At 34.0% G+C, this 122,412-nt stretch overlaps 3 protein-coding genes and 1 long non-coding RNA gene across 14 annotated transcripts; 2 read left to right on the top strand and 2 right to left on the bottom strand.

The window, feature by feature from the left end:
- The first annotated feature begins 32,442 nt into the window (after window positions 1-32,442).
- LOC122513926 (odorant receptor 13a-like) lies at window positions 32,443-34,233 on the top strand. The gene is made up of 6 exons (XM_043630460.1): window positions 32,443-32,634; window positions 32,764-33,016; window positions 33,090-33,193; window positions 33,289-33,618; window positions 33,764-34,039; window positions 34,174-34,233. The coding sequence occupies exons 1-6, from the start codon at window positions 32,443-32,445 to the stop codon at window positions 34,231-34,233; spliced, it is 1,215 nt and encodes a 404-aa protein (XP_043486395.1).
- Window positions 34,234-34,882: 649 nt separating this feature from the next.
- LOC122513927 lies at window positions 34,883-83,322 on the bottom strand. The gene is made up of 13 exons (XM_043630462.1): window positions 83,132-83,322; window positions 47,052-47,210; window positions 46,842-46,900; window positions 46,592-46,733; window positions 46,339-46,506; window positions 46,030-46,183; window positions 38,409-38,470; window positions 38,265-38,363; window positions 36,822-37,016; window positions 36,193-36,251; window positions 35,971-36,112; window positions 35,319-35,486; window positions 34,883-35,231 (listed from the first exon to the last, which is right to left on the bottom strand). Exons 2-13 carry the CDS (start codon window positions 47,190-47,192, stop codon window positions 35,088-35,090), a joined length of 1,533 nt encoding a protein of 510 aa, XP_043486397.1. The 5' UTR covers window positions 47,193-47,210; window positions 83,132-83,322; the 3' UTR covers window positions 34,883-35,087.
- On the top strand, window positions 63,441-97,441 carry LOC122513963 (acid sphingomyelinase-like phosphodiesterase 3b). Of its 11 annotated transcripts, XM_043630519.1 has the most exons (12): window positions 63,441-63,734; window positions 63,899-64,605; window positions 73,760-73,969; window positions 85,383-85,456; window positions 86,165-86,233; window positions 87,782-87,980; window positions 89,141-89,343; window positions 89,437-89,633; window positions 94,330-94,510; window positions 94,858-94,967; window positions 95,065-95,240; window positions 96,950-97,441. In XM_043630519.1, the coding sequence occupies exons 4-12, from the start codon at window positions 85,399-85,401 to the stop codon at window positions 97,209-97,211; spliced, it is 1,455 nt and encodes a 484-aa protein (XP_043486454.1). In that variant the 5' UTR covers window positions 63,441-63,734; window positions 63,899-64,605; window positions 73,760-73,969; window positions 85,383-85,398; the 3' UTR covers window positions 97,212-97,441. The 11 variants fall into 11 exon arrangements, with proteins under 11 accessions (XP_043486454.1, XP_043486450.1, XP_043486445.1 ...); XM_043630515.1 differs by lacking the exon at window positions 73,760-73,969; XM_043630510.1 differs by lacking the exons at window positions 63,441-63,734; window positions 63,899-64,605; window positions 73,760-73,969 and adding an exon at window positions 71,920-72,007.
- Window positions 97,442-117,692: 20,251 nt separating this feature from the next.
- Window positions 117,693-118,124, bottom strand: LOC122513794. The gene is made up of 2 exons (XR_006302867.1): window positions 118,041-118,124; window positions 117,693-117,894 (listed from the first exon to the last, which is right to left on the bottom strand). It is a non-coding gene; the product is annotated as an uncharacterized LOC122513794 (long non-coding RNA).
- Between the last annotated feature and the right edge of the window lie 4,288 nt (window positions 118,125-122,412).

The raw sequence follows: 122,412 nt of genomic DNA on the forward strand, positions 1-122,412 counted from the left end.
TTCTGAATACGTGTCATAATACAATACGTGTAATCACGTTAAGGTAAATAAATATTCGTATTGGCCAATACAATGAATAATAATGATTAGTTATATAAGATTTATAAAATATTATCAAAAAAATAATAATACTTTATTTTGAATTCAATGAAATAGGAAATTACTTAGATTTGAAAATAATTGATAATGTTTTATGAAAAAAAAAAGAATGAAATTGAATGATTCATTTGAAATCTTGTTGATCGAATGAATAACTTTTGAATTAAATAAATCTGTCGATTGAATAATAAATATAATTAATGAAACAAATATTTTTTTAGATTAAATCACATGGATAATTAATCATTGGGAATAATTATCATTTATAAAATATTATTGTACCGTTACGCTTATATTCATATTATATATACAAACTATACGATCAAAACGTTAATTATAACAATGTTTAAGTTTATAAATTCTATTACCTAAAATACACAATCACCGTAAACGTGTATCCTTATCGAGAGTCCTTGAACGACTGCTTTAAACAGGTCACGTAACCGATTTCAAGTCTGGAATAATAACAACAAATGGTGTTCGTTCGTTACACCACCACCTTCATGAGTCACGGTCGTGACGTAATACAAACATCAGTTTTTTTTCAATCAAAAAAGAAAAAAGGAAAGCAAACTGTTATAAGAAATTAATGAATTTTGTGTGTTATTGAAATATTTATTCAAATATTTATTTCATTTGTTTAAATGATTTTCTTTTTGCAAAGGATATTCACGAATAAATCTTTACTTGCAATTTAGTTTTATAGAAACACCCGATAAAACGATGTAATCTCGATGAAAGACATATTTCCCCAGCTTACATTGACACCATAGTGAGAGTCTATTGAAGATAACATAAAGTTGATGGACAACATGATCTAACGTAAATCGCAAACCCATTAGACGAGGCGCGTGTTGACGCTACTTGAATCTCATGCGCTAGCAGAACTTTACACTTACTAAGGACTCATTAATTTAACAAAAGGTACGCGTTAAATCAAATCAATTTCATTTTAAGATCGAATATTGAAAATTAAATAAACAAGAAAAAAGCTATATACGATAATTTTCTATCGATCATTATTGATTAATCTATACAATTTCATTTACTTATTGGTAAATATAATTAAAAGAAAAAACAAAACAAACAAACAAACAAACATTAAAAAAATGTCACACACATGCATAGTATATAAATTAAAATAAATTATTTATTAAATAAATTTATTATTAAAATGAAGTATTAAAGAATATTGTTAATGATGACAATTAACGGTGTTTTCAATTGTTAACAATTGAAAGAGAAAATGTATTTTTACGATATTTAATGGATCGTATCGATCGATCGATCAGCAAATAAACTAAAAAGAAAAGAAAAATGGAAGTAAGAGTGAAAGAGAAAGATAGAAGAAACCGGTAATGTAACTAACTATGCGGCTATCCGAGGACGGGTGGTGTGACGCGACTTTAGACTAATTAAATCTCGATGTTTCATGGTGTCAGGTAGGCACACTCGAGCGATCACGATCTGTCGTGAGATAAATCGAGGCGACAAGAATTAAGGACTAGTCGACTCCTTAGTTCCCATTAAACCCTTTCTTTCTCTCTTTAAACCCCTTCTTCCGTTACTTTTTGTCTTCTTCCTTTTATTAGGATTCTTCTAGGAATCTATCTTATCCCTCTTATTATTTATTTATTTGCTTTTATTTCGATCTACAATCCTTAATTATAATATGTTAATTATAGTTACGTTTCCATACTCAATCATGTGAAAAAAAAAGAAACTAAATATTTTCTGATACTAAAACGTATTAATATTCATTTCCATGATCGAAATCAAAATGTTGACGAAAAATTTATTACAATAAAACACATTTATCTAATGATTAATTAAGTACTCTATTATTTAATTATTCTTATCTCAAAATATCACATTAGTACTCAATCACTCAATACTACTCAATACTAATGTGAGTTATTACTCACATTAGTTAGTAGCAAATAATAAAAGCATCGAATAATGATAACAAACAACTTGGCAAGACAAACAACAACAACAAACATAAAAAAAAAGAAATCCAATCAAAATACTACTCGTTCGTTTAAAATCATATTCTTCAAATTCATTTGAAAATCAACGTATTACCTTAAATAATATTAGTTAGTTAGTCAAGGGATTCCACATGATTCACGTCTTAGGTACAATTTCAGGAACGTCTCTCTTCTTTTACACCAAGTTAAAATAAGAATCAAAATAATAATAATAAGAAGAAAAAGAAAAAGAAGTAAAAGAATAAGAAGAAGAAGAAGAAAAGAAAGAGTAGGAGTAGTAGTAGTAGTAGTAGTAGTAGTAGGAGGAGGAGGAGGAGGAAGAAAAATAGTAGAATGAGAAGGAGAGAAGGGGCTTAGAATGCGATCTAAGATGAGAGATTAGTCGGTAAAGAGAGCCTCAGGAGTACGTACGATCGCGTACGCGTGTAAATATGGGGCTTGTAAGTAGGCACCAAGGAGTAGAGTAAGAAGAAGAAGAAGAAGAAGAAGAACGAACGAACGAAGATAATAAAAAGAAATAGAATGAGAAGAGAAGAAGAGACTCTGTTGGGTTGGTCGACCGTAGTGCAGCTATCGTTGCACCAGGATGCGCATATATGTAAGTCTCTGGTGTGTTAGCAGAAGTCTACCCACGTTAGACGTTAGGTTAGCGAGCCATACGTATCGTTATCGTGACATCGTCGTTTTAAGGCACCGTGTTAGCGTGGAACGAATAGACAGTACGCAAAGAAAGAAAGAGATAGAGAGAGAATGAGAGAGAGAGAGAGAGAGAAAATCTGCTCGCCAGACCAAGGAGCTGCCTTTCTTGAACACGTGGAGGACCGACCCCTCAATGAAAAGAGACAAAAATAGTCAAGGAGTAGTTTGATAGAGAAGGATAGAAATTAAAAGGATCCTTACAGAGAAAGATTTATTTATTTAAATATATATATATATGGTACACACAAATGTATCTAATATGGAACACCTTGATTTTATTATAGACATTTCTTCAATATTAAAAATATTAGGATGAGTCCAAAGTTCGTGCGACTTTTTTTTTTCAAATAATATTTCCATAGTATATTTTACTAAAACTAATTCGTTATGCAGTTTATAACACATAAATTTATAGTCTCACATAACTCTAATCACGATTTTTCAAGTACTTGCAATAATCTGACTAAAAAATACTTTAAACAAAAGCTGATCTGTTTTTGATTGACTAATACATTGCAATAAAAAAAAATTGTTTATTCGTCAATGCACTTTTGTAGATTAAATAGGGAAATAATGAAAATGGTTTTGCTTGAGATAAAACCAATGATTTCCTTAAAAGTATCGAAGCAACCCATGGCAATAAAAGTTAAAAACGTATGTCCCTCTCCTCCCCTCCCCGACCACCAACCAACCCCCCTTTCACCTCTTCTCCTACAATCTTTCCTTTACTTTTCTTTTACCATATTTGGTATACACACACATACACACATATACGTATTATTTTTTACCACAGTTAATCTCTCATCTTATGTAGATCCTTAACTGCATTTGCATTCGAAGGTACAACCGATTACGAGACAACAGAATTGAACCCCACTATACCTACTCCCAACGATCGACTAGTAATTATCATCCAACGGGGGTGTGCTTACAGTGATTTGTCCATTTTCGGCAGGCCGCTATTTGCATTCCGATCGGCGAGTACGAGTTATCGTTACGAACGATCTCATTCTCTATCTTTTTCCTTTTCTCTTTCTCTTTCTGTTTTTCTTTCTGTTTCTCTCTCTCTCTCTCTCTCTCTCTCTTTTACGAATAAAACGTCCTGTTCTTTAATTACTATCCAGGATTTTATTCAAGAATTTCATCGACTTAACTTTGTGCAACCCAATCAGTTAAATACACCAACTTATACGTATAATAAATAACGAATGTGTGTGAAATAATATTTAAAGTAAAATAATTGATATCATTTATGATTATATATATATATAGAGTATTATTTTCGATAATAATTGTTAATTAAATAAAGGATAAATTGAAGAGGGAAATAATGTCAAATAAATTGTTCGTAAATTTGGCTAATAAATAAACATAAATCTGTATATATAATAAAATCAGAACGATATAAATAAGCTATGAAAAATTGTCTAGAAATAAATATATTATAATAAACGTGATAAAACGAAAATTGTTTGGCGTATAATAATAATAAAAAAGAAAATAAATATATTGAAATGCATTGAAAACGCATTAAAATAAATAATATTATTCAAAGAAAGATTTAATTTTAATGGATATACAAAAATATCAGCAATATTTAATAAACAATCAAAACATCGTATATACAATTTTGGCTTTTTTTTAATTGATTAGTATATGTGATATATTAAATAATAAAATAAAGGTCTCAATTGTTAGCAAGTAATAAAATAAGAGACACTCTATATATAGTATCAACGTAACTTGCTAGGGCAAAGAAGAAACAAGGTTAACATAGAAAGGGCTCAACCCGGTTGGACCTATTGTATTGTAATACAGTTTGAACACGGCCAGGTAATATGGCATGCTTACAAGTATTTAGAATGTACTGGGTGTACCGATCGCAAATATTCGAGCCGAACTCTCTCAAGAAGAATACTTTTACACGCGTAATCTGTTGCGGATCTATCGGCATTTTCTTTTGTACATAAATACGGTAGTACCAACATACACAGAATAAAGAGAAAACCTAAGGTAGGCAAGAAAGGTAAACTTTTGTATACTGTAACTCACCTATAGACGATTTTCTACGTATATTTTATACTATCAAGATTTCACAAATATACCGGGTGGTTAAAACAACAACAAATTATTTGCATTGAATTAACAAAATGTTGTTCTTTATTTTTTTTAATCGTTTTTTGTTATTTCATTAATTTGGAAGGAATCTGACCGTATGTGTTATTTTTTAATAACAGTCTTACGGGAAGATAAGAAACTTAGCGGCGGTCATTTGGTACGGAAACGTCAGTGGAAAAAAAAATAGAAGAAAAAGAAAAACGAAGTTTTTACGATTTTCCATAGTCGCGAATTTTGTCGGTGGCTGTAAAGATAAGCGGTTAAGTATGGGTTATTAAGATGATCTCGAGATCCATTAAGAATTCTTAAAAAGGGATATATAGGGACAAAAAGGACCATCTTCGTACCTTTAGAATCCTATTCAAACTTGTCTCGGTATTCAAAAAGGAAAAGCATATCGATTATTCTATTAGTGTAAACCCGGTACTCTTCAAACTTTTTTTCAATTCGCGTAACCCTTATCAGTTTAAAAAAAAAGAAAGAAAAAAATATTTTACGAAATTCCCTTCCTCGTAAAAAATAAACAATCGCTTAATCATTTGTTTTATATTTTTGTGCGTTACTTTTTATGCTAAATATTGAAAAGATAATCAAAATTCTTCATTTTTAATATTAATTTAAAACATTATTCAAACGCGACAAACGATATTAAAACAATGTAGTACATCTCATTGATAATAATTACGTGAAATCCCATAATTAACGTGTGTAACACAACAATTAGTCAAATTTAAAGACTACCGATGTACACCACTTATTATTACATTAAATGTCCCGTCAAAATAATAAAGCAAAATTATTTCTCTTTCATTCGTTGACAAATCAAAATAAACGTATCACGATTAGAGTTAAAAATAACACGATAAACAGTTAGATCCAAAATCCTGATGATTCTTTTTGAAGTGTCTCTCGAGACAAAAAATTTCAAATCCGAGTCATCTAGTTGATCTAAGAGACAGGTTAAGTCGTGAAAAGAAGAAAAAAAAAAAAAATAAAAGGAAAGTTAGAAGGATTAGAGGAACTGCTTTAGGGGATAATAACCCCATGAATAATAGAAGAAGAAGAAGAAGAAGAAGAAGATACTATGGGACGTTTGGAAGTCTCGTTAAGAGTCGATGCTTCGTACCATAAAGCGTCTTGGATTTCACTCTTAGAAGGACTGAAGGGCTGATCCGCTTAAGGGCCGGTTTGGCATAACACAGGAGAAAGAGTTAAAGTAAGAGTAAGAGAGAGAGAGAGAGAGACGGAGAGAAGGATAGTGAAGGAGTAGAATTGAAGAGACGTAACGCCATGGAAAGATCGTAAATCGAGGGGAAAAAACGATTCTATCGTTTCTCCTACAGTTCCGCTCGTTTTTGCATCAGGGATCAAAAGGGAAAGAAGAGGTGAGGAGAGGAGAGGAGAGGAGAGGAGAGCCGAGAAAATCGTTTGAATACGTGCCGACGTAAGTATTTCAACACGACGAATTTATTGTCTCTTGTGTACGTGGAAATCCGAGAACATTCGAAACCTTCAAACAATTGTTCTCGAGTTTGCCTTCGAATTTAACCAATCGAATAAGATACAGATATTTCTTTTATATATATATTATTTTTTTCTTTTCTTTTTGTTTTTATCTTACGTTGTAAAACATCGTCAAAAATTTCGTTAAAATATAATATTAATAATATAATAATATATATAATAATAATAGTTTGTATTACTTAAATTACTTGATTTATCTTGATATTAATATTTAATTGATAATTCGAGATTAAAATAAGATTATTTTAATTGCTTTTAAACAACGCCAACACAAATTGTCAAATTTCTCTCTTTCAGAATTTAGAGGAAATAAAATAATAGTAATAATGTTAATAATAATAATTACACATAATTTTAGGAAAATATATGAAGAAAGAAATTTAATTAATTAAACAAAAGAAGGCTCGCGCGTAGAAAATTATTTTACTTCTTTTCGTAATTAAGTATGTAGATACGTCACATAGTTGTTTATCGCAATAATTTGAATACTTAAGCGAAAATAGATCTGTTTAGGTTATCGAAACGTTTTTAAAGATTACTAGCCGAACTCTTCCTCTCTCACTCTCTCTTTCTCTATCTAAATTCGTCCGTACTCATTAACCATGGTAAAACGTACCGCGTCGGCATTATGCATATGTGTCTCGCACGTTTAAAATAAACATACTGAATTAAACATTAGCCGGATAACAACGAATTTTAATTATCTTCTTGCCTTCTCGGCACGGCTTCGGACGATGCAGTTGGTCGTTACTGTCGCCTTTCTTTCGAGCAACGAAAAAAAAAAACAACAACAAAAAATAGAAATACAAACGAACGTACGAACAAATAAAACTTCATTTCGAAAAGTTACCTACATTTTTCAACTTTCTCCCATTTGTAGATATTATTATAATACAATTAAGTAACTTAAATAAATATTAATTACGAAAAACAAACGAAAGAAAAAAAGAAAAAAAGGAAGTAAAAATTTAACTTGAAATAATTCGAACAAAAATGCTGACAAGTTTTTCATTTGTTCGTATTTTTCCTTCCACTCGATCGAGCATGATCAAATTCGAAAGTGTCAAAAGGTATATACATGAAAGAAAATAAAAAAATCATAAAATGTTATTCGTGAAACTGAAAAAGAGAGAGAGAGAGAGATTATAATTGATAGAAAGTGAGAGAAGTAGGATGACAGTGCAAGAAGGTCGCTCGCGCTAACGAGTATCGGATATTTTTTTTTCCTTTTTATTTTTTTCTTTGGAAGGAGAAGAAACGGAGTTTCTAGCGGGTGTCAAAAGTCGAAAGGGAGCACCTGTGGAAAGGATAGCTAGCTGGTGGTAGCCCTAAGAACGTTTCCAATCGACGATTCGAACGGACGTTTATCACTGGTGAAGCTGACACCTCAATGGAACACGAGTGAGGCCACGTTTTTTACGAGGAACAACGACCACGACAACTCGGACGGATGTTTCGTCCTGGTGAATTGTAGGACGACGCTTGTCTCGTCTATCGGATAATAGGATAGAACCATAGAAACTAAGATGAAATAAAAGCAAACGACGTTAAAGGATTATTTGGTATCTTATAAACATTTTTAGAACCATACAATGAACGATTTAATATCAGAGAGTTTTAAACATTACGTTTAATTTATATCAAATCTTTTTTATTGTTAAATATTCCATTAATGATTGGAACGGGTCATTGAATTTCTGTCTATCTTGGTTCGTGTAAAAAAGAATTTATAAGATTTCATTTTAATTAATTAAAATATTCAATATATATTACACGCATCAACAATTGAGCATTGATCTATATAAAAGTTAACTTTAAATTACCATTAATAAAATATATAACTATTAAATAAACTACCGTTATTAGCAATCTAAGACAAATATAATTATCCTAATAGTTTCAACTAAAAATCGCAAATTCGTATATATTCCTTATTCAACTAAAAAAATTTCATTTTCAATTGTAGAACCCTTTTTAGACCGTAATTTGAATTTTCTATCTCTTTCTCTCTCTCTATTGTCATTTTCACGGTTAACACAAGTACTATTCAAGAACAGAATAGAACAGAACAGACTCTCTATTATCTTCTTTTGAGTTCTTCCAGCACTATTCCTCGAAGTCTATAATATCGTCCTGATATCGAGCTTCTCGTATTGTCTTAAAACGTTTAGGTACATCGTCGTTGAATCGAGCCACGTTGAAATTCCAAAGAATTTGTCGATAAGCCCGATTAAAGGGCGGTCTTCATTTCACGAGCCACATAATCCGTGCTGATAATGTTAAGAAAATTCATGCTCGTTAAGTTGCCATGCTCTCGGCAAGGCACGGCACACCGCCACGTTTATACGTTTATCCTTTCTTTTCTAAAGAAAATCGAGTAAAAAGAGAAAGAGAAAGAGAGAAGGAGAGAGAGAGAGATTAATATCATCGTAAAGTTTCGTCTATAGCGAACTGAACAGTCGTCTGTTGAATAGAACTTATTAAACGTATGCAATGCTATTGAGCTGCCGTTCTATTTTATTAGAGTAAAACAAAGTTTAGTAATTGCATGGATTATTAAATTATATATTTTCTATATAAATGTATAATAATTGTAAGAATAATAATTAAATAAAAAAATAAGAAGATACAATACTGTAGTCGATAATAGATAATAGTCGAGAATATTAATTCGAACGAATCTAAAATGCACCGAAAGCTAATTATCAATCACCCTCGGGACGATAAGCTGATATCTGTATCGTTACGTGACCCCATTCCAAAATTTTCATTAGCAAGTTATCGAGTATGAAAGCAAAACCATCGAAGCATCACTCCTGCTTACAAGTTCGGGTCAGCCAATTAGAAGAAGAAGATAAAGAGAACAAAAAATCTTTTCATCGTTACGAAATTTTATCGAATTGAACGAATTTAAATGAACAAATAGCTTAAAACACGTTGATCATTTTATTTTCCTATCATGTAATGTCTCTACTTTTTATTCCATCTGTTACTTTATTTATTAATTTAATAAAAATATTAAATAATGGCTCTATACTGCCATTTTATTGATCAGCCATTTTATCGGTCAGCCATTTATTTGTTGGTCGGCCATTTTTCTTTATCTTTTTCATCAAATTTATTTAAAAACACTCATTAATTAAATCGTATAAAAACAAACGATATTTCCCTTTTAATAAGTAGATAAATAATTTATTTATTTATTTATACATTTGCTTTTTTTTTCCTCTCTCTTATTATCAGTCTATATTATATTATTTCTTTTTCTCGGAATTGTGAGGTTAAGAGCAGCGAAAAGAACCGTTTCACCGACGACAACGACATCTCGAGACGAGACGAGACGCCATGAACGAATAAAAACAACGATACGAGCGCGATAATTAATTGGAGTCTGACTCTAATCTCTCCCATTCTCTCTCCCTCTCTCTAGTAAACCACTATATCTCTATGTGCGAGAAGGATAGAAAGAGAAAGAGAAATAGAAAGAAACAGAGAAAGAGAAAGAGAGAGAGAGAGAGATAGTATAGGTGCTCGATGCCGAGTAATTGAACGCGATTCTCGTCTTTGATTAATCGCTTAATCGCCTAAGAGAAAAAGAAGAATGTTAAGTGAACGGAAAGAGAAAGAAAAGAAACGATGAAAGAGAGAGAGAGAGAGAGAGATGGCATAAAAAACTGGAAAGGAGTGTACTGATTAGTAAAAAAAGAATATTTAAAAAAAAAATCATACAAAAATTGGAATCGCATTGAGAGAAGTCTCGTTTTAAGAATCGCTTTTCTGTTCGCTTAAACGACGTCGAGTGGGTTATACTCGATAACTGATCGTTTTTAAAAATAAAGATAAAAAAGCAAATCAGACAAAGAACTGCTCGTTGGATTTTCAGAGAAAGAGAGAAAGAGACAGATAGAGAGAATGAAAGAGAGAGAAATGCATCGTCTCGGTGCTTTTCAAATCTCTGTTTTTCTCTTTTCGCCTTTTCGTTTACATTAACGGGGCATTTCTGATCGTTCTGTATGGATATTTGTGCGTGTGTGTGTGTGTGTGAATTCGGAAACAAAACAGGTTTCTTCTTCCTTAAAGAGTTATAAAAAAAAAAAAGAAAAAAAAAGAAAAAGAAGAAACATTAACGTATGATAAACACGTCAGTTGATTAGAAAAATGATTTTCGAATATTATTTTGAAGATAATTAGACTTTAATTGGAATGATTTATAAAATAATGTAGATAAGAGTTATAGTCTTTCAAGAGTATATTAGAATTTAATTATAAGATTTTATAATCGTATATTTGTCTTTTAAAAAGAATAAGATTTTAAATGGAATGATTCTAAAATGATTAATAATTAAGTCAATACGATTGTTAATTAGAAAAAAAAATGATTTGACGTGAGTTATAGAAAATATAATTCGTTTTATAAAATAAATAATTATAATAATTAGAAAATATGAATAAAATCTATACGTACAAGTACTATAAATCTAAGGAGGGGAAAGAAAAAGAAGAAAAACACAGATTAAAAAACAAATGCAAGTTATTCAACAACGAGAATAATGAATAAGATAAAAAAAAAAAGAAGAAAAAGAAAAGCGTGGGGGGTGGAATCGATGAAATTCGGTTCGGTTTACATGAAACGAGTGTTTTATTTTGACCAAGGCTTTAATTCGAAAATTATACGTTTAATCGGCACGCGGATGCTGCTCTTATGTATATATATATAGATACATATAGGTATATAAACTATATATATATATATATATATACACCTTCTACCTTTACCGTTCCCAGCCACAGCCAGTAAATATTCATTAGATGCACTCTCTGCACCCTGCCTTTCTCTCCATCTTTCATTTGCATATCACAATCAACGTCATATCATTGTCGAGCAGAGTGCATGGCTCGATTCCAGCCGAGTCCGATCTCCGAGATCGATTCTCTACGAATACAAAGGATGTCGCATTGCTCGCGATTCATCAAACAGAGGATAGTTTACTTTCCATCGGAAATCTATTAAGTTGGGTAATGTTGGGGATCGAAAGTATTTTATATCTAAAGATACTATCCGCGAATAATACTAATATATTTATAATAGTCTAACGTACAAAATAAAGTAAATATATCTCATTCAATATATTATAAGTATTTAAATATATATATAAATAGTATTTAAAAATATTTTATATAATAAATACTATTAAAATAGATCGGAGTTATTTTAATTCAGATCCGTGTATCATTATTAGTTTTATTAAGTTGGGTAATGTTGGGGATCGAAAGTATTTTTACTATCCGCGAATAATACTAATATATTTATAATAGTCTAATGTACAAAACAAAGTAAATATATCTCATTCAATATATTATAGGTATTTAAATATATATATATATAGTATTTAAAAATATTTTATATAATAAATACTACTAAAATAGATCGAAGTCATTTTAATTTAGATCCGTGTATCATTATATCACAATATAAATACCTACAATATAGAATATATATATTATTTAACAATATTTATTATAATAAATACTATTAAAATAGATCAAAATAATTTCTAAATTTATTTGATACACATCGCTCTTACTGAATCTAGATTTTTTCATAAAAAAACAACATTTATTTTGTGAAAGATTACAAAACCAAGTTTTAAATATGAACTTACATATTTTACAATGACCACGTATTACTGATATTACTAATACTAACGTTATTTATTTATAAATCATTTCTTCATTAATTAAAAAAAAAATAAAATAAGTATTACGATCATATTCCGAGGCAATCCAATCAAATCCTTATCGTTGTCACGTAACCATAAACCATTATGTACCACAAACATAAATTCATTTCTTCGATCTAAGGTATTTTCGATAGTACGAAATTTCGATAAGTCAATGATCCGAGTAAAGGAAACGATCTACACTTCCGTTCTAGCTCGTTACCCTTTTGGTATCTAAAGCTCGTAAGATTTATAACATAGATAACAATATAGGGATGTACTCACGTCTTTTTCATATCTCCAATCTTATCTTCCAAGTATCCTTCCAACCGACTCCAAACGATTTTACTATCCGTACACCAATTTTTGATTTCACTCTTTATTACCACAAACAGTTAGGGTACATTTATTTTGATCAATTACATAACAACTATCTAAGTTCCTCGATAATTACCAAAGATAATCTAGCGTATAAAAGTATCCAAAATAATAAATCATCTCGGTCCATCTTGATTTTTCTCTATAGAAAAAATTCATTATCCAATTGGCAAAATATAGTTTCACTTGCATTCCTTTTTCTTCGTCCAATTTGTACGACATTGATTAATATAACGATTACAATAATAATAATAATAATAATAATAATAATAATAATAATAAAACAGAAAGAAACAAAGCAAAAAAAACAAACATATATAAATAAATAAATAAATAAAATATGACAAAAAAATTCGAACTAACTTGCTCGTTATTCGTCAAATTTGCATGACATTTAATAATTATAATTAAGAGAGAAAAAGAGGGAAGGAGGGGAAAGATTAAAAAAAAAAAGAAAAAAGGAAAATAATATGAAAAGATTTGAGTTGGCTCGCTCGTTGTTCACCTGGACACGAAAGTATTGTAATAAAGAAGAAAGAAATAAATAAAGAAATAAAGGGAGAAAGAGAGAGAGAGAGAGAGAGAGTAGAAATTTTTTTCTTGACGATTCGCTGTGCGTTAATCCATCACAGTTCGCGCCATCATCAGCCGCACGTTGTGAAGAAAAGCACGCGTGGCGAATCGAAGATGACAGTGGCGAAAGAAAGAAGTGGCATTAATTCAGTGCGAATGCACGCCAGGCGATCGGTCGTTGACAAATGCAACGTCCAAAAGTGTGCGAGGTGTGTAAGAGAAAGAGAAAGAGAAAGAGGGAGGGAGAGAGAGAGAGAGAGTGAAAGAGAATGAGAGTGAGAGAGACGGAAATGGAAAGAAACCTCCCAGGATGAGACACGTGCCGAACACGAGTCACCGATACTTCGAATTACCGATAAAATCTCTTACACACCGACTTATCTAATTATTTGTATTAATCTATTCGATTAATTGTAACATTTGATTTGGATTTTTTTTCTTTTCCACAAAGCTTTTATTCCGTTACAAGTAAGACATCAATTTGTAATTTGATTTTTATTCGAATTCTTTCACGAGATAGAAAATCATTTTTCAAGGATTCACGATTAGTTGAGAAAAATATTGACAACTAGTACATAATAATAATAATAAATAATCAATAATCTAATTGTAACACAGTAATATAATAAATAATATATATATATATAAAAAAACTAATACGAATGAAGACAGAAAAGACGAAAGATGAAACAACGAACGAACATTTGTCAAAGGAAAAAAAGGAGATCAAAATTAAGCGCAATAATTTGTAAATAAGAATCAATGTTACATCGAAACGAAGATAAATAAAAGAAAAATTAAATGACGGAGATGTAATAGAATTAATTGGAACGAAAATGAAATGATAGAATTCCGTTGAATGTTTAAAGAATTATTATTATTATTAAACGATAAACCTTAAAATAGGTATAGGCATGATCGAGAAAAAGTTTTGAATGCAAGCTTTCGAATTGGGTAGTTTCTTGATCGTTAACTAACTAAGACCCCCCTCCGGGTGTTCGAGTTCCACGTGCTCTCTCTTTCACTGCAGTCGCACGACACTCACTATAGAACACGTGCGAGGAGGTTTCTGTTATCGATCGGAAAGATCGATCGATCGATCGATCGTACCACCGATTGTCACTCACTTCTTCGACGTGAAAACGCAGAAGACACTATCTGGCACCTTTCGATCGGTTAGCTAGCTAGCTAGCTAGGAAAACTTATTTGTAACAACGTTTATATCATTTTTGCACATTTTAATCTGATTCGATATAATCATTTATCTTAAACCAAGATGAAATTCTCCTTTAAAAAGAATAAAACCGAACTGTCGATAATATTAAATCGATCTTAACACAGTCGTATTTAAAAATCACCCGTCAAACGTCAGAGATCTTACAAATTGAAATTCTTTTTAAATCGAATCAAATAATTCAACTATTACTCAAAAACGATTCTCCTCGCAAAAAGTACTTCGATCGAACATTATCACGATGAAGAGAACAAAAAAACACACACGCGCGCGCTCGCGCGCGTGAACACACACGCGCGCAACTAGAGATGTAGTATCTTTTTCCTAAGATAATTCGTAATAAATAAAATCAATTTGATCCGTGAAAGTTTGTCGGTAAATATCGCGTCAGTCATTTTACGGTTATCCCTTTGAGCAAAACACGAGAGAACACTGTCACACGGGATTTCAACGTTAAACACACATGAGATAAGAAGCACTTTAACAGCATTGCTAAGTACGAGTTAAATTTGTTAAATATAGAAATAGGAATGAAATAGAGAGAATAATAGTAATAATAATAGTATAAAGGATAATAGTGATAGTAGTAGTAGTAGTAGTAGGGGTTAAGAGGAATTTTTGGGGGTATTAGACGGAAATGGAAAAATAATAAAAGGAAGTGGTTTGTCAAAGGTAATAGGTAAGAGAAGATGGAAGTACTTGGATGGAAATACACGGTATGTGTGTGTCCGAGGCTAGTGGGACTACTATCGGTAAGGATAGAAAGAAATCTCGTCGTCCTCTGTCCTGATGCCGATGTTGTTGTTGGTGGTGGTTCGAGCAACAAGAGGAGGTGTACTCTTGGCGCGATCTAGCCGAGAGTGGTACCACCGGCCGGCCACTGAACAAGAAGTGGCGTGTGCGGATCGCACGGCCGAGTTAAACGAAGACACCACAACTCCAAATGGTATAAGAAGGGACGAAGAAGAAGAAGAAGAAGAGGCCGAAAGAGTGGTAGAAGGAGGAAACAGGAACGATGAGAAAGAAAGAAGAGTATGCTTGGGGGAAGGAGTAAGATCCTTCTTCTTCTTCTTCTTCTTCTTCTTCTTCCATCTCTGAGAAGGGAAGGGGGGATAAAGGAGAGAGAGAGAGAGAGAGAGAGAGATCAAGGTAACAAACCAGATATACGATTCTACCCAAATATCTCATTTCTCTCTCTCTCTCTCTCTCTCTCTCTCTCTCTCTCTCTTTCTCTCGCTTCAAATTTCTTTTATCTTTCTTCCACTTTGTTATCTCTGATTTTATTTTTTCAAATCGTTTTCCAAGAAGAATAAGAATTATTCTAAAGAACTTTGGAATCCCTCTTACTCTTGATACTTTTAAATCGTGAAACCCAAAATTAAAACCAAATGTATCATCACCTCGTAGGTTGACATAATTGTCTTTAATTTTGTTTCTTTTTAGAATTTTTTCATTCCTCGAATAAATAAATGAAAAATAAAATCGAAGATGGAATATCCTTTATCAACGAAAGAAGACGAAAATATGTATTTGCGTAATTGCAATATGTTCTCTTATATAAATTTCTTTCCGTTTAATAAAATCAAATTTTCTGATTCATTCCAAAAAGAAATTAAAAAGGCAAAAGAAACAAACGAATACGTAATTATGATCAAACGATATCAACTTTCTTATCAATTTATTTTCCTACTTAATGAAAAATTAAATATCATCAAAATGTAAAAAAGAAAAAAATCAAATACCATTTATTTATTTATCCAAATTAATATAAGCACACAACGTCATATTGAAATTAAATTACTTAACGACGTTCTACAACAACGATTCCACTTTCATTTCCCCCCTTATATTTTCTAAACAATTATCACTAATTTTGTTCATGACAAAAAAGAATCCCAAAAAAAAAGAAGAAATCCCAATACAATTCCAACCAAATTCATCGTATAATAATGATAATAATAATCATCCCATGACAAAAAAATGACAAAAAAATGTCTACCACGAAGGAGCTTGTCAGCAAGTTGGTCGAAATTTGGGGTTCTCTTCTCTCTTGAACCTCATTTAAAGAGAAGAACATCTTTTTTTTCTTCCTTCATTCATTTTCCTTTTTTTTTTTTCCCCTTTATATCGGAATATAAAATAAGAAGTAAAAAAAGAAAGAAAGAAAAACGAACGAAAAGAGGACTTCTTCTTCTTCTTCCGTCATCTTGGGGTCTTACCCCCTCCCTAACGCACCCGCATATCCAATCATTGACAAGTCACCGTGAGATAGCGCCGATCGGGCTACGAATCTTCACGGTGTTCACCGGAACGCTGGTTGGAGTGTGTTTTTTCTATGACGCAGCGGGAACACGAATTTGAAATATAAGTGTAAGGTAAGGTTGTTACCTGAGAGAGGAGGGAGGGAGGGTCTTTCTTCCGTAAGAATCATTTTAAAGTATCTACCATTAGGTACAGTAGGATAATACACATACTTCTATCTCTCTCTTTCTCTCTCTCTCTCTTTCTATCTTTCTGTTCTTAGTTGGAGTGTCTTTAAACCGCGTAAATTTTCAAGAAGAAAACGTCCACTAATAGAGACGTCAATCCGTCCGACGGCTGACGAAGGGAAACGACTCTTCTTCTTCCGAGTCGTCAAGGAAATTAAACGAGTTGGGTGGTAACGATCGTACTAAACCACCCACCCACCCCCCCATACCCCCATCCTCTCCGCCACACCAAGCCCACTCGTGATATTTTCACCGAATCGAGAAGTGCTGAGAAGAAATTAGAGAAAATCATATTTCTTAGCTTAAGAAGTTCATTGACTCACTACTCTATCCTCTAACTATTACTATCTTTTTCTCTTTTTACTGTCTACTATTCTCTTTATGTGATAACAAGATTAAAGAAAGATAGAAAGAGTTACGGTGATAGAGTATAATAAAATCATAAAAGAAAAAAAAAATAGGAGAGGAAATAAAAAAGGAATAAAAAGAGAAAGGGGAGAGAAGAAAAAACGGAATAAAAATAAAAGTGAGAAATAAAGAGAGAGAGAGGAAGAGGAAGAGGAAGAGGAAGAGATAGAAACAAATTGAGAATGAGAGAGAGAGAGAGAGAGAGTGAGAGGGACATGGGAAAAAAAATGAGAAAGATAGATTGAGAGAAAGAAAGAGAGAAGAATAAAATAAGAAAGATAGATTGAGAAAAAAAGTGAGATAGATAGATCGAGAAAAAGAAAGAAAGAGAGAGAGAGAGAAAGTATCGCGATAAATCAACATTTTCCCTTTTAAAATTACGGATAATTTATCCGAGCCACGATAGCACGAATTATCGTATCAACTCAAGGATGTTTCTCTATAATTTCTTGCGGCCCCTTACCTAGTGCGATTACTTTTCTCGAGCGATTACCGTCATTAGTTGAAAGATTCATAGAAGAAAATGGCATTCGTAAAAGAAAAAAGAAAAAAGAAATAGAAATGAAAAAAAAAAGAAAAAGAAAAATAAAGTCGGTATCATCTCCATCGTGAAATCCTTTTAACAGAAACGTTTCCACTTTTTGGACACTGGAAATAATTTATCCGTTTCCTTTTTGTATGAATTTGCAATAACAAAAAATTCGATAAAATTGGTACGTTTTGTCTTGACTGTTTTTTTTCTCTCGCATTAAATTTCTTTTTTAAAATAAACTTATCAATTTGATATAAACTTAATTTTCTATCACAAATTAACAATAATAACAACAATAATTATAATTAGTAGTAATCAAATGAATAAAATTATAAATGTTTTTTTTTCTTATTATACGATTAATACGATTAAATATTCTATAGATAGTATCAATAAATATTGATAAAATAAGTGTCTATTTTAAAGGTACCACCGACATATTAGTTAATGCATAAACCCATTCCAAATGCACACCTGTTACTTACTCGACCTTGTTTCCCAAAGTAGGTAAATCGAATATCACGTATGGATAATTGATCCATCAATGTTCTACACAAACCATAAACTATCTTCTTCAAAAGCTTCCATTTCATAAATTAAACAAAATAAAAGTCATACTACATATAGCCAGCATACTACTACTATTTAACACATGAACCTTTTTCAAATAAATATTCGTTACTTTCTTGAAGCGTATTCTTTTAAAAGCCAAAAAATTCGGACATCAAGCTGAAACAATAATTTCATCAATGTTTTATATAAACCGCAACTTGTCTTCAAAAGTTTCCGTTTGAAAAATTAACAACTATTTTTTATCTTTATCAAACCAATTAACAGACGAACCTTTATCCAAATAAACACCTGTCTCACTTATCTGGATAATAAAATATCCACCTTTAGACAATCAGCTGATTAATATTTCTTTACAACCCATGAATAGTTTCCTAAAGTTTCTATTTCAATAGTAAATGATATAAAAGCCTTATTGAATATAACCCTTTAACAGAAGTTAATGGAACGGACCCTTTTCAAGTAAACACCTGTCACTTACTTGGACTTGTCCTTGCAAAAGAAGTAAGGAAATCGAATATCAAATACGGACAATCGTTCGGTCGACGTCTTGTAAAAGCCATGAGGTGTCTCGTGAAAGAGAGAACTTAACCCTACTAAAAGAACAAACAAACAAACAAACAAACAAACAAACAAACAAAATAAAGAAATAGATCGTGATAAAAAAAAGAAAAGGATATCCAGAGAGAAAGGACATGGACGAGAGCTCCTGGACAGGATATCACGTGTCCAGCTTTGAAATTCCCTAGAAGCACGTCGCCATCCAACGAGACAACCAACGCTGGACGATGCTTTTCACGTTGCCCTTGTTCAAGACGCATTGCTACCGTTTCGAGTTCTCTCTCTTCTCAGGCACTACTGAATACTCGTAACGCGTTCTACCTTCGGCATGGGGGACGGCCTTGTATTATGGTAAACGAGACATCGGAGGTAGGTTGCCACTCAGGTATGCCTCGTTCCACTTTTCCCTCTGTTCTCTCCCACCCCCTTTCTTCTTAGAAAGGGATTCCCCTTTCTATCTGCTTCTGATCGTAACGTCTAAGGTACCTAAACGATGTGGGAAAATTTGGTTAACTAGGTAAAACTTTGATACAACCTGTTCTTAATTGATGATACTATCTTCAATTAAATTGTAAAACAAAATTAATAGCGCTTTTGTTGACCACCCCCCAAGATGTACTTTTAAATCTCACGATTTCGATTTGTTATTTAAATTAGACGAGATATATTGATTATTCATTTACTTCTGTTTTATCATTGGTGAAGAGAAAAAAAAAGAAAAAAAGACAAAATGAAATACTATACGCAATTGAAGAATTTTTATGTGAAAATAAATATATTTTTAATCTTATTAGAGTTCCGAGATAAAATATATTACACGGTAAATTCCAATTTATTACTCGAGTCAATATCATATATTTAAATGTCATCGTTAAGAATTTGGAGAAATATTTAAATTCTTGATATAGATAAAGGGTTTTGAAATATATTCAAACATACGTTCGAAGCAAGATCGAAAGATTAAAAGATATAAATTAATCCTAAGTTAAAACTACTACGACTCCTTTTCTCATAGGAGAAAGTCGATGAGGAAAGAAAATTGAAGTTGATCGCTGTTTAAGAAGAAATTTTTGTATTATTATCTCTTTCTTTATTTTATCCCGTTGGGGTTAGAGTCCGGGTATAAAGCAAAGCAACAGATAACGAGCGATAAATAGTATTAACGATGCTAGCCGCCCTTTCTAAGGGATCGCACGACAGTACCGATTATTAATCGAGATCGTTCGTCAAAAGCACCTCTTCGAAAGATCTTCGTGCTGAGCCACACGATCCAATAAATCCTTACCCGCGATTCCATATACCCCGACGAACACAAGATCAACTGACTACTCGGCGAAAGCTAGGTTAGAAACGATCGATCATTTCCTTCGACATAGTCACGTGGATAAACCACCGCCGCCGCCGCCGCCATTGTCGAGATGAACATTACTTTCTCACAATGAACATTATTTTTCTTCTCGATTTCATTTCTGATCATTAATTTGACTTTTTGTGATTTCGGAGAAAAAATAATATCTCTTCTTCTTTTTCCTCTTCTTTTAAATATTATATTAAAGTCTCGTGAAAAGTTATTATTAATGTGTAATCAAATAAAAATATAATTCATTTGAAAATATGTTAGGTTAGAAACGATCGATACGTTTGCGTGAATAAACGGCCGCCATATTTGAGATGAACATTATTTTTCTCATCGATACGTTTCTGATCGTAACGTTGATTTTTGTGAATTTGAAATGGGATTCGTTAACTTTACAAATAAATGACTAACGAGTGAGTTGACAATATTATTAATTAATTACTAATATTCGATGATATACGATGGAAAAATTCGAAGCGAATATGAAAACGAAGAAACCATCGAAAAAAAAGAATTATACGCGAAACGACACGTTAAACTTGAGATATTAAAAGAGCAGTTTGCTCGTTCATTGGGTGCAGCCTTGCAAATCGAGACCAAAATCTAGGAGGTAACCTATTAAATTTTTGCGTAAATAAAAAAAAGAAGCATATTACACGAGAGGAAAGGCAAAATCACGCATGCACACACACACACACTGCGTGAGCGCAAAGTTTAACGGGAATGAAAAATATTGAAAATCTTTCGTAAACGTTAGTCAAACATTTTCGATAAAATGAGACCTTTAGAGAAAAGAAAAAGAAAAAAATATGCACGAAGATTTAATAATAAGTCAAACAAATTGGGATTAACGGAGTTGAAAAGAAAATTTTTCGAAAGAGATTTCTCGGTAGTAGGTTCCCTATGGGAAGTTGTTATCTTAATGGGACATCTCCCTGATGTGTTTCCACATGGCAATAAGATAAATAAATATATATATATATATATATATATATATATATATATATATATATATGTTTCCTTATCTATCCGACACCCGTTATATCAAAGGGATCGCCTTAAACGTTCTCCCTAGAGGGGAAGGAACTTTTACGAGACGCGCATTCGTTATCCATTAAGGTAAGTGTAGCGCGTGTGGTCATTCCAAGTGCACACATGCGTCCGATATTCATGGGTATCGGCTATTCAGGTTGTGTGCCCGACCGTAATTGATATATCATCTGAGAGTCTATGATGTAGCCTTACGATTTCTAGGGTCTACCATCACTAACCTGAAGTAAAAACCGACAACATTAACGCCTCGTTCCATTGGTCGTTATTGATCGATCGATTAGACGAAAATAAAAAGTCTTATATATAGATATATATTACAAAATTTCATTCTATTTTCTTTTTTCTTTCTTTTTTTCTATTTTTTCTTTTTTTAAACACTAGATACGTTAGAATCAATTTATAAAATCTTGTTTAATTTTCTTCAAAGATGCGTCAAAGTATGCCGTTAGGGTTAGTAAAAAAGAGAACGAGAATAGTAAACAATAAGAAACATTTATTATAGTAATATTGTCACGAAATTGATACGAATTTACCGAACAAAATTCAATACTTCATTAAATATATTGGTATTTATTAAGTGTATATTATAAATGAACGTTTATATAAATTTGCGCGAACTTTTGTGGGCAATTGGATTATAAAAATATAATTAAAAATAAAATATGATCGTGTCAAAAATTAATAAGAGTTAAATAAACAAAACAATACCCCTCCTCCTATCGCCCCACCCCCACCACTGCTATTTAATAGGTAACATTGTCGAAATAAATTTACCTGAGCGTAAATTAACCATCAAAATCTAAAATAATTCTTTTAGACGCGTTACTTTCGAGCATAATCGGGATGAAAAAGAAAAAGTAAATGGGGGTGGGGGGAAGAAAAGAAACTACGATAGTGAGTAAATAAAAATTGTTATCCGGAACGATTATAGGGAAGTATACTTTTCTTTCTTCTCTCTCTCATCTTTGTCGTCTTGGTCGTCGACGTTGTCTCATGGTGGACGACGTTTGAAAAGCAACGTCTCGGGGTATAGGGTTACGACGTGAAAGCAAAAAGTGAAAGAACGAGGGGAAAAAAAAAATGACGTTGGACCGTGGCTATACTCTCGCGCCGTACAGATTTCAATCTGTGCCGTGAAATAAAGAAAGAGAGAGAGAGAGAGAGAAAAACGTAAGAATGTCGTAATCTCGAGTGAAACATCTGTGTGTGAGAAAGAAAGAAAGAAAGAAAGAGAGAGAGAGAGAGAGAGAGAGAGGAAGTCTTGGCCTCTTCGGTGCCTTTTCACTGCGACACACGATAGAAATTCTTTCGAGTAAGGAAAGAATTTCTCTTGCTCTCTCTTTCTCTCGACCCGAGTTGCAATATAAATATTATCGTTCCTTACATTCGACTTTGTTTATTGTTAACTCACGAGCAAGAAACCCTTACCACTCCCCTCCTTTTGTATTTTTTTTCTTCTACAATTTCGTAAAACTTCGTCGACAAAATTTTATTTCGAATGGTTGATTGGTTGACCAATCATCAATCATTGGTTGATCACTAGTGCTAGGTTAGTTAGGTTCATCCTTTGACATCGATACTTTTAATAAATTTACGGTCAATATTTTATCGACGATATATTATATTTTGTTCATATTATAAATAATAAAAGTAGAATATTTTCTATTTGTATTAAATTGTAATCAATTTATACATTAAATATAATTATATGTAATTATGTATAATAAATTAATATCAAAATTATCAATTAAATGCAATTGTAATTAAATTGATTTTTTATTTTTAAAGAAAAAAAAAAACAAATAGAAGAAAACAAAACAAAACAAAATTAATACATATAATATAATACTTTTTACGTAATAATAAGATATAATATAAAGGAAAAGGTATCCTACGATTATGAAAGATAATAAATTTTGTAAGTTATCGCATGGACGTCGCGCATCAAGAGAGAAGTTATGAAAGTTTTTTAATCGAAATTAATTAAAAATCAACAAGCCGACCGTGAGAAGATGAATTTCGCGGATATTTAATTTTCTCCGTACGTGTATGGAACGGAACGTATTGCTATGACTAAAGCCAACACAAAAGTAACGTTACAGGCGTTCGTTCTAACCGGTAGCAATTTGGAAGCCGAATAAGAACAATGGACGAGAAGTGAGTAAAGCAAACTCAAAAGCTATTGTACACATATATTCTGCTTTGTATGTGTGTGTACGCGTCTGTATATACGTACACAACATCTATAGCATATTACAAACAAAAGTAACGTTCAGAAAACAAAGGAAAGAGAATAAACTCTTCATTGTATTTTCAAATGAAGTCATTTTGAAATTTTCCCCCACGTTAAACATTCATCAATGAGGCAAATGTATGTATGTATTTATTCGAATATAAAGTTATATTATTAATAAACTTGATTAAGAGAGAGAGAGATATATAAGTTAGAAAAACTTCATTTAAATTCATTTAATATTACATTTCTTATACGTATATTATATAAAAATATCATTTGTTATATAATTTTTATTATATTTTATATATTATATTATATAAATTTGACATATAAATTTAACAATATCTACAATAATACTCATTCTCGCGTATATGCCGATTTAAAAAAAGAAAAATAAGAAGAATAAATAAAAAATAAAAGGTAAGAAACAATAAATGAAGGAAAGAAAATAATGTAAAGTTTTGTCGCGTACTCACCAAGAACGTATAAACATTTGCGCTTCCGCGTTCACGGGCGGAACAACATCTGGATGGACATCGATGATAAAACACAACTGAAGAAGACACACTGGAGTATAAAATGTAGGAGAGAGAGAGAGAGAGAGTAGGATGACAAGACGCTAAGAAGGGAGTTGGGCCTTACACAGTTGTAAACAAGACAACTGAATTACGTTTGGAAGGTAAGAGTACGTTGGTAAACGATGGCGATTGGCCCATTCGAACGGTTTCGCTTTTTCGTATTCGCGAATTCGATTACGCGGAACATGTCCGAACGTTCGGAACGATCTCGAAGAAGGATCTCTAGATCACTCGAAGAGAAGGCAACTTCGTTTATCGCTTAACAGATTCTATCCACTCCTTTTTCTCTTCCCTCGTAATATCGATAAAAGGAGGCATGGACATATATATATATAGAAATATATATATGTTTGTGTGTATGTACGCATATATGTACATACTACTTTTCACAATCTAAGGGATAAGATATGTTATGTTATATATAACACACTGTATATATGTGTTTTATATATATATATGTTTGTGTGTATGTACGCATATATGTACATACTACTCTTCACAATCTAAGGGATAAGATACGTTATGTTACATATAACACACTTTATATCTGTGTGTGTGCATGTGTTACATGCTTGTACGATGCTTGTTCGTTGCTTCAGTCCGATCCAAGACTATCTCTGTAATGATACTACACCGATAAGTCGCGTTCCGAAATCGAGAAATACTTTTCTTCGGAAAAAGACGTACGCTCCTTCCTCGAGAACTGTCTTACCGTTATTTGGAGAAAAAGCGCGGGAAACTTGATTGACTAGACGTTCGTCAATATGTCGTTTATTATACGGATCGAACGATCGAGGATATTATATTTCTTCAATTTCGAAATAATCAATTTATTTTGCTTTTTCTTTTTTCAATTTTCATCAATTACGATGTAACTATTGAAGATTTGTTCTTAAGTTTTTTCTTTTATTAAGTTTACGTTATTGTATAATGCTTGTTAGTCATTTTATATTAATTGTTACTATATTATTGTTTGCGTTTTATTTCGATTACGTATATTACTTCGTTTTCACGTTTAATTAAAAATCACGCGTTGGAACGCGTGGTATCAGTTGCACGTACAACTAATAGCTTAATTTTAAGATTATTAATTATTGCCATTTTATATTGTTTTATGAAAATATGTCAATTGAAATATTGTTATTCATCTACTTTTAAATAGAAATGATTTTTAATTTTTATCCTTATTCGAATCTAAGCTACGATTTTATCTAATAATTAAATTTAAAGACGATTTATCGAATAATTTATTGAAAATTATGTAGAATTGAGTGATGAAAAGCATATAGAATTGAGTGATGAAAAGCATGTAGAAGTGACTGTAAAAATGCAATGAATGAATCAAATGCAGTCTCTTTTATACATCGCAACTTTAATTTCAATAATTTTAGACTACTCCCTGGAATCTGTAAATACATAAAAGTTATTAAAAAACATTATAAAGTAATTAGTTTCCGTATATTGAATGGATAGAAGGAAACAAGGAAAGGGGTAAAAGAATATGATATTAATTAGGGATTTGAAAGAAACTAATTACTATTATAATGTTTATGGTAAGCGGTCTTTGGCTAGATTTTACTTGCAATGGAATGTTTACCATATAAAATATGTTAAACATTATACTGAAAGTAAAATACCATTGCCCAGGTCTAACCACGAGGAGGTAACCGCTTCTGAAGATCCGGGATGTGCATCCTGAAGTGTCCCCATCCGAATTAAATTGAAACCAAAGAAAATGGAAACCCAGAGAACGTTTTTTAATGAGCCCCACTCTTAGGCCCCACCCTAAGAATTTTATTCGGAAAATCCTTGCAATTATTATCGAGAATGAAGAGAAAAGTGGAATACCAAATAACAAAAAGATAAAAGAGGAGTTAAACATGAATAGCACCGAAATAACATGGAACCTGTGAACGAATGAAACACATTAAAAATAAATATTAAACGCGTGCGATGCTAAGGGGAGAAGAATACAAAAATTAAAATTATACATTTAATTATACATTTAATTATACAAGTAATTACCTTACACTATACTTTATTATAACTAAGTCCTCTTCTGGTTCTCGTGTGGCCCTCAGCTGGTCCTTGGCTGGTCTTCGCGTAACCTGCAACAAAAAAAAACAAATGTGTATGGAAGAAGAAGAAAAGTGGGCCTGGAAACGAACATTAGAAAGAAAAAGAAAAGATTATTTTAGATTTTCAAAGATGCCATGAGTGATCCATGATTTCTATAAAAATTTGGACTGATCCATGGTACCTGTAAGAACATGAAAGTGCATTAACAATGATTTTTCTCACGCATACATAAAACTAGGAATGCATCTGAAAAGAATTTAAGTAACATCGATGATTTTACTGAAAAGTAACACATTTTAGTATAATTGCAATATATACACATACGAAGATTACACATTATTAATATTTTCAATTTAATAATTTTAAATCTACCTAAAATATAGCAAAATAAAAATAAATGTATATAATTTTGTGCTGTTCCATGGTACCTGTAAAAATTTGAACTGATCCATTATACCTGTAAGAACATGAAAGTGCATTAACAATGATTTTCTTCACGCATACATAAAACTAGGAATGCATTTGAAAACAATTTAAGTAACATTGATGATTTTACTGAAAAGTAACACATTTTAGTATAATTGCAATATATACACATACAAAGATTACACATTATTAATATTTTCAATTTAATAATTTTGCAATTTACCTAAGATATAGTGCAATAAAAATAAATGTATATAATTTTGTGCTGTTCCTTGGTATCTGTAAAAATAATTATGTTACACTACCATTTACCATAACTCAGTCCTCTTTTGATTCGTTTCTCCTTTCTCTTGGACAGAGTGTTGCATTGTCTCCCTAATTCATCCTGCCAACAAAATATTAAAAATAGGATCATTTAGTGTGGGTGGAATTTTAGGTAAGAACATGATTCTATCTTTGGAGGTAAGATAGAATTAAGGCTCGCGTGGGCAGGGTCGCATCCCTGAAGTAGATTTCTTCTTAGCAAATGGCGCCCTTTGCGAAGAAGAAATCCACCCGCTACCCATTGAATTGCTTCAAAAAAAATAATAACATTTTAATAAGCATTTAATATTAAATTTTTCTTTAGCCAGTAACAATGATTGAAAGACAATCTAAGTAATCGGAGAATTTTATAATTATGTTTCGACCCAAGAACATAACCAAGCTGAAGACACAGTCTTCTAAAATCATAAAAAAAATAAATTCATATTAAAATTAATTCCTTTATGATTAAATTATAATTTTTTTTTAAAATATATTGTACATGTGTGTGTGTGCCTAAACTTTAACATTTCATTTCAATAATAGTAGTTTTCTATTTTTTTTGTAACTCTACGTCGGTAATATTTTATATTAGGATTTCTGACGGTCAATATTATTAAAGTACAAATTGCCATTAAAAACGGTTGATGTTTTAAAAATAGGAAAGTTACCGACGGTGGAAGTTACCAACAGTTGCAATTACCGACAGTGGCAATTACCGACAGTGGTAGTTACCGACGGTACAAAAGATAAAGGTAGAGCACTACTATTACCGATATCACCTTAACTGACCTGCCACTAGAGTGGCTTTTGCAATTATTTTTTCCAGGTCGATGCGCCACTATAGTGGCTCACTCAAATTGCTTGCCAACCCCAATACCCCGGAAATGCTAAAAATGCCTGACAAACCAAATTAAAAAATATATTCCGAATTCGTAAGCAACATTATCAATGATGTATAAAGTAATATCTTATTAACGATTCTTTAGAAAGAAAGAGTCTACCATCTATCCATTGCAGCTATGATTTAAAAAAGAAACCTGCGAAAAATAAATGTTATTCCAGGACTGTAAAGATGCAATTAATAAATCGAATGCAATCTCTTATATAGATTCCGACTTAAATTCCAACAATTTTGGACTACTCCCTGGTATCTGTGAATACATAAAAGTTATAAAAAAACATTATAAAGTAATTAGTTTCTGTATATTAAATGGATAAATGGAACAAAGAAAAGGTGAATAAAAAGGAATATGATATTAATTATGGATCTAAAAGAAACTAATTATGATTATTATGTTTATGGTAAGCGGTCTTTAGCTGGATTTTACTTGCAATGGAATGTTTAACATATTTTATATGTTAAACATTATACTGAAAGTAAAATACCATTGCCCAGGTCTAACCACGAGGAGGTAACCGCTTCTGAAGACCCGGGATGTGCATCCTGAAGATGTCCCCATCCGAATTAAATTGAAACCAAAGAAAATGAAATGAGAATGATCACCCCGTGAATGATTTTTAATGAGTCCCACTCTTATGCCCCACCCTAAGAGTTTTATTCGGAAAATCTTTACAATTACTATCGATAATGAAGAGAAAAATGGAAAACCAAATAAAAAATGATAAAAGAGGAGTAAAACATGAATGGAATCGAAGTAACATGGAACCTGTGAATAAATAAAATACATTAAATATAAATGTTACACGCGTGTAATGTGCTAAGGGGAGAAGAATAAATTGATTAAAATTATACATGTAATTATAAATTAAATTATACATTTAATTATACTAATAATTATCTTACACTATCCTTTATTATAACTAAGTCTTCGTGCTGTCCTGGTGTGGTCCTCGTGCTGTCCTGGTGTGGTCTCCTCCTATGTAACCTGCAAAAAAAGCAAAGGGATTGGGAAGAAGTTGAAAAGTAGGCTTTTTAAAGTGAAACATTTTACGTTTTTTTTTAAGTGGTATCCCACCGGTTGGACTAATCCACTGACTCTAATCTATATTACGAGGAACTTACGCTGCACGTACAGTTTGCCCACCAGCACTATATTTACTGCAAGCTTGAGGAACTGAATCCCTGGGCCCGTCTTACTAATAGCGGTGGTAGACATCCCTTCTAATGCAGTTTCAGTTCCTATGCTACGTGCACATCTATGCTTGCAAAATCGCGAGTTAAAAAAAGCAAAGTAAAATAAAAAAAAAAAAAAAAGGATAGGGAGTTTCACTTTAAAAAGCTGAGGGAAGGACATGATTCTATCCTTGGGAGAAAGATAGAATCAAGGCTCGCGTGGGCAGGGTCGCATCCCTGAAGTAAATTCCTTCTTAACAAATGGCGCCCTTTGCGAAGAAGGAATCCACCCGCTACCCATTGAATTGTTTCTAAAAAATAATAAAATTTTATTAAACGTTTGATATTAAATTTTATTTAACAATGATTGAAAAACAATCTAAGTAATTGGAGAAGTTTATAATTATGTTACAATCCAAGAACGCAATCAAGCTGAAGACACAGTCATTTAAAATCAAAAATAAATTCATATTATATTAAAATTATTTTCTATATTCAAATAAGTCAATAGGAGAGTATGTAATATTTAAAATAATTAATTGCTTAAACATATACATACATTATGTATTAGTAGACAACAATACTTTGTTCAATACACTTTAAATAATTGTTAATTAATTGATGGAAATATATTATAATCTAAAAATAGATGTACCTTTTGATGAACCTTCCTCTTCGAAATCTACTGTAAGACTGAAACATTGTCATATAAAAAAGTTTTTTTTAATGAATGTTATATACATGGCTTTCCGAAAGTTTCTTATGTATGTAACGAGAAAATTAATTGTAATAAATAGAAATAAAAATTATATAAGGTTCTGATTTTAACATTATTTCAATTTTTATGTAATTGTTTAAACAAATGTACATTTGTTGTAATGTTCTTGCACAGTGATGACTTCGGAGGGAAGGGGTAAAATTTTCGTCTATTAAAACATAAAATCGAAATTAATTAATATTCAAAGTACGTCAAAAGTTAGGTAATGTTTAAATGAATATATATGCGTTTAAACAAACTTAATTAAATAAGAATTCATTAAAATATTAAAATAATTGTTAATTAATCAATGCAAGCGTCTATTGTTGTCTAAAACCTCGGAGTATATGTTCTGTTATCCCTCCTCCTCGAAATCCACCGTTGATCTGAGTAATTATCCTGTATTAAAGTTTTTTTGGTGAAAGTTGTTTATGTGACTTTCCGAAAAATGCGCATGTGTATAAAAGAAAATCAATAAAATTAATCAATAAAATTTAATATTATAACGCTCTCATTTTAATATTCTTTTAATTTTTATGTAATTATTTAAACTAATGTACATTTTTTGTAATTATCCTGCGCAGTGATGACTTCGGTGGGAAGGGGTAAAATTTTCATCTATTAAAACATAAAATCGAAATTAATTAATATTTAAAGAACGTCAAAAGTTAGGTAATGTTTAAATAAATATATATGCGTTTAAACAATCCTAATTATAATAAGAATTCATTAAAATATTAAAATAATTGTTAATTAATCGATGCGAGCGTCTATTGTTGTCTAAAAGCTCGGAGTATATGTTCTGTGATCCCTCCTCCTCGAAATTCACCGTTGATCTGAGTAATTATCCTCTGTTGAAGTTCTTTTGGTGAAAGTTGTTTACAAGACCTTCCGAACGTTGAGCATGTGTATAAAAAGAGTAATAAATCTATTTAATAAAATTTAAGATTAAAACGTTATGATTTTAGTAATTTTATCTATTTTATGTTATTATTTTATTGCTTCTGCGCAGTGATGACTTCGAGGGGAAAATTCTGCTGTAACATAAAGAGAGTGCATAAAAGCGTATATAAAAGCAGTTCTTTATTATATAATGTTTTAAAATCATCAGCTGTTTATAAAAAAAAGTTCGTATATTTTACGTTAGGATTCCTTAATGATTAAATTATAATTTTCTTTAAAAATATATTGTACTTTCTTAAACTTTAACATTTCATTTAAATATGGATTACTATGAAGACGATTATTTAGTTCAAACGGTGAAAAAGTAAGCTACTCGAGTGAGCCACTATAGTGGCTCATCGACCTGGAAAAAATAATCGCAAAAGCCACTATAGTGGCAGGCCGGCTAAGCGCCATATCGGTAATTGTAGTGCTCTACCTTTATCTTTTCGACCGTCGGTAACTACCACTGTCGGTAACTGCCACTGTCGGTAACTGCAACTGTCGGTAATTGCCACTGACGGTAATTTCCACTGTCGGTAATTTCCACTGTCGGTAATTGCAACTGTCGGTAACTGCCACCGTCGGTAACTTTCCTATTTTCAAAACATCAACCGTTTTTAATGAGAGTTTGTACTTTAATAATATTGAATGTCAGGAACCTAAATACAAAATATTACCGACGTAGAGTAAAAAAATTTTACGTCTACTATTACCGACGTTGGCAGTTACCGACAGTGGCAATTACCGACAGTGGAAGTTACCGACGGTCGAAAAGATAAAGGTAGAGCACTACAATTACCGATATGGCGCTTAGCCGGCCTGCCACTATAGTGGCTTTTGCGATTATTTTTTCCAGGTCCATGAGCCACTATAGTGGCTCACTCGAGTAGCTTACTTTTTCACCGTTTGAATTAAATAATCGTCTTCATAGTCATTCATATTTAAGTGAAATTTTAAAGTTTAAGAAAGTGCAATATATTTTTAAGAAATCTCTACGTAAAACATACGAACTTTCTTTATGTACGGCTGATACTTTTAAAACATTTAGATAGTAAAGTACTGCTTTTATATACGGTAACTGTTTAATAACAGACTTCACATTAACTTCTATTATCTTTTCGTAAATATTGATAATTAATATTTTCCTTATTGTTTCAATTAATGTATTACTAAATACTATACATTAGTAAAATAGATTGCATTAATTATTGAAATTATATACTATTGATATAATTCTTACCTTTTATGAATAATATAGAAACTTATGTAATTATTTGTCGATATTGCTCAACTCATCTTCAATAATATTTTACAATTTGTAACACAAATTATTACTTACTAATATTTTACTTTAAACAAATAAACAATATTAACAAGAATAACTAATTCTTTAACGAACAAGTTACAAGGATTTTGTTCTCCCCATAGTTTACTATAAGACTGTGAAACATCCAATAAAACAAAAAAAAAAGAAAAAACAAAGAGAAAAGAAAGCCAATAATTGAGACCACTTACGTTACATGATTTAAGAGAAATTTTGAACAAACTAGCAAGTAGTTGAAGTAATGCTGATTGATCGTTGGAAAATGATACTTGATTACATGCTACACTATGTCATATTACCAGATAAGTGTCAATCAATCTCGTCTAGGGACTGGAAACAGGACTTAGAACTTAGAATGGACTAGGAAACTCTCTAAGACTTTGTCATAGATGATATTATCCGAGATACAACATGTTAAAGAAGGACAGGTATCTATCGGTTACGATCACGCGTATCTTCATGAAATTTGTCGGCTTTTGGGTGGTGGAAACGAGACGGGAACAAATGCTACTTTACGTAGCCCTAAGTTATGCAATTTTAGCGATAGTTTTTGCAATTTGCGTCGAGTTCGCTGACCTCTATCATTGTCTAGGTGACTTTTACGTAAGTGAAGGTACTCTCTTTGCCAATTCTCTTTCAGTCTTATTCAATATCTTGGAGTTTCACGAACGTTAGTGACAATGACAAAGCAATTATTTGATTTGATTAAACAATTATTCAAATTGACTTCAGGCATTGACATACAATTTGTGCGCAACGATGCTTTTAATTATGATATTAGTGAAATTCGGCAATTTCATATATTATCGTAATATCGTTTTAAAGTTAATCACTTACGCCGAAAAGAATTTTTGGAAAGTCGAATACGATAATACGAGTGCTAGAATATTGGAGGAATACGACAAACGCGGTGTTCTTATGACATATACGTTTACCGTGATAGTTAATTTAGCTGCGTTTAATTATATTTTTGCGCCCTTGGTCGGTAAGTCAATTGTCGGTTCCCTTATCGTATATTAATTAAATTTAATTATTTTTAAATTAATTCGAAATTGTAGAAAATATTGGAAGAAACGAGACGGATCGCGTGTTACCTTTTAAATTGTGGGTTGATTTACCACTGAAGGTTACGCCTTATTACGAGATTACTTACACGATTCAGGTAACAACGACGCGATATCGTGTCATTCGATATTTTATTTTTAACAAAAAATAATAAATTATCCTATCGATCTATAATATTATTTAATATTCCAGTCTCTTTCAACATTTCATTCAGGAATTTGCACATTTTGTTTCGACAATTTCATTTGCACGTTCAACATACACGTAGCGGCACAATTGAAAATTTTAGCACACAGATTGGAAATGATCGGCGAAAGGTATATCAAAACCATGACGAATGAAAAATCATTGGCCATCGATAAAGCCGCTGATTACGCGTTAATCGAATTAAGGGATTGCGTATTGCAACATCGTGCATTGATTTCTTACATCGAGGAAATGGAACGTGTGTTTACTATCATTTTATTTGGTCAATTAACGTTGTCCAGTTTGGTAATATGTTTCGGTGGTTTTCAATTTTTAGTAAGTTATGAAAACAATATTTTCTAAAGAATAGCCTTAAGAAAAAAAAAACAAATATTTTTACGTTAGGCGCAAAACCTTTTAACCAACCACCAATGTAAACTTTAACAATTTAATAATATATCGATGAGATTACGATTTGCAGGCTGCCGAAGTGTTGATAAGGAAATGCATATTTGCTATTTACTTTACCGGAAGCTTATCTCAGTTGCTAATATACACTTGGACGTGCAACGATATAATAGTGCAAAGTTCAAGACTCTCAGAATCGGTGTATAACTCTTGTTGGTATCTGATGCCGAACGAGGGAAAAGGGAAAGCATTAAAATACGGTGTAAGCATGATCATGCTTAGGTCACGTCGGCCATGCACTTTGACTGCTGGAGGATTCGCCGTAATGTCGTTGGAAACTTTTACCGGGGTAAGTGTTATAAAGAAAGTGAAATAATATATAATATATAAATATACATATGTTTAATTCAGAACAAAAATATATGATGTCAATTGAAAAATTTGCATAAAAAATCTTACAAAAATATGAATTATATATGATAGATACTCAGCACGTCTATGTCATACTTCACGTTGTTACGACAAATGAGCGAAGAGGAATAATAATAATAATTATTAATTTAAATCAAATAATAATTTAATTATTTGCGATGTTAAAAAATAAGAAAAGATAATTTATATATAATAATAATAATAATAATAATAATTTTCTGTAGTATTTTCACATGATTACAAATAAAATAATTTAATTAGTTATTAATACGAGATAATAGTAATAACGATAGACAATAAACCTCGAGAATGATGGCAATCAAAAGATATTTACTCTAGTTTAATATGTAATGTCTCATTGTTTGATTGTTAGCTATCATGAACATGCAAGACAAAGGGTGACGATTGATCAAAGCGGTGTCAGAGAAGGTGACACGATATCGGTTGGAATCTTGCATTATTACGATAATCGCTCTCGAGTGATTCCAATCGAAACTCGGTTATTGCAACTATCGATGACACCCCGTCCTATCGAATAGTATCATAGTTGATCTCACCAGGGAAAACATGTTTCTATAATCTTCATTATCTTTATCCCCTTTCTCCCCACCCACCCATTTCATCATTTTTTTCAACTTATCGATTTGTTACAAATATTCCGTAATACCTTAATGAAAATATTATGCAATTTTTATTAAACAATAATTAATAATATCTGTCGATAATAGGTTGTTGATCATTAAAAAATACAAATTATTTATTGACAATTATAAAAGTTTCTTTTCATTCGACAGAATAATGTAATCTCTAGGCGAAGCTAATAAATAGAATACGAACGACGAACTAAAGTTAGATGAGAAAGTACAATGATAAAGAGAAAAAGAAAGAGATAGATAGAGAGAGAGAGAGAGAGAGAGAGAAAATATATTTCCTTGTAGACTACGTAACTGTAATAGGATTAAAATTTACTGAGACATCCTATCAGCCACAAACTTTTTTAATATTTCCAGACCCTCGCCGTTCGCTTTTCGATAACCAGGAGCTGAACTCTTGATTTTGTCCATCCACTTGGAAACGTATTTATATTTTAAAACGTCGAATCCTAATGCCTATAAAATTTGTGATATATATATATATATATTGAATGATTTTGTTGAGTTATATCAATTATTAATGATTATTTAGAAAAAATAAACCTCGGCAGTAGACACGGTCGATATCAATGCTAAATCGGCCAAAGTTAAACTACGACCAGCCACGTAATCTTGACCATCGAGGAATATATCCAATAGATCGAAAGATCCTCTTAAATTTTCGTATTGTTCATCGTTGTAAGTTTCCGCACCGTAGAACACAACTGGATACTAAAATTAAAGGAAAAATGTTCTTTTTAAAAAGAAAACTTTTGGAGAGTTCTACCACCCATCACCATGACCCACCCACCCGAAGCATTTTATTACAAGCATATCTTCTTTTTTTTTTCCTTTTCGTAAAAAAAAAGAAGAAAAGAAAAGGTAAACCCCTAAGAAAAGTTTTCTAAGAACTCTGACCCCGAACATCGAGTACTCCGATTTATTAGAAAAAAGCTGAGGCTTTAAATTTTTGTTCTCTGTGCCAACGGGGGTTATGCTATTATCATGAATATGGGAAAAGGGGTTATGGGTCTTGACAATGTGAAACTTAATTATGTTCAATCTTTAAACTTTTCTTTTTTTTCTTTTTTTATCTAGAGGCGAGCTCCTTTCATCGACGGGGAATAAAAGAAAATTCGATAATGGGGAATTTCAAATATTTTCTTCCGTTCATTTATCAATCTTCATTTCTTTTTGTTTTTTCTTTTTTACGTACGTAATAAGAACTGAAATTTTTGTAAATCGTCCCGATGTCGAAGTACAATCTTGGATTAATTAATGCACGCAATGTTGGATTTTGCGGATACAGTCTTGCATTTTTACCATACTCGTCTACCAAATAACACATGATCGCACGACTGAAATTAATAACAAATTAATCTTACGTATCGTTTGTCAAATTAATTTCAGTGAATTGATTTAATTAATAGAATTAAACCTTTCCGAAAGTTTGTAATCACCGTCTACGAGAAAAGGTATCGTCTTTTGTGGATTAAGCTGTAAAGAAAAAAAACATAAGACAAAATAAGATATAGATATTTATATAAACATAATTAAGAGAATAGAGAATATATAATAGATAATATATCTAATATAATATAATTAATATAATATAATATATATAATTTTATTATATATTATATATATTAAGAATTTTTATATATATAATAAATATTATCTATAATATTATATTATATAAATATAATTAATATTATAATACTTACTACTAATTCTATATATATCTACTTATATAAATACTTACTTACTATTTATATATTATATATTATATATATTAATAATAATATTATATAATAATATATTATATAATAATGTAATTAATATATATATTAATGTTCTAAAGATTATTTATAAACGAATGAAAAAGAATTAAATATTAATATATATCTAATCATTTAGAAATAGAACATAGATTTGTAAATGTAACTAAATTTATAAATCGAATTAGATCATAGTGTCTCTTAAAAAGTTAACTCTTGAATAATTCTAGCATGCATGGTATATTATTCCCCATTAATATTCAAATAAATTTGGTATTTAATTACTGACCTGTTCGTATTCTGGCTGTAGGTGTTCGCCACCAAACAAATCGATTTCCTTTAAATTAACCGACAAACCTAGCGCTTCAATAGTCAATAAAACAGCACGACAGGGAGCACTCATTGGTAAATAATATAAATCCAAAGACATGGTGGTCTTTGATTTAGATACAATTAGCCAACTATTTTTGTCGTTCCAGTTAAACTAGAAAAATAAAATGAAAAATGAATAAATTAGTAAGTAAAACGAAGATCGAATGTCAAATTGAATGTCTTTAATTAAACTTGACTTATAAATTAAATCAACTAACTAATAGGGCTTAATTTTTAAATTACCTAATCAACTGAGACTGTTATTATCAAACAACAAAGGAACAATTCGATTTTGAAGGGGGACAATTTGAGTATGAGTTACTATATAACTTTACGATCCCCATTATGAGTTGGTAGTTAACATGGATGACCCGTATATGGGTCTCTCTAGTATAACCATAGATGTTTAGGTGTGGCAAGTACCAAAATAAGCTTGAGAATCACAGAATTTTATAGACCTTATGATAATTATTTAATCAAAATTTGAAACAATTAATTAATTTAAGAAATATTCCCCCGTTTAAATTTGATCGACTAATAAAATAAAAACGAATATGCGATTAAACGTAAATAAAGATTTTTAAAATGATCTCTTAATTGATATTTACGGGTTGATTTTAATTCAGATTATAAATGTGTATCGTAAAATATCGACACATTAATTCAATGTTATGAAATATGTATATATGTATATACGTGTATATGTATGAATGGATATATGTAGATATACTAATGCACATAATAGCTACAGTCAGCATTAACAACGGATCGATGCCTCCTGATAAACTATTCAGACTCGTATTAGCATGAAACCAAACGGATAGATCGATGTATACCACTCTTTGCATTTATACGTATATGTGCCTTCGTGTATTGTAATATTATATACCCTTTTCCAATAAAATGTCCAATTTTTCAATGATTTATCAAATTCATTCTCATATTTCCTTCATTTGTTTTCCTTTCTTGTTATAACGAATTCAAACAAAAAGAATTTGTTGTGTATTATTCAATTATTTTTTTCTATTTTGTTTTACATCTCTCTCTCTCTCTCTCTCTCTCTTTTCGTCGATGTTAACAATATTGCAACTTGAATGGAATTTTGCGTTGAAAGCTATAACGATATTTGATACCGAGTCTCTATTATATTTCTCTCTCTCTTTTTTCTTGATATTAAAACAAATCAAACATAGTGAAAATTCTATGAAGAACCATGTTAAACAACGAAGTTATTATATTTTTTTGAAATTTTCGTTTAATTATAAACAAGAATGAATTTATTTCATGTAAATTAATGGGTAGGAAAAATAAATGTTGTTTTTCTTTTGAGAAATGTATTAAATAAATCGTGTTTACGTACGTTGATAGAAGATGAAGTAGTGGAAGAAGAAAAAGTAGAAGAAGAAGAAGAAGAAGGTTCGCGTTGTACCGAAGAAGGGGGAAAGAAACTTGGAAGGTTCTAGGTTTTCCTTTCGAAGAAGAAAAATATGTTTTTAGTTAAGACCGAAATTAAGGTAAGCGTTCGTCGTTGCTGGGCACGAATACTGGCCATACTGAAGCCAGTCACTGTATGAAAGTCAATATACGAAGATACATAATACAACGACTACAATGTTAGGGTATATTGACTTTCAGACAGTTATATCTAGAGTCGGACTATTGTAAATGTCCTATAAATGTACATAAACGTAAATGTATGTGTGCCATATGAGAACGCGTGGATTTATGGTATATGGTGGTAGTAGTATAGTATTTCTTTTCTACATTATTAACCATAATGAAATTCCCAAAGAGAATTCCCCATTTCTGTATTAATTTGTTCTTGACTAACCTTTCATCAAATTTTATTTCATTCCAATCCTACTTCCTCCTCCTCATCCTTCTCCTCCTCCTCCCCCTCCCCCATCTGTTTTAATTCGACATTCCTCTCTATAATAAGTTAATTAACATCTTCCAAATATACCAATGTGTAATTTCCTTTCGAGCACACGAAAATGGGAAATTGTAATATTAATATTATTTGGTTACGAACCCTCTTTTACTTTGTTTTTTTTTTTTGTTTTTTTTTCAATCAAAAGTATCACGTTTAATTGGTAAACAATAAAACAAATCGAGAGAGCACGCGCATACGTTTCGTTTAATAAGAAAAATTTGTTTATTTTCGATTATAATCACATTTCTAAAGCAAAGTAGAATTATGAATTTTCGATGAAACGGCGAGATGAGAGAAAGATAGAAAGAGAAATGGTAATAATACACAGTGTCTAATTAGTCGTATCAACAAGCAACTTCTTTCACTATTCACACAAATATAAGCCATTGTTATCGAGCATGGGTATTGTGTAATGCGAATTAATTCGTTGATTACAAGATACGTTTGTTTAATTAAGCTAATGGTACACCTTGTTTAAATCATAATCTATATTATACTGAAATTTCTTCACCCTTTCCAAACTTCCCACCACCCTCCTCTTCAACCCCCACGCCACCATTACGGCTAATATATGTCTACGTTTATACAATTCGTTATCTTTTAGAGAAATCAAACGTGCACGTATAATATTAATAAAAGCTTTTTTGAAAATGAAATAATCTGGATCTAAGTTATACACATATTACGCATACGCGTACATCTACAAACACATATGAACAAATATTCGAGATTCTCCTATTAAATTTTTTTCTTTCGTATTTGAATAAACCGAATAATTATCAGCAAATTTTAATTAAACGTTTTCAAAGATACATATTTCAATACACATATATAGAGATTTTGTTTCACATATCGATTAAAATTAATGAATAAATTAACGATACGATTACTGCTTTATGAAAAAGATTTCTTTTCTTTTTTTTATATTCTACATCACCATGATCAACTTTCGAATTAAAGTTAACACCCAATTAGAAGTGAAATTACACGAGTATCGTAAGTACGTGATGTGATTTTCAAAAAGAAAAAAAAATAAAAATAAAAAAAGAAAAAGAAAAAGGTACAACGATTTAATCTACGATCGAAGTACGCTCTGCATGGGTGACATTTATCTCGGATTTATATATCGAATAACGTCGCGTCAGCTTTAAAAAGTCGAACCTTTTCTAAATTCTTCAAAATGTGTTTTCTTTCTTTCTTTTTTCTTCCCCCCTTTCGATATTAAATACCTTCTCCAATCGAATCGAATTTTTATTAATTTACTTCGATATATCTGTACGCGTGGCTTCTTTTTTTTTTTTTGGTTTTTTCTTTTTCACGGATAGATTTTCTTCGGAAATACGAGGAAAGGTATGTGCGCTGACTCATTCGAAGGTGCTGCTGCACATTGGCAGGTGTTTAGAAAAAATATCGCGTGTCATCCATCCCCCCCTCCCTCCCACCCTCTTCGTACTTTTTTTGTTCTCTTTCTCTCTCTCTCTCTCTCTCTTTCTTTCTCTCTCCTATTGGACGACACAATAGTCGGTCGTCTGACTTTTCTTCTTTATTTTCTATACATCGCGATTCTTAACATGACCTGGCAAAAATCGCCCCGAGCGAAGAGAAGAAACAGAAATAAAAAAAAAAAAAAGGAAAAAAAATGACATTTCTAATTTCTTTCACGTTCCAATTCGCGAAATAAAACTATTTACGAACGAACTATAAATATATCTCGCTCGCCAGGTTTGATTATTTATTGATATTAATTTTTTGATTAGTATTTTTTTGCATATTAATAATAATATTAATAATAGGTGGATCGTAACATACCATTTATTTTACGTATGCATGAGAATATTTTAGTTAATATCAATTATTAAGTATCGAATCGAATTTCGTTCCACTATGGAGAGCTTATGTTATTATATTGTTAATACCGATCGTTTATTTATGATATTTATTAAATATGTGAAACAAACAACAACAACAAAAAAATACTTGATATATAAATACTATATAATAATTTTTATTATATTTTAATTATTATTTAATTGCTATTGATTTTCTTGAATATTTTTCATTATTAATTAATAAGTAATTTATAAAATAAATGATAAGCGTATATGTGAAATATTCTGTTTGATATTAATTATTTATTATCGATACGAATTTGGTACCTTTATAAACAACACATGTTAATACACACATTGATAATTTATCATAAATATCTCTCGGTGATCATTCATTCAAAATAAATGTGAAAAATATTTAAACTCATTACCTACGTAAATACTAATTTTTAATACATATATATATTATAAATATAATTAACTTCTATTTACTCTGTATCGGCAGTTTAATTACCTACTTTGTCAAATAAATGATCAATATACGCGAAATATTTCCTTCAATAATAAATAATTAAGTATGTATCGAATCAAATTTCGTACCTTTGTATAACGTACACATTATTACATATCAAACCTATATATATATATAATTTAATACCGATCAATTATATATTCCGAACATTCATCAAAATATATATCTATCTATTCAAAAATGATCGACCGATTAAATTCTACCAATAATAATATTCTTCTTATAATATAAAAAGTAACATATAAAAATGTATATATATATATATATATATATAAAATGAAGTTCATTGAACACATAATATTCGATACCGAGTATGCATGCAACACGTTGAAATGATTCGATTTCATGCGCAGGAGTAATAGTTTATTGATTGACTATGGCAGTGTCTGTGTGTATGTGTGTGTGTGTGTGTGTTTTTTTTTGTTTTTTATTTTCAAGTCCCACCCCCTCCCCCGATCCTCATGAAAAATAGCTGAGAGAAGGTGGCGAAGGGAAAAATCACTTTGCATAAACGTACATAGTCGAGGATCGATAAGTAGGAGAGAGAGAGAGAGAGAGAAAGAGAGAGAATGAAAAAGAGAGAAAGAGAGAGAGAGAGTGAGTTTAAAAACTTCTATGACCTACTTTTCCCATTGCAAATGATTCCTTCGGAGTTTGAATACGCCCGCGGGACAAAACGACCGTTGTCTAAGGATCGAAAAGAAGAACTTTTCTAAAGCCGCGAATCCTTTTCGATGGCAAGCTAGTGGAAGAAGAAAAGGAAAAGGAAAAGTAAAAGGAAAAGGAACGAACCATTTTATACGCTCGACTTACTCGTTTGCGCGTGTTTCTAACGACTCTCTGTGCGAGCAAAGATAGTAGTCAGCTTGTAAAAACGTTAAGTTTGACTGCACAAAAGGAAGAACACAAAAAAATACACTTACACACACACACACATACGGAGAAAGAAAGAAAGAGAGAGAGAGAGACACACACACGCGTATACATACATTCATGAAAAAAAATAAAAGGAGATAAGAAAGCTGAAGTTTAAGTTCACAAAATTCGTGCTCTGGCGTTAATTATCCAACCGTTGAATCCCCTTTCGATTATCCACGGTATTTAAACCTTTAGAATGGTAAATTGATTTTCTTCTTATTATTTCCGGAAAGTTTGAAACCCCTTTTCTCCAAAGTAACACTCGTTCGTACGAATAATCGTTGTTGCATTTTGACGATAGACAAATCTCTGATTTTTCATTAAACATCTAACTATAGGAGAGGTATACGTATTATTTATATTATAATCTTGTAAAAAAAAAAAAGAAAAAAGAAAAAGAGAAGAGAAATCGTCAACACCGGTTGACTTTAGGTTCGTTGAGTAAGGAAAAAAGAAAAACAAAGAAAAAAGAAAAGGAAATAAAAAATAAAAAGAGATTTAGTCGAATAATTTCGTTTATATTAAGAAGATTTCTTTTATCTCTCGTGGAAATCGTAAGCTTATCCCCGAAACGAGAAAAAGATTACAATTAGATTTTTTTAGCGTTTTCATGCTCTCGTCACGAGTTTTACGTCCGGTGAAACGCGCAAGTTGTACGATCTTATTACTTCTGAAGGATGAACAGAATCTCTGGTAGAAAAGGAAAGAAGGAAGGAAGGAAGGAAGGAAGGAAGGAAGGAATGGAATGGAATGGAATGGAATGGAATGGGAATAGAACGGGGGGGATGAGATGGTATGGTATGGTATGGTATGGTATGGTATGGTATGAAATGGTTGGTTCCTCCTTGGCCGAAGTAGAACCGGATTTTCGAGCGGTCGGAAACGAATTTCTGCTTCGTCATCCAGCAAGAAGAAAAGACCAGTTCGAGTGTTGCCGACTGTTACGCAATTGCTTCTTTCTTTCTTTCTCTTTTTACGAACGATAATTATATTTCTTTAGCGAGATAAGAAGGAATGAAACAACAAGCAAAAAAAAGAAAAGAAAATAAAACGAGAGAGAGAGAAGAAGAGAGTACAAATGATTAATAAGTCACGATTATCCTATCTAACTGTGTGTTATTATTTTATTTGAAATAAATTCGAAGTAATAATAATAATAATAAACGTGTCATCGTAATCGTTGGTTGTTATAACAGTTGTTAACGTTTCGTTATCATCAACAAAATCAAGTCAAATTTTGATTAACATAGTACTTATGAAATAATCTCTTTGTTTCTATTTTTTTTTCGTTCATCCATTTTATCTACTATAGTTTTATTATTTTCTTTTTTATTTTTCTCTCTCTCTCTCTCTCTCTTTTTATTCTATTCTTCTTTTTCTATCCTCTATATCCCAATCGCACAACTAAACGCGGGAAAGAATTGATTTCGTCCCCCCTGTAAGTAATTGGCATAGCAATCAAAAAATAATTGAACTTTCAGAATCGCGTTTTGATGCAAATTGAGATCCAATCCAGTGGTGGGGTGGAGGAACAGAGGGGATGATGCCTATATAGATGAAAGAGGGAAAACAGAATGATCGTTGTAAAAGGAATTGCTTCGTTCATTTGTTATTACCGAATGAACGAAACTCGCGGAGACAGGTGATGATATTAAGGACCAAAGGAAAGCCTCAAACGAATTCACGTAACTCGTTCTTTTAGTAATTATTACTCGTAGTAACAACCAGGAGTGTTAAAGGAATTCAATGGAAATTCCATTATAAACTTCTATCTCTCTCTCTCTCTCTCTTTATTTCTTTCTTTTATTTCTTTCTTTCTTTTTATTACTTTCGAGGGTTTATAATCCAGTGCTACGTTTCCTATCCGCCCGGAATAATCTCAGTACTTGTACGCCGTTTTAACGCCGTCAGCAGAATCATCCTCTGTTCTTCTTCTTCTTCTTCTTCTTCTTCTTCTTTATCTTCTTCTACTTCTATTCGAACTATACCAACGAAGCAAGTAACCAAGCAAGCAAGCAAGCAAGTAAGCAAGCAAGCAAGCAAGTAACGAACCAACTCAAAGCGTTCTTCTCTACTCTTCCCTTCATCCGTTTACAGTAAATAGATTCCACGAAACACGATGGTGAAAAGCATCTCTCATCGAGTCCACTAGCTAGAACCACCGTTCTTCTATCCTTCCTTTAATTCGCGAGACCGCACGTGCTATATTTCGCCTCGGTAACAGTATTATCAAGCAATAAAGAGAGAATGATGTAATTCACGGTTATAAGATTATATTATCAACTAAATTCTATATAACGTTCCAGGTAATGAGAGATACCTCTCCTACGTTTTCATGAAAAATAATAGACAATTTGAAATGTATTATTATATACCGTGCTTGTTATACATTTTTTAATGAAATTTCTTTTCAAGAAAAATAGTATATTAATTGGTCAACCAAAAGAGATAACATTATTTTTTAAATTAATTAAATCGAATGTTTCTATAACGAGCGTATTAAATTTGTATTTTTATATTATTGTTTTAAAATGAATTTTCCTCTATGAAATGAAAGATTATATTTTCATCTTTACATTTGGATTGAAATAAATATCTTTGGTGGAGATAAATTTTCTTCGAACGAAGAAATTAAAAATACTTTTCATCTGTTAATGGTTAAATATCTGTAAATAATATTTCATTAAATATATTATTATGATTGTAATTCGATAAAAATTTTATTATTAGAAACGATCAACGATATTGTGAATTCTTACGAGTCGAAGATATTCTTATATTCTAATGAAACAGATCAATTAAGAATAATTAATAATGAAATATTAAATATCCGATAGAGATATACAATTACAAATTATTATCGTAATTTGATAAAGATATTATTATTTGAAACGATATTTCTTTTTCGATGTACAAGAAATAAATAAAAATAAGGCCAACGATCTTTTTAGAATTAATATACTTGTGTAAGTGAAAAATATTCTCTGTATTGTATTGAAACAGATAAACAATAGGCGAATGTCATCCCCATCGAGAAAGTTTACATTGACTCTGACATAAGCGGGAAGGAAACTTCACGATGAGTTTACTTAGGTGTTTACCCATTGTTTACATTGTATTTATGTTTTTTATTTAACGTAGTAGTTTCGAACGACGCAGAAGATTTGATCTCTTAGTTAGTTTTTTTAGAATAACAAAAAAGAGTATACAATCTTCTTGGTCAAGCTTGAAAATGTTTTATATATATATATATATATTTTGTTTATTCAACGAGTAAACAACGAGATAACGAAATGTTATTTTACTTAATTAAAAATATACGATCTTGTTATATTTAATTACGAAAAGATAAATTATTTTAATTATTATTTGTAGGGAATAAAATAAAATAGAAAATTATATATATATATATATATATATATATATTAAATAACGAGTATAATAGAAATGAAGAAGAAGAAGAAGAAAAGAAAAAAAAAACAAAACAAATCAAATCTTATAAATTTAAATTAATCTTTCTAAGAATTTGAACTTTTCTCGAAAAGAAAAATATTTCAAGTGGCATGTTATAGGACAACAATTTACAATAAAACACAGAATGTTCAACGAATGGAATTTAGGGACCTTAAAACGTTCCGCACGCGGTCTCCGCAACGAGAAACGGAGGCCCGTTTCAATGGCAAGGAGAAACGATGCGTGAAGTTTATACAAGCTCAAAAGCTTTTATTAAAAAAGTTTGCTCTTTCGATAGTTTTCCCTTGGTTTTTTCCTGTCCATCTCTCTTTCCAACTTTTTCTTTATGATTCGTAACAACTAAAACGAACGGAAAGTGGACGAGAGAAATTGTGTTTAATTTCGATTGGCAGATGAATATACAACTACGTAAACGACATCCCTACGAGCATACTTAATTAAACTACTTCGGCCAAATTAGCGCGATAAGCTTCGTTGAATATTTGTTTTCCAGCAGCATGAATTTCCTCGAAACCAAATTTTTCCATGACAGTTTTGCATCGATCGTACCAAACAACGATATTATCGTAACGACTGATATCGAATTCGAATGTCTGCAAAAAACACAATCAATGATTAGATAACCAACGTAATTTCATGTCTTTCGCTTATCTATTTATTACGATTATTAATTCAAATAATCTGCCAAGAGACTACCAAGAGAACAAAAAAATATAATATAATAATTTAATATCAATTGATAACAAACCTCTAACATGACGATGCTCGTTGATATGCTAAAATCAGCTATAGTTAAATTATCACCGGCAACGTAATCATTGCCATTTAAAAAAGCGTTCAATACGTCGCAAGATTTTTCTAAATTTTCTACAGTCTTCTCGTCTAATGTATTTCTTTTTCCAAAAAATATTGGAAACTACGAGATAAGATAAGAAGTGTTATAAAAAAAAATATATATATATATATAAATCATATTATTAAAAAAAACATATTAAACTTACGTAACATTTTCCTATATTATCGTACAACGTGCCTATATCGAAGTATAACCTTTGATCCACTATACCACGTTTTTTTGGATCCTTAGGATATAGCGAATCATCTTTCGCATATTTTTCAACCAAATATTGCATTATAACTCGACTATTAAAATATTATTCAAATCATTTCTTAACGAATTATTATTATTATTATTATTATTTTTATTATTATTATTATTATTATTACCAAGATACAAAATAAAATACTTGCCTTTCCCACAAAACGATATTATTGTCATCGATAGTAGGTATAGTGTGTTGAGGATTGATCTGAAACGAAAGAATATTCGTTTTCGCAAGAAGATTTGTTTAACAATAAATAAAGAATAAAAATAAGAATTAATAAGAGAGAAAAAAAAAAAGAAAAAAAGAGATAAAAGAAAATGGAAAGTAAAAGTTTATATCGAGTATAAAAAGGTACCTTTAAAAATTCTGCCTTCATTTGTTCACCCTTGAGTGGATTGATCGATTTCAAGTTGAAGTGCACACCTATCGCTTTGCCGAGCAATAAAATCATTCGGCAAGGTGGACTCAGTGGAAAGTAATAAAAATCAATTGGCATTTTGCCGTTTCACTAGATCTACAGAGAAAAAGAAAATCCTTTTCTTATTTTTCTATCCTCTCTCTCTCTCTCTCTCTCTCTTTCTCACTCTCTCTCTCTCTCTTTCTCTCTCTCTCTCTCTCTTTCTCACTCTCTCTCTCTTCCTTACTTTTTTTCTTCCTTTTTTAATTTTTATATCCGTTAGCTACTATATATTATTCTTCTTCCCTTTCACAGACGTATACATACACCCAAACGTTTTTCACTTTCCGATAGGCCAGTGGTAGCAGCGAGAGAACAAACGAGATTTTTATACTTTAGCTGTTAAGTTAAGACAAACTTTTGAATCTGGAAAGCCACTACCACCAACCACCACCACCAACCACCACCACCACCAACCACCACCAGGAAAGTAGATGAGAAAACCGCATACGAATTCTTGTCGCGTTTGTACCTTGTGATCCGAGGCTTCAACTCAACGAGTTGTCGAGCTCGGAAGACAAAAGTCGATGGAATTTTATACAGTGTGGCAGCCCAGACTTTCCCCTCCGGAAAGGAAACTCTTTTCGTGAGGAGAAAAAGAAAGAGAAATAGAAATAGAATGAAAGAGAGAGAGAGAGAGGGAGAGAGAGGTTTCTATTCTTTCAAGATAAAATTCTCCAGAGAGAAAATAATTTAATCGACTAAAATAGAATATAGAATAATATGAAACAGTATGAGAAAGATTGCTTTTCAAATTCCCGACCAAATTTTAAATTCTATTTAAATTATTAAACTAATTGACATTCCACTTCCTACTCCTCGTGGTCATTATCCTCTCCTCACTCTCTCTCTCTCTCTCTCGTATGTACGTCGACTACCACTCGTCTTCTAATTTAATTGATCAATGATTATCACCGATACTCGAAATACGTAGATGCCACTCCAATTAATCGGTTTATTATCAACACGCAGGGATTCATCAAAGTATCATCGAGCTAGTCCTATTACTATTCGAAGGGGAAGAAATAAATGGTGAAGGAGGAAGAGGAGGAGGAGTAGGAGGAGGAGGAAAAGGAAAAGGAAGTGGTTGTGGTAGTGATGGTATAGTTAAGGATGAGACACGTGTACGATTCCGAAGCACGACGAACTTACAAATGAAGCTAAGGGTATATTATAGCTTGGATTCATACAATATGCTTTCCTATAAAGAGTTTCCATGACGATAATAGCAAACAACGAAACAAAGACCTTGGCTATTATACTACTCGATCTATCTGTCTCTTACATTAGTCGTCAAAGTTTTCATCCCTTATTCGATCAATAAGTATAGAAATATTTCTATTATTATTTTATCGTTTGTAATATAATGTTTTGTAATTGTGTGTTTTAATCTTATTTCTTTTTTTCTTTTTGTAATCAAGTTATGCTAATGATTTGAAAATTCTATTTGATCGCGTTGTTCAAAGTATCTTCTCAAAGTTAGCTGCTGCTGTTGCTGCTGGCTGTTGCTGGTGTTGCTGATGATGATGATGATGGTAGTGGTCATCTTCAAAGAAAGTCTCTTATATTAGTCGTCAATGTTTTCATCCCTTATTCGATCAATAAGTATAGAAATATTTCTATTATTATTTTATCGTTTGTAATATAATGTTTTGTAATTGTGTATTATAACCTTATTTCTTTTTTTTTTGTAATCAAGTTATGCTAATGATTTGAAAATTCTATTTGATCGCGTTGTTCGAAGTATCTTCTCAAAGTTAGCTGCTGCTGTTGCTGCTGTTGCTGATGATGATGGTGGTGGTCATCTTCAAAGAAAGTCTCTTACATTAGTCGTCAAAGTTTTCATCCCTTATTCGATCAATAAGTATAGAAATATTTCTATTATTATTTATCGTTTGTAATATAATGTTTTGTAATTGTGTATTTTAACCTTATTTTTCTTTCTTTTTTTTGTAATCAGGTTATGCTAATGATTTGAAAATTCTATTTGATCGCGTTGTTCAAAGTATCTTCTCAAAGTTAGCTGCTGCTGTTGCTGCTCGCTGTTGCTGATGTTGCTGATGATGATGATGATGGTGGTGGTCATCTTCAAAGAAATACGTTACTAGATGTATATTTTTGATATTTCGTAGATATATCGCATACGTAATTTGGACGTAGCAGCACTTTACGGGATGGTAACGACGAGACGCCGCACCGGCAAATTATTCAAATGGAAACCCCTTTTGCGGGGAGTCGAATGAAACGAAGACGTTAATATCATGGGGCGTATTCGCGCGCAATAAATAAAGGCAGCAGAGCTCTCTCTCTCTCTCTCTTTCTCTCGGTCGAGGAAATTTCAATGTTAACTAAATATAATTGTCGAAGCAAACAATGACTCCATTTTTCTCTAACTACGGCTGTTCTCTACCAATTCGAATGAGAATCGTTCGAAATTGTATACGGGACAAAATAAGAAGGATAAAGAGATGAGAATGGCGAAGGGTGAAACGAATAAAGGGGATGAGGGGATGGAAAAAGAAAAAAAAAAGGAAAAAAATTGAAGAAAAAGTTTACGTTGAAAGGTTAAGTAAGGTGAGAATTTTCGAGACAACGAATAACTAACGCGCTCTTACAAGAGTGCTTTTAAAGAGTTGCTGACATTCGAGTAGCTAGCTAGCTTGCTAGCTAGCTTGCTAGCCTTCTACCTTGCTTGCTTGCTAGAACGCTCGTTGTTCACTTTTATTTGCAGCTTTCCATTTATCTCAATAAATTTCTTTCGTTATTGTCGCCACCTGGGAGACCTCGACGCGATCTCATTTTCAGCCAACAATTATATGTGAATTATTACGGCAATATAATTGTGATTCACAGCGAAGTGGCACGTCACGGCATGGCACGGCACGGCAGCAGCCGTTTTAAAATGACCCAGGGCTAACATAAGCTCGCATTTGCCCTGCCTGAATCGTCGACGACTATATTCGCGAAACCCTTTTATCCTATTCCCTTTCCTCTCCTGTTCCTCCCCAACTACTTTAATTTTTATTTTATTACACTGGATCGATGTCAAAGCAATGACAATTATCCCCATCCAACCGATTTATCCTTAAAAAGTAGAATCTCTATCGAGATAGACCATTTTTTGTGATTACCAACGAAAACGCAAATGAAAGAAAAGTGCTTTCCAATCTCTGTTGCAAACAAAAACGAAACGATACAAATGCAAAAAGGAAAAGAGAAAGGGGAAGAAAAAAATACCGAAAAAAAAAAGGAAAAAAAAAAAAAAAGAAAATCAAACGAGAGAACGAACAAAATCATCCTAACGAACCACTTTGTAAAATTAGTCGAGGGACTACCGACCAGACAAAAAAATAAAAATAAAAGAGGGAAAAAAAGAGGCAGAAGGAGGGGGTGGGAGATTGGTAGGGAAAAAAAAAAAAAGAAGAAACGTATGATCGAGTTTAATTCGATTATTTTGCAAATGCACGCCTGGGATTCGCGAGGAACGAGCGCTTCAACTCGAAAAGTTTGAAACTAAGCGGCTAATAGCGGTCGTTTATCAACCGACGTTAATTGGAATGCACCGTTAAGCGAGCATGACGATGGCGTGTGGTGTCTCCCTGGTGTGCAAACGCTTTTCCTCATCGTGAAAACAGCGTCCCGAATCCAAACACACTCTATTCGCGTTCTCTACCGCGGACAATGATCAAACGAGATCAAGCATTATTTTTAAAGCAAGAGAAACAAACGTAAAAACCCTTTTCATCCCACCCCCACCCACCCCAGTCTTTTTTTCCACTTCTCTAGGTAAATTTAACGAAAGGAAAGAAGTAAGCAAAAACACTCTCACGATGTTCCTCCTTTGCATTCGACCGATGTAAAACGCGAATTTCTTTCCCTTCTTTTTCCTCTCTACCCCCTTGTTGTCTTATTTTTTGAGGTTCCTTTTTATTTTTTATAATTTTCTTCTTTTTTCTTTTATTACAAACGTTTTACTCAACGTCGGCAATTCAGATCGCGACAAAAATTTGATTTCACGAAGAAAGATCTTATGCCGTCCGAGATCTCGATGGATGATGATTCATTCATTCGCTTCGCGTAAAAACCTAAACGTCTAACTCGCCAAACACGAATGGAGATGAGAGACGACGAAAAAAATAAAAAGAAAAAAATAAACCAAATTACGATTCGATGCGTTCGTAAGTGAAATATATATATACATACCGGTTGGTAGAAGGGTGATAGAAGGGAAAGACGGGAAATAAAATTTGCCAAGGCCCTGTTCTGTTAGTTTTTTGTTTGTTTCAACAACATTTTTATTACCAACGACGGATAAATAGAACTATGGGAAACTGTTGGGTGTCATCATCGATCGGCGTCAAGGTGCTGCCTTCCCTTCAGTTGGCGAATATCGCAGCAAGCAAGCAAGCAAGCAAGCAAGCAAGCAAACCAGCAAGCAAGCAAGCAAGCATGCAAGCAAGCAAGCAAGCAAGCGCCGGGCGTGTCTCTCTTCTCTTCTCTACGAAACGACACTATCGATTAGTCCAGCCGGATCCACTATGATGGAAACTGAAAGAGACGAACGATTCTTTTTCAAATCGTCGAATAAATCACATTAACGTTGTTTCGCGGAAAGGATACGAACGACTATTGGAAAGTATAACTTCGAGAAGAATTGATTACTTTATTCCTACGATGTTTGAACATTTTTCAATTCGTTCACGTTTTATTACACGAACTGCTGCTGCTGCTACTGCTGCTGCTGCTAATTTTCTTATTCTTTTTTTTTTCTTTCGTTCTTTTTTACACTCTTCCTTTTTTCTCCTTCTTCCTTTTCTTTTCTTTACGAACATGATTAACGTTTTAAATTGAGCGTAAATCATGTTAGAAATGTAATGAAATGAAACGAAATGAAATGAAATGAAATGAAATGCGTCTCGGTCCAATCAAGAAAGAAACGAGTTTGTCGAACTGATCTAATTTTTTTCGCAGATTCAAGTTTAGATCAATGAGTTCATTGACTGTAAAACCTTTAGATACAATAATTATTTATCAGGGAGGTAGTATCGATTGCTAAAGCCTTTGAATTATTTCGCATCGGTTGGTCATTAGGTAGTATCCGCTATACTGAATCGAAGTTTGATGATGTACTATAGACGTTGCGTTTAGAAGAAATCGATATATCAAGTGCTATAAACATTTTCCGAATGCGCGCACGATTTCATTGGCACGAAACGAGTGTTATAATATTATTCCGACGACTGGAAGAAAACCACCAAGACTACCATATTATTATTATTATTATTACTATTATTATCGAGAATACGTAAAGTTAAATTCGATATTTTTCAATAAGGTAACGAGGGAAAAGTAAAGAAAGCATAAAAAGGAAAAGAAAAAGGTACAGAAAACTAACGATTGAAATTTTGTTGCCTTTACTCCCCCTTCCTCCCACCCTCCCTCCTCCTCCTCCTCCTCCTCTTCCCCCTTGTGGATATATTATTAGTAAATTAAATTTAATTTCGAAACAAGGTTGTCAGTGGGTAGTAAGAAATCGATATACGGCAGGTGCACAAATGTTTCTCGATATGCGAGTTCATTCGCGCATGCTGTGTGCTCAAATCTCTTCCGTGTTCGAGCTTATTCAGAATTCGTATTCCATGCTTACATACGTGTGGGATACAATATTTACCTGCGGACGGCTTCTCGCAATATTTACTTAATCAAACCAATTCTTTTCCTACCTTTTCTCGTCGAGAGAACTAAAGGCAGAGTGTGCCGCGATTGGTCTCTCTCGCTCCCTTTCTCTCTGTATGTGTGTATGTGTATGTGTGAGCGTGTGTATGTATTGCTTGGGTTACACAGACGACGTATTTGCTTAAATTAGGATATAGTTACGAAAGGAATAGTTGATTAATATACGAATCTATCCGTTTGTCCGTCTGTCTGTGACCAATTAGACGATTATTTAAATTTCATAAACGAAATTTACCATTGTAAATTGCAAGACAATTTTCTTCCATCTATATATATATATATCTTTCTTCGTATTAATTCGCAGATATTTTAGACGAAGAGAAAAAATATAATGAATTGGAGTCGTTAATAATATAAAAAGAATTACATCGGTAGAAAATTTTTCAATAATCCAATTAACAAATCGCTTATCAAATTCTCTGATCAACAAGAAAAAAATAAAATAAAATATAAAAAAATACGAAGAGAGAGAGAGAGAGAGAGAGATAGAAAACTGGGGCACGGAATTAATGAAATATGAAGATATTTCGCTTGATATTTCGATCGAGACGAGATAAAAGAGAATGAGAAAAGGAGAGAGAGAGAGAGAGAGAATAAAAAAAACAAAAAGAAAAGAACGATATATAAAATAAAAAAGAAATGTGAGAAAATGAAAAGACAGAAACGAATTTCTTTTCTACGGTTCCAACGTTCGAGAAATTATTGGCACCTACGTCGCGATTATGGAAAGCGTGACTAGAAGAGTACGTAAAGAAGACAGATTTATGTACATACACACAAACACACACACACACATATATATATATATATATATATACACATGTACATAAATACATATATATCTTTTACTCTTTCTCATTCACTCGGTATCTGGAACGACGAGGATGCTTTTTGAGTCTGAGAAAGAGTCGTCGGGTTGTAGAAGAAGGGAGTATGGTCAATGAAGTCAAAGATGTCACGGTAACAGTGGCAAAGAGGGCGTTAGAATATTTTCTTTTCTAGAAAAGCGTAAAAGAAAGAGAAAGAGAAAGAGAGTAGAAGATCAAAGCTTCCGTCGTTGCTCGTCGTAGTCGTCGTAGTCGGTGAGAAAGATAAAAAAAAGACGAAAAGATGGGAGGAAGAGAGGAAGAAGGAAGAGAAGAAGAAGAAGGAGGAAGATGAGGAGGAGGAGGAGGAGGGGGGGTGGAGTAGAAGTAAAAGGGAGGATGCTCGTAGATCTACGGAATGGAATCGAGAGAAAGACTGGGGAAGAAGAGACGAGCTGATCTCTCGCCTCTTCTATACATCTCCAACGTTCAACTCCCAATTCCAAGCCTCCCCCTTCCTTCCTTCCTCCCGCCCCCCTCTCTTTCTCTTTCCCAAACCCCTTTCTCTCATTCCATCTCTTTCTCTTTCTCTCCCTATCTCCGTCTACTTTCCTGACTCGCCACCCCTTGGTAAAGCTCGTGTTGTCACTCGAGAAGTAGCAAAGACGTTACGAGTTCCAACGAGTTCTGAGCAAGTTAGAAACATCTTGGAAGTGGTAGGCGTTAGTCTCCGTCAGGTTTCGCGAGTTGCCACCGTGGGGATTGCTTGTAACGAAGCATGCTCGTTATACCTCCTTCTCCTCCTCCTCCTCCTTTTCTTACCCTAGACACCCTACATTTCTCTCTCTCTCTCTTTCTCTCTTTCTGTTCGTTGTTACGAACAGCGTGTAAAAGCGTATAGAGAAGTAAGGAAACGAGCTTTGAGGAGTAACAACGTTTTGTCCTAATTTACAAGTACCCGCTTGAATCAGCGCGATAAACGTCGAATCGAATACTTCTATCCTTCTTCAACATTATCCTATTTTCCTTCACGCATACACAATGAAGAAATCCCCTTTCCCTTTTAGAGTGCACGTGTAAATTCGCGTGAGTGTATACGCGGAACGTATACCCGTTTACGTGTAAATACGTGTGTTTACCTTATAGTCACTAACCCATTCCCCCTTTACCCTTTCCCGCCCATCCCCCACCTTTATCCTATTTCTCTCTCGATCGTTGTACGTAGTTCGACTGGAATCGAGTAGAACTTGAGAAACCTTTTTCAAGTTATTCCACATGCTAGACTCGAAACGAGTATATATATATATCTATCGTTATAGGAACTATATATGTTTGTATGGGGGAATCCGAGAAAAAGACAGTCTCAGACTTTAACTTACTGAATTATAACGAAATTTTTCCTTTCTTTATTTCTTTATTTATTTCTTTGTTTCTTTCTTTCTTTATTTTCTTTTACCTTCTTCAAAAAAAAAAATAAAAACTAAACATAACTTTTTCCCCACAAAGTTCGTAGCTAGCTGTTCAAAGTGTTGTTCCGATAATTCTCAACGAGATATCCTCCGAATTTACTTGGCCGTTCGATATTCGTTTCGTTCGGGCCACTTTATTATTACACTCGGTCTTGAATGAAAAAAAAAAAAAAACAAAAATGGAAAGAAAAAAAAAATAGATAAAAAATGAAATGAAATAAATAGATCTCACGAGACTATTATTCGAAGATAGAATTTTAGAGACGACAAGGAGGATGATAAAGGATTGGTATCGATAAACGTTTCAAACGAAATGCGGTGAGTTTGCTTGAAGAGGAATAGTAGTAGTTGAAACAGCAACCGAAGAGGAAACAGTTTAAATGGGAAAAGGGTTGAAAGGTGGATGGGCTTCTTCTATCTGCGTTGACCATACACCGTACTAACGATTACTGATGGCTACTATATCATCGAGAGTTCACACCTAATGTCTGCACTCAGTCTTAAACGCCGATGGAACGACGTGTTCTGGGAATCGGGGATGAACTAGAATATATCTACATATACAAACACACGCACACGCACCCAAATATATATACACATATATAAATATATTTTAGATGTAGTAGACAACGGCATCTCTACATTTCTATTTACGTATACATATATATGTATAATACATATGAATACACACGGAGTGATATTAATTTTGACTAACGGTCTGCTAACGTTTCCATTTTCTACTAGAACAAGAACGAACGCACATTGGCCATTCGCGTTAACGGAAGAGCCCGTGTAGAATGCGGGAAAAGGGGTCTGGCTTTCGAGTGTGTTGCAGTTGGAAAAGGTGAGGGCAAGAGAGGGTAGTGGAAGGAAGAAGAGGAAGAGAGGAAGAGGAGGAGGAGGAGGGGGAGGGTGTGCGCGAAAATGCAGCCGCGAGATGCGGACGATTTTGTGCAGGCTTGTCCGTAACGGTGGGTATGACGCGCGATGAACCAAAAGCACACTCGATGTGTACGCGTTTCGAGCCTTTAGGTCAACCAAGCGGCAAATCCAAAAAGAGAGACAAAGAGATGTATATATATATATATAGATAGAGAGAGAGAGAGAGAAATTAGTAACAAAATAGGTGGACGCATAGTACAAATTATTCTCTCTCTTTCTATATATATATATATATAATATATTTCTCTTCGTCTCTTTCTGTAACGTGCCAAATGCAGCCTCGTTAAACGTATCAAATGCAGATCCTACACTTTGAGAAGGTAGGGTATGTTGGGTGGGGGTTGCATAGGGGTATGGAAGAGGTCTAAGCGAGCAAAGCATGATCATCAAAGAGCATCAAAATTGCTTAAGGGTCTGTTCGATGTTAACAGAGGCATTGCATTAGGATAGGAAACTTTTGACAGATTCTACTCACATTATGCTCGTCATGTTGACGAAAAGTGCTTAAGCTAAGTAACTACATCATGGTATAGCATGTTCGATTAATTAAGTTAAGACTGCATATACTAGCGCATAATGCGATTCGTATGGTCGATTAAAAACCGACGCATAAGCAAGCATACGTAAGGCTTACATGCAACTTAAAATATATATATCTCGATGAACGGTGCACGTTATATGCGTGAAACGTTCGGGTCGTTAAAGGGTGCATAAATAATTCGCGGTTGGAAAATAATGCGAAACGTTATCGCATCGGATCTTAGATAATATTTCGCATCGTCGCAATGGCTTCATTTCGTTCACGTGAGTTTCTCTTTTTATCGATCTAATGCAATTTTATTTTTTCTTTTTTCTTTTTTTTTTTTGCCTTTTTTCATTTTAACGATCTATAGTACACACTACGGTTTAATGTCTTCGTGAAAATGTCTCGTTAATGATATTTCTATCGTTTTTTTTTCTTTTTTTTTTCTTTATAACACGTAATGGAAACTTAAAATCGATTGTTTCCAATTGTTTATTTCTTTCAGATTTTTTATTAACGAGAAGTAATGGAAATAAAAGAAACGCACACGCGCACACATGTGCACACGTACAAATAAAAATTATATTCAAAAATTCAACACACTAACTCTCTGCCGATAGAATAATTTTTCAATTGGTTGGTAGAAACACGCGACGAGGTGTGAACGTAAACGATTTGCATACTACATCGTGAATTGCATAAAACATATAGTAAATCCGGTGGATTTTACGTTTTATAACCAGTAGACAGAATTATTATGGCGTTAAACCTACTCTACTCTTCTTTCCTTTCGTCTGTTTTCCTATTTCTTTCTTTCTTTTCTCTTTTTTCATTTTTCGTTTTTCCTTATTTCTTATGTTTCTTCTTTATTTTTTTTTATTTTTTGTTATTTTATTCCGTTTCTTTTTCTCTCAACTATTATTTTTCGTTTCTTCGTAATTTTTTTTTCTCTTCTTTGCTTTAAGCAATAGTAACGTGAACGCTGGAGTCGGCTAAAAACTTTTCTCCATGTTCGTATCCGCATACGCTCTCCTCTTCTTCTTCTTCTACTTCTACTTCTACTTCTACTACTTTTATTTTTCTTCTTCTTATTTTTCTTTGTGTTACCCTTAGCGACTCATATAGCTGTCGGTGCTTTATTTTCTTACTACGTAAAAAAAAAAAGAAAAAGAAAAAGAAAAAGAGAGAAAGAGAGAAAGAGAGAGAGAGAGACAAAAGCATTATAATCCGGAAGAAATCAAGCTAAAAATTTTCTCTCTCATAATTCATATAAAAGAATGATAAAAATAAACGATCCACAAATGTAATGCAACGAGGAGAGATAGAAAGAAAAGAAAAGAATAGAAACAGAGAGAGAGAGAGAGGGGAAGAAAGAAACAAAGATGAGAAGAGAAGATTCGGTAGGTAAATGCAATACATATACATATGTATTACATATATATGAGAAGAGTTTCTTTGACCCTTTGTCGTGTAGAAGTCTGGTCCGTAGTAGAAACAACGTGTAATATGATTTTGATGCTTTAGAAAACGCTTGAAGCAATTACGAGAAGAAGAAGGAAGAGAAAGAGGAAAGAAAAGGAAGAAGAGTAGGAGCAGGAGGAGAAGGAACAGGAGGAGAAGAGGGAAAAGGACTAGAAGGGAAGGTTAAAATTCGTTCGTCCCACAGGATCATCGTTGGAATACGTTACGGAGTGATGTTAAAATCTCATGGTTTTATTGCAAATTAAGTGAGGACACGGGTAATAGAATTTCGGGTTAATTTCACTCGCCGAGAGGAAGGAGAGAGAAAGGGAGAGAGAGAGAAGAGAGAGAGAGAGAATATGTATATCCCATACTCCCACTACTACCACCACCACCACTTCTTGAAACATCCGGCCGCGTTAATACGAACTTTACCTTGAAAAGGTGCTGGATTCTCATGGAAAACGATTGTGAACGTCTCGCCAACCCCTCGAGCACTGGAATTATGACGGAAGCGGATAACGGGATTTCAACGAAATTTAAGATTTAAACTGTGTACCTTCTCCTACGTCAAAAATATCTACGTATAAGATTATGATATAAACTTTCAACTGAAACGTTTCATCTATCTATCTATCTATCCATTTATCTATCTATCTATCTAACTATCCGTATCTTTCTCTTTCTTTCTTTCTTTCTTTCTTTCTCTCTCTCGCAGTCATTTCGTCTCACTACGTGCGGGTTTTACGATGAAATCGGATAAAGAACGGCTTCCACTCCGGCTTGTAAAAAATTTTGTTAAGGCACGTGGCCCCTGCAACCAACTCAAAAAAAAAAGAAAACTTATTTTCCGAGTTCTATCTTCCTCTTTCTTACTTCCTCTTTCTTACTTTTCTTTTTATCTTCTTACTCTCAATCGCATTACCAACATATGTATAATATATATATATATACGCTCGTATACGGGTTCTCACACGCGGAATACCCTCTGCTGCGAAAAATTCAGTCGTTTCTCTATTTTATAGGTCGACATCAGAAACGTCGACGTGTTTCTCGTGACCGTGTAAAGCCAATCCTTATTTCCTATATCTATGTACTTTTTACCTTTCTCTCTTTCTCTTTCCCCATCTGTTTCTTTCTTTCTTATACTTTGTCTATAGACTACAATGATGTTTTCGTATTACCTACTACGGACAAACAGGTGTATATACCTTTTGACAGGAACTACAAGAGCCACTCCTCTATAAATTACTTCTTTCCTATAACAATGATAGCCAATTGTACCAGCAATTCTTGAGTAATTCGGTATCGACGTTTGTCCACTAGTTTATGATCACCGATGGTTGTATCATTCAATGAAAACTCTTTTCTTTTTCCTTATATTTATCCTACTTTTTTTTTTTTCTTTTCTCTCGGATATATATTTTCTTTTTTTTTTTACTTTGAATTCGATCCGAGTAACTCGATTTATTTCTTTCATTCGCAGACACTTTTCTTTGACTTTTTTTCTTCTTCTTCTTCTTCTTTTAACATTATCGTCATTATCAGAGATATTTATTTTCTAATCTATCGATCATTATTATTATTATTATTATTATTATATTTCGGATATATAAATACACTTAACTCGAAACTCGTGAAATTTCATAAAGGATCATGCTTCATAGTACTACCACCCCACCGGTTTTACTATTCGAAGCCTCGACTACGCAAACACACGTTAAGCTCGTCTTCCTTCATTGAATACAAACTGTACATAACCGAAAGCTATGATAACATCAGGAACAACATCAAAGACGAAACAAACAACGCGTCTTACCATATCCTAACATTCATGATTCCAAAATTTCAATTCGCTATTTCCGGAAAGATTATTTTCATTTATTCTTTCCTATTTTCTTATTTTTATCACACACACCCTAAATCAATTATTTTTCATACTTATTATACAACTTACTATTCGTACTATACGTAGACCTATCAATCTGTTCATGTTTTATAATAATAACATTTTTTAAATTATACGTTTTTCCTCTTTTATACATTTACCATTCATTCCCTTTTCTTTTTCTTGTTATTTTAAACAAATTTTCCTTTCTCTCCTTCATCGTTCATAGATCAAAGAGAATAGACATTGAATAGAACTACCAACGATTATTTCTATCTTGCGGATCGTTTCGAAGCTATCGTCAAAGTTAAAAACAGGTAAACTAGATATAGAAGAGTTTATCGTGGAGAAAATCGATGCAGAACCCGTTAAAGGATTGATGAACGAACCCGGCTAGCTTTTCGCGAAGCTTCCTTAACACTAAAGTTTCGTTTAGTTGACCTTTTAGACTATATACTTTAAAAGGGTTTGTAATATATATATAAAGAAGAGAGAAAAAAAAGGAAGGAAGGAAGGAATTTCGTTATGGTGATAGTGGTATGCTGATGGTGGTATGCTGATGACGCCGAACGATTATCAATCGCAACTTGCCAAAGAGAAACACACTCTCTCAACGGGTATACACGAAATCGTTTCAAACGATTAGGTGTATTATCCTAGAAAGCAGGATCCTACTTATTCCTTATCTTCATCGTCCGTACCCTTACCAACGAGCCCAACGTCTTAGTCGATATCGTTCATTAAAGCAGAAAGTTAGGAAAGAATGAGAGAGAGAGAGAGATAGCAAGAGATAGAGTGAGAGAGAAAGCAAGCGTATCGTCTAACAAGATGCCGAGCATCATTTTACTTGCTATCGTCCTCCAACAAAATTTCCTCGCCATTCTGGAAATACTTTTAAACCGGCTAACAGAAGGAAGAAAGAGAGAGAGAGAGAGAGAGAAAAAAAAAGATCCCTTTTAAATGGACTTTCACGCTTGATTAATGATATACTAATTAGTAAATTAACTTCTCTTAAGATAAGATAAAAAGAACACACCCCGCCCTCCCCAACTCCTACATTTTTCTTCTCACAATTTATGAAAGATAAGTCTTATATTCCTTTACCTTCCAGTCATTACGAATTGATTTTCATTAGTTTTATTTCGAAAGAAAAAAATGATAATATACGAGGAAAATATATAATATAAGGATAAATAAAATAACTTCATAATCGAAAATGAACTTTCGAGACGACAAAAATTTGTAATTAACGAATCCACTAATTATGAAAATTAAATTCCCCGGCAAAACTACTTTTCCTCTCTTTACGGAGTTCCTTACTAGACAAGGGGAAAATAATAATCTATTTATGAGATACAAATGTATGCATTGTTTGGAATCGTAGCTAATTGATTCTATTTTCTTCTAGACGAAGATTAGCAATAAAAATAACTACGTTGATGTTTAAACCGACGAATGCAATTAACTCCGACGTGAAAACGTCGAAACACGCGAGAGAATGCAACAATAACCCCGTCCCTTCTCCTCCTCCTCCTCCTTCTCCTCCTCCCCCCTCCCCCTACTACCACCTGCGTCGACATTAATTTTCTTTCATTTCCTGTTTCGACCGCAGCACGATCTCTTGCGGTGTGACGGTAACTCTCCCACCCTTTTTCCATTCTCTCCCAACCCTCCTCACCTCCTCATCTCCTCCTCATCACCTCCCCCCTCCTCCCTCTCTCTCTCTCTCTCTTTCTATTTCTCGCCTTCATTCACTTTTACCCTCCGTCTTTTTCCCTCTTTTACTCTCTTTACTTTTGACATTGTTCTCGTGTAGGTTTAGTATAACTTTGCACGCATGCAAGTACTATTATAACGTGCACGCACGCAGGTAGGTACGTACATGACGTGGGAACGTTAATGTTTCATCATACAGTTAGACTCAATGCGACAACATCGTCGAGTAACTACGTGATGACGACAACGACGAATAAGGAGGAAGGAAGGAAGGAAGGAAGGAAGGAAGGAAGGTTAAAGAGAAGAGGGTGGAAAGAGAGCAGCAACGAAAAGGGAAAGTGGAGAAAAGCCGCATCACGTGTTTCTCGAAGGAAGGAAGGAAGGAAGGAAGGAAGGAAATGGTGGAACACTAGAAGGGGTACACTTAATTTCTGCTTAATAAAACGTGTAAAACGTTAGACATAAAAGTGATAATATATCTTGTATATGTGTATATATGTATATAGGATGTCCCATTTAAATCGAACTACTTGACTATCTTTGAAATTGTTGTAACAGTAGAAAACAATGTGTCAGATAAAATTGATATGGTTTGTGGGGACACGTTATTAGATATTATTAATTTTCTTATAGGTGGACGCGTATTGGTTGCGCATCTAATAAATGAAATTTAAGATTATAACACATTCGGATTCTATGTGGCATTTTTATCATTTTTCTGTAATTATTTAATCATTTCTGCGTAATGATGACTTTGAGGGTACAATTTTTATCTAATATTATTTACATATATACATATATATGTGTCAAGTGATAAAAGGTAATCCAAAAATCGCGTAACAAGTTAACAAAATAATTACCAATAAAGATTGATATTTATTAAAGGATATATAAACGTGAATCATGATAAAAATTACTCAACGAATAAAATGTTTTACATTAATTTTCCTAAGAAAGGAAAACGAAGAAGAAAAAAAAAGAAAAAAAGAAAAAAAAAAAACAGGAACACGACAAACATTAAATACTATTTTTCTTCGCGGGCGACACAAATTAGCGCGTAATGTTTCTGAAGGAAAAGAAGAAAAAAAGGTAGAAAAAAAAAACAAAAGAACAAAAAAAAAAAACGGAAATAAAAAGAAAAAGAGAAAAAAAGTAGAAAAAAGGAACGAGAAGCGAAGGGGGTAAAAAAAAAAACGCAAAAAGAAAAAAAACAAAACAAAAAAAAGAAGAAGAAGAGAAAAAAAAAAAAAGGGGAAAAGACGAAGGGTTAATTCTGTGGGCCTGTTAGAAAGAGAAAGAGAGTGTTTACTACGTTAGCTACTCGTAGATGGAAAAAGAAAGAGGCGCATTCTCGAATAATACACCTACGTGCACACGTATTATAAGCAAACCCCCACACACCCCCACACACACACACAAGGTTAGATATCGCGCGTTCCCTCGCGAGGTATAGACCCCACACGGTGGGCGAGAACCGTAATGGGTTGAAGAGAGTAGTCGAAAGGGCGCAGTCGCGAAGCCGGAGAAACCCTCGACCCCCGGCCACCACCACCACAACTACCTAACTACCACCACTACCAATTCCCCTACCACCACCATATCACCAGTACCATCACCACTAGGAGCTAGAAACTAGGAGTAGGAGTACAAGCAGTACTACCACTACCACCATAAGCAGTTCCACCACCACCACCATCACTACTACCACCACCACCAGCACCCCACCACCATCGGAAACAGCAGCAGCAGCAGCAGCAGCAGCATCGCCGACGACGAGCGTCGAGCGGCGTCGGCGTCGACGTCCTACCGGCGCGACGGGAGAATCTCGTCGTTTCCTACCTTGCGAGAGAAATCGAGTCCGACTCGTGCGGGGGTGCGGGCCGCACACGGTTCGCCGGAAAAGTCCTCGCGGAAATATTCTCAACGACCTTTCGATAAAAACCCTGGAATATATATATATATACATATATATATATATACGTCATATATACAAGTAGTATAACTACCAATATTATTGGCCGCCGATCCAACAATTTACAAGTTTGGCACCGTTCCTTGTTTTTTTTTCTTTCTATATACATATTTATATACGTACATATATACATATATATATATATATATATACATATATATGTATATATATATATATACATATATACATTTATATATATATATATACTAAATGTATAAATATATGTATACAGAGACGAATGTATACGTGCATATACGTAGGTGTAATTTCTCATTTCATTTCTTTGATCGCTCGTGTTGCCGAGAAATAAATTTTCCCGCGTCCGATTTGATGAAGGAAGAAAGATAAGGGGAAAGACAGAGAGAGAAAGAGAGAGAGAGAAAGAGAAAGAGAGAGAGAGAGAGAGAAAGATAATCACAAAGTGAAGTAAGTAATCGTCGTGATTCGAGAAAGGGAATTCCCTCATTGGAGAGAGACCTTCTATTCCTTCTATTCCTTCGAGAAGATAAGATAAAGGTGAGAAGGTCAGAAAAAACGAAAGAAATAAAAAGAAGAATTAAGGTTTGGATTATAAAGGAAGAAGTATTTCTATGCGCGCGTTCTGTGTCCTCGTTCGTCGTCCTGGTTTAAAAGAAGAAGAAGAAGAAGAAGAAGAAGAAAAAGAAGAAGAAGAAGAAGAAATAACGAAGAAACCAACTGAAGGAAGGAAGGGAGGAAGGAAAAGGGCACACAAAAGGGTGTCACTAAGAGATTTTACTTCACGACCAAAGCAAACTTTCCTACTTCGAAGTTTTCAAGGTATTACCAAAAAGGGAAGCAAATAAAGAAAGAAAGAAAGAAAAAAAATAAAAAAAGGGTAGTAGTGCGCGTGTTTGTGTGCGTGCTCTCGATAATAATGGCCAATAGCGATTGAATATCTTCGCAACAATCTGCGGACACGTAAGTGTTACTCGAGCGTTAAGTTACATTCTCTGCCGTTGATTAGCTGGCTGAGAAAAGGATGCGGGTTTGAATTCCGTTCGAATGAAACTTAGAGAAAGAGAAAAAGGGAGGGGGAGAGAGAGAGAGAGAGAGAGAGAGAGAAGGTAAAAAGAAAGAAAGAGAGAAACAGTATTCTGCGGGAAGGACATTTCGTCGACTTTACGAGGGTTTTCAACTCGTTAAATCGCACGGACCTACTACGAGACTACTCCCCACTTTCAACCCCTAACCCACCCCATTGAACCTTGCAGTTTCGTTTCTACGTTTCCCGTTCCCATTGGATTTATCGATCGAGCAGCGACTTTAGAATGACAGGATTTCGATTTAAGGCCTCGCGATTTAAATGCCATTCAACGACGTTATCTTCGTAACAGTCGACCCTCCCACGGTTTTATCTACCTTTACCTATCAACTATAAATACTATGTCCACTTTAGGTCAACATATTCTATCCATTTTTATTTTATCTTCCAACCATTCTCTCTCTCTCTCTCTCTTTTTCTTTTTATATCTCCATTTACTTTCTTTCTAATAGGATACATAACTCATTGATTTTTCGATATCCCCCAATGGTATTCTCGAGAAAAATATTTCCGAAGGAAAAGCAAATGCACCAGAATCGACCTACCCCCTTGGGTAAAACTATATTCGAGTTAGGGAAAGGGAAAGAGAGATGGAGGAAGATAGATAAAACAAAGTTTAACTGGAAAATAGTATTTGCTTTAATCTTCTGTCGAGGCATTTATTAAAACCACAATAATAAACGACGGTATAATTCGAACATCTTTCTCGTTTCAATCTGTATTAATAGTCTTTACGTTTTCGCTTTAACTACTCTAATATACGTGTAGGATATTTTACATGGACCAAAATAGAAAGAGATGGATGAAGACTAACGGAGATTAGTAGAGAAATAAAGGGAGACAGATAGAGATAAAGAGAGAGAGAGAGAGAATTACAATCGTGTTTGTGCATACGAACGGATCTGCATGTTTCCTATTTATAGGAGTTATCTTATCGAACATTGTGTTTCTACTGTCACCGTTCGTTTGGACATGATGACGATAACAATGCCGATCCCGAACGCAAAAATTCATTATACCGTAATCAGAATCGTATTTTCCACCATTTCCCATTTTATTTCCCATTGTATTTTGTATTTTTTCGATAGACATTTAATTACTTTTAACTCGGCCAACCGATGAAAGGGAACGGAATGTAATGATCAAAAATGATCAAGGCAAATTAAAATGAAAAAGACAGAGAGAGAGAGAGAGAGAGAGAGAGATAAAATTCATTTTATAAACAGATACAGAAACGTTTCCAAGCTCGATTCGATGAATTCCTATAAAGGGAAGGGGTTGGAGAGAAGAGGGTTGTAAAGTTATGCCGATCCATTTTAAAAGAGTAAAATCGCTTTGATCCCCTTTACTTTGATTAGAGATATATTTAACTTTGGGTTCCGCTAACGTGGTCTAAGCTGGATTTTCTCTGAATTTCAAATACAGCCCTACTCATTCATTTGGCCTTTTCCAACCACCCCTTTTCTCTCCTACACCCTGTCCCCCCTGTCCCCCCTTCCACTCCACAATCTCCTCATCCCCCTTAGGGGCGTTTCTTGACCCTTTTGCTGCTCGTGCTTAACTGGAGTAAAGTTTAACTCATCCCTAGAAGGACTAATTTTCTTTTACTTCGAAAGACGAGTCTTCTCGTTCGTTCGTTCGTTCGTTCATTCTCGTTTGAAATTTTCTTCCCTCTGAGAGGAAGCTGAAACAACGGTGGAAATAAAGAAAAAATGAATGAATGGAAATGAAAAATAATACAAAAAAAAAAGAAAGAAAGAAAAAAGAAAAATAAAAATAATAGAAAAAGATAGAAAGAAAGGAAGGAAGGAAGAAAATAAAAAGAAAAAAAAATAAAAAGGAAGGAAAGATTAAAAGAAAGAAAATAGAAACACGGTGAGAATTAAATAGATGGAAAGAGGATATGAGAAATGAGATAATCGAGTATTATTAGGACGCGAACAAAGAACTGATACAAAGGGTCAGTGCTTGTAAGAGTAACAGAATCGTGTAAGGGTTGGTTGAATCGTAACTTTATGGATTATAAAATTCATAGGTTATCTCTCGTCTTAACGTTTACCATTATCTTCGAACATTACCGTCCCGTATTACTCGAATAAAGTTTGATTTTTTCCTGGTTATTTTTTCGTTGTTTTTTCTTCCTTTCTTTATCTCATGACAATAAGGTAGTAGAACATTTTGTTCTATTTCACAAAGAGGACCTTACTTACGTTTTCTTTTCTAAAACCTCGCGTTACGTATTATATTCACCACCAGCAAGCAGCCACTTCTTCTCGTAAAACAATCGTGAAATTCTTGAAATATATTATGGTGAAGTTGGTAATGGTGGTGGTGGTGGTGGTGGTTTTTTTGTTCTCTCTTTCTTCTTATTCTTATTCTTCTTCTTGTTCTTTTTGCATGTTTTTTTGACGAGTAACATTAATATTTAAACAAGCACGTCTCGTAAAAGCTGCTTTGACTGTTAAGAAAGTTTAACGATTATAATGTCGTACGATGAAGTTACACGATGTAGAAAAGTTATGGGTATAACTATTTGACAGGTAGTTTAACCTTTTAAGTAGATAAAAGTTTAATTATAGCTCCGTCTGGATATAAAATAATTGTCTATATCCTTAATGTTAATACTTACGTTATTATTTGCTTTTTATTATTAATTTAGATATCTCAATTATCTTCTTATTTTATTTTCAACTTATTATTTTTGGTTACCCTTAATGAGGATAAATCAAAACCAGCTCTGATGCAAACTAATACCCCATCTATAAGGGAGATCTTTGAATCCTGAACACCCTTTGAACCGACTCTATAATCGTAGAATATACTAACGGATACGTGTACACGTTAGGATATATATATGCATATACCTATGTATATGTAATATATAATTAATCTCATCCAATATTACGGATTATTCTAGATCGTATATTAGCTCGGCTCTAACTAGACTCCGAGCAAAACTCTACGGCAGACGCAGATATTATAATTTCGAGGTCGATTTTAACGGAAGCTCGTTCGAGCGTGAAAACTTTACGAGAAAAGTTGGAACTTTCTCTCTATTCGAAGGAAAAATGTGAAACTTCAGTTCGGGCCCCTCTACCCTCTTTCACCGTTCCCTTGCATTTCATTCTTCTTTTATTTTTTTTCCCCTCAGCCTCGTCCTCCTCCTCCTCCTCTCCCTCATCCTCCTCAACCATTTTTCCCTCCCACCCTCTTTCTATATTTTTCTTTTTCTATTTCTCATTTAAAGGATAGAAGGATATTCCAAGAATTCTCAACGTAATACTGTTATATAATACACACACACATATAAATATATATATATATATATATATTAGTTGCTATAAATTTGAAGGTAGAACCGGGTAAACCCTAAACGTCAAGCGACGTGTCCAACGTTTGTTCACTTCTATGCGAGCTTTCATTCGGTTATACGTTTTAACGTGCGCATCCTACCGAAAGATAGAGCCGGATTCAACGCTTAAGAGTCGGACGAATGAAATTGGAAAAACGTTCAATCTTTCATTGTCTTTTTTCCTTTTTTTTTGTATTATTATTTTTCTAAATCCCACTATCCCCCTACCGTCCGATAAAAATATCAACTTGTGTACGTGCGTATGCAGGCGCGCGCGCGCGCGCGCGTGTGTGTGTATGGTGCTGCTTTGTTTTTTCTTTTTCCAATATCTCTTCGATGTTATTTTTTTTTTTTTTAATATATTTACTCTTTTCTCTTTTTCATTAAATTATGATCACATCTTGTATTACACGTACACGTATAACACGACGCACATATACCCCATAATAGACACTTATATGTGTATCGCAGCTTACCTATATAAATAGCTTACGAGCTTGAGCGCTTTATTACTCGATCTTCGAGTAGCATTATAAAGAAAATGACTCTGAAATTTATCGCTTATGCAAATATTACCTCGAGATGAGATAATGTCCTATCGTTATGAGTTCGAGCCACTATAGAAGAATTTTATGTCGCGAGGGGATACGGCTGGTGGGGGTTGGGGTTCGATCGTTCAACCTTCTTTTCTTTTCCTTCCTTTTCTTTTCAAAAAATATTTCCTTCTTTCTCTCTCTCTCTCTCTCTCTCTCTTTCTATCTAATATCATGACATATTTTTATATCCGAGTTAATATAATATATTATATTTGAATGAGAGAGAATATGAGTTTGTGATTGCATAACAAAATGTAATATATAACGAGAAAGAGAAAGAAAATGAGAGAGAGAGAGAGAGAGAGAGAGAGAGAGATCAAGAGAAAGAAGGAATTATTGTTGACTTATGTAAAGCAATTACTTTCCACGGTAATTGGATATTTTGTTTTCAACGGGAAGAAGAGAAAAAAGAAAAACATTAAAAAAAAAAAATCACGAAGATGTTTGATGATAATAATAAAAGTAAAAAATAAAAAATAGAAAAAAAAATAAATAAAAAGAAAAGGAAGAGAGATATAATGACAAAAATGCAAATGCATTTAACGTAGGAACAAGAATGAACTCGTATACACGATTATTTTGTGGGCTAAAAGCATCGGTGGTAGAGAAGTTGTTCGAAATTAGTCGGACTCCTAACTTCCGAAGCAATTTCAAAGATCTTAGAGCATTCGAGAAAATGAGAAAGAGAAAGAGAAAGAGATAGAGATAGAGAGAAAGAGATAGAAACAACACACAGATAAATACACACGTACCTACATACGTAAGTTAAGTACGTAACATATAGAACGACGTACATAGATATATACACATACGTACATACGTACAAGCAAGAGGCACGAAACAGGCTGACACGGTGAAATTATTTCGAGGTATACGTATAGGTATAAACGTTGAACGTACGTGTCCGAGGTGTGGAAATTCAGACGTTGCAAACGCGTTCTCTCGCGTAAGAGACGTATCTAAGATAAAGCATCGTGACTCGTACGGTAAATCATAGCACGAGATATATCTCGACGTCTTTCGGAGACGTCTTCCACTACTGTAAGAGAGAGAGAGAGAGAGAAAGAGAGAGAGAGAGTGAGTTCCATTAATTATCGAGCGCGGAAAGGCAGAAGACAAACGAAAGGCTGGAGAATTGCTAGACCATAGGAAAAAGGGATAAAAATAAAGAAAAAGAATTCACGGTTAGTGTGTACGCGCGAGCGCGTAGAAGGGTCACGTAAATCTCAAGCATACAGTTGTCGCTATGCCAACCACGTCCGAGGAATAAATTCGTAGGGAAAAAGAACCGTAACAGGGTGTGTGCAGTACGTGTTCGAGATAGGAATTAACACCATCGAACCGATCGAGATCGCGCGATATATTTTCCTTTTTTATTTTTTCCTATCTTCTTTCTGTCTCATTCTTTCATTCTCCCTCTCACTCTTACTCTCTCTCTCTCTCTCATCCTATCACTACTTTTACAATTCTTTTGTAAGGGAAAGGGTTTTGTCTTTCTTCCACTCTTTTTGTTTTTTTTCTCTCTTTCTCTTTTTTATCTTACGCTTACACACGATACGTCCAATATTGCCGTAACCACGAAATCGATTCGCGCGAGAATGCAAATACACACCCCCCACCCACCCCCCTCGTAGCTACGCCTGTAAAGATAATTGCTCGACTTTTTCATTCCCTATTTGCTATTCGCTATACTTCTTATTCTTCTTCTACTACTAGTACTACTACTACTACTACTAATATTACTTCTACTTTTATTTCTTCTTTATTTCTTTCTTTCATCTTGTTTAGTTTTAATTTTGTGACGTTTCCTTGTATCTTCTCGCTGCAGGAGTCACGCGAGATCGTTATCGTTAGCACGATGTAACGCTCTCTCTCCAAGGATAATTACATTTTCCTTCCTCCAAGAAGAAGAATAAGAAGAAGAATAAGAAGAAGAATAAGAAGAAGAAGAATAGTAAGAAGTAGGAAGAGAGGAGAAAAAAAATATTAGTAGTAAGTCGTAGATGGATCTTCGTTCGCTCGCTCGCTCGTTCGTTCGCTCGTTCGTTCGTTTGTTCGTTCCTTTGTGAAAGAATCGATAATTAAACTAGAACGATTTTCCTTCTCTTAGAATAGAAGTAATAATCTGTCGAAGTAGAGTAGGTGGTACACTATCTCTCTAACGGGACTATAGTATAGTAGACGAACTGATGTACCAACGTAGAAATTTCACTGCATTATCCTTGGGACGTGTCAGCCGAACTCTCGAAACTTCTTCAGCCATCCGGCGCTCACAATGTGTCCATAAACTTTTGCGCCTCCATTTTGCACGTACAATTGAAACGAGTACTTGGAGAGAAACTTGAGTTACCGGCCTCCCTCGGCACATAATCTTCCAGTTTGATTGACGCATTTTGGATGAAGCGTAATCCTCGTCTCGGGAGTTACCTATTCTCTTTACTTCCTTCAAATCCTTCTAATGTTCTTCCCTCCCACCCCCCCCTTCCTTCCTTCCCCCTAACCACGACGAATACCATCATATTACTCGCGTGAACTTTTTTTTTCCTTTAACTTCTCGACAAAAGAAAATAATAGATTCGGTTAGATCTCATATCCATCCATCCATCCATCCATCCTTCCTTCCTTCCTTCCTTTTACTAAGTCTATCCACAAAGACCGTGAATTCTAAAGGTAAATCAGCTGATTTCATACAATGTCTTCTATCCAATTACGTCAACTAGAATACGAATATATATATATATATATGTATAAGTTCTTACTACTAACTATTATCGTATTTCGTTAGACTTATAGTCCGATGATTTTCGCTGAAGGAAACCTTATATCCGATCGTAGGTGTACTACGACAGTGCTCCTTCATTATGTGTACTTTCGTCTCTCTAGACGACGCTCAATTATCCGATCTCTCGGCATACGAAGTATTCTATCGTCTAATGGAAACAAGAAGTTTAGCTTTCCAACGATCCACTAGCACCCCTAGCACCACCCCTAGCACCACCACCACCACCACCAAGTCGTGTTCCCTTTTATAGCCGAGATAAAGATCGTTCCGCGTCGTGCACGAGACCTTTTCTCTACTTTTACCCTTCCTTCTCTCTTTCTCTTCCTTTCACATTCGCAAGTTTATTGCGGCGCGCTCGCGCGCGCGCGCGTTCGTTCGTTCATTCGCCGAACAAATTTACGTTCATTACCCCGGCAGTCGTATTTATCTTTGCTTCTCGGCCCGTGCAAGATGATCGGTAACCGTCGAAACGTTTGCTGATGAACGATGACAACTCGTACGCGTGGATTAACTTCGAGGGTACATTATGTGACGCAGTCATACGTCAAGTAATTGCAAACGCTAGATTCGCCTCGTAGCATCCACTCACACTCTCACACCTCCCTGCATCCCTCTAACGTCAGACGAATATATCGGATGCATATTCATAATTTTGCAAACGCCATCCCATTCCCCTATCGATTTTCTCTCTCATACAACAACCTCTGGACTATCTCTTCTCTGATAGGAAAAAAACTTTCCCAAGAGAATATATCGTTACAATAAATATTCAATCACTTTTAATATCATTATTCAATATAGTCGAGAAATTTTTTTCCTTTCCTCCTACCACCAACCTGTCTTTATGTCTTTTATCCTTACTTCGATTAATCTTTCATATACGTGCACGAATTCTACATCTCAAAGTAACCAATTTTTAACTAAAAATCATCTTCGACCTGATATACATATTTTTATTGTTTTTCATTTTATTTTATATATATATGTATATGTATATGTATATGTATATGTATATGTATACGTATATGTATATGTATAAGCGACGACGATAATTGGTCGGTTTAATCGTAGTTATCAATAAGAACCAACAATTTTCAAGATCGTTTACTTAGTCACGAATCTCACGCTAAATCGCGATAATTTTCATTAAAACCATTTAACGCACGATCACAAACTTCTCTTACTGAAAACGATAAGATCGGTGGTATACGGTAATCGTGAAAGTTGCCTCGTGAAGGATATACAGTTTAAGTAGTTCAATCCTTGACTAACCTCTTCTTAAGATATACCTAAAAGGGTTTATAGAATATTTTCTCTATATCGTTTACTAACTCATATAAAAATTTTCCCAATTCCTAATAGTCGTTAGACGGTTAATCTCAACAATTTTGAATATAATACAACTCGTTTCCGTTTCTATTATTCCTCCTCCTTCTCCTCCTCTTCTTCCTCCTCCATACCCTCCCCCCGTTCTTTCAGTTCAGAAATAACGACTACTAACTCGATATGCTTCCCGAAGCATTCGAAACTCGCGAACGGTGGTTCGTTCCACCCGTTTATACGAAAACTCTTAACAAGAACTAAGTCACTCGGCGGTTTATACGGTTCGGCTAACTTTTCCTTACCTACGAGTTTCGTTAAGGAAGGTAAAAATTCGTCGGATTCTTCAGTGTCAACCACCCCAACCAACCCCAACCCACCCACTACCTAGGTCTTCCCTATATCCTTGTTTACAAGGACTTCCAGAATAGTTATCAAAGTAGTTCCTGATATTGCTCAGCGATTTTTAAACGCGACACCCACTACCACCACCACCCCCTCTTTCTCTCTACCGAAAGAAAATTTTCCTTCGATGTTAAAGTTTTCCTGCGATAACACTCTGTTATAAATAGGACTCGCGTGTAATGTACGTATAATATGGAAAACGTCGTGCTTTAAGAAAGCATATTATTGGAAAAAGTTAGGCCGTTGGGAGGATAGAGAAGACTCGAGATACTTCAAAGTAGTAGTAGTAGTAATAATAATAGTAGTAGTTGTAATAGTTGTAATACTAATAGTACAGTGTAAACGTGTTCTATGGGTATTATGTTCGAGTACTGACTATGATAATAGAAGATTAAAAAGTAACATTAAATAGTTATATAAGTATCTACCATTTTTATTATTATTATTATTATTATTATTATTACTATTATTATTACTATTATGAAAATCTCTTTTATTCCGTTATGAATTTGAGTCAGTTAGCGAGGTAACGTTAAGAGTTTTCCTTATTTTTCCGTACTCTCGTCTCGTTTCAGTCGCTTTATTCAACGTCAGTGAAACTTTTTCGCGTCTTTCACCGACGTCTGTCAGAGGGATGGGAACAGGAAAAAGGGAAGAGGTCGCGAGAATCGAATCGAAACGAAGAAATATGGTGCGGAAGGAAAAGTAACGGGGGGAGAATCCGATTGGCGTTTCTACCATCGACGATGGAAAAGTTTTAACAAAGAAAGACGAAAAAACTCCAGGTCGTATCGAATTATTTTTCTGGATACCTAGTCGTTAAAAATTTTTTCATACCCCGATGCCAATCGCGCTTTTATTTTCTTTGTTTTTTCTCTCTTTTAACATTATTTTCCTTTTTTTTTTTTTTTTTTCATTATTTTTCACCGGAAACGTCAATCATTTTTCAAAATATTTTCGGATCGTAGTAACATTTGTTTCACGGCATCGTTACATTTCAATACTATTTTTCTCTATCCTTTTGAAATATTTGTCTTCAAAAGGATATCACCCAAGAGGAAGAAATCTCTATAAGTTGCAAGCAATGAATATTTTTAGATCTCAATATCGCGTTGAAAAACTGAAAAGATAGAAGTCACGAGAAGGACGAATGTCAAGGAAATACGAATACGAAAAATAGAAAATTATTAAGCTTATCATACGTCTCGTCTGTTCAATTTCTTATCGTTCGTTCGATTTTCAAACTAAAATAGTTTATCCGTGATCATATGCGACAGGAACGATTAATAATTAAATACTATTCGATCGATGAAATGTTTATTTCGAAGGAAATAAAGAGAATAGTTTAAAAACAATGACAAGGAATTGAACAAATAAAATATTCAAAATGACAGAAGAACATGGGAACGTCGTATACACAGACACACACACAGATACACACAGAGAAACACAGAAAGTTGCGCATAAATTGAAAAGTCAAATTGAAGAACACGAGTGGATGAAGAAAATTTGGCCTATTCGTTGTCCCGACCCAAGGCTATCAAGTTAAACTCGATCTCTAAAGAAAATCTAATTCCAACCTTTCCTGCCTTATTTACGTGAAGATAGAGACAAAGCGAGGTCTGTAAATTACCTGTAGAACGTTTCCTAATGCACGCTACTGTTTTACCGAGGTAAATATATATACAACCACACGTACACGCACCTACATAGATACATACATACATACATAAATATATACACAAGCAAAGTAAGCTGAGTGATGTGTTCGTGTGTCAGAGAAACTTACACGTGTGTAAGGGGCTCTCGCAGGAGAGCAGCCGCACACTATCCGACACACTTTTGTACGATGGGTAATTGCAGTCAGGATATTCGGTCGGCCAGTGCCAACTGGGAAGTTTCTGATGACTTCCGTTCGGTTTCACAAAGGCCTCAACGATGCTTGGATATATATTTGGCCATGGTATACCTACACCTTTGATTGGCACGCCGCCAATTTAACGAATGCGAAAGCGTAACTCCATTTTTCTAAGGGAAGAAAAAGAAGAGGAAGAATAAGGTCCTTGTGTTGAAGATCTAGAAAAAGAGTGACGATAAAAGGGGAACGACTCCACCACCACCACCAGCACCACCACCACAACCCCTACACCTCTCTTACTTCGAAGAAAAGAGAAGTGTGAACGAACAAAAAAAAAATAAAAAGAAAAAGGAAAAACAAGGGAAAGGGAAAGCCATTCGATGAAAAGAAAATAAAGGAAAAGGAAGAAAAGAAGAGATGGGGGATAGGGGGGAGGGAAATCCTCTTCATTCTTTTCTCACCCTCCCTGTTAAACGAATGAAGAAGAAGAAGAAAAAGAAGAAGAAGAAGAAGAAGATAACGATTTAATGCTAGCAAATCACCGGGATGAGTGACGGACAGTAGTAGTCTTTGTCAGGGAAACGGAAACAGTTATCGTTTGAAATTTATCGACCAACGTGGGGGGACAGGAGGAAGGAGGGTATCCTCGAAATCAGGGCAGTCGGGCGTGCGCGAATGGAGCTAAAAAGGAAGGGGGGGGCAGGAAAGAAAAAAAAAAAATAACAAAAATAAAGGAAATCTCTACTTGACGTGTCACGTTGAAATTACTCCCTCGTAGTAACAATGAACTAAGCCCAGGTCTCTCTTACGTATACATATGTATAAACTATGTGTAATATACATATATATATATGTATTTACAACTTGAATAAGACCATTGTCGATACGGCAAAACGCTACTTTTTTCCCTCGACAAAGTGAAATCGTTGTTGTTGCCTCTCTCGCTGTACCTTTTTTATTTCTCTTTTTTTTTTTTTTTCTTTTTTGTTGTTGTTGTTGTTGTTTCCTTCTTTATCTCCCTATCTATCATTTTCTCTACGTTATCTCTTTCTATCCCGAGCCTTTTTTCAAAACTTTTTGTTAACGTTCTTCTACATCTCCTACCTTCCATGGATTTTCTAGGCACGGAACGTGCACACAACGTCGTCCACGGCTTATCTTCTTCCATTATTCGCGTTCGGTTCAGCTTTTCCGTCACGGATACGGTACTACCCCCTATTTATTGAAAAGAAAACTTTTCTACAATACTTTGCACGCTAGCTTTGATATACTAGAAATATTCTATCTATCTATCTCTCTCTCTCTCTTTCAATATATTAATCAAAGTTTTTTACCGATCGAAAGATGTTACGAGAAACAGACGCAGACTGTAGACAACACTCACACGCGCGCTTACACGTATACATATACACGTGTACATTATCCATTATACATTATCCATTTTTTTCTTTTTTTTTCTTTCTTTTTAATTATCTGTGTATCTATTAGAAAATATATTTTATGATTTTTCTATAGAGGAAAACAGTAGGTACTGTTTTTACAATAAATAAATAAATGATACGGTATACACAATGTGTTAGTATATATGAATGTATCAAGTTTGCGGATAGAGAAATACGATGCGTTAATGTCGTTCATAGTAGCTTTACGCTCACATGGAAGATAAATTATTTTTAATGAAAAATGACAGTTCTCTCTCCCTCTCTCTCTCTCGCTCTCTCTCTTTTTGTTACAAGTATAATACGGGGAATATGCGATACCTCGTTTCAATAACGTTAAAATTCAAATCGAAATCAAATTTCTACCTTTTTCTTTTCGAATATTAACACGGATTATTTTATTTTATATTTTCTTTTTTTGTTTTTTTTTTTTTTTACAAAAATATACATATTATTTTTATCAAATAGCATTCCTCGTCCCAAAAAATATCTACGACGATACTTTGGGAATCGTTGAAAAATAAAAAGAAAAAAGTAGCGCACGAAATTCCACGAAAATAAGAGAAAAAACTTAAGTTTTTGCCCGACCAATCGTACGCGATTGTTAACTAAAAATATTTGTCATTTAAAAAAAGAAAGAAAAAACAAAAACAGGATAATACTCGCGAAAGATAAAATAAAAGATAAATCGTTTAGCGCATATGGCAAGGAGGAAATCGTTGATTTCGAAAACGCAAAACAAAATCGAACGACACCGTATATATTCGTATATTTTTTCCTGGTTTTTTGTTGTTGTTGTCGTTGTCGTTGTGTCGTAGTTTTATTTCGTAACGAAACAAGCCTAAAAAAGCTAGCTCGGGTACGGTTTAGCTTTTAAACACTGTCTGGCAGTCGATCATCGATAAGCTCGTTGGTATGTGATCCTCTGGATTGAAAGGGATAAAAGGGACAAAACGTGGAGAAGGGAAAGAATGAGGAGGGGTAGGAGGAGGTCGAAAAAGAGAGTCAGAGGGTTAAAATACTGCTCGTAAAAATGCGAAAGTGAGACGGGACAATAGTTTAACGAGATATATATATATATATATAAAACTATTGCGAGACGATGGCAAGTTAATAAGAAATTGTCACGTGAAGTTGTGAACGCCCTAAAGTCGATTTTTCTCGGACTTGAACTCGTTCGACTTATGACACTCGCGTATTTTGCATGCTTTACGTTTTATGTATAGAACTTTATACACTGTATTGAGTAGCACGTACACATAAGAATATACAAATACGTTCTCGAATACTATGTTAAAAGTATTTACATACATATATATATACATACATACATACATATAGAGGGTAAGCTTTCACGTGACACGGCACGTTTAAAACCACCGAGCTTTCACCGTCGAACCTGGCACGCAATTTCGTCGTAAACGGGCAAGAAATTTTTGACACGTTTATCTCTAACCACTTCTTTGTTCGCACATTGTATATCCCCACACGCACGAACGTACGAAGGAAAGAAGGAAGGAAGGAAGGAACGAAGGAACGAACGAGCAAGCTCCCTTTGGAACCAGGACCATCACCATAACCACCCACCACGACCAACTTTCGAATATAAAATATGTACTTTGCGAAATAAGTCCTAGAGCTTCTTCTTTCCTAACTAAATCTTACACGTTTTCGAATCTCCCGTGTTGAGCAATGGTATTTTATTCGTCGGAAACTTTTTTTTTTACGAAAAATCGTCAAGATGAAAAACTTGATACGAAATACAACCAAGAAAAGAGCACACCACCAACCAACTAACCAACCAACCAACCAACCATCTAACTAATAACACGAAAATGTAATAAACATTTCGCGTAGTAAAAAAAGAAATATGCATCGGAAGGCTAAATTTTATCGCGATTCAACCTAAACGAATAGCCGCCGCGCGCTGCTGCTCGTTCTCTCTCTCTCTCTCTCTCTCTGTGATAAAAGTAGAAAGAGAGAGAGAGAGAAAGAAAAAAAGGGAAAAACTCGTTTTAGATCCTCGATCAGATACATATTTCTACTTGTGTTGAAGTCGAAGTTGATAGTCCTTGGCTCGGTGCCTAACATTTTCAGTCTGAACGTGGTTGGTAAAGGTAGATGTAATACAAACAAAAAAAAAAGAAATAAAAGAAGGGAAAGAAGAAAAAAAGAAAGAGAGAACGGGAAGAAGAAAAATGAGAATGAGAAAGGCTAATTTAGTTGGGATTAATTATATATCGTCACGTCAGATGATAAAGCCTTCAACGGTGAGCGTTGGTTGATAGTGGCAATGTTCGGGAGATCGCAGAAAAGCAATTCCCACGAAAGCCGATAGTTCCTCGTTTTACGACAAGGTGCTGGGAGAAACAGAAAGAGAAAGAGAAAGAAGTAGAGGAGGAACAAGAGGAGAAAGAGGAAAAGGAGGAGGAGGAGGAGGACGACTACTAACGTACATGGAAATTATGGCGGTGTTATATAGCCGTTGGGTGCTAGTATTTTACAATAAAAGCCGACCATTCTTGTGCTGGCATTAACATACCGGAAATAGGACGGCAAATCTGAAATAAGCAGAGAACCGCGCAATTTGGTTTGCTTGCTTTGGTGCAGTACCACTCACAGAGGCCATATTAAATGCTGCTCGAGGCTTCCTAAGCTTTTGTCCTTGAACAGGAGATTTAGCTTCAAAGCTTTAGCTTTATCGTTTCTAATCGTTTCAAAAAATATCGATCTAACATTTGCCCCACACACACACACACATGTATATATATATGCGCTCGAGGACATATACATTTCTGTGATTATACTTATTCCTTTCAAGGACTCCTGATATTTCTTTCCTTTTCTTTTCTTTTCTTTTTTCTTTTTTTAATCCCCGTTTTTGTTACACGCGAAAGAAAAAGGTTTTTATAATGATGTCGGAATAATACTTTACTTTGAAATCATAAGCCAAGGAAATAAGTTAAATCATTATTCTGTAAGTCAGAAAAGGTCAAGTTTCTTCTCGGAATAGTGAAAAGACGTGCCCATTAAATCTCGATATCGAATGAAGAATGAACGAGGAAGTCACCGTATCTTCCCTTCAAGATTTCTCTGTTTTCGGTTGATTCACGGTGCTCACGTTGCTCAGGATTACCCTAGTCAAGAGAGAAATGGTTTTCCGCAACAGTGATCGTAGTAATCGTTGAATTCGAGCAAAGAGGCCGACGTTTGTATCTATCTCTCTCTTTCCCTCCCTATCCCTCTCTTTATCTACTTTCTCACGTTCATTTGGCATTCGAATAAAATATTCAAAGCCAGCAAAACTCTCGTGAAAATAATACCGCCGACTGGTGTAACATTTTTTGTTCTTTTTTTTTTTTTGTTTTTTTTTTTCGTTAACCGAAACAATTTGCAAATCGTCAAATAATTACGCGTCTGTCTGCCTGTCTGTCTGTATTATGTAAAAACCGATTACCAACAAAATCCCCCCCCAACCCCGCCCACAACCCGCTTGAAAAAAAAGAATCGAAATTGTGAATCGTTGAAATCGCGCGTATTCAAAAATCTTTATTTAATAAACGAAAACAAAAGTGTTTCTAAAGAGGGATTAAAGACGATCGAATAATATTTCTAAGATCTTTTAACGATATTACACGAATGCTACTACGAAATTTAAACGTTTATAGGTAAAACGTAAATCTGTTTGGGCCAGATCCCCGCACGCTATTAAATTAATGTGCACGATTTCGTACGGTTATTAATGACTCCGTTTCCATTATTTCGTTGAAAATTTTTGAACGGTCTAGCTGTCGTCTGATACCCGAAGCGTATCGATTCGCAATAATTACGAGAGGAGAACGGATTTTCTACTTTATTTTTTTCCCCTTTTCTTTTTTTTTTCCTTTTTTTATGTTAGGTGAGAGACACTTTGAAGCAGCTTCGTTATGATGATCAGGGATGGAAAAATAAAATAAAATAAAATAAAATAAAATAATATTATATATAAAATATATGATATAATAAAAAATAAAGAAAAATAATAAGAGGTCTGAAAGAGGGATAGCAAGAGAGAGAGAGAGAGAGAGAGATGGCGAAACGATTAAACGAATAACCCATACATTAAAGACCCCCCTCCTTTTTTAAATCTTTTTTTTCTTTTAAAAAGGCCATCATTTTTCACGAGTTATAATCGAACAGAGAGATTTTGTCGAGGCTGTTTCACGAGTTAATGGAACTGCCAAAAGGCTTGCAAAGTCGCTTTTATGAATTTCGAAAACTACTACGTCACTCTCTCCTTCTATCTCTTTCTATCTCTTTAGGCAGCTTCATTTGATGGACATCATTTACGAGAATATTCATATGCTCGTCATCAACAAGGTCTATGATGCGTTTTCGAGTAGTCGAGCGGAATGTAAAAGAGAGAGAAAGATAGAAAGAGAAAAAGATGGAAAGAGAGAGAAAGAGGGAGAGAGAGAGAGAGAGAGATAGCATGGTATTTTCTATGCGCTACGACGATCTAATAATACTCGGACAAAAAGCTTATTACGGCGTAAGAGTCTTTACGCGCTCATAACTTCCTTCCTACCGTTTAAACGACTATCCTTGTTATATGCATGTAGGAATGAGCATGTGTGAGAAGTATGGAAGGTTCTGGAGCGTGATAGAGTCATGTGTGTGAATACGTATGAAATAAGATAATCGACAATTGAACGAGATAATACAGAAAATTTTAGCGCTAGTTAGGCGTGTGTGCGTGTACGTGTGAGTGTACGTGTGAGTGTATGTTAGATCAATGATTGACAATCAAACGAGAGAGAACATGGAAGGTCTAACGTTAGTAAGATATGTGTGTGCGTGTGTATGGGTGTGAATGGATGTGTATATACGAACGTGTGTCTGCAAGATTTATTTAAGTATAAGTATTATTATATTAAGAGTGTGAATAAGAGATAGATGTGTCAATAAAAGTCAGATTTAGATTGTCAGAACGAGAGCAAGCGAATGTCAGAATCAGAGTAAGAATGAAAAATTGAAGTGAAGTGAAGGAGTAAAGTGCCAGAGTAAAAAACCGAAAAGTCGAGAATCGAGAAACTGTTTGATATGTTCGGAGATAAGAATCTAACATGAGACTGTAATCTTCATTAGTTTTTGTATATTCATCCTTGTTTAACTATGACGAAGGATATTATTTTATTATCATATTAAAACGTTAATCGGCCAATTTTATGCAGCCATCTATTATGATATTTAAACGACGAACGTGTTAATAATATTCTACATACGTACGTACCTATTGAAAAAAATATTAAGGGAAGGGGTAATACGAAGTGGAGGTATTTAAAGAGAAAGATAAGAAATAGAAATAAGATAGACGTCACATTTGTTTATGCAAACATGTCAACAAGAATCTAATAAAAATATCGATTATTTACACACGGTATATACTCGGAGTAAAAATAAAATCTAAGAATTAAATACCTTTAATTCCCCTTTAACTCCGATAAATCATTTTTAATCGTCGTATTCGGAGATTACATTTTTTAACACTTGTCACGTTAAAAAAGAAAAAAAAATAATAATAATAAGAAGATGAAGAAGAAAAAGAAGAAAAATAGGAAATGAAAATGAAAAAGAAAAACACTCGGAGATATCCAGCTAAGTCCTTTTAAATCCGTCATCAAGGAAAAGTTTCGTAGTAAAAGGAGGAGAAATAAAAGCAAAGGAGAGAAAAAAAATGGAGAGGAAACGAGAGAGAGAGAGAGAGAGACAGGGAATGAGTGAGTGAGTGAGTGAGTTGTGATATAGTAGAAGAGCAGTTAATAAAAGAAAGAACAGGGACACGATTGTGCACTATTCTACACACCCTTTCCTACGTCACTGGTAATTATTTATCGGCTACCCTTTGACCGAGCTATCCAACGAGCTCGATACCACCCTAAGAGATTCGATTAGTTCAGAGACAATCTTTGCCAAGCTGCTTTTTGTCCAAAGTAGAGAGAGAGAGAAAAGAAAAAAAGAAAAAGAACAGGCAAATATCATCGATTATCGGAAGAACCATTAGTTCATTAATCGACATTGTAAAATAAGATAGAAAGAAAGAGAGAAGAAGAAGAGAGAGAGAGAGAGAGAGAGGGAGATTGAAGGGATAAGGGATAGTACAGAAAGAAAGAAAGAAAGCAAGAAAGAAAGAAGGAAAGAAAAGAAAAAAATGCTATGTGTTCGTGTTTAACGTCGCGTCGCGTCGGTACAATTAATTATCCAGAGATTACACGTACTTCTACCAACGGCAAAGTAATCTAGGAGTGGGTGGGAAGAGAAAATGTAACTTGGATGTCGTAATAGCCTGGCGCTTCTACGATATTGACACATCGGAGAAGATTAAAAAAAAAAAGAGGGAGAGAGAGAGAGAGACAGAAAACAGGGGGAAAACTTTAACGAGGTATGCATTTACGTCACGCGTATAATCCGAATGCGATATCAGTTATTGGTTAATATATCGCGACTATATCGATACCGATAGCCACAAAATAGCTATAATGATGTTCCCTAGTGTACGATCAAATATGTTTCAGTGTTTCTCCCTAAGCTTGTTCTCTCACTCTCAGTCTCTCTCTCTCTCTCTCTCTCTCTCTTTTGATAGGTTCGGTTACATTAGCAATGCAACACACCGTTTAATTTTCCTCTCCCCCTCCCGGAATGCACGTACTACTCCAACGTAGGTGGTACGATCGCGTTAAACGTCCGAGACGTAATTCGCGAACGAGAGGAACAAGCCAGGTTTCAACGGAAACTCGACATTCACATCGGCCAACATCGTGAATTTCAATTTACGACGAACCGAACGCGTAGGAGGACCGATAGAATTACGAGCGTGATTCCCAATTACACCTTGCCAATCCGTTTATCATTGAAGGAGTGTTTAGACACACGTTTTAATGCTGTTTGTCGTTCGTCCAAACCTATTTCCCTCTCGCTCGCTCGCTCTTATTCTCTTTGTCGCTTATTTAATACTCATTTTATACTCATTTTATACACATTCTATCTCTCTTTCACTCGCTTTTCCCGATTACGTGATTTTTCTCTCTCTTTCTATCTATCTATCTAGCTTTAGTTCTAGTTTGAACTCTCTATCTCACGAATGAGCTCGACTGATTCAAAGGGATTTCAGAGTATTGCAGAACGTTTATTGGATAGTCTTCACCGCGTTGCTCCGTTTTCGACTGAACAGCAATGAACGATTTTCCCCGAACATTATATAGCCTTTTCGAAAGGTTCGTTAGCGTGCGTCGAATTGATGATCAAGTCGAATTCTTCCTGGAAAATAGTCCAAATTCCATGCCAGTGTCTATCGATAATGAAATGTTGACTGTCCACTTGGGAATATGAAAAAGAAAATAGAAAAAAAAAGAAAAAGAAAAGAAAAGAAAAGAAAAGAAACAACGAATATAATCAACAGTTTCCGCGTAATACAAAATTAAACGAAAACAGGCAACGAAAATTCTACTAGGACAATAATTAAATTTTTCTAATTAGATCTACGATTTGGAATGCGATGTAAGTTAAGTAAGTTTTGAAGTTAAATCAAATCAAATTCTCGTTAAGATGAAAATGAAAATAATTCTGTAATTATAGTTTTATCTGACCAAAAAAATACTTTGTAATTTAATATAGGAAATATCACGAATATTTTCCTCTAGATCTACATGCAATTCATTATTATCCAGCTAGGTTGGCCTAGTTGGCTAGCTTGGTTTGCCGGTTAAACGAAATAGAAAAGTTCACAAAAACTAACCGGAATTCCTTCCTTGTGAACGTTGAAACGCATAGATCTTTCTGAAACGCTGCTCGGCTAGTGGTCCTGTTGAATAATTCTCTACACAACCGACAAATAACGCGTGTCGTAATATCTCATACGCGGATAGCAAAGCATTACACGATGCGCTTTCATGGAATTCAAGATAGAATTTTTCCTTCCTGCTTATTTCTTTTTGCCTTTTATTATTATTATTATTATTATTATTATTATTATTATTATTCTTATTATTATTATTATTATTATTATTATTATTATTCTCCATTTCTTATATATATTCTTCTTATATATTTATTTTGTTATTTCTATCTTTTATTCCACGTGTCTCGGAGGAATGCTTCGGGCAATATCGATAAGTCCCGTCAATTTCATTTTATCGCTTTTATTCGCAATAGTCGTTAGTAGTCGTCGATTCGGTAAAGAGTACTTATTTATACGCCTCGTCCGTCATATCAGCTTCGATCGTCAAACGATTTACGATGTGCGACCTGAAACACTGGATATTGGCTCGCCCCTTTACGATCTCTCTCTCTCTCTTTCTCTCTCTCTCTCTCTCTTTCCTTTCCTTTCCCTTTCATCATCCCTTGCTTGCTCACTCTCTTTATTTTCCTCTCTGTCTCTTTCCTTTCCTTTTCATCATCCCTTGCTTACTCACTCTTCTTATCTCTCTTTCCTTCTTGAAAGTTGGAAAAGGAGCGAGAGAGAAATCTTTGCGAAACGCTGCGTGATCCGCCTTCCTCGTTTATTAACTCTCAAATGCATGCTTGGAATCCCTTAGATGCGACTTAAAGAGTTAAGCACTGTGAGCAAGATTCTTAGAATGTCTAATATCATACTCCTGGAATCTTCAAGTGGAAAAAGTTTCATGTCTCTTGGGAAAGTATTTTCTACGGAAGATATATAATGGGTCACGTTTTGATACACCTTTTACATCATTTCATTTATTAATCATGCTTTTCCCTCTTTTTTTATTTTTTTTTTCTTTTTTTTTATCGATACCTATCGTATTATACGATATTATAGTGTTATACATCAATCCTATAGTTTTAAAATATTTAATCTAACGATATATTTATAAATAAGGTGAAGTATCAATATGCTTGCAGATTCAATCCCGGGAAAATGATCCGAGATTACTTGATGCTGCTTTCGTGGTTTTGCGCGGTACAAGGAAAGATAGGCAAGTACGCGTAACCGCACCATTCTCATACTTCTCGCGTATCTCATCATCTTATACAAGGTGGATTTTCTACGATAAAGAGCTCCGGTTACTATCGCAAAGTATTAATATTTCTCGAGATATTTTAATAACGATCGAAATAAACGAAATTGTCATCCGAGAAATATATACCCGGTTATTTCTCTTACGAAAGAAACAATAAATTTGCATTAGATTAATCTCATTTTTATAAATCTATCTATATATATAAAAGGATATCGAAAAATAATTTGAAATTGCATTCGAGTATTATCGAAATTACCATTCTATTTTTGTCGAATATTTCATCGTTCGAGAATAAAGTGCCGATTGAATAAACTTTCGCGACTATTTAAAAAAAGAAGAAAAAGTCAGGAAGTAGAAAATTAATTATCTTAATCAAGAACGGCCAAACACATTAAGCAACGTAAAAAAAACTTTTTTAGTATATACTATCAAAAACGACCGTAATATTTCGATTTAGTGATTTTACTTGTTCAAATTGTTCCCCATTTCGTGTCCATTCTATGTAGCAGAAATGACGATCGATCGGAAATCTGTATCAGTAATAGAAAAACACGAAATAAAATATCGAATAGACTATGTCGTCGTAGTTGTCATCGTAGTTGTCGTCGTAGTTGTCATCGTTTTAGTCGTAGTCGTTGGTATCACTGACTCTGTCTGTTTCAGGATATTTCTGGCACATCACCGACATTCACTATGATCCAAAGTACGGCACCCAGGGAAATTTTGGGAATGGTAAGTCATCTCGTAACGTTGCATAATGTTCCACCTGATACGTCTTAACATTTTTCTCCCATACCAAACTCTTCTTTTATAGATCCCCTTTATCGAGATTTACTTCTCTACTCTAACTCTATCAAACACACCCCTACACACACACATACAATCAAAATATTCAAATATCCAAACATATATATTCATGCATTTCTATTTCGTGATGAAATCTTTTCCACATGTACGTGTATGCTTACCGATCGTTTCGAAATACTTATCCAGCGTCTACGTGTTAGTAGTGGTGGCACGAAGTTTACATAAAATACCGGCGGTAGCTTAAATTGCTGCTGCCCTCGAGTCCCTTCCACACCCTTCTCTTTTCACCCTCCTCTTTCGTTCTCTCTTTCACTCTCTACATCCCCCACATGCCACTTGGACGTTAATAGTGACGAGTGAGAACCGTGCTCGTTCTTTTGCCTGTACACACAGACACACACACATACACCCTAGTGCAATAAAATCGTATACACTCGCATACGTAAAATACACGCATGTGCGCACATACCAAGCTTTTTTCTATGAATGTACATCACCCTTCGCCATACGATGTTAACCGTGCAAAAACATTTCGATGGGAGGGGTGTGGTGGAGAGAGAGAGAGAGAGAGAGAGGAAGAAGAAGAAGTAGAAGAAGTAAAGGAGGGAGAGCGAAGGGAAAGAAAACACGGGAATAAAATCTTCCGACGGTGGTTGGTGAATTTCGTTGCTTTCGCACCCGCCGTTATAACTTTAGCATGCCTTTTGAGAACGCGAAAAGGGGCTCTACCTCCTCTACCACTTGTGTACGCGCCGCAATGTTCGTACTTTTTAAAATACTTCGTTAGATTTGAGATTAAAGTTGAAATGGAAGCGGGTCCGGCCTCTACCGAGACCAACGATTCCGATGAAATTTACAGAACATTAGAGAGTTTGTTCGTAAATAAAAAATAAAAAATAAAATAAAAATAAAAATGAAATTAAATATATATATATGAACGTGCCCATCTCTTCTACCATCCTTCTTTGATTTTTTTTTTTCGTTTCACTTACGTGTGCTTTTATACCTATTACTGCTACTACTCCGAACTACTATTTTTTTTTTACGATCAAAAGACATCTTTGAAAAAATATAACGCACTTATATCGATTTTAAAGAGTCAAACGATATTTCACATGTCTTTGAGTCAAATTCTTTCGCTCTATTAATTTCATTAAATTCGCTAAAAGCTTCAAACCGTTTGAAATTGTTCAGACAAATTGAATGTTAGGATAGATTTAACGAAGAATGATATATTTTTAAATAGGAAGATTGAATTAATTAGAGCTGAATATATGAGACAAATGAGAACGATGGAACGAATAAAATGGAAATTTTTATAAAGGAATTTAACATCCTATTCTACCCTATCCTTTCGAATTCCATAAAATTGTATAAAATCTAAGTTTAATGAAATAGAAAAAAGAAGAGAACGAACAGGGTTCTAAAGGACTTTTTATTTATATTATCGATTTTGTCTGATCTTTGTTTTAGGTTGCAGATATACGAGGAACAGCATCGAAGGGGTTCCAGGGTTTCCAGTGGGTTCAAGTAGACTGGACAGAAAGATAGGAGGAGGAGGAGGACAGTTTGGTGACTATAACTGTGATACGCCATGGGCACTGATCGAATCAGCAGCACAGGCAATGGAAACAAAACACGACGAAGGAATCGAATTTGTCCTGTGGACGGGGTAAGTCAAAAAGTTCGATTCCGAACTTCGTTGCAGTGAACGATAAGATCAACCAAGTGCAACAAAGTGCAACAAACGTTATAAAGCGTGGTAGCTCGGTTTTCCTATGATTTCGTTAACACCCCCGTCGTGAATTTGCAGCGTTGAATATTTAACCCTTCGCGTTTTTGCCAATCATAGAAACAGATAAAGAGAAATAGAGAGGATTTTGTTGTTGTTTATTTTGTTAAAATCTTTTCGGCGTTGGGTAGGTATATAAAATAAATTTTATTTTCGCTCGCGTTCGGGTCAACGTACGCGTTTGCGCCTTCATTTGTTCGCGTTATAATCTCGCGAAATTCTGCCACGATTAAAGTCGACAGAATGGCGTGCTCGTGTACAGGTTTACATCGTAATACCATAAAGAGAAATATGTATGCACGCACACGCGAAAAGAGCGCCGAGTTGTTGGGAAATTCAAGCTCGAATCGTTCCGACATTTTTGATAAAACAACGTGATTTAACTCTATGCAATACATACGTGCATACATATATGGATATCCTTTACGTATATTTTGCCGAACAATAATAATTAAATTGACCGACTTGATAATCAGTGAATTGTGAAATTCGTATTTCCCTATTGTAATCAGCTCATTAGTTTAATCCGTATATTGTATTAATTATTAATCGCATTTCAATTCATGCGTAACGTTTGCCCGAAACTTTGATTTATACCAACCTATTAAAGGAGCCTGTTTTTAACTTTGATTATGGAATTATTCATGATTCAAATGTACGCACGATCTTTCTGTGATTACACAATACACGTACTAAACAAATATTCGTAAGTATACTTTACAAGAAAATATTTTCAACGGGAAATCAAATAACATGAATAGGATATATATATATCTACGTATAATTATATGTTCTGAATAACTGAAGAACGAAGAGGGAAATAGGAAATTTAAGCAGTTAGATGTATCGATCGAAGGATGACATAAAAACTTGGTCGGAAACTCTGAAAGAAAGTATTTTTACATTCTTACCTCATCGTTGTTACACCGTAGACTCGCATTACTATCGATTCGTCTATCGACTATGGTCACCACTTCTCGTCGTAATCCCTAGGCGAGAGCTTCGACTAAGGCTAACGAGGTCGTAACTACTTGTTGCAGTGACGCACTGACGCGCACGGCCCTGACTGACGAGCTTCGACTGCAGTATTTGCAGAATTTGACCGATCTGTTGTCCCGCACATTCAAATCGCAATTTGTGTTTCCTGCATTGGGACACGAGGAAATAGGGGTGAGCTTCCAACAGCTATCTTTGCTCTGGCAGCAATGGGTACCGCAAGAAGCTATGGATACTTATTTAAGAGGTTAGTTCGAACAAATTTCTCAGATTCTAATCGACAGCAGAAAAACGTAGAAGAAGATCATTTAGATCCGAATATCGATTGTACCTTACACAGCTGGCTATTACACGATCGAACAGAGTTCAGAAAAATATCTGATCGTCTTCCTCAACACGAATCTCTGGATAAACTTATCGGATAATCGCATGGCACATCGAACTAGTGGTGTGAACGTCGATAACTCGCAAGATCCTTTTGGTCAATGGGTCTGGTTCGAATCTGTCCTAAAAAAAGCTCGTAAAGAAGATAAAGCGGTAAGTATCAAATTAGTTTATCAATTTATTTAACGTGTTATCGAAGTTTCTTGGTTGATTGGTTCGTTGGTTCGTTGGTGTAATACGAACATGCTATTAAACTAACTGATTATAAGTCTCAACATTGTCGCTAAGTATAGTAGAGTAAATGTATTATGAGAGGAAGTTCGATCATTAAAAGGATCAAGTGATCGCCGAGGTATTAATCGGAGACGTAGAATTCGTTCGAAACGTAACGTTGCTAACATATTACTATACCTAGGTAGACGCTTATGTATCGAGAAACGCTCGCAAATGAGATTCCGTTGATCGTCCGTCAAAACCCGACAGGACATGATTTATCGACTCAAGTACACACGAAGTTCATCCTTAACTCGACTATACGAACAGACGATAACGCCATCATCAAAGGACGATAGAGATCTAACTTTCCCTTTCATAGGTTACCTCTAATCGTTCCTTGGATCAACACTCTCCATTATTATATCCACTCGTTGTTCCCACCCCATTCCATTTTCTTTCGATCACTTTGAAGGATTACCTCAATCAGGATATCGGTAATCAGACAATTTTTACGATCAATCTAGTTCCCTTTTGATGGATCAAAGAGTGAGAAAGGGGAACCCAATTTTTCACAACAAATTCTTATTTCACGTCGAACGGAAAAATGAAAAAATAGATCTCTCGTAGGATTTAACTGGTAACATTTTGATAAGAAAAATCTAGCGAAACGTTAGACGAGCTGATGCAAGGAGAAGAAGAAGAAGAAGAAGAAGAAGGGAAGAAAAGGACCGAAGGGTAGGGACAAATATTGCGACTCAAACTTATCGGTTATCGATTACACCCTAAGGCGCATAGAACGAGGATGACATACGCGAAGAGGAGCTTACTTGGGCTTTTCCTACGCGAGTGGACGATGCAACCGGGTATCGATAAATTATGGAAGGACTTCGTATTCCTATGAACGACGAGGAGCTACCAACACTCTCAAACACACACACATATATCTATATATATATATATATGTATATATATATATATATACGTATGTATGCACCCCGTTGCACGCCTATGCCATTGATCCCGATCGGTATTAACTACCATCTAGCTATAACATTCTCCGTACAGTACACCATAGCCACTATATCTGACACATAAGTACACACGAGCGTAAGCAGTCCTGGCATTTCGTAGCATACTCCAATACCTACGGATCGTACATTTCCCACGATGGTATTGTCACCTCTATAGGATACCAAAGAGATTCTCTATTCTCTATCTTTTCTTGACGTCTTTCCGAGATCTTAGATCTTTGTTAGAAGCTTATATGGTATTCTTCAAATCCATAAACGTTGCTCTCAGCAAACTCAACTTATAGTCAGCTATTTCATTTCACGATATTCCTAGATTTTTCTGGATTACGAGAAGAGAAGAAAAAAATAATATAGATATATATATATTATAATGAAAATAAATAGGGTATATTCAATCCCTTGCAAAAGTTCAAGGGCTCGATCGTAATCCTTTAAACACACAAAAACTCTTCAAATTGTATTCGACTAGTTTGAAATTTCTTTAAGAGTTTATTTGAACGAAGTTTAATAAAATAAAACTTTCCTTCCGTAAGAAATTGTGTTTCGCGAAATGGAGGATAAAAGTTTATCAAATAAAGAAATAAATCTATCGAAAAAGGGATGGATCTTACTTGTTAGTCGTTGAATCGAGCTCATTTCCATGCTCAACTTTGATCGGGTTGTTTGGGGAGAGAGAGAGATTCGACAAAATTAACGTAACAATTGTTGTAGAGGGAAAACTCTGTTGGGGTGAAAAATATTTCCCTTTCTGTTAGAATATCGATGACGTTATTCGGATTCGTTATCGAGTATTAATAAAATGAAAATGTTCAAGCGTTAATCTCTTGAAAGTGGACAAACGAAAAGGACTAATAAGATTACAGAAAGCAGATTTACATGAACAATAAAACAATGTATTCTATCCAGCTCTTTTATATAAATGCGAATATAGTTATTATTCTTGGAAATATATATTACACCGAAAGAAGGAAAGGGAAAATATTATTTCGCGATAGATTTTTTTTCTTTTTTCTACGGACGGAGGGGGGAGAAAAATTTGTTGTAACCAACTCAGGCAGAATAGAAAATCCGATTTAACGTCGATAACTATAATCCCCGTAGGTTGCAATAATCCATAAGCAGTTTCGGTTTCCTCGATCCAACGAACCAACTCGAAAATCGAGGACGGAGTTAGCGAACGGTATGGCGACGACGAGAAGAGAATCGATCGATTCTCGACAGACCGATAATACGATTACAAATTACGGGCCGTTTAAGCGCGTCAGCGACAAAACTGACCAATCAGCGTCCCTATTGTCATCTCGTCGTATTCGTTCTCTCTCGTCTGGGTGAATGGTACTCTCTGAATCTTCCACCTTTTACCTACTTTTCCACCATGATTTTTAAATAGAAATACGTTATTTATGAATCGATATTTCTCCCTCTCGACTAATCTTTTTCACGGATTATTCTATACTAAATTATTCAATTATTTCTGTTTGATCAAAAATTAATGGTATATAAAACAATTTCAAAAAAAAAAAAAAAAAATAATTAAAAATGAAAAAACTAACTAAATTAATTCTAGATTTATTTATATCCTCTCTCTATCTATCTAATCGAGAGATTGAAATTCAATTATCGAACCAATAATTAAAATGTTTTTATCTATGCAAGAGTCCTATATCAAAAGTATATCCATGAATAAATATATCGATATACGTATATATTCTACTCGATAAAGAGATACGCTCTAAACTGAATGAAAGGCGATAGGCAAATTGTGTGTTGGTACATCTGTTGTCCTAACCGGTGAGTCCGCATGTATATCAAGTTGAGAATATCGTAGGAAAGCTCATCGACCGAATGTAAGCATCGAGAACAACGCAGCGTCTCTAGTTTCCTCTTGTTTGTTCGCTACTTGGATTTCGGTATACGGATTAGTATAGCGAACTTCATAATGGATTAACGCGGAGAGAGATTAAATACTTTACCACTGAAACAAAATAGATCTAGAGAACAAGAGAGAGAGAGAGAGAGAGAGAGAAATAATAATACATATACACGATATGAATTACTCTAAATATTTTCAAGTAGTATGCTAAATATTTTAGACAGCATGGAAAATTTCCAAACTTCATTGCGATCGAAAATATAATTATATCGAAATATAATTCAGTAATAATGATTAATGAAGGAATACTAATATACTAACATTTTAAAATATCTAAGTAACTAAACAAATAGGAAGTTATTATCGATCTAATTACTTCCGCCATTTAATTACTTCCTTCATCTTTCCTATTTCTCCTATCTCCTTTCTTATCAAATAATCTCCCCTCTTTCTCTCATTCTTTCTTCCCTACTTTATTTCTTTCTCTCTCTCTCTCTCTTATTACGATTCTTCGAAAATGACGTTCCCCGGAAAACGATCTTAAAACGAAAGAAGGAAAGAAGTTGGGTCCCTCTTCCGACGTTACGTCCCATCAACATTAGTAACTTTTCTTAGGTTTCTTTGTCCAACCGATTCCATTCCCATTTTTGCTCATTCCAGAGTTCTATCGAGGTCGTTCTTTTGCTAGAGAAACTATCGCGATGACAGTAGACGGCTTTGAAATCAAGCGAGGGCTTGTGAAACGATATCATCGTAAAACGAACTAGAGAGAGAAAGAGAAAAGGCTAATTTCACGAACGTACTTGATCGAATGTCTCCTCTCTCTCTCTCTCTCTTTAACATATATAATCTCCATCCCACTTCCTTCCTTCCTTCCTTCCTTCCGTTTTTCCATTCCCTTCACCACGATTTGTATGCATCATCCAATGCGAATTTCTATAAGAAGACGAGATATCCTCTAATCATGCGTGACTTCATACGCAGAGATCCATTTCATGAATACGATTATCTCTCACGATGATAACGTCAACGATTTAAATTTCTTCTATGCTTATCTATTTCATTTTCTACAATTTTACATTATGAATTACAGTTTAAAGGAAAGAGAAATTACAGGAATGACGATTCAAAAGTCGAGAAGAAGAAATCATAAAGAAATTATATACGTTCATATATATCCCATTTAATTGTCACTAACGTAAACGATATTGTTTTAACCCTGATGATAAATATCTCTTTCAAAAAACAAAAAAATCTAACGAATAGAAATAGAATTTAATATATCGTATTTATTGAAATATTTTTTACGAATGATCGTGTTTAAATTTAAAATCTACTTTTCTATTCTAATTTTGATCCTAATTTCTACGAAGAGGAAAAAAATATAAAAACAAAAAGAAACGGTAAAGAAGTTTTCTCGGAGAAAATCGTAAAAACCCCCCCCCCCAAAAAAAATATAAAATAAAAAGGTAGAGAAGACGATCGCAAATATTTGTCGGTTTGTTTGAAACTGGCAAAGAGAATATACGCAAACGATTTTGTGGCTAGTAACGAGAAACTTTCACCATCTACCCCCGTTCTGGGCTAACTTGCACGCATTCGTACGTGACTCGCATCAAGGGTATATTTAGTTAACGTATATGTGTTCACGTGACAAAGTTGACGTGGTAAGGTTTGAAAAATAGTGTGCGTGCGTGTATGCGAGTGACTGTACTTTCTGGGCGAGCAGGTGTTCATCGTCGGTCACACACCACCAGGAGAAGACGATCGCGAAAGCGGTGCTGCAACCCTAAACGAGAGGCACAACGCCAAGTACCTTCAGGTGGTACGTCAAAATGCGGACATCATACGCGGACAGTTCTTCGGGCACTGGCACTCTGACACGTTTCGTGTCATCTACAGTGACACTGGTACGCTTTCAAATAACAAAAAATAGGAACGCGCTTTCTTTCTTTTTCATTTCTCTTCTTTTTTTTATCTTTTTCTCTTCTTTTCCTTTTTATTTCTCTTTTCTTTCACTTCCTTTTTTTTTCTCACCTCGAAATCCGGAATAGGGCTCATTAGCAGCGACGTCCAAATTTATGCTAATTAATATTCACACAGCTTTTCTTTTTTTTTTTACCTAAAGACTATTCTACAAATGTTTCCTAATATTCTCGTTACGTCTTTTTTTCTTTTCTTTTTTTTTTTTTATTTGTCTACTATATTATTATAACAGTTGGAATTACTTTTACGGAACGTGTTACGTATCAAATAGGAAATCCAGTTTCCTGGATAATGATTGCACCGAGTATAACGCCCAGTGCACCGGGAGGACCTAACAATCCAGGATTGAGACTGTACAAATTTGAAACTGGTACAGGACAAGTGAGTAAATGAATTTCAGGAAGAAGGAGACTCTTTAAAAAAAAAAAGGAAAGAATCGATTATCGATTATCGGGAATATTTTCGTTATTGTTCGCAGGTTCTAGATTATAAGCAGTATTATCTGGATTTAATGGAAGCAAATAAGCAAGGCTCGGCAAATTGGAAGGTCGAGTATGCGCTCTTAGATTATTACGATCTGAAAGAGATAACCGCGATCAGCCTGCATGATCTTGCAGATCGATTCACGCAATCCAGCGACTATGCTTTCGTAAGGTACGTAATTAACTACTAACATTTTACAAAAAAAAAAAAAGAAAAAAAAAGAGAGAAAAAAAAAAGGTTAAATAAAATCAAGAGTTAATTAACTTATTAAATCTCTTGAAAACGTCAACAAAATAAGATTAATTGGATTATTGTAAAAATATTCCTGCCGCGCTTGAATTACTTTTGTTTCTCTTCGATCGATTCCACACAATTATCGCGGATTAATTATAACATCAAACAAAGAGATTAAATTAATATTTCTGTATAATGCAAAATTATTATTAGTCAATTAAAACTGCAAATGTTCATGTAGGATAAAAGAAAAGTACGATTATAATCATCATATTAGAAACACCTTCCATTTTTCGTCGTACTTATGTATTAAAATTAACAGCTGGCATTAATTAGTTTCCACGAAATCGTTAAAACCTAATGTGCCCGACAAAGTGGGAAAAAAGGAACAAGAGAAAAAGAGAAAGCAGGAAGTTTTGAGTCTCGAACTAGCACGATATTACAATTTGACGGTTGCGTGAGATATTTCGTATCACGATAAATCGACCTACTATTAATAATTCCCATACTTCTCTACGCAATTATCCGCGATAATAATTTCAGGCAAGTAGAGCAGATAACTGTCTGCCCTTTTCGAGCCAATCGCACCATTACGATGCTAATGGTCGTCCGGATACGGTCGATCGAAATCAACACATACACACATATACATTTCATGTATTTTAGCAATATATCATTTATCAGTTATGTGTGCGTATGTATGTATATGAATCTATGAGTACGGTAAGCGACGAAAAATTTAAACGAGTTCTTAAACTAAAAGATAATATCTTATGACAAAAAGGTAAATACGTAACGAACGAAAAACTCGTGTTGGTTTGACCGACGATCTGTCAAAAGTACGGAAATGTTTGATATTCCAAAGCACGGCTCTCTAAACGAACGTGACAAACATTTTTATCGATGTTCATCTCGACCACCGTCGGATATATTCCCCGTATTTACTCTTTCCATGAGCCTTGAAATAACGATTACTATACGTACACCATTTACATGCAATTTTACTTCGACCGCGAATAAACTTAGATTAGAATAATTAATCATAGCTGAAGTCTCTTTCGTGTGAGTTAAAGTGAATCAATAAATAATTACAAAAAAAAAAAAAAAAAAAAAACAAGAAATACGATTTCTAACAGAGACAGATAAAAGCGAAAAAAAGAGAGAGAGAGAGAGAGATAAATAGAACGAGAGAGAACTTGAGAAAGTTTGAAACAAACTTGCGACGAGCAAGAGCTATAATAAGTTCCCGAGAGAGCAGCTTTCAAGAAGTCAAATATTATCGGAAAGCGTACTTTTGTCAATCGACGTAGGATGAACGGAACGGGAACACGAATTTCTACGGAATTGTCGGTATTAAATAAACGAAACGTTGAGTGAACGAAATACTCTCTAGGAAAAGAAAAACAAAATCGTATTATCGTAAAAACCTAAAAGAGACATTTCTCGAAATAGTCGTATATACTTAATAAAATAAATACATTCGCAAAATGATTGGTAAATAAAGAAAAGAAATATCAAATGAAAAAAAATGTCCGATGCTTTTTGATCAATCAATCGATCGGAAATACGAATGATGTTTAACCGTTTCACGATTAACCGAAACTCTTGCAAGCCTCCTCCTTGCAAGTATATTCTCTTTTGTGCAGGTATTACGCAGCTAACACGGTGCATTTGCCGCGCGAAGTGGAAACGATTTGGGGTTGCGGTGGTCCTCTGAACGGAGCCTGTGCTTTGCACCATTATTGTACGGTCACTCGACTAAATGCAGAATTGTACGAGCAGTGTTACGCCTCCTACGCATTTCCATTGGCATCGAGAGGAATTTCTACAACGTATTGCAACCTGTCTATCGTCAATAGCTTGCTAATTCTTCTTATGTTCTTCGTAAATCTCCAACAGAATCGGTAGGATGCGGAAAGGAAGAACACTTTCGTTGGAGCGGCTACGATCGAAGCTGTTACCTGGCCGCTTAAACGAATCTACAGAGAGAGACAAACAGATCATTCACACACATACACACAAACAGACACAAACACGCATACACACAGACAGACAGTAGACACACGCGTGAACATATTCTCACATTTAAACGAACGTACATATGCAGAGATACAAATACAGCTACGTTTCTTCTTTTAGTCATCGTGTCGTCCCCGAGAATCAGGGTCGAAGCGCCCGCACTCTCTTCGTCGAGATAAGTAAATCCTCGTTCTAGGATAGCCGACTATAATGGCGAACGTATCTCGACGTGAAGAACACCGCAAGCGCGATCTCCTTTGTCTCCTTTCTTCCTCCTTTCTTTTCTAACTTTATCTTTCTCTATCTCTTTTTCTTTTTCTTTTTCTTTTTCTTTTTTTATCCTCATATTCCTTTTTCCCCATCTAAAATCTTTTTCTTCCTTCCCACATCGTACATGTGGGTACTCTTATACGAGAATCACATCGTATCCTTTGTTTTGAAGGATAAATGCGAATATCGTCGACCGAGATGATTGGAATCGTTGAAATTTTCTTACCCCTTCAATCTTTTCTACAGCTTCACTTTCTTCTTCTTCTCCTCCCCTCCTATTCCTTTCCTTTTTCTCCCTCTCCTCTAACTTTGAATCGTTCGTGCCATCGGCAAAACGAGATTCCCATTTCCATTTTCATCTCCCCCCTTCCCCTCCCCTCCCCTCCCCACCGAGTCGCTACATTACAAGATCACGAATCGAACTCGAAATTTTCTCGGTCGACGTGACGGCTGCTTTCCGAGATTTTCTGTTTGAACACCCTTCTTAGATCTTCCTCTTTTTTTCTTCTTCTTATTCCACTTCTACTTCTTACTCATTCTTTTTGTTACATTTGATACATCTTGCAGCGTTCCTCGGATGGCCAGGACGTTGATCGAATGGATTTTTTGAAACGCGAATGACGGATGATACTTTTGGATCTTTTTCCAAACATTCGTTTGATCTTTTCTTTTTGCGCTATCAATTTTTTTGTTTCAAGTCGACGTTGTTGTTTCCGTTTAAAGGAGGTAGGGCTTTGAGCGGAGTCGACGATTAGGAAATGTGACCACGTCGGAGTGCATAGCTTAAAGAGCCATTATATTCGTACCACCATTTTGCGATTGTCGAAACGATGCAGTATTTCTTAATAAAGGATTCATGGATTTGTATGAAAAGTTTTCTTTTATTCAATCCCATCAATTTTTTTCCCATTTCCAACGAAATCCTTCATTCGATTCTATACGATTGTTCCGTCGACGTGGAAAAAAATTGTATAAAGGAACGAAAGAGTCATTACAGGTAAAAGTAACGTTACAACGTTAATCGAATATAAATTGAATTTTCCACGAATGGTACGAGCATCCGTTCCTAAAGTTATCCGACCAATAATAACTGACGAAAAAATTAAAGAAAATTTACACTCAATGGACTGTATTTTACAAAATTACCCCGTTCAGTTTCATTATCGTACGAATCGATTTATTATTTCAATAACGCTCCATTATGATTAAAACATTGTCGAAAATAATTACTACTACTACTACTGTTGTTGTTGCTGTTGCGCTGCAGCTGCTGCTATTGTTATTTAATGAATGTATAAAAATAAATTCGCAAACGTTCGATCCTTTGTAATCGCTATTATAACAAAAACCAACAAAATATCAATGCTAGATTTTCAAACGAAAACTTAATAAATATCATGGAAATATGTACGCACAGGTGGAATATAACGAGACTGAGCAAATAAAATCTCAATTAATTTCATAGCCGGTATAGTTAGTATCAAGTGGAGTTCCTGAAACGAGCTCGGCTTCGAAATACCAGGTGACAACGGATATGAAGATAAGTTGTTCATTAACTCGAGGGGGTCATTTAGCGGAAAATGTGAGAATTTTGCTAGCTTAATGAGATTCCGAGTTCTCTATATGAAATCACAGCTTGGAAATGAAGATCGTAGTTACGTACTGAATAAAACTGATCTAATGAAATCGCCAATGTAAGAGAAATTGGTACAAAATCCTTTAACGTAGTTCAAATATATTCGAGCAAGAGAATATATTCAACAAATCCTCTCTCTATGTAAAGATATTCCTTTTTTTTTCTCCTCATTTATAAAACAGAAAAAAAAGAAAAGAAAAGAAAAGAAAAGATACAACAGAAAGAATGAGAAGACGAGAAAGATTTTTGAGACCAAATTAGAACTTATTTAGCATAATAAATCTCGACGTACTACGGACTTAATACAATGCTCCTGGCAGCAGGAAGCATGCGACCTTCCTCGGCTTTTTCTCTCTTTGTAGTTGGTCCCGTTGCTGTTGGTGCTGCTGCTGCTGCTGCTGCTTTTGCCACTCTCTGTCTTCTGGAATTATCGTGTACAGCATATCCTAGTCATAATATAGCACTATATGTAGAACCATAAGAGAGAAGGTGGATGATGGTTCTCAACTGCGACGAGATTCAAAACGCGATTTTATAAATTCAACTTTTTCTATTAAACGTTATATATCGACGAAACATTCTCCCTCTCTCTCTTTTTATTTTCAACGTGTTTTTCTCTATTTATATTTTTTATAACACTCTGGCAAATAAGAAAGCTAAAGGATGAGAGAACTTTCAATAACGATATTAAAAAATAGAAAATAGGAATATTCGCTGATCGATGAGGACTTCATTTGAAAATATACTCCATTTTGATCGAAGAAACATCTCCTCCCTCTTCCTACCTCTATCACGTAGACCACGTATATAGAACGTGTATGTTTATCGCTTGTGGGCTTCATCAAAGTGGATGTTTACAGATCAAATGGAAGCAAGAGTACATATATATATATATACATGTATATATATATAAATGTATATACCACGTTTGATCGTGCGTGTATCGGCGATGCGTGCATCTTGTTTTGCCTCGATATTCCAGAAAGAAATAGCTTTGTTTTTTATCAACTCTCCCTATAATAACCCATTCTCTAAGTTTTCTTTTTCATACACACGAATTACAATATTTCACGAATAGATAAAAATGTACATATGTACGTACTTATGTGCATGTAATACCTACAACGTTCTCGCGCAAAACGTGATTCTTTCAAGTAACTGAGTTATAAAATATAGAGGATAACAATTTCTTTCGCGATAACGGTTACGTGAATAAAATGCTATTTTTACGAGAAAGATATATGGAAAAAAAAAAATGAAAAAAATGAAAAAAAAAATGAAAAAAAAAATTTCTAATCTTTTCTTTATTCTTTTTTTCCTCCTAAAACTTGCAAAGCTCTTGAAAGAAAATGTTTTATATACGTATAAAATGGAATGTCGATGGTACACGTTAGAAAAGGATTTCTCCGAACGAATAATACGACTTAAGTAAGATATCTTTCTTTTTTTTCTCTGTCTGCATTCACTGTATCACGTATTTTACGATAAACTACGTTATTGAAACCGATTAATGAAATCGTTTTATTTTTTAATCCTTGTATTCCTGAGAATTTTTTAAATTATTTATATTCTAGCATTTTTTACGATGCGTTTAAATCAGCTATTATTAAATTGAAAATAAAAAGAATAAAAAAACAATTCTCTTCGTCGACGTTACGAGGACAATTTTTATCATCCGCGAGGATATTATTATCGTTTGAACGTTATTGTTGAAAATCTTGTCGCGTAGAAATAGTTTTCCTCCCACAACCACCACGGTAATGTTACATCGTTGTATTCGTATTTTCAGGCGCGTCCTTTTTCTTTTTCTTTTCCGTTCGCTTTACCGTACCTTTTTAGTTGTTTTATATTTTTTTTTTTTTGAAAGCAAGCCGCAATGGAACTAGCGTGGAACGCGTATGCGAGTAGGTTCGTGATGACGTTATTCGCATGTTGCTCACGCAACTGGAAAAAGACCACGTACGGGCTACGCGCGTATCATCGAAGCTCGTTAAAACTGTACGATGTCGTAGGATTTTTATTGCACTTGAAAGTCTGACGAGAGAATATTGTTTTTCTTTTTTGTTTTTTTCTTTTTTTTCTTTTTTTTTTTCAATTTTTTTATCATAAATCTGCAACCTCTCACCCCCTCCCCCACCACGTCCCTGCGTCCCAATGAAAATACTCTTAATGCTCTTCAAACGAAATACTTATTTATTTTTACAACATTTCATTGGAATACTTTGCAGTACACTGCTCTTCTTCCTTTTTTTTTTTTTTCGTTTTTATACATTCGTCGTTAATTAGAAAACGCGGAATATTTTATTAAACGTTACCTCCAACACGCGGACAAAGTTTCTTGTAACGAAGATAGAAAGGGGTAAAAGAAAGTAGATACCAATTAAAAAGACACCGTTCGTAAACTTAATTAGAGCTGTCAAAATCGTTTGACAAATGAGCTACAAATTAACCGGCACGGCTTGCTACCTAAGATCGATATAGTACACGGATCGAAGATAGTGACAATCTCAACACGCGTTCTATCCGCTAGTCGGTATAATCGGATTATTATGTCACGACTTATGCTCGTGCTCAACTAACGGAAACGACTGCTACGACGTTGGTAGGTGTGGTTTGAAAAGCTTACCTCGTATTAATATCTTTCCGAGGGTGAAAGAGAATGCTTTCTTTTGTCAGACCTTTTGCAAAGCTTGGAAAAGTTGCGATAGACGACGGGCCTATGAAAGTGCACGTTACGACTCCTCCTGTTGCGCGGTCCTACATCGCATATGTATGCATATGCGTGTAGTAGGAATATATATGAGAAAGGAAAAAGAGAGAAATAGAGAGAGAGAGAGAAATGGGAAAGAGAGAGAGAGAGAAAACAGCGAAAAAACGAAGCAGGGTTGAAACGCTTGTCAACATCGTCGGAGGATGAAGAATACATGGTTGTAATGTTAAGCTGCAAGGAAAGAGAATACGATCTTATACTCTCTGTGCACATGCTCTGACTCGCTCTTAAAATTCCCCTCCTTTTTCCTCCATTTTCGAACTTTTTTCCAGGGGTTGCCGGCCAGCCGACGTGTTGCGGTCGACGACTCTTTCCACATGCACGACGAACGTAACATCGCGAGTTTTTTTCCACCCTTCACATCCTCTTGGTCTTCTTCATTTCTCTCTCTCTCTATCTATCTCTCTCTCTCACGTTCTCTCCCTCGCTTCCTCTCATTCTCATTCTATCTATTCTCGGGAAACATCGCGTTTTTCTCCAAACCACAAGAGCAGAATACGATACGTACACACCTAACGAGCAGTGCGTATATACGCCAGTTAGTATTTGTAGAAACGTTGATGAAAATCAGTGGACGTTGTTGGTGCGAAGTAAGAGCAACTACGAAGTAGAACTAGAAATGCCAGTAAGAGGTTTACACCGTGGCTGCTACGCTACGCTGGATTTACGTTGCTTCGGTTTATGCTGTTGGAAAAAGGCCACCAACGTGCTTCTTGCGCCTTGTTGGATGTCTCTATCTCTTTTTCTCTCTCTCCTCTCTTTCTCTCTCTCTCTCTCTTACTCTTTCTCTTTCACAACGACAATGTAAAATAGCAGCGTTATATGTGAACGGTAGGAGGAATACGACTTGTTTTATGTATACGCCCTATTCGCGACGTTCTCTTAAACTTTCTTTTCCTTCGATCAACCTTCCTTATTTCTTTCCCTTTTTTTCTTCCTTCATCTTCTTTATTCTTTCGAGGAAACGACTTTGAGTATTGCACCACGACCGATTTCATTACGACGATAAAAAGAGATTCCCTTAGTAATGTGTTCTAACGTCAACCGACTCCCTTTAAGAGAAGACGAGAAAAAGATGAAGACGTTCGATCGTTGACTATCATTAAAGATTCGACCCAGTGATGGATTTTAAAGAAAGAAACGAACGAAAGAGTGTCTTGTATATTGGACACGAATCGTCTGAGGGTAGATATCCCATCTTCGTTTGTGGCTTTCCTTTACCCCTTTTAAACGAAAAAAAAGGGTTAGAAAGAAAAAAAAAGAAAGAAAGGGAAAGATTTGAAAGCTACCTCTTCCTACTACGATCTCGATGACAAAGAAACCAGAACGCCCGATATATCAGTGCAATCTACCACTATCTTCGAATGCACTCAACGAAATTTTATTTGCCTTGCAAGAGAAATATCGACTGGATACGGCTACAATAAAGTTTCTTTTTTGGAGTTTCGAGTAAAAGAGTAAGAAAAAAAAAAGGGAGAAAGAGAGAAGGGGATTGGGGCATGGGAGAAGTTGTTGCTGGCCGTTTCGCGTAGTCACTTTTTGGTTGTAAGAAAATTCAATTCGAATTGAGAAAGAAAAATATGTGGAATACGGAGGCGAGTGCAACGGTGCGTTAAAGTATTCTTGCGTGAACCCACGCAATGGGCTTTATATCGGGTCACGCTATTGGAAAAGAGAAACCTATGAGTTTCCGTATGCCTGATCGGAACATTTCAGCGTCAAAGTACTATAGCGAAGCCACCGCGAAACGAGAAAGCAGAACCCCTGCGATTTCGTTTTATATCACAAGTACTGTACTCCTTCCTATTTCATACTTTTTCTTTTCTCTTACCTCTCGGATATTTTTCTATTTATTATTATTATTATTATTATTTCCCAGGAAATAATGAAATTTCTGAAGTAACACGATATCGATGGCGTCATGGAGAAACCTATAAAAGCCATTAGAAACATATATACTGAATAATTCGAATACTTTTAAAGCGTGCATACCTATCTCATTTTAATTTGATATCTAATTCCTCTCAAAGGAAATTCTTAACATTCACTGAAATTCCTGTTCTCTTTTGCTATCGTTAAGATAAATAAATTCTATTATATTGTTGAAAGATAATTAAATTAGTGATAATTTTAACAGCTATCCTTGTATAGAAACTACGTTAAATGCAACGACGCAGTTATAATAATGGCTTTTCTTTTCTTTTCATAAAACTAGAAATGGCAAAATATTCTCAAGAGAAAATAGTAATATCGTTTTCGCGAGCACGTCCCTTTTCTCTGTTCTCTCCCTCCATTTTCTCTCGCCCTTCTCTCTTTCTGTTCGCCAGACCGTGTTGGTGGATCAATGGAGAGCGTGGTAGTAAGTAGCTTTTACATTGTGGTTCCAGCGGTTATGTGTTACATAGACCTTTGCTGCCTCAATAGAAAAAGCCATCTATACACACTTTTCGCCCGAGCGTTGAAGTCCGAACAGAGGCGTCGTGGATCGAGGGAAGCAAGTCGCCCGGAGAAAAAAGCAATGCCGTTTTATGCCCTCTTGCTTGACGAGCACTTAAACTTCCTATTTCCAACATCGCCAACTTTTTCATTCATTTTCCCTTCTACGTTTTTATTTTTCCTCATCATTTCCAAAGCGTACGCTGCAATTACTCGTATTATTTCGTTGAAGAACCATACCCCGTGTAATATTTTCGTATAATGACGCCGCCATTATCGAACACGCTCCGTCATTTGAAATCATGAAAATATGTAAAGAAGACATCCAGGATTTCCAATTACGAATCGATATCGTTGCTATTTATTGGATAGCATACATTTGTTAGCCGCATCGTTCTCTCTCGATACTCGCACGGTTTACAAATTGATAGATTTTATTGGGTAAAACGAGTTATATTACATGATGAATGACACCCGTCCAACTTCCTGCTCTCCGCGGCACGTCCGACGATCGATCATCGAAACAACGTTGCTTGAAAAATAATTAATCCGCAAGAACTTTCATCGCGGCTAACATTTTAACATGACGTTTCCGACGTTACCTTTCATAATCCTTAAATACGCGAACAATGATTTTAATTTAGACGATTGCGATTGATATTACACCGTCACTCGACAAAATATTTTTATCCTATCGATTCGTTTTTATATTCATATTAAAAAATACGATTATTATCAAACATCGTAATTATCGTTAATAGTCGATTTGAACATAGATTATTTTTTTCCGAATTATCATGAACTCTTATGACCGATTAAAGTCGTAATTATCGTCTTTGTTAGTCGAAACGAGGTAACCACCAACAGTGGTAGGTACCAGCGGCGCGTTGCATCGAATATTTATGGCTATCGCGGACATGGGAAACGCGCTTACATCGCGCGCCGAATCGCATAGTCGCGGTCTATTTCGATCGTAATACCGACCGTCTAAACGATTAATTTGACTCGATATACCGGTGCTATCTCGTAAATGCTCGCTTTCAAGAGAGGCTCCGTGGCTTTATTCGAAACTCTAATAAATCTGTCTCTAGCTTTCCCTTCCTCCCTACTCATTCTCTTTATACAGATTTCAAGCAGATTTCTCCTGACAAATTCAGTGTACAAAAATTATTAGAAAAAAGAATAAAGGAAATTAAAAACAGAAAAAAAACAACCGGTGAAACGTTGAATTTATTCATCTCTCGTCGTCAATTATAAAACGTTTAATACGAAAGGCTTATAAATTTAATTTAAAACCGGATAGATACTGATGTAAGATAAGAGAGAAGCTTGGTTAATTAATTGGCAAGTATTATGAGTCGGTAAGGTCGCAAAAGTTTGCCTCAGTGTAGGAGATTGGGCTGGTCAACGAAGTAGCAAGGACGAGGATCAGTTTGAGAATGAGGATGAGGATGAGGATGAGGACGAGGATGAGGGAGAAAGCTGAAAGTCCGTTTCGCGGGTGGTTCCCAAACTCATTATAAGCGGAATCTCGGTAGCTAGGTAGCTCTCGGGATGTCATTCGCGTCGAACTGAGCAACGGGTTATCGCGTTAACGCTCGTACGGACTATCGATCGGCAGGACGACAAAGTAGCGCCTAGTGGCTCTATACTCAGCCTGTGACACGTGTACAACGTGCAACACACTCACACAAATACCCACACTGCATCTACCTGTACGCCGTATATCGAACACCAGCGCGACTACTATCACTCCCTTTCACTCCTCACTAACTCCCTACCCACCCCCACCTCCTCTTTCTGCAAACCTACCCTCGTCCGTCCTCTTCAAAGCGATGCCCGTTTTTTTATCGGCTTTTATTGTTCCTGCCACATTCTGCGGAAAAATCCGTGCGGGCTATGCATCGCACCGCGAGACTACGATAAAGTGTTGCCTGCGTTTTGTAATTAAAGAGTTTGCCTCCTCTCTCTCTCTCTCTTTCTTTCTTTTTTCTCTTACACCAAAACGTCGAGTTTCGATGATCGAGAGCTTTTTATTTTTGTATTTTTGTGGTTTTTTTTTTATTCTTTTATTAAAGAAACACCAAAATATCCTAAGAGAGTTTCTATACTCGTTAATTGAGGTTTATTATCTATTCCATGACTCTGATTAAGTTTAATTAATTACTGATGAAATCAATGCTCCTTTTAAATTTTTTGCGTGCTTGTTTGCTTGCTTGCTTGCCTGCTTGCTTGCTTGCTTGACAATGTATGTTCCGTTACTATCGATGTCACTTGCATACTTCGATCGCGGTGACGTAGCCATGCGAGCGGACAAGTGACAGTAGTAACGGACCATAATAGTGGGATGTCACGTGCCACGTTACATGGGATTTCAAACGAGAGACCTATCGATATATTCTTCACTAACATTCGAATTAATCCGATATGAGTATGATAATTGGATCATCCAAAAGATATCTTCGGTCTATTTCAATATTTTTGTCAGAATATTTTCATGAAAGTAAATCAATCTTTATGGTGAACTAAAATATACTCAAGTTATATTTTATACAACCTCGTTTTTTAAATCGTACAAAATTGACTACTCCGGTTGCCGATAATACTGTATGCTGAATCGATGAGAAGTAAGTTGAAACGAGAGTTGAGAGGAAACTTCCAAAATATAAGAATTCGATTAATGCAAAATGTACAAATGGTATGTGAATTTTATCGCATTTGTTTCGAGAAAATTTAATTACATATTTTATTTATTTATTTCTGTTTTCTTAAAAATATAATTTGTGCATTTGTAAAATGTACAAATTGTATTTCATAATAACTATATACTAAATACTTTTTATATTAATTTTGTTGAGTGCATTAAGTCTTAATCTTAAAAATAATGATTTAAAAGAATCTTAATTTAAAAATTTATATGACTTTAAAAATGCGACCATTTGTATAAAAGCACATTAAGTACCGTACACCCAAACGTGCTTTAAAAATTAATTTAAAAATAAATAACTAAATTTAGTTGAAACTCGCTAACATTCTTTATCATAAAATAATATTAAACCAATTTTCATTAGCAATAAAACATAAGAATATAATTCTATTATGTATGAAATACACCTGAAAAAAGCATTATTAACAACGATTATCAATTTAATTTCTTTTTTAGTATCACTGTAATCATTGACTTAGTTTACTACTGCAGTAATTTAATTTAATAAATATTATTTGAAATTAAAAGTACGATTATAATTAATAAAATAAAATAATAAAAGAGAATGATCTCGCAAATAGTTATTTTGAAAACGAATAAATGCATAATAAAAGTAGAGCTGCTTGTTAAAGTCGCTAATAATAATTTATAATGATTACAATATTTATATAATAAAAAGGAGCCATTAAAGCGCTCTAGTATATGAAAAACGAACGGTCAATATAGTTCTTGTTTAATCCAACGATATTTACTTGAAACATAAAAAAGAAAAATTAGTTATGTGATAATACTTTTAACAAAACACAAATAAATAAAAGTTAGTAGAAATGCACGTGTATGGAACGTGCTGCCAGATGCATTTTGTTCATTTCTCTATCTATACTATTCCCTGCTTTGTACGTGAAAATGGTTATATGTTTGAATAAAACTTTTACGATATTTTTATGAAGGAAACAGAAAAATATTTAATTGAAATATATAACAAAATTTCGAAATCTCAAAGTTCTCTCAAGAAATAAAATAAATCTATTTAATTATTTAAACGAATGTTATATACATCAAGATACTTTAACACGAATAAACTCTAATATCTGATTGAAAAGAAATAGAAATTGTAATTAAAATTATGAAATAAAAACTCTAATTAAAAATATTTATCAATAATGAAATAAAAATTACATTTTTTTCACGCACTTCTCGAATATACGATCTTGTTTAAAGGGTTGCTTGCGTTCAGAAGGTATTCGAATAACAAAAACTGCTAGCAGACAGACAAACGAATGAACACAAGGAATAGTAAAGACCAAGTCTTAACATTCTCAACTGTGAGAACGTGCTCACAGCTAGAAATATATCATGAAAGAATCTTTCTTTCTTTCCCTCTCCCTCTCCCTCACGCTTTCTCTCTTCCTCTTCTTCTTCTTCTTCATCTTTATCCAGCTCCATTCTTTTTTCTTTTTACATTAGCGCAATACCTTCTTATAGGGTAAGAAAGCAAAAAGTTCAGAGGAGAAGTTATAATGAAATGAAGTTTATGCGGAAATAAATAGGTACGGACAGTAACTACGGATTACGCACAGTCCATCTCAATTTGCCAAGAACTTTATTACGACGTACAATACGAGGTAAAACCTTACCTCGTCGTTTGGCATTATCTACCTTATGTTGTTTCCTAACGACTTTGAGAAAAATTAATTAATGTATTTCGTTTAATATTTTCCAAGATATTTATACATATATATGTATCTATTAAATATACATCTACGTATAATACATAAATAATATATATTCCATATTCATTTCTAAAGAAGTCGAACAAGAGAGAGAGAGAGAGAAAGCGTAATACTTGAAAACGTTATTCGCAGGAGAATCGTTTATAAATTTTTCTTTAAATATCCTACCTTGAAAAAAAAAAATATAAAAAAAGAGTAAGATGATGAAGAAGATGGAAGAAGTAAAATAAGAGAGAAAAAGAGAGTGAGGGAGAAAGGGAGAGAGAGATTTTAACGGCACTCCTTCGCTTCGAAGATTATTGCGTTTGCGGAAAAGCTTTTGGTCGAGGTAAGATAGTATACGAGTCCCTTCAAAATGTGAGGACGGTCAAGTATAATTCTTCTTCCTTAAATCGAAGAGCGCAATAAGCGCAGCTGCGCTAAGAGCGCGAGAAACGAGCTCGATATGTCCTCGTCCTCATCCTTTTCCTCCTCCTCCTCCTCCTCCTCCTCCTCCTCCTCCTCTTCTTCTTTCTTCTCCTGTAACCAGATTCCTAAGCTTTGGCGCACGTTTTCAATATCTTCGGTTGGTACATCGTACGAAGTAATTCGACACTGTCGTCGTCACCAGGCCAAGCCCGTTGGCATGGTGATAGGTATCGATATTTTCTCCTATGTTAGCATGGGAATTTTCGTAATATGAACGAATGATACGCACCTCTTTTCCCGATACGTATGACTTTGAACTTTTTGACTATTGTAAGGATGGGAGGATGAAGAATAGTGGAAATCAATAATACGTCGCATAAAACAAAGAAATGACGTATATTTTTAAAGAAACAGATATAACGAACGATAAGGCACGTATCACACCGAGACTAGCTACCTGGTAAGTCGTAAATGTCGGAATCAGATTAAATCCTCGTCGTCTCGGTTTTGCTGACGATGGTATAAAACAAAACATGTTTCATCAAACTCACACAAACAAACGTCTCCATTCTCGGAAATGATCGTCATATAATCCTTTTTAGTCCCCGTTATTGCATAATCCTAAACAATTCGATAAGACGGCCGCCTATTGTAATATTTTGTCTCTTTTTAATGTAAATAGTTAACGCGATGTCCCGTAAACTTGTCCCCCCTTGTCGTGTTAACGAAATTGTTTTTTATTTATTTTTTAACGCTTTATCTGTAGTTAATGTCGATCAAAATTGGAAAAAAGAGAGAGAGAGAGAGAGAGAGGGAGAGAGAAAGATAAAAATAGAGGGAGAAAGACTGATCGATCGAAATCGGTGTAACCAGATAACAAAAAAATCAAAAAGCTTTTGACATTTTCCATTCTAGTTGAGTAACCATTCACGCGAATAATCGGACGAATCTTCTATTACTCGAACCCACAATTTTTCGAGATATTTCGTAAATTTTGCACGCGTTCGATGGACCGGCTGATGCGATGGTACTTTGAAAAGAATTCCTATCAGTACTGGTTTGCCAATGGGAGAAGGAGGGAAGGAGGGGGAGTGTTGGACGGTGAAGGGATAAAAGTTGGTGGAGAGGAGAAATATAAACGCGTTAATGCTCTCGGGAGAAAGGACGTTACGCCATTTTATATGGATATGGAGCTTGGTCTTTCTTTGAGCTCGTACTATGGCTTTTGCATTACTATGGATATCGACGATATCCATAGAATCTTGTATATGACCTAGAAAACCTTGAAATTCACGAGCCTTGCTTCCACAGTCTGCCTTTCAAAGAGTTAGGAGAGAGAAAGAAAGATAAAGAGAGCGATACCGAGAAGACGAGAGTGTTCAAAGTATTCATAATTAAAGTAATTCATACTTTGCTGACGTAAAGTCTTGGCGTTGGCAGTTTCACATCACGTTTTGAATTAGTTCGCCATTCCATCTCTTTTTGCTCTTTCGGGCTTCCTCTTGTTCTTACCTGGCATCTTTCCTTATTTTAATCGCGATAATGGCGGCTTCTTCCGCTCTGAATATCTTACGTAAAATCTTATCGTTTTGGACGCCGACAAAACTTATTCCCTCCCTTACCCTCCTCTCTCTTTCTATCTCTCTCTCTTTCTCTAACCTGCCTTCCAAGAAGAAGACGACGAAGACGACGACTGACTGGCTTCTAAAACGCTTTTCCACAAATTGCGAATCGTCGTAGCGCGAAGAAATCGAATAGTAGAATAAAGAAAATTCAGATAAAAGGCGCAAGATAATAATTAGATCTAGCTTAGCTTTGTATATACTAAACAACAACGAGCTATCCTCATTATTACATCGCATAGATGTTTCTAACAGAGCGTATTTATACAGAGACAGAGAGATAAAGAGAAATACAGGGAGAGAGAGAGTAAGAGAGACATAGAGATGAAACGCACTATTACCGGTCATATACGCTTCGAGTGTCATTAAACCGAGTATAAACTAGAAATATATACTACCTCCAAAGCATCAGCTGCAGCGCTAATAATTCCGACGCATATGGACGATGCACTTAATCGCTAACCGATCGTCATTAGTCATAGGGGAAGCCGTGCCAATGATCGTTTGGAATTTACGTATAAAGTAGCTCATGCGACGCACCGGCAATTCATTTCAATGATCTTTCCATCCTTTTCCATTTGATTTCGATGATTAAAAACTGTTCGCAATAATAACGATTGAGACCAGAAGTTACGATGAAAACAATTTTACGAACGATTCCAGTAATAAAACCTCCTCCAACCCGTCCCTCTCAACTCGATGGATGAGAATTAACTGTTTTAACTTGATCGAAATGATATAAACGTCAGGATTTAGCTCTCGGAAGTAGGTATGAAAATACATGCGGCGTGAAACCGCATCGAAGGGTAAACCGTGTATTCGTATCGCATTGTCGGATTCGAAATTGATTCAGAGAGGTAGCACAGCAGGAACATTGCTTACTACCCACTTACAACAGCTATAAATCATCTTCCAGCGCGTAACAGACGCGTGCGATCATACGTGACAGACTTGTACAATGCGCTTGCCAGATTGCTTTGCTTCTATAACTATAGGAGAATGTGTCAGTGTGAACGCGGTTATTATGCCGTGTCTCTTCCTTTGTTGTATAGTCCTCGAATATCTACCTATCATTCGAGAAGAGAGAAAGAGAGTGAAAGAGAGATAGGTAAAGGGAAAGAGAAAGGATTTCGTTAGAGTGTGCAGTCATTCAATCCGAGATAGACGATTAGTATCGATTCGCAATAAAGTGCAACAAAGCGTATAAATACAATGCGCGTATTGGCTTTATTATTCGAAATATTCCTTGCTAGCTGATTTTGCATTAAATGTTAAATAACGTTAGAATGTTGATAAAACTATATTTTCGTTATTATTATTATTATTATTATTATTATTATTATTTTTATTATTTTTATTATTATTATTATTATTATTATTATTATTATTATTATTATTATTATTATTATTATTATTATTATCATTTTCTATCTGGATTTGATATTGGAAAAGATTCGAAGAATATTCCTTTCACAGAGAAAAAGATCCTTTTCGTCACGGTGGGCAAGTCCAGCCCGCTCTTATCCGACTCTTCGAAATTAGTTTCGTACTTTTTAATTAAACTTCATGACGTGAGAGAAGGAATTACAGGGAGAGAGATCGTTGCTCCATTCTCGGTTCCATGTTTATGTATACGTCTACGGTTCGTTACTCGTGCTTAAATAAACGTTGCTTGGTACTCATGGAATTTCTTTCTCTCTCTCCTTTACTTTCTTTCTTTCTTTCATTCTCTCTTTCTTTCTTTCTCTCTTAAAAAAATCGTGCAATCATCTAAAGAGCAAGAAGATAGAGACGCTTGCTTTTCAAACGAATTTGATCAAACGTAGATCTCAAATACACTCGAGATTGACTTTCGCTTTGTGAACAGTTACAAAGGTGCCACTCGATAACATATTGAAATATTTAAGTCAACTAGAAAATAAAATACTAATCGTCTAAGTGCTCTAAAACATAGCGTGAATTTCGTGCTAATACTATTATATTTCTTACTTTCAGAACAACAGCTACTACTACCAATACCTATTTTATGGTTACTAAAAAACTAGCTCTACCGCTTACCATTATTTTCGAAATCCATCGTTAGATAGATTATTAAAAAGATGAAACAACAGATTTATAAAGGTATTAGACCTGAAAAAGATAAGTTAATGCATTAAAAATCTTACATAGAATCCTTGGTACATCTTCACAAATATTTGAAGTAATATATATATATATTTGTTGTAGAATTTTAATTAATTATATTTTATATTTAGTGTTTACATGTGTGTGCCTTCAAAAATGCATTTATACATATATTTTAAAAGGTAACCATTTAAAATGCTCAAATAGAAAAAAAGTAAAAATGTTTGATGTTAAATCCAACGATGATCACCTGTAACAAAAAGAAAACTATATTAATCATACAATCAAGTGATAGAATAGCCTGACATATAAATCGTCCAATTCGCAGATGCACTTTTCAATTGAATTCTCTATTTACTTGTATCAAATCTCTAATTACCGTTGTTGCAATCAAATTAAATTTAAACGCGTGATTTTACATTTACATAAAATAAATAAAAATAAAGAAATAGGAAAAGTAAAAATACTAAGTTACTAAAAAAATAATATCTATTAATTATTATGAAAGTCTTTTAAACTGCATTATATATGGAGAAAAAAAATTGCAAATTTAATAAAATACGATCACAGTAAAAAATTTTAAAGACGAAAGAAGAAAAGAGAAATTACTGTAATATTTACCGAACGTTATTTAGGCTTTAAAATTTAATAATACGAAAATTTTAATATTTTTGACTCTAACTAAACACATATGCATCTTTTTTGACGATGTAGACACGAATTTGGTGTCCCAAGGAGATGGAATGGTCCATCATCTCCAATTACAACTACAAATTAATGACGAGCAAGAATGTAATATAATAAAATATAAAATATGACTAGAGAGCTATTCTCAAAAAGTTCGAACTTGCTGTTGAACCTTTGAAAATAACTGAATAGTCTGTGTAGTTGCCCTCTTCAGCCACACTTAAGTGGGGGCCTCTTCGGCATTAGCCTCTTCGGCATTTAGCCTCTTCTTTCTTCATCCCTGAAAACTGCATTGGACATTTCTACGTGCAAGAAAGATAAAATCTTTCATACTACTTTAAACGCACACAAATTAATTCGTTTCTTTTTATGATTTTAATCATTTCTTATTAAAAAATTAATTGACGTTTATTGTTCATCAGTAAAATTCGTGAACCATGAATGAACTTAGAGTTCATTGACATATACACGAGCACAATTAATCGTATGTCCAAGCAGATAATTATATTCGATGACCTAATAACACATCGCATTTTTACTATCCAGTAATAAAATCGAATTGAAATAAAAATAATACTATAAATGCAATGCATTTTCTTGCAATATTTTTATTTAATTTATTCTTTACACTGAATTATATCAAATATTTCAAATACTAAATCGCGATAATGCGAAGTGCTAGTTATAATACTTAAAACTAAGTATGCCCCGGGGCACCTCCGACACCCTAGTTCAAACGCGTTTTCTAAACTTATGGGAGTACGTACCAATGCTGTAATCGTCTGCCAAGGCTAGTGATTATTGCATAAAAAACTACAGCAAAAATACAAGTATACACTAGTATATGTGCATACTAGTAATATACGAGTATATTAAAGTTTCCACAAATAGATGCGGTAACTCTACTATGCAAAACGATTGTTAAAAAAAAAAAGTTCGTATCGTACGCGTGACTCTACAAGTTATTTTTATTCAATAACTTTAAAAAATAATAAACGCGGTAGTACGTATCACGAAACGATGTACAATGCACACACCTAAACGCACACACAGGTGCAACGTACACCGTGCAATCACTAGCACAATGACAGCCGCCAATAGGGGAAAATCTTAAAACTAAACCTATACTAACCGTTTCTCACCTATACGAGTAGCACCTGGGCACAGGCATAGATGAGAACGCAGAAAGTATAGGGGGGAGAAACGGGAGATTAGTATATTAGAAGCTGAAAATCCTGATCTAAAAAATGTGATTAAAAACATATATATAAGACACATATTATATAAGACATAAATACATTTTTATAGAAATTTATCTAAGCGGCTAAGGACTCTACAATTTATTTGATAAGTAATAACTTTTAATATCTTTTAATATCTTTTAATATATTTTAAAACCTCGGACGACTCCTTTCATTAAGTTGGCTGTTCTAATAAAAGAACTGGGCTTTAGCCACCACTTAACTGCTAGAATCTATCCGTCGCGAATGAGTTTGTCTTCTTGCTCATTTATTTATAATATCGAAGTATTGATATATCAAAATTAATCGCGATTAGATAAACTAAGTACGAAGCAATGCATGTAAGACATTTATTACATGCTTTTCTGGACGAAAACGAGTAAATTAATGTTCGGTTTCATCACTACTAACCACGAACAAAACACGTAATAAAAAGAAAAGTGCATAAATTAATTGCAGTATTAATTAAGTAAATTTAACCGATGAGGCAAGAAAACCTATCCTGAACTAATAAAATATAAAATACAATACAATACAATATACAATTTTCACGAGTAATTCCAAAAGAAGAATTACTCATGTGCTCGTCACTAATTTATTTAAATAATTACAACCAGTAGCTCGTGCCGATTAGGACCTTTCATCCTCGACATGATTGAGCACCGGAGGGACTTTAAATTTTTTAACTCACTGCGTAAGAAGTTCTACGATGGCTCCAAAACACTCCTACTTCCTAGCAAGTATTGTGGTCTGGCGATCGAAGAGTTCCTCGATTTGGTATTGAAGATGATACATCGAAGATCCATCGAAGATCCATCGAAGATCCATTGAAGATCCATCGAAGATCCATCGAAGATCCATCGAAAATCCATCGAAGTTCCATCGAAGATCCATCGAAGAATCCATTCCATATCATTGAAAAGGAAGAAAATCCATCGTCTTATCTGTAACATAAATAGAACATAACGATAAATTATCTGCAATACAATCCAAAATTGTATAAAAAAGAAATTGAATAAAATGTAAATAAAAATAGATACTTACAATGCATTCCAATGGGATGAAATTCAATTGCACCATGGCGATGCACCTCGCGTGAATCTAAAAACGCGGTATAAACGAAAATAAGAAACTATAGATGAGTTTCTTATCGCGAAACCGAAATTTTATTATACGGCGAACAACACTGATTCTAATTCGCGTTTGATTTTAATTTATTATGCGCCCGATCACTGAGTCTACAACTGCTTCCAAAGACTGCTTTGCACGCAGTCAATGCAAGTACAAAAATTACACACACTTTACTTTAAGTCTACATTAATGCACTGAGTCTAATACGCGAACAGTCTGTGCGACTGTTTAAAGATAAAAATACAACTTTGATCGTACAAATTCTACTACAATTACTGCTTTGTTCGCAGTCAATTTAATATGAAAAATTTCTAATACAATCGCGTAACACGAGCGAATTGAATTAAGCGAACGAACGTGCTTCTAATCCGTGATTTTAATTATATTTAATCGATTGCAACACTCCCGTATATTGCTTCGCGCACGATTGCAATCTGAAACAGAAATAAAAAACAATACTATTAATATCATTACTATTACTGAAAACAATTAAAATGTTTGTGGAATTATTGAATACAAAAATATACTCACTTCGAATATTCTTTGATGAATGCACGATGGGTATCCTACCCTTAGGATGACGATGACGATGACAATGCACCAACACTGACTTTACAACTGCATTACATGCAGTTAATTCAATTAACACTAGATTAATGGACTAACAATAAACCAATTTGACTCATATCAAATTTCTTTGCTACATATGCTACATATATATAAAATTTTAATATTATTTTTTTAAAATATATATTGACTTGTAATACCATAATGATTTATATGTAAATATTAATTCCTCCCCTCTACCCATTTCTTCATGCAAACAATTTTTGTAAGTTTTTAAAAAATAGTAAATGAAAAAATAATGAAAAAATCTAGTGTTAAACGAATTTCCAAATGAATTTAATTAATAAATTGTAATACTATTCCAACGATGATCTGAAACAAAAATAAAAACAAGATTATATAGACCATTGATATAAAAACATTATTATAATTATTGAGAAAATGTTTTACATAAAAATTGACTTACATTTATTCTTCATTGATGACTGCAGGATGGGTATCCTACCCTTAGGATGACGATGAGCACACGTTTAAACCGAATAAAAGAAACTTACGGAGTTTCTTAACCGAGCAAACGAAACTTTACATACGGCGTACAACACTGACTTTACTTTCCGATTCTTTTATATTTTATTTTATCGATGCAACACACGAGTACCTCATTGCCTACGCGCTCGATTGCAATGATGTTCTGAAACAGAAAAAGAAAAAGAGCAATTAATATCATCGTTATTAAAAATCCATTAAAGTTATCATAGAAGTGTTTGATAGAAAAATATACTTACTTTTAGTCTTCATTGATGACTGCAGGATGGGTATCCTACCCTTAGGATGACGATGAATAAAATAAAATAAAAGAAAACTCTGAAAAGCTGAAACATACTAAAAATTATATTACATACAATTAAATATTACAATATTTCCTGAAATCATTCCTGAAGGCATAGCACACTTTAAAATATATATATATTGTATATAAAAGTATTCTAAATAAAGAATCAATGTTAGATATAAAAATTTGTCTAATCAGCAGTTGTCGAATGTTGTAATTAGATAACGTTATAAAGAAAATCAATAAATAGTTTAATACGTCACGTTCGTTAGATCTTTACTCGTTGAAGGACGGAAGGGGAATGGAGATCTCTCTGCGTATATCTCGTAGAAGTGTCTAACGTTCGGTGCTTGGCTGTTTACGTTTTGTTTTCGGTTGTCTTTCTTCTGTTTTCACCTCGAGAAATTCCTACAAATATACATACACATTCATAGTTGCTTGTAGGTTAATGTTTTGTTTTCTTTCTCTCTCTCTCTCTCTCTCTCTCTCTCTCTCACTCTCGTTCTCACTCTTTCTGTACATTTCTATATAGCTTAAAAAAGAATAACGCTTACCTCGATGAATATGAAGATAAAAAAAGAGTAAACACAACTGAGTAGACTGAGTATACGTATTCCTGTTGGACTTTCCTAATGCACAGTAACCTAAAAAAGGAAAAAAAAGATTACATTAGTATAACATAAAGAAAATCAAATATGAGTGTATGTGTACCAGCGGTTAACCTATACTTATGCATATATGCCTGTATGTGTGTATGTGACAGGAATCGAACTTAATAAGAAATACGATCTTTGAATACATAATTATGAAAAATAATTAATTAGAGCATCATTAGAGATGGTAGTAAGTATCGATACCATAAAAAAGCTGGAAATTAGAAGAAATATTGTCAAGTAACATTGGTGAGATTTGGCGGGATATCGAGATATATCGATGTTATATTCTCACAGATTTCTTACGAACTTTTTAATATTTCGTTTTGAAAACACTCACGTATACAAATCTTGCTTATAGCTATCGTTTGATATATAATAGAAAGGTGTAAAATACTTTTCAATTACCTGAATTAAAAGGGATGATGCAATACGCTGGAACATATACAGCTGACAGATTTCAAATATGGCGGTGCCTACGTCACAGTGATCGCCGCTGTGACGTACAGTCCATGCACGTAGTTGTATACGGGGTAGTCACCCGCAAAAAGACATAGCGTCATCTGATGACGTCACGGCTGCTTGATGATTTGCATTTTTTCCATCTATTATAGAAAAATATCAAATAGTTAAAAATAGGATATAGGAACATAAAAATTGTCAAAATATACTTTATTAATCCTAACAATCAAAATGATCATTATAAGTCGATATCTATAGAAATTATGCCGTTAAACAAGAAAATATATATATGTAATTGCGTAGAAAAATGCATACCAATGTACATGGAATTTTTTCTACGCAAATATTCTTTATCCTCGACATTATCGTAATCTTTCGATTATATCATTTGGAAGTCATTTGCTAGAAGAATCTATTAGTATATAGGAAGATTATTTACGTTAGAAAATATTTTTTAATTACCTGAGATTAACGAGACGACGTAGCATCCGTCCGATCTCCAGCACCGACGCCGCGAAAAGAAGAGGAATGATCATCAAAGAGCCCTGATTGGCTGATAATTATTGCAAAAGAAAAGATGACCAATCAGAAATTCCCAATTACCATATAGAAATGTGTATTTTACGCACACGTACGTAACTCGCCTTTCTTCATGACCACTCTAGTCAAGCTTGATATGATAATTTATTTATTAAATAAATAAAAAATTTATTCTATTTTTCTATTTAAGGTACAAGTATCTTGTTAATATTTAAAAAATAACGAAAAGAATAAAGACAATATGCACTATAATCCTTATCACACAGAACAGAAAAACATACATAATTTATTTATTACAATAATTAAATATCAATTTTATGAATTATTATAATTATTTAATTATTAATCCAATTAATAATTATTCTTATCTAATTTATTTTTCTATTAGGTGTATACGTTCCTTGTTAATATTCAAAAAATAACGAGTAAAATAAAGAGGTTATACACTAAAAACTTAATCACATTGCAACGTTTTGATATAAACATTCCTTCATTTTTTATGTAATTGTCTAAACTAATATACATTTGTTTTAACATCCTTGTACAATGATGACTTTGCATAATAAGATTTTCTTCCAGAAAAATATACATTAAAATCATTTTATATTCAAAGTATGTTAACAAGTATGTAATGTTTAAACCAGTACATATGTGTTTTAACAATCTGAAATATAAGTAGAGTGTATCAGAATATTTAAAAAATTGTTAAATAATCGATAGGAATGTCTATTGTTGTCTAAAAGCTAGGAATATACGATCTATGTATCGTTCCCTTCGAAATCCACCGTTGAAATGAGCTCTTGTCCTCTATGAAAGTACTTTTATTAAACGTTGTTTATCTGACTTTCCTAACGTTGCGCATGTTTATAAAGTGAATAATCCATCTAATCGATAAATTTAAGATTATAACGTTATGATTTTCGTATTTTTATCTATTTTAAGTAATTATTTTAGTGCTCCTGCGCAGTGATGACTTCGAGGGTGAAATTTAGCTGCAATATAAGAAAAGTGCATTAGTGCATTAAAATAATTGTTAATTAATACGTAATGTACACGTATATGTAAATGAAAAAAGAAAGTACATTTCTCTAAACAATTATACAACCAATCTATTCAAACAATTAATAAACAATATACTAATGGAAAATGTAAATTATTAAAGTTTACCATTATGATAGAAGAAAGCTTAGGTATTTGCACGTTTCAGTACCACAAAGAAATTGCTTGAATTCATTTTAAAATCTTGTAATCTCTTCTTTTATGTATGTACTTGATACACAAAACAATAAGAAAGCCTAATTGATGGTGTGTAATTCCAAATCTTCAAATACTTGCAAATCTGAAAATCATAGGATTGTATTAGTAAAGTATCAAGCAAACTGAAAGAGTCTGTATATGTATTTGTATGATATTTGTATAAAATGTCACTCACTCTCTTTTCTCCTTCTTATACTTTTATAACAATCTTCTTTATGTTATAAAGAAAAGACATAAACTTATCACAACTGACATCATATAAAAAGTAAATACAATTAGACTGACAATGAGTATGTGTATTCCTGCTGTATTCTACCAATGTTTGGAAACCTAAAAAAATATAAAATAACATAGCATTGGTATATATAAAGAAAATTAAATAGATAAGCGTTTATTATAGTGTAACACGTTCCTTGTTGATATTCACAAAATAGTGTGTAGAATAAAGACAATATACACTAAAAACTTTATCACATTGCACTGAAAACACAATCGTATAGATATGAAACCACGTTATAGAAATCTTGAAAACAAATGACATAATGCAATATAGCCATCCTTAAAGAATTAAAAAAACTGACAGAAAACAATTGACATCTCTCATGCCAACTATGAATGTATTAATTTCCTATATTGTGTATTGATAAGAAAAAATTCTGTTATTTTAATTTCTAGAGGATGGCTATAGTGCTTTATGTCAATTGTTTTTAAAATATCTGCAACGTTGTTTCTTTTCTATATTGATGTGTTTTTCTGAGCGGTTTTTAGTGTATAACCTCTTTATTTATTCCTTATTTTGTAAATATTATAAAGGAACGTGTACACCTAAGAGAAAATAAAATTATTTCTGATTAAATAAAAATTGAATTTTGTGTGTGTTTTTCTGTGCAATGTGACAAAGTTTTAGTGTATAATGTCTTTATTCTACATATAGAAGTTTTTAATATTAACAAGGATAACTTGATACTTTACTAATAAATCCTAATGATTTTCAGATCTGCAAGTAGTTGAAGATTTGGAATTACACACCATCAATTAGGCTTTCTAGTGTTTTGTGTATCAGTACATACATAAAAGAAGAGATACAATTTTAAAATGAATTCAAGCAATTTCTTTGTGGTACTGAAACGTGCAAATACCTAAGCTTTCTTCTATCATAATGGTAAACTTTAATAATGGATTACATTTTCCAATTAGTGATGTGTTTATTAATTGTTTGAATGAGATTGGTTGTATAATGTTTAGAGAAATGTACTTGCTTTTTCATTTACATACGTGTACAGATTACGTATTAATTAACAATTATTTTAATGCACTAAGCACGTTTCTTATATTGCAGCTAAATTCACCCTCGAAGTCATCACTGCGCAGGAGCACTAAAAATAATTACTTAAAATAGATAAAAATACGAAAATCATAACGTTATAATCTTAAATTTATCGATTAGAGGGATTATTCACTTTATAAACATGCGCAACGTTAAGGAAAGTCAGATAACAACGTTTAATAAAAGTACTTTCATAGAGGACAAAGCTCATTTCAACGGTGGATTTCGAAGGGAACGGATACATAGATCGTATATTCCTAGCTTTTAGACAACAATAGACATCTATCGATTATGTTAACAATTTTTTAAATATTCTGATACACTCTACTTATATTTCAGATTGTTAAAACACATATGTACTGGTTAAACATACATACTTGTTAACAACTTTGAATATAAAATGATTTAATGTATATTTTTCTGGAAGAAAATCTTATTATGCAAAGTCAGCATTGTACAAGGATGTTAAACAAATGTATATTAGTTTAGAACAATTACTAAAAATAAGGAATGTTTAGATCAAAACGTAACGGTTGCACTGTGATTAAGTTTTTAGTGTAATAACCTCTTTATTTTACTCGTTATTGTTTTGATATTAACAAGGAACGTATACACCTAATGAGAAAAAATAAATTAGATAAGAATAATTATTAATTGGATTAATAATTAAATAATTATAATAATTCA

Source organism: Polistes fuscatus, unplaced genomic scaffold (genome assembly GCF_010416935.1).
Source record: "Polistes fuscatus isolate 324 unplaced genomic scaffold, CU_Pfus_HIC Scaffold13, whole genome shotgun sequence".
NCBI classification, from domain to species: domain Eukaryota; kingdom Metazoa; phylum Arthropoda; class Insecta; order Hymenoptera; family Vespidae; genus Polistes; species Polistes fuscatus.

Excerpts from the sequence above, each read along its gene's own strand:
- LOC122513926 (XM_043630460.1), top strand. The coding sequence starts at position 32,443 with ATGTTAAAGAAGGACAGGTATCTATCGGTTACGATCACGCGTATCTTC. Across the intron at positions 32,635-32,763 it reads ATTGTCTAGGTGACTTTTAC|GCATTGACATACAATTTGTG; the intron begins GTAAGTGAAGGT and ends AATTGACTTCAG. Across the intron at positions 33,194-33,288 it reads AGATTACTTACACGATTCAG|TCTCTTTCAACATTTCATTC; the intron begins GTAACAACGACG and ends TTAATATTCCAG.
- LOC122513927 (XM_043630462.1), bottom strand. The coding sequence starts at position 47,192 with ATGCCAATTGATTTTTATTACTTTCCACTGAGTCCACCTTGCCGAATG. Across the intron at positions 36,252-36,821 it reads TACAGCCAGAATACGAACAG|CTTAATCCACAAAAGACGAT; the intron begins GTCAGTAATTAA and ends TTTTCTTTACAG. Across the intron at positions 35,232-35,318 it reads CGACCGTGTCTACTGCCGAG|GCATTAGGATTCGACGTTTT; the intron begins GTTTATTTTTTC and ends CAAATTTTATAG.
- LOC122513963 (XM_043630509.1), top strand. The coding sequence starts at position 85,055 with ATGCGACTTAAAGAGTTAAGCACTGTGAGCAAGATTCTTAGAATGTCT. Across the intron at positions 86,234-87,781 it reads CCAGGGAAATTTTGGGAATG|GTTGCAGATATACGAGGAAC; the intron begins GTAAGTCATCTC and ends TCTTTGTTTTAG. Across the intron at positions 89,634-94,329 it reads CTCGTAAAGAAGATAAAGCG|GTGTTCATCGTCGGTCACAC; the intron begins GTAAGTATCAAA and ends CTGGGCGAGCAG.